This window comes from Balaenoptera acutorostrata, chromosome 21 (assembly GCF_949987535.1).
Source record: "Balaenoptera acutorostrata chromosome 21, mBalAcu1.1, whole genome shotgun sequence".
Lineage (NCBI taxonomy): Eukaryota > Metazoa > Chordata > Mammalia > Artiodactyla > Balaenopteridae > Balaenoptera > Balaenoptera acutorostrata.
Window position 1 is genome coordinate 7,471,550 of NC_080084.1, and position 129,185 is coordinate 7,600,734.

The window sequence follows — 129,185 nt, forward strand, 5'->3', positions numbered from 1 at the left end:
TGCAGGTCTCGCTGGGGATTTTGACCCAGGTGCCAGTCAGAGCCTGTCCCATCAACCTGTCCCAGGTTTTGATGGGACAACTGAGCCATTATCCACTAAACTCCTTTCCAACCTCGAAATTCTATGATTTTAAGGTGACAGTGTAGGACCCCAAAGTATTTGAATTTTATAAGGAGACTTTTCGAAGACAGAAGAAGAATCAATCTGTAAATGTAGAAGTGTTTGTGGGGCAGACTTCAACTGGCCACCACTCACACTAGCATCCTTACCTGCAAATCCTTGTCTCTGTACACCAAGGGGTTGCACATTCACCCAGATGTGCTATTTTTTTGAATTAACGAATTTGGTTAGATGTCACCATGTGTTTATGAACCCACAGTGCTATGCACTCAAAATAAAGCCATAGAATCTGAGTACAAGAAGGAGATTTAGGGAGCAGCTGCTCTGACTCTTAGCTGCCCTGATAAGGGAAGCGGAGGGTAAGCTGCTACGTGATGGTCCATGACATGATCACACAGCTGGCTGGTGATGGATGTGGACCCCGAGCCCAGGCTCTGGGACATCCGGTCCAGGGTGTTTCCCACAAGTAGGGTCTCTGCCCCTGGGATGAAGCAAGGGGTCATGCAAGGCGAGGACCTGACATCAAAATAGGTCTCAGATTTCTTCTTGCAGTGACTGCAGACTCACGCCATTTTCTGCTCTGTATAACGTTATCATACCTCCCAAGAGCTCAAAGCTCTTTTCATAAATACAGTAGCATCCATCTGCACTGCCATTCATTCAATCGACCAACATTCCAGCGGCCGGCTCAGCGGGTACCAAGGATACAAAGAAGAATGGGGGCGTGTCTTCATATGGCTGATTCACTTTGTTGTACAACAGAAACTGACATAGTATTGTGAAGCAATTATACTCCAATAAAGATCTATTTAAAAAAAAATTTTTTTTTTTTTTTTTTAAATGGATTTTTTTTTTTTTTTTTTTTTTTATTTATTTATTATTTTTGTCTGTATTGGGTCTTCGGTTCGTGCGAGGGCTTTCTCCAGTTGCGGCAAGCGGGGGCCACTCTTCATCGCGGTGCGGGGACCGCTCTTCATCGCGGTGCGCGGGCCTTTCTCTATCGCGGCCCCTCCCGTCGCGGGGCACAGGCTCCAGACGCGCAGGCTCAGCAATTGTGGCTCACGGGCCCAGCTGCTCCGTGGCATGTGGGATCTTCCCAGACCAGGGCTCGAACCCGTGTCCCCTGCATTAGCAGGCAGATTCTCAACCACTGCGCCACCAGGGAAGCCCTAAAAAAAAATTTTTAATAAAAGGTGCTGCCAGCGTCTGTGTGTGGTAGGTGGCATGGGGGTGGAGGACACCCTGACATTGACAATTCCAATGCAGTGCGTTCGGTTCGGAGCTGTGATGGCAGTGTGCCCAGGGTCCCGTGGGACGACCCAACACTGACAGCAAAGAATGGTAGGTATTGAGCTGCACGGAGGGACTAACCGGAGTTAAACAGGAGAGAAGGGAAAGTGCTGAAGGCCGTTTCAGGAAAAGGGAACAGGGTGTGCAAAGGCCAAGAAGGAAGGCAGAACTTGGCACATTTGAAAAATTGCCAGTACTTGATACCATGGAGCCCGGGGTCAGAGCGCGGAGGCAGAAGTGTGGACGGGATGGAGAAGTGGGCGGGGCCAGGGACTGTCACTCGACGATACCGGCGCTTGAATCTGAAGCGGAGTGAGATGCCCAGGGCTTCATGCTGTTTGCTCCTGGGTCAAGAAATGTCTCCTCCTCCAGGGGCGGAAGCTTAACCAGGAGAAATCTTCGGAGTGAACAGCAAGGAGAGTATTAAACGTTTAGGGACTGGTGGAAAAGGCAGCCCCAGGGCGGGGTCTTCCTCTTCTCTCTTGGGAGCACCTGGTGTCTCCACCTCCTTCTGTATCTTACCTTGGCCTCCCCCAGTGACTCTCTTTCCCACCAGCCTGAGTCATGCGTGGAGCCCAACCAAGACAACCCCTGCCTTTACCCCTGTGGAAGGCATAGGCTCAGCAGAAGACCATAAGCCCATTCATCACAAGGTATCTGGCACCTAGTAGGTGCTTAATTTCTTTTTTTTTTTTTTTTGTCATATGAATGAATGATGTGAATGCATCAGTGGGATTCTTTGCTTTGTCCCTCCTCCCCTTTCTCTCATGTGCCAGACCCCAAATCTGATTGGCTGGGGTTGGAGAGAGAAGAGCCCTAGTGGGGTTTGTGTGCCAGATGCTTCAGACAAGTCACCAACCTTTATCCTCACAACACCCTTGCGGTCAGTATTGCCAATCCACAATCTTTTACCCAAAAGCCAGGTGTGCTTCAGGATTCTGATTTTTTTTTTTTTCTAAGATTTTGGAAAGGTACTACGACATAATATATGTTTTATGATAGCAAGCCCTCAGTGGGTGGGAGGAGCACCTTATAATCAGACACATAAACCCTTTCTGCCGTGTAATGTGAGAAAATTCACATTAAGTAGTAAAACGCATAACCTCAGGTCAGTTTAGGTCAGGTCTTGCTGCCAAGTGAGTTGCAAAACGCTTCTGGTTTTCAGAATGTGGGAGTTTGGAAATGTGGACAAGAGAGTGTGGCCCTGTGAAATCCTCACTTTTTGGATGAGGCAACTGAGATTCCCAGAGTCGCTCTAATCAGAAAGGGGAGTCGGGATTAGGACACGACTTTGTCCAGCTCCAAAACCCACGCTCTTTCTACGGCATCTTCTGGGCTCCTTGCCTAGTCTGCCGCCCAATGCAAAAAGGAGTAAAGGGCAGACCCTGCTGATCTTCAGCAGCCCCAGCAATTCGGAGACCAAGTTTGGAAAAAAGAGTTTTCTTTCTGGAACAGCAATGCCTCCATCTACTGGACGTATCTGAGAATGACATCTGACTCACCCAGAGAATGACGTTTACTGGCCTGGTGGGGGCCTCTATAAAGGGCAGTGGAATTGGCTTTCCCTCTGTAACCATGCCAGCCATATTTCAGGGAGCAGAAAGCTGCTACTAAATTACCTCTACGTAATCCCGCCTTCAAAACAGAACAAAACAACCACAACAGTAATAATAATGAAACCCCTTTCACCCCATTGCCAGAAATTCTGGACCACTTTCACCGTTCTCAGTGATTGCAGTACCTCTTCTAAAACATGACACCCTCTTTCTTCAAAATTTCAGTGGTTCCCATCAATTACAGAAGCGACTCCATAGGCCTCCTTTTAACCACATCTGTCTCTCCCGCCATTCCCCACACCATACACTCTCTGCTTTCGCTGCGCCCTTATCCTACTGTATCTTCTATTATAGTACCTAGAACTGCCCACTACGTTGCTTTGTTTGCTTGTTTCCTCAGCCAGACTCATAGCTCCTGTGCATTTCAGGCTACCTGCGATATAGTAAGAGTTTGATCATTTTTGAGAGATGAAAAATTAGAGTGAATTTATTTCATTAACTTAAAACACCCCAAAATTTGTTCATCAATTAAATGCGCATACAGTAATCATTGTCAGGCTCCTAAATCTCAGGTAATTCTACTTTCAAAATTCTTTCTTGAATATGAAGTTTGGTAGAGGGCAGGATGGAGAGAGTTTGGGGATATTTATTTCCCTAAAGAAGGAAGATTATCAAAGAATATGCAGAATAAAGTGTTCCTCTAAGAAATTATTCTTTCCTTGAATTTCCCACATCATCTTTTCTTTCTCAATGTCTTGAATTTCTCAAAATAAAACCTCAAAATGAGTTAGCCAAGGAAACAAGAAACTGTACATAGACTATGGCACTTTAGAAGTTGGGGTAGGTTACAAAACAAACAGAAATAGTTATCTTTTCAGGTATGTGTATTATTTTTGCAACAGCTTTATTTAGATATAATTTACATACCATAAAGTCACCTACTTAGAGTGTACAATTCAGTGGCTTTTAGTATATTTACAAAGTTGTGCAATCATTGCCACAATCAATTTTAGAACATTTTCATCATTCCCCAAAGAAACCCTGTACCCTTTAACTAACAACCTCCCATGCCCTGCTCCACTGTCACCCTTGGCAACCACTAATCTACTTCCTGTCTTTTAGGAGTTGCCCATTCTGGACCTTTAGGATAAATGGAATCATATAATATGTGGTGTTTTGTGACCAGCTTCTTTCACTTAGCATAATGTATTCAAAGTTCATCCATGTTGTAGCATGCGTTGGTACTTCATTTCTTTTCATGGCCGAGCAATATTCTATTGTATGGCTTTATCACATTTTGTTTATACGCTCATCAGTTAATAGACCTTTGGTTGTTTTCACCAGCAGCTATAGTGCAGAACGCTACTACAAACATTCGTATACAGGTTTTTGTATGGACATAGTTTTCATTTCTCTTGGGTATATACCTAGGAGGGGAATTGCTGCATCAAATGATATGGGTATGTTTATTTCCATCCCCTACTAAATACAAACACCCCCAGGGCAGAGTTTGAGGCATTCATCTCCTGGCCCAGTACTTTGTACATAAATGTTCAGTAAACGTTTATTGACTGGAATGAAGGAATGGATGATATTTGCAATTCTAACATGGAACATAGTAGGGAGTTGGAGGACTAGACAGGCAGCATCAGGAAAATGAATCTTTGGAAAAAACTCAAATCATGAACAATCTTGACACTGCCAAGTAAAATTGCAAAACGTACTTCTCAGAAACCAGCTCCCCTTCTGTACAATGAAAGTAACAACACCTTTCAGAGTTGTGTAAAATTGCTTTCTATCTGCGGAGGCTTCAGACAGGCCCGAGACACACCCTAGGCATTCAACTAACGCTGTGCCGCTACTTAAATTCAGGATGGTCCCTCAACCACAAACCATCCAAGCTTTGACCTTCTGTGAAATATTGACTAGATTTAACCTTGAAAAGACTGGGTTTTCATCTCACTTCAGCTCTGTCTTTTGCTGCCCAATGTGAGGTCATTATACCTGTGTCTACATTCATGATATCAATTTATTTTTTAAATTTTATTCTTTTAATTGAAGTGTAATTGATTTACAATCTTATGCCCACCTCTGCTGTACAGCAAAGTGACTCAGTTATACACACGCAAACATTCTGTTTTTTATATTCTTTTCTGTTATGGTTCATCACAGGATATTGAATATAGTTCCCTGTGCTATGCCGTGGGACCCTGCTGTTTATCCATCCTATACGTAATAGTTTACATCTGCTAATCCCAAATTCCCACTCCATCCCTGCCCCCTCTTGGCAACCACAAGTCTGTTCTCCGTGTCTGTGAGTCTGTTTCTGTTTTGTAGATAGGTTCATTTGTGTCATATTTTAGATTCCACATATAAGTGATATCATATGGTATTTGTCTTTCTCTTTCTGACTTACTTCACTTAGTATGATCATCTCCAGTTGCATCCATGTTGCTGCAAATGGCATTATTTCATTCCTTTTTATGGCTGAGTAATATTCCATTGTATATATGTGCCACATCTTCTTTATCCATTCCTCTGTCGGTGGACAGTTAAGTTGTTTCCATGTTTTGGCTATTGTGAATAGTGCAAAGCAGCTAGTTTAAAAGCAGGTGACTAACCTAGTGACTGTTGCTCTCAGAAAGAGCATCAGAAGTGCCATTCCCTCAGTCTTGCCTGGCAGCATCCCCCCAGCCCCATGGTGAGCTGTGCCCACCTGGCTTCACACTCTGCAAGTCCATGGAATTAGACTTTTGCCCTCAATTGGGGGCAGGATCGATCTTTCAAAAACACACTTTGTTTATTATTTAGATATCAAATAGACTCAATCTGTTGACCTTTTTTCAGAGTGTAATTCTTGAGATCGTTTGGGGATAAAAAACCAGGTGAGGGAGTTCTGTGTTTGTGATACTATCACGCTTAAATATGTCTAAAAATAAAATAGGCATCTAATTAAATACTTTTAATGATGGGTTAGATTTTGTTATGATTATCTCCACAGTAAAACATGTTCAAAATGATAGACTCTCTAAATTTCAGAATATAAATGCATGTCAATTACTTTCAAGTTCAGGTACCAGACTCAAGCTAGAACACAAAAATGTCACCTAGCTCAGTTTTGCTTCACTAACTAGATAAAAATAGTATGTAATCAGTACATCAACTCAATGATCTAAAAATTGTTAGCCTCAGCCTGTTATGTGTATAGACCGTATAATTTCTGTAAACTGAAGGAGACTTCCAAAACATTTGAAACTTTCTAACCTAGTGAATTGGCCCAAAGTTTTTTTGTTATAATCTTGCTTACACTATTCATTTGTTTCTTACCTACCCTCTTTCAATAAATAGAGCAAAGGAGACGTTCTCATTTCCTGTTTGTGGACCAATCCCCCAATCAGTTCTTGTGAGAACCACCAAGTTTTATTTCAGGGGTCAACGAGGACCCCCAAAGCTTCCCAATTTGTGGTGGCATTTGACAGTTCACAGACATGCTGCCCTCCAGGGGACCGCCAACAACTGAATCTCAAGATGCCTTCTCACCCCCATGCACCCCCTACCCAGCACCTCCAAGAATCACAGCTAGGAATCTTCTCACTTCATCCCTGGGGGGCCAAGGAGGCAGAGTTTGTAGTTGGAACCGGACCCCATTTGGGAAAGATAGCCCATTCCTGTGCTTCCGTCATAGAAATACCTAGAACGAAGAGAGGGCCTGGAAGACGGTCACTACCCCTCTCTGCCACACAGCACACACATTGTCCTGTGGGCAGAGGTGTGCGCCCGGGGAAGGCTGACCCAGGCAGGACCCCATGAGCCCACAACCTAAGGACATTTTCTCTGCCATCTTTCAACAATTATTATTGTTACTTTTCAATTAGAAAGGGAGGGGGGAAAAAAGTCAAGGGGGACTTCCCTGGTGGTCTAGTGGTTAAGACTCCACACTCCCAATGCAGGGGACCCAGGTTCGATCCCTGGACAGGGAACTAGATCCCACATGAATGCCGCAACTAAGAGTTCGCATGCTGCAACTAAGGAGACTGTGTGCTGCAACTAAGGAGCCCACGTGCTGCAACTAAGACCCGGCACAACCAAAAAAAAAAAAAAAAAAAAAAGACACTGTGGTATTGGTGTAAAAAAAAAAACATTAACCAAAAAAAGGTCAAGAGGGATGTGGGTGTGTATATTTCTTGGAATCCAGAGGTTCAGGGGGAAAAAAATCCATCAAAAATGTCCCTAGTACAAAAGTTGGCAAAACAAAGAGCACTCTGTGTCTGTCTTTTTTTCTTAAAGCTGAACTGTGTAACAGGAGAAATCCTCTCACAAGGGGAGAGTGTTCCTGAGCCAAGTTTAGGCCGAGGAAAACTTTTCCAGCATGTCAGGAACGAAGCCGACGTTCCATTAAGGAAAGAAAAAAAAAAAAAGTGCCGCAGGAAAGAGTAAGCGGGAAAAGGATTCAGAGGGAGCTTTAAATTCCAGACGGGGCCGCAGTTGAGAGCCCTCGGGAAGCTCGCTCTGAAGGGAGACTGCAGCCAATTTCTCCCTGGGGCTCCCAGCCCTAGTGGACATTTCCTGTTCTGCCCCTGGACATTCAAGCCAAAACTTACAAAACATCCTTTTCCCTCGAACCAAGCATTTGGTTCGGAGACCCACCCTTCCCCACGTCGGTGATCTCAGCCCGCCCTCCTCTTCCTTCCACGGAACCCCTCCCAGACCAGAGGCGCTCGGCTTCCTAAGCAAAGATGATGGATCCGCTGTAGCAGGTGACGCCAAAGGGAGAGAGGAGACCCGGGGACCACCGCCGACGAGGTAGGAACAGGGGTTGGATGTTCTGGGGTCATTTGGCATTTATTGAGCAAAGCGGGGGCCCTTGAGCTTTAAGCCTTGGGCTGGGGACGTTTTCTGGTTGATGGGGGTGTGTGGTGGGTGAGTGGACTCCAGGGAGGTCGGGCATTTCTTTTCCCTCTCCCTTTGCAAATTCTACTTTAATTCTTGGGTCTCTGGAGGCACGCGTTGTTTGTCTGGTGTGGAAAGTGTTAGGGCAGAATTCTGGGAATTTCCTGATTTCTTTTCTCTTTTGCTTTCTTTTCTTGGAAAGAGAGGTCGTGGGGAGGGAGTCTTGCAATGTCAAGGAGCATTCATAAATACATTCATCTCTGAATAGATTCAGAGAGGAATGACCCACGCGGCTGCACAAGGAAAATGCATTTTCCCCTTGATGAGCTGGGGTCCAGCTGTTTCCCAGGACCTGCCTGGGTGGTGTGTCCTCCTGGTCCGCCATGCTTCCCCCTTCCCCCACCCTCCCACCCACTGTCATGGGGACACACACCTTGAGCTGTTTCTCAGGTCGGGGCATGTGGCATATGGCCCCAGTGCTGTGCGTTTATGGGCAGAGCCCAGGTGTCCCTGAAGACTTAGATGTCTGTGGCAGAGCTAACTGGTCTACCTGGAAGGCTGCATGTGGCTTGTTAGGGAATTGGCCCAGCAGCTGGTCGCTGAGAAGTTAGCCTTGGCAACACGTGCTGACATTGGACTGACCCAGAGAACTCAGCATGGCTTCTGCACAAGGAGTGCTCAAAATTTTATGAAGCAGTCATAAACAAAGAATTTCAAACGCCCTTTCCCTGAATTCCTATGGCCTTTACTTCTCTGTAGCACTCATTTTGCTCCTTATCCACATACTGCCTTGCACTGTTCTCTAACAAGATAAATAAATGAGAGAGTGAATTGGACAAATGAGTCATAACCTATTATGGTTATGATCCCAAGACAGCTACTAACTCTAGCTGAGCACTGGCTGTGTGCCAAGCACCATTGTAAAGGTGGCAGGTGTCATCATCATCATCATCCCCATTTTACAGATGAGGAAACTGAGGCTGGAGACACAACTAGTAAGTGCAGAGGAGGGATCTATACTGAGTCCAGGATGCGATGTTCTGAAACCAAGATTGGGGTTTGACCCTTGGTTCCCTCATTGTCTAGCTGGGTGATTTTGGACAAGTTAAATATCCTCAGCCTCAGTTTCCTCATCTGCAAAGTGAGACAGTAATAACCACACCTCACAGAGGTGTTGTGAGACATAGATTAATTTTAAAGATTATTTTACTGAAGCAGGTCAACAATGTAGGCATGCTCTTCCCAGACCCTCCTGTGTGCGTTATAAATGTGGAGGGATCTCTTGCAACTGAAAAGCCTCAGGATCCTGTAGGAGGTAGCAATAGTGCCTTGTTAGGATTTGTACCTTAACGAGGGACATTGGAGTTCACTTGCCGGCCAGTACAAGCCTGTAGCTGCCAGCTCACTAGACTCTAAGCTCGCTAAGGGCAGGGTTCGTGTCATATACACGTTCTGCATTCTGGATTCAACCAACCTCGGAACGAACCCCCCCCCCCAAAAATTCCAGAAAGTTCCCCAAAGCAAAACTTGAATTTGCACTGCAATTATTTACATAGCATTTACATTGTATTTACAACTATTTGCATGGCATTTCCGTTGTATTAGGTTTTATAAGTAACTTAGAGATGATTTAAAGTTTAAGGGAGGATGTGTGTAGGTTATATGCAAGTACTATGCCATTTATAGAAGGGACTTGAGCATCAGTGGATTTTGGTGTCTGCAGGCGACCTGGAACCAATCCCCAGGGGGAACCAAGGGACGACTATGTATTTGTCTCTCTTAGACAATGTTTCTTAAGCTGTGATCGAAGGACCTCATTGCTCTTTAGAAGGGTTGCAGGGTCCCCTTAGGGGAGGAGTTCAACAAAGAAGCTGTAGATGCTCCAGGAGCCTCCTCTTCCCACTCCCGACAAAGCAGCTCCATCTTTACCTGATTACGTGTTGGAGTGCCCATTTGAATGAAAGTTTTGAAAGCAATGTTCAGAACTGCTTACCTGGGATAGGTAATGTTGTGTCTAGGGAGAAAATGACTGCTTACGGAACAGAGTTGATTTATGGAGGGATTTCCAGCTGGGCCCTGTCTGGGCTCTCACTTGGCCCTCCCCATCACCTTCTACTTAGTGACCATCTCCCACTCTGGGGAACCCACAGGAGGTGTGTGTCAAGCGGGCTCGGGAGGTGAGCCCTTCCGTCCCAGGCAGCCGGTCCTCAGGTGCAGGGACAGACAAGGGGCGGGGCCCCAGAGAGCTTATATTACAACCCGGCCTCTCTCTGAGTCTTTTCGGAATGTGTCCTTCTCAATTCTGCTCACAGTGATGGACTGCCTGATCAATACTCATAATAGCTATGATTCATCTACCTTAATGATGACAGCTTACTTTATGAGCCTGGCGCTGTGCTGAGCACATTATGCAGATATGCTCAGGTAATCCCCACGAAAGCCCTGGAAGGCAGTTTCAGCCTGTTCCCCACTCTGCTGATGAGCAATGTAAAGGTAGAGATGTTACAACACTTGACCAAGGGCACCCAGCCAGTTAGTGCTGAAGGTGGGATTGGAGCCCCTCCCCCAAGCCTGAGCCACCCCACCTTGAATATTTTTGCAGCCCCATTTGACAGAGGTAAGAGGGATGGTGTTGTGTGTTTCTTTCATATTTTTGGCAAAGTATGGTCCCTGAGAATAGGCTGGGAGGAACGGGGCCAGGACAGAACGTTCCATGGAGGAAGAGTGCTGCTGTGAAAAAGTAGAGTCGGAATTCTTGTCCAAGCTGTGGCCCTGGGAGCGTCACCTGTCCTATGAGAGGTGATATGGTTTAGTGGGAAAGAGCCAGCTCTATAGCCAGACTCCCCGGGCTCAAATCCTTGCTCTGCCACATATTAGCTAGATCATCTTCGGCGAATTTCCAAAATAAAGATATTCCATGTAGAGGGATGATAATAACCGCACCTATATCATAACGATATTATGATGAAATAACTTAGTCCACATAAAGCATTTAGAGCTGTGTCTGGCACATAGTAAACACTCAATAAATATGTTATTATGTGTAAAAGAGGTTGGTTTAACCTTAGGCAAGTAGTTGGGTGGCAGGCTGGAAATAAGAAGTAACTAGTGTTTGAGATTGAAAAATGGACACCAGCAATTTCGCCTGTGAGCTGGGGATGGGACGGTTGTGCCTGGACCCCAGCCAGGAAGGATCCATGGTCCCTGAGAGACAGCTTAAGACCTACGAGAAAAAGCTTAGATGTTCTCTTAGAAGTTTAATAAGACTGAAACAACTAGTCTTCAGGATTGGACTTGCCAAATTGGATCCTTTGATTAAATGAAGTTTAACTTATTTATCTTTGTAGTTATGGAAATTAGTCCCACTTCTGACCTATTGTTATTTCCAAAACAAAAAACACAAAAACAAAAGCTTGCTTGTAAATGCCATTGGCTGAACCACTTGTACTTTTGGAAGGATGACTTTAAGATTTCAAGCTGAGATATTAAATTTAAGAGCTAAATATAGCTGATAAAAAAAAAAACAGGAAGGGATCATGACTTACAAAAGAATTTTGTGGCTTTTTCAGAGAACAAATCCGTGAGCGCCGCCTAAGTCTAGATTAAATTTGTAATGATTTTGAGAGGAGCATGCATCTGTTTGCCGACTGTTACTGGAAGCAAAAGTATGCAAGAAATAAATTAGCGGGGGCTGTTTATTGAGCACTTACTATGAGTCAGGCATTGTGCTAAGTGCTTCATACGTATTATCTCACTTGTTTAACCCCCATGTCTGCCTATCAGGTGAGTACAGTTGATCCTTGAATAACATGGGTTTGAGCTGCGTGGGTCTACTTATAAGAGGATTTTTTTTTCAATAAATACATACAGTATTTAAGTATCTATTGAAAAAACTACCCAACCTGGGGTTGGTTGAATCCACGGATGCGGAATCTCGGATACGGAGGGCTGACTCTGTGGAGGGTGGTGATCCCTAATCCCCTGTGTTGTTCCAGGGGCAACAGTACTACTATTATCCCCAGTTTGCAAATAAGGATAACAAGGCTTAGAGAAGGAAATAATATGCAAAAAAACACACAGCTGCTAAGTGCCAGGGTAGGGATTCTATCTCAGGATGTCTGGTTTGGGTATGGGCGCTTAACTCTTACCTTACAGTAAATCTAATCCTCCCTGATTTAAGCCCTTTCTATCTGTCTGAGGACGGCTGTATTTGGAAGGGGATGGAGTAACTCACAGCCCTCTTAGGCATTTGGAGAGCAGGGGTCAGAAGATGTAAAGGGCACCTGACAGCAGAGGCCCAGCGCAGCTGCATCCCAGCCAGCAGACTGGGTCAGGCGGCCAGGCGTGGGTAACCTCGTGAAGCAGGTTGTCTTCTTAACCTTTCTCCGTGCACTCCGAGAGGCCCACTGTCTCCAGGGATTTGTCCCTCCTTTTCTGCAGGGATTTCAGCACCCAATCCCCTCTGTATCCCATATTTAAAATGTAACTTCTTATTTGATGTCCATCCAACCCTCCTTTGACCAGTGCTTGACTTTGAGCGAACCATTGAAAGTGACTAATAAGTGAATTGATACACAGGTGCATCTCCAGTGGGAGACTTAGCTGTCACTGTGGCAGCAAATAGGAGAGCATTTTGGAGGAGGGAGACTCCCCAAGCACCCGCTAGCCAGCTCCCCAGTTGTTTCCTGCTCCAGTCTGGAAAGACAAGCTCCTTTGTGAGGGTCTGGGGTCCAGATCGCAAGCTTTTCTTGTGTTACTGGATACAGAAGCTGCTTATCTGAATTCTCCAAATCTTTATAGCACCGACTCAACCGGGATAGCTCCAGGCATTGGCATGAAGTGTGATGTCTTTCCTTGGTGCCCAGAGCGCTCTCTCTCTCTGTCTCTCTCTGTGTCTCTCTTTCGTAGAGGCCCTTCTTCCACCTACCTTCTCAGCCTCCGACATCCAGACCCCTTCCTTCCCCATCTCTGGTAAGGCTTTCAGGCCCTTAATTCACTGAACAACCTTAAAGCACACTTCGCCCACGTGTGGGTGTGTTGACAACAAGAATAATTTTTTTTAATTTTATTTTTGCTGGAGACAAGATGACAATGGAATTTAGGAATCAATGAGCAGTTTGGGGAGGGTTTTTAAGGATTTTGGAATATAGGTCCTTCATACATGATAAACTAAGGCTCACGTGGGGCCTATCAGTAGTTATGGAGGGACCTAGTGTAATGGCTAAGGGTAGGGTTAGGGGAAGAGGAGGAATCTATTGTATCTCCCAGGCCACCCAAGATACGTGAGAATGGGGAGGTTACACCTTCCGCACTTTCAGCCCTGGAGGGACTCCTAGCTTCACGTCTATTTTCAAAAGGAGGTCCCATGAGACAGAAGCAGACAGAAGTCACTGAAAAAGCAGACGCAGTACCGAACAAAATATCCCAAGGCAGCAGGGGAAGGCTTGGTGTATGTTCACTGGTCCATGTGGGGCTCTCCTGGACCCTTGGAACTTTCCATAGTTTGACTTTCTGGCTAATTATTAGCAGCTGCGTTGGGCCTGCCCGCCAGAGTTCTGGGCCAGCCTGAGGGCTGCGCCAGCTGCCGTGGGGGGCTGGGGTCCCTGGAGTTTTCTTCAGGAACAAGCAGGTGTGCCCCGGGCTGCTGACCACCCCCCCCCCCCCCCCCCCCCCCCCCCCCCCCCCCCCCCCCCCCGCTGGCTGAGGGACAGCTTCTCTGCTGCCTCATGGCCTCTTGCCGTTGGTCGTCCAGAGCCCCGTCTGGTTTTCCTGCCTCAGGTTTCCTTCTCCAGCATCCCTGAGCGAGCACGGGCCGGCTCCTTTCCTGGGAGCTGCTAGGTGGCCCGCCCGCGCTGCCCATCCCTGCAGAGATGCCGAGGGGCGTCAAGGAAAAGAGACATTGGTAAATAAACAGCTACTGGGGCTCCAGGCAGGGATCAGCCTTAGCCTGAAGGCATTCAGTCTGCTTCTGGAACCATGAGCGTCAGGCCTGAAAGGGATCTCAGAGGCTTTCTGGTCTAAACCCTTCATTTTACAGATGAGGGGACCAATACCTAGGGAAGTGGTGACTTGGCCAAGGTCATAGAGCTTGGGTCCACGAAACCAGTCTGCTATGTGGGTGGTCTGGGAGGGGTGGTTACAATTTCTCGGGTGCTGGATATTTCCATTGGCCCCTAAATCCCCTCCCCACCCTTCTCCACTCTCCTCTGTGTTCAGGAGGCTGACTTGAATGGTTCCCTTGCATTTGGCTCCTATATAGTTTAGGTTCAGCCAACGGAGGCCTCAGGAAGGAGGTCAGAGGGAGGGGAGAGGGACACAGAGGTATTTATTCCCCTTGGTCCTTTCGTGCTGCGTCGCCTGGGCTGGTGTGTCCCCTGACTGAAGGCCACACTCCTGTCAGACGGCCCTTGCCACACAATTCTGTCCCTCCAACTCTCAGGCCTAGGGCAGCAACGGTGTCTCTCCGACCGTACAGCTCTGGAGAACTGCACTTTCTCTTGTCTGCAACTCTACTCAGGCCTTTGTAAACTGTCCCTTTATTAAACTCTCAAATTGGAGACCGTTACCTGCCAGGGTCCCGACAGATACAAGAGGCTTTGTTTATTAGAGAGAGGAAAGTCTATATGACAGGAGGATGAAATTTAGCAAGAGGGTGTATTTGTTTCCTGAGGCTACTGTGAGAAATGACCATGAACTTGGAGGCTTAAAACAATAGGCATTTATTCTCTAACAGTTCTGGAGGCCGCATGTCCTACCTCAGCATCACTGAGATAGCATCACTTTTCTGCCGAAAAGAAGGTGTCGCCAGGGCCGTGCTCCCTCCAGCGTCTCTCAGAGAGGATGGCTGCGGTGGGGTGGATTGAGTATTTCCCTTTCCAGGTCAGTTAGGCTTTGATGGTACCCCAGCAGGTTAGGCTCTGGTTAACTAGTTTCCCCTGCAGACTCACAGACTTCGAAAACACACTATGGTTAACAAAAGGGAAAGGCGGGGGAGGGATAAATTGGGAGTTTGGGATTAACATATACACACTGCTATATTTAAAAAGGATGACCAACACAGCACAGGGAACTCTGCTCAATATTCTGTAACAACCTAAGTGGGAAAAGAATTTGAAAAAGAATAGGTACATGTATATGTGTGACTGAATCACTTTGCTGTACACCTGAAACTAACACAACACTGTTAATCAACTAGACTCCAGTATGAAATAAAAATTTTAAAAAGAAGAAGAAGAAGAAGAATGGAACGCTCTGGCGTGTTTCAAATGGTTTCTTTCCCTCTCCCCTTGCCGAAGCGCAAGGGCATTTTTCTCTTTGGGAATCTGGTCTAGCTCCTGGGGATAAATCTCAAAATTCTGGGTCTCCCTGGAGTTTGAAACCTTCAGAGCTGTCCACACGGAGCCCCCAGCAACTCGTCAACTGCAGATAACCCCAGCATGGTTTCCACCGTGGTCCTGGCTGTGAGTCTCTGCTCCGCTAAGCAGTGACTTCCTGCATTCACCTGTATGCTGCTCCAACCTGGCTGCAGTGGTTTGCCCTCTTTCCTCCCCTCTCTTACGAATCCCAGAGGAGTTGTTGATTTTTCAGTCCGTTTATCTTTTTACTTGTTGGTAGGACAGAGTGGCGACCTCCAAGCTCTCTACACACGGAACCGGAAAACTCCACACATTTATTGACATCCCCGTGCTTGACAGAAGCATTGCCCAGTCTTTGGGGGGCATGTATTGCTGAAGATGCCTTTCAGCCCCCCAGACTCTCTAATTCTCTTATCCTTGGGCCTGGCAGCTGGTGGTCACTGTGGCATTCCCATTCTGAAGCCAGCAGATTAGTCACCAGGCAAAACACTGTGGGAGACAAAATGGCATCAGGGGTGATGGGGACACCAAAGTTGTGGAAGGGCCCAGCCTACCGATATTATGTATGTGGAGGTTTTTTTGACTCAAGAATTGAATCCTACAATTGGGAGTTTGGGATTAGCAGATGCAAACTATTATATATAGGATGGATAAACAACAAGGTCCTACTGTATAGCACAGGGAACTATATTCAGTATCTTGTGATGAACCCTAATGGAAAAGAATATAAAAAAGGATGTGTATATATGTATAACTGAATCACTTTGCTGTACATCAGAAAGTAACACAACATTGTAAATCAATTATACTTCAATAAGAAGTATACCTGAGTATACACACACATTTATAAATATTTTTATATGTAACCATATGAATCTATATTCAGCAGAACATGAATTCACACTGATGTCTCCAACTCCAATCCATGACCACATGGATCTTTCTAGACCTCCCTTTGCTCGTCTATAACTTCCCACTCCGACAGTGAGAAACCTGGCTCCCACCATCTGCCATCCACTTACTTCATTGTTCAACTGAGACATACGTGTATAGTGGTATTAGACGTGTTAACACGCACACCCATGGGAACAACTTTATCAGCTAGAGAACAGTGCTTGTGCACAATTTCCTTTGCCTTCAGTTTTACAGAATCCACTCATTTCCAAAGTTAGTTAGGTCAGCATCTTTCCCCCCACATCCCCTCCAGTGGACTTGTTTCATACATTTGCAATACAGTTAGGTCGTTTTGTCACAGTCTGCATTCCATCCTGGGATTCCCTGATCTCCTAAATATTTTTTCTTTAATTTGAACACATTAAGTTTCACTTTTTTGTGCCGTAAAGTTCTATGGGTTTTGACAAATGTGTAGTGTCATGTCCCCACCATTACAGTATCATGTGGAATAGTTTTATACCCTAAAACAATCCCCTGCCCTTCACGTATTAAGGCTTATTGAGGAGTAACACCTGAGACAGGAAAAGGAGAGAAAGCAAGATTGGACACGACAGCCTTCAGACTGTGATACAGGTCAGATTAAGTCTGCCAGGCCAACGTGAAGCTCCAAAGCAAAAATTGCCTGAGAGAGGAGTCCCACATTGGGCAGGAATGGCCAGGACTTTGTACCACCACCTTGCTCAGCCATTGGCTGAGGGCTGCCAGAGAGGACTGATCTCAGCTCAAAAGCCCAGGCAGACTCTGAAGGCACTAACAGCTGGAGGTTAGCAGCTAACCACATTCCTTGATGCTGGGTTGCTAAATCCGTCCTCGACAGGGGACTGAGTGCTGCAGCTCTGTGTCTGCCAGAAAGATCTTTGAAGTTTCCAAGCAGAGGCTGGCTAACCACTGATCAGGAATCTTGAGTGGAGGATCCCTGCATCAGGTGGGATTTCAAATCAGGTGATCCAATGGCCTCTCTCAGCTGTTGGGCCCCATGACAGGCCTTCAGCCTGCTCTGATCCAGACGACCCAGCTATTCCGTTTCTCACATTCATTCCACCTTGCTCAAGCCCCTGCTTCTCTTCTTACACTGGCTAACGTATGCCCTGCTCTGTCCTAGAGGTAGGATCAGGGACCAAGACTATTCGTGCAGGTGCCAAGGAGCCAAAAGATGGAAGCTATGGCTCCCACTCAAGCCCACACCTTCTTAGGCCCCAGATGCTCAACAAAATGGTTACAGTATCAACGATGAATGTGGACCACAGATTAGAGCATAGATAAAAAGCTTGTGAGTGCAAGCAAGAAAGTTGAAAAAGTCAAAGCTAAGACTACACAGACCAAATCCTGTTTGGAAATGTCCGCTCCCTTGAACATGGAAAAAGCAAAACAACAGCACTCCCTACTGATCTGTGTATATACCATACCTGGCAAGGTATGATACTTTTATTTTCTTCAATCCTAACTCCTATGGGCGCCTCTGGGTTTTTATCTGCAGATGTGCAACTCTGGTCTTTCTCTGCAGGAAGGTGGAAAACTTCCAGAAGAAGGAGTGGCTCTGATGCTTTGTTCTACCTGTGCTTACTTTTGCTTTTATTTAACCTGTTGAAGGTTAAAAGCCTGTTTCATTCTTGTAACTGGGCAGCTCCGCCTGGCTCACAAATGTCCTAAGATAAACAAGCGCGGTCTGTATATAACCTCTTAGGACAGTCTTAGCTTCCAAGCCAAAAGAACTTTTAATATTTACTTTGTCTCTCTTTGGAGATTTCCTTTGAATGTTTGCTTCTGCTTTGAAGCATTTTCAGACTCCATAGACCCTGTTTGTTTTGCCCAGCCAGAGAACAGTGGCATTTTTTTTTTTATATTCACGCTCCTATTTTTGTACAATGAACCATGCATACTGATTTTAATTCCAAAGGCTCACAAATTAAAGCACTTCCTTGAACCCAGACCCTCAGTACTTTTGCCAGCCTTCTCATTTTCTTGTCCACTTTGTCGTTTCTTGGTGGAGTAGCTAAAGCCAGAACCTGCTGGCTCAGAGTGGAAATAAACTATTGGTGGATAAACTCTCCTGACCCTCCGACCCCCAGGACCAGACAATGGGGTTGGAATCCATGTTTAAATACCCAATGGTTGCTCCAGGTCACTACCCCAAAGTTATACGAGACCCACAAAAGTACTAAGAGTTACTATTCCAAGAAGACACTTGCGGTTTCTGAATCCAGGACTTAGGAATTATAGGTAGCTTCTGTCTCTGAACACAAAGCCGGAGCACACATAAACAGCCTGCTTAAAAAAAAAAAAATCAATAAAAAGCCCACAAAGCGTGTACTGTCCCTGAAGCATTATGTCGGAATAGAAGTGACAAGTAAATGAAATAAAAAAACAAAAGAAGTTTTTTTTTTAAGTGCTTTCATTCCTCTCCCTGAGAATACAGACTGAAATTGTGAACCTGGCAGCTGTTTCCACAGGAGGAGATGAGGGTCACAGGTCTGAAGCACGAGCTGTCTTCTAGAAACTGCCCTCTTATGATAGGTGACAGTTGCATCACCTTGAAATAGGAGAACACTTTTTTGTTTTTCTTTTCCCTCCAGAATTCAACTTTGCTAGCACAGTGTGTTAGAGAACAGTCACAGAGTGGCTATTGGAATTATAGAGGAATTTCTGAGAATTAGCCTTAGGCAAAAGGCATTTGGCTGGAAACTTGCACTGAAAACTTACCTTGCAAGTCAGCATGTGACTTCCACCTGACTTAATTTTCTTCAGTCCCAAGGGTTCCAAGGCCAGAGAAAAGGTTCTGGTCTGGGTTGCTGGCGTGTTTGCTCTTCAGAGTCAACTGGGAATAAATTCAAAGACAAATCAACAAAGGTAACTTCTCCCTTTGACACTGAGTGTAACTGGGAGGGTTTCTTAAGTAAAATTTTTTGTTTTCTCATCAAAATAACAGATATGCAATCTTTGTATTTGGTTTAAGTGTGAATGAAAGAGATAAGGATTGAGGAAAGCACAAAGGACCGGGCAGAGGTGGGGAAATCTGAGTCTTGGTTCTAGCTTTGGCTCTGTCTCTTGACCTGGGGCAAGTTGCTGGGGTATCTGGGCCTTGGTTGACTTATATTAAAAGAAGAAGGTGGAACTAGATGGCCTCTAAAAGCCTTTTCAGGTCTGTTCTAGGAATCAGTCTCTTAGTTTTTATTTTTTGTTATCTTTAGGCCAAAACAATGATGCAAGGTAGAATTAGGGTATAGATTTGCAAGAGGGTCATTTTTTAAAAAATCTTTTCTTTTAATTAATTTTTATTGGAGTATAGTTAATTTACAATGTTGTGTTAGTTTCTGCTGTCAGCAAAGTGAATCAGTTATACATATACATATATCCACTCTTTTTTAGATTCTTTCCCCATATAGGTCATTACAGAGTATTGAGTAGAGTTCCCTGTGCTATACAGTAGGTCCTTATTAGTTATCTATTTTATATAGTAGTGTGTATATGTCAATTCCAATCTCCCAATTTATCCCTCCCCCCTTCCCCCTTGGTAACCATAAGTTTGTTTTCTACATCTGTGACTCTATTTCTGTTTTGTAAATAAGTTCATTTGTACCATTTTTTAAAGATTCCACATATAAGCAATATCATATGATATTTGTATTTCTTGTAAGAGGGTCATCTTGAGGCTGGTAGCAGGCTTCAGGTGACTCTCACCTCATCCAATATGTTTGCAAAGATGAACTGAGATCAAGACGGGCATCAGGGTAGGCGTTTATATATATGTGTCAAATGAATGAGTGAATCAATCAATCAGTCAGGATAGTATTGAGGGAGAAGGAAATGAAATCATTCCACTGGAGGAAGTTTATTTGGGGTAGGACATAGATTTGCTTAGCAGTGATGGCTGGGGAGAGGTTTTATGGACAGATTCAGCCAGAGCTGAGCTTCAGGACTGGGAAATATTAGGGTTAAGACTAGTTTACATAGCACTCTTTATCTATAGAATAAAATAGAGAGGGGCTTCCCTGGTGGCGCAGTGGCTGAGAGTCTGCCTGCCAATGCAGGGGACACGGGTTCGAGCCCTGGTCTGGGAGGATCCCACATGCCGCGGAGCAACTGGGCCCGTGAGCCACAACTACTGAGCCTGCGCGTCTGGAGCCTGTGCCCCGCAACGGGAGGGGCCGCGATAGTGAAAGGCCCGCGCACCGCGATGAAGAGCGGCCCCCGCACCGCGATGAAGAGTGGCCCCCACTTGCCGCAACTAGAGAAAGCCCTCACACGAAAACTAAGAGACCCAACACAGTCATAAATAAATAAATAAATAAAGTATTAAAAAAAAAAAAATAGAGTGATTGCTGGCAGGCTGCTAAGTACTACAGTTTTTCCAGCTACAGGTGGTTTAACTACAAGATAATGGGACTCTTCTTCTCCCCAGTTTAATGACCAGAATATTGATTAGTATTTGCTTTGGCTGAGTCTTACAGAAATCCAAACTTATAGTGGCTAAACAACATGTAAGTTTATTTTTCTCTCACATAAATGAAATCTGTAGGTAGGCAATTCAGGGCAGGCTTAGAGGTTCCAAGGTGTTATGGATTAGCATCCTTCAACCTCAGGTTTAAGTATGGCTGCGTGAACTCAGCTATCCCATCAGCATTCCAGCCAGCAGGCAAAAGAAAGAGCCAGTAAAGGGCTCACCTCCTGTCTTAGTCTGTTTGGGCTGCTATTACAAACTACCACAGACTGGGTCATTTATAAACAACAGAAATTTATTTCTCATAATTTTGGAGGCTGGAAGTCTGAGATCAGGGCGCCAGCATGGTGGCATTTCAGTGAGGGCCCTCTTTTTTTTAAACTTTGGGTTTATTTATTTATTTATCTATTTACTTATGGCTGTGTTGAGTCTTCGTTTCTGTGCGAGGGCTATCTCTAGTTGCGGCGAGCAGGGGCCACTTCTCATCGCGTTGCGCGGGCCTCTCACTATCGCGGCCTCTCTTGTTGCGGAGCGCAAGCTCCAGACGCGCAGGCTCAGTAGCTGTGGCTCACGGGCCTAGTTGCTCCGCGGCATGTGGGATCTTCCCAGACCAGGGCTCAAACCCGTGTCCCCTGCATTGGCAGGCAGACTCTCAACCACTGCGCCACCAGGGAAGCCCGGGGTTTGGGTTTTAACATATGAATTTTAGGGGGATACAAACATTCAGACCATAGTACCTCCCCACGTGCCATGAATGATACCTCTTGGAAGTTGAACTTGACACTTCTATTGTCATCCCATTGACCAAAACTTAATTACATGGCCACACCTAAGTGCAATGGAGACTGGGAAACATAACTTTTATTTATAATACCTAAAAATCAGCTTTTTTTGGTTTGTTTTAAGAGAGAGGGGGAAAACAGATATTAGGGAATATTAGTCTGTCACCTTGAGAGATTACACACTTATTCCAGTTATTCAATGAAGCTCCTGTTGTTCAACTCCTTTGGTCCTTATCCCTTAAAATCATCTTCAGGGCCCATAGCAAATTATTTTCAGTATTCCAAATCTTTACCCTGTGGAGGTGAATTTGATTTTTGAAAGCAGGCCAGGGTCACTCAGGACAACTGTGATGAGTAAGGTGGGTGATTGATAAAGCTGAGAATTACCATTTCATAAGAATGAGATATGGGCTTGTAGATCTGGATATCATAGGCTATACTGGGCATTAGGATCATTCCTACAGAAAACAACTCTAGAACCCGGACATAATACATAAAGCGATTACCTGAAGGTACTGAAGAGGAAACAGAAGTAGGTAGATTCTGGTGTTGCCTGTAGCTTGGAGAAGAGGAGATGAGGAGCCATACAAGTAGTCCCTCTGCCACGGCTTTTAGTGCGGGGCTAAGTGTAGTCCACACGGTGGCTTGTGTAATAGAGACATACAGGAAAAACTCCCGAGTCCTGCTGTTCTGGGGAATGAGAGAAGTGAAGCCAGGAAATGATGAATGCTGAAAAAGTGGGGGAACCCAGAAAGGAAAGAGCCAAAGAGGGGATCCCTACACCAAATCATTGGCCAACCCCTGAACCACACATGCACAGAAAACACTCAAAGCGGCTCAGCTACACAGAAGGTCTGCACTCATACTGGAGCTGCCACCCCAAGAAACAGGGTTTGGAGTTCAAGCCCAACAAGAAAATTATCTGCTAAAACAAAGGAAAAACAACTCTCACCAGAGAAAAATAATGGAATCTGAAATCTCCACAGCTTAGCATTCATGATGTCCAAGATGCAGTCCAAAATTATCCGACCAATGGATACTAATAAACTAACACTAATATTAGTCTCTAACATCTGAAAAATCAACATAATTCAACAAATTAATAGAATATAGGGGAAAACCAATACAATTATTTTAATAAGTGCAGAAATAGCATTTGTCAAAATTCAACACCCATTTATCATAAAAAAGTCTTAGTAAATTATGAATTAAAAAAAAACGTTCTCAACTGCATCTACAAAATCAGACAGCTAATGTACTACAATGTGAAGGATTTTATGCTTTCTACCTAGGATCAGGAACAAGGCAAGGATGTTAACTAACTAGTTTTATTTAACGTTGTATAGAAATGCCTAGTCAGTGCAGCAAGGCAAGGAAAAAAAGTTTACAGATTATAAAGGAAGAAGTAAAATTGTCTTTATTTGCAAGTGATATCATATAGAAAACCCTAAGGAAAGCACAGAAAAGCTATTAGAAGTAATAAGTGAGTTTAGCAAGGTTGCAGGATACGATATACAAAAGTCAATTGTATTTCTATATATTAGCAACTAACATTTAGAAAGTAAAATTATAAAACAACTCCATTTACAATACCATAAAAACACTTAGGAATAAATTTTGCAAAAGATATGTAAGACCTGTAGGCTGAAAACTACAAAACATTATGGGAAATTCAAGAAGATCTACATAAATAGAGAGCTGTACCATGTCCATGGATCAGAAGTCTCAAAACTGTTAAACTGGCAATCCTCCTTGTATTAGTCAATAGAATCAATATAATCCCTTTGGAAATCCAATCACTGGGATTTTAAATTTTTTAATTTAATTAAATTTTTAAAAAGAAATTTATAAGTTTATTTTATTTATTTATTTATTTTTAAAATTAATTTTATTTATTTATTTTTGGCTGTGTTGGGTCTTGATTGCTGTGTGCGGGCTTTCTCTAGTTGTGGCAGTGGCTGCTCTTTGTTGCAGTGCGAAGGCTTCTCATTGCAGTGGCTTCTCTTGTTGCAGAGCACAAGCTCTAGGCACGCGGGCTTCAGTAGTTGCAGCACGTGGGCTCAGTAGTTGTGGCTCGCGGGCTCTAGAGTGCAGGCTCAGTAGTTGTGGCGCACGGGCTTAGTTGCTCCGTGGCGTGTGGGATCTTCCCGGACCAGGGCTCGAACCCGTGTCCCCTGCCTTGGCAGGTGGATTCTTAACCACTGCGCCACCAGGGAAGCCCTGTAAGTTTATTTTAAAATTTATACAGTAACACAAAGGACCTAGAATAGTCAAAACTATTTTGAAAATTGAGAACAATGTTGGAGCACTTACACTACCTGATTTCAAGAACGGTATGTGGCTCTTAAGTAGTAAATCCAGTCTTAATCTTTGGTTTATAAATTGGCATTTAAATAATTTCCAAAAAAAGGGAAGATGGTGCAGCTCTGAGATAAGCATGTAGTTTCCCAAGTTGGCTACTTTGAAGAGTAATATTCATTTGGCATGATCGCTGGGAAAAAAAAATCCACTTTGAGCATAAGCTTTGTAATAAAGACAGAACTGGGTTTAAATACCGAATATACCACTTTCCTTTCTACATCTCAGTTTCTTCATCTTAAAGTGGAGTGCACAGTGTAAAAATTAAGGAAATACAGCATAGAAACTAAGCTTTATGTTATAGCTCTGGAACGAGCCTAGCTGGGTTAGAACCTGGCTCTACTGTTTTCTAGCTGTGTGGCCTTAGGTGTGTTTAATCTTTCTATGCTTCATTTTACTCTTTGTAAATTGAGTATACTAAAAGTACCTACCTAAAATGTTGTGATGAACTAAATGAGTTAATAAATATAAAGCATTTAGAATGGAGTTTGGCACATTAAAAAGTGCCCAACAAGTATTACCTACTATTATCCTTTCCCAGTGTTATGAGGACTAAATGTGGTTACTTTTGTCAACCACCAAGCAGGGTCCCTGGTATCTAATAAACGTTCGCTCCCATCCCTCCTTGCAGCATAAGTAGCATTCTGAGGGTAGGATTTGACACTGAAGGGTGTATTTTGCCATCTCAGGGACAATCTTGAATTTCAGTTTCTTAAATTTTCTTTCTTTACTCTTTTTTTCAATGTTTAAAAATGCCTTACTGACAGAATCACAATGCACAAAGGGAAACCTTAACACTGGATATCAAATACTACCCCTTCTGGACCCCATCAGGCATTTTCCCTGAAAAGCCCTCATAAGTTTACTTCCCAAAGACAAGAATTCCCTTCACTGTCTTCACTCCTCTGGTTATCCCTGTCTCTGTACCAGACGGGGCAGCAAAAGCAGTAAACACAAGCATCTTAGTAGAGATGCCCTTTGGGCCCCTGTAGACCATCTTTCACATTATGTACAGACTCCTTTTCCCCCTCATTGTCTCAGTTTCTGTGCACCACAACAGGATGTGGGCTTCACTCTTTTCCTCTTCTTTCAAACCATTTTAGTGATGCTATCCTGTGTCTTTCCGCACAAATATTGGATTGGACAAAAAGTTCGCTCAGGTTTTTCTGAAAATCTTACAGAAAAACCCAAAAGAACTTTTTGGCCAACCCGGTAGTAATAAAACTCCTCCCACAACCCATCTTGTCTACCCGGTAAAAAGAAAACTTTCCCATCCTCATTCCCTTCTCCCGCCGCTTCCCCTCCCATTTTTCCCTTGGAATGACCCACCTTTCTCCCTAGGAAGGGCTGAATGTTCCTCTGGAGGGGACCACAGCTCTTGACAGGGTTGTGTTTGCATTCTCAATGACACTTGGATCACATTGCCAAAGTGTTCCGGGGAGAATTTGAACTTTTAAATGATCTGCCAAGAGTCAACTTTTCTTCAGCTATTTGAAATCCTTCCCACAAAACCTCAATGCCCAGTCTCACTATACTGTTACTAATTAATGTTTATTTTCCCACCCTCAAATATTCTGCTTGTATATGTCTACAATGCAGCAGCATCCTGAATCCTGGGAACCTTCTGGCTACAGTAGAGTGAACGTAATGTATAAACAGGAAGTCAAAATTTGACATGAAAAAGAGAGATCTGTTGTAAATATAAGTCTGTATTAGGGGTTTCCCGTCCTTTCTGGAAACATTAAAACGTAGCCACATACATCTTTACTGCCTGTAGCTTCCACTCAAGGGGGACGTTAACATTCCACGCCATTCTGTGCGCTAAACCACTGGCTCGTTCATTCATTCGGCAAATATTTATTATATATAAGCCAGGATACAGGCACTGCGCCAGACACTAAGCTTGGATACAGAGATAAGGACGCTTTCCCGCCCTTAAAGAACTCATATCCTAGTGGAAAGACAAGTAAGTGAAGAGATCATTACAAAATAAGATTGGTAAGTGCTATGTTAGAGGAATTAACAAGTGCTATGGGAGCAGTGGGAAGGAAGGTGATAAAGTGTGTTGGATGAATGCACTTATCAACAATTACGAGTATGTACTAGGTATGTGCTAGGCATGTTGGGGGAACAGTGAAAATGAAACAATGAAATAAATTCCCTGTCTTCACGGAGTTTACATTCTAGTGAAGGAAACAGGCAATAACAAAAAAGTCGTAAGATCAGGATGCAGGATAGTGTTATGGAAGGGAGTTTGAGTTGTGTCTGGAAGGATAAATGGGTGTTAGGAGAAGAGAGCGTTCTTCTTCCCACAAAAAAACGAAACGCTGGGGTGAATGAAGGAGAGATGGCTGGAGGGGAGGGAAGTGGGAGGCGAGAATGGATGAGAAACAGCATGAAGTATTCTGAAAAGGGAGTTATGAGGTGTATGAGTAGGTGGATCACAGGTGTAATGGGAGGGACAAGGTGCGTTTTTCCCCGCCCAAGACAGAGTTCGGAAGAGAATTCATTCATTGGTTGTCAGAACCGGAAGGGACATTTAAGAGGTAAAGAATGATCACACTCCCTTATTTTACAAATGAACAAAGCAGGACTCGGGGAGGGCGCAGTAACTTGTCCCAAGTCACCCGGCTAGTCGGGAACACGACCAGGATTCCCCCAGTTTTCTGCACAACTCCGCGGAGGCCTCTGTGCGGGACTAGCGGCTGGGGGAGGCCGCGCCGCGGGAAGGCAGCCCGGGTCGGGGATGCCGACGCACACCGCCCCCTCCCGGGGCTTCTCCGCACGGCCGCCCCGCGGGCCTCCTCCCAGCCGCGCCCCTTCCAGCCTCGCGCCGGGGCTCCCCGGGCGCCCGCCCGCGCGCCGGGCGGACAGGGAGGGCGACGGCCGCCGGGCCCCCAGCCCACTCCACCTGTCGCCCTCCGCCGCCCAGGGTCTCCCTGGCGCCGTGACCCGCTCGCTCAGCCTCGCCCCGCGGGGTCCCCAGGAGGGGGTCCCGGGCCGCCGCGCCGGCCGAGCCCTGCGATTGGCGGAGAAGTAGCAGCGTCTCCAGCAACGCCCTTTAGCCGGCTCTCCCGGCGGCCGGGACCCTGAGGCCGGGCTCCCCGGCACCCCCGCCCACCCGCGGCCCCACCCTTCCTCCTCCGCCCGCCGCCTCCTCCTGCCGGGGTCCGGGTCGGGCCGGCGCGCGGCGGAGCACAAGCGGGCGCAGCCGGGGCGCCGCGCTCCGAGCTATGGGAGGCGCCCACTCTCAGAGCCCGAGGGGCCGGGAGCCGGCCGCGGAGAGGCCCCCGAGACCCCGAGAGATCGCGTGAGTCCCAGAGCCCCCCGCCTCCCGCCCCCAGATCCCGGGGCCGCCGTTCCGGGCTTTGCATGCCGGCCGGGGATGGGAGCGCACGGCTCCCGTCCCACCAGGGCTGGGAAGGTGGGGCTCCCGCTGGCGCCCGCGAGGCGCAAGGGCACAGGGGTGGGCCTGGTGGGACATCCCGCCCCGAGCCTCGCCCTGCAGTGCCCCGGGGGCGCTGGGCCACGACCCACGGCAACAGAATCGCGCCCAGGCGGGGCTGCTGTCCCGCGCCCCTTCGCGCTGCGCGGGTGGGACATGGGGACCCCGAGGTTTTCCAGACTCGTCCAAGCAGGAAGACGCACGTGTCCCTAAAGGGCTCAGAAACACTCCAGAGACAGATCTAGTTGCAGGGAGGAGTAGATATTAGAAGGGGACTCGAGTCTCCAAGATAACTCGGCTCGTGTTGGCCTTCAGGGTCCAGGAATTTGATGCAGTGCTCGCTGTTCGCAAAAACTCCCTCTCTTGTTTGCTCCGAAGGCTTCATGATGATCTCAGAGAAAGGGCTGTATTGTAGCAGCAGCAATTAGGCTTTTGTTCTGGGACTGCAACAATTGGGGACACCAAGTACTGAAATGCTCCGAAGGGCCATTTTTAGAGAACGTGATTTAGAGCAAGTTGCACGGTTTGGAAGATGGCCTTGCTTCTTACCACAGAGAGGATGCGTCGATAACTATATTTATTTGAGAACCCAAAGAATCTTTAAGCGTATAATTAAAAATGTTTAAAGGGTGTGCGTGTCTTGGAGGTGAGGTAATGTCAAGGAATCCACACTCTGTTTGAATTCAGCCAATGCCAAAGCTATTTAGTTTGAGAAAGATACACTTAGCCATCACATATAGGCAGCCTGGGCCATGGGAGGGCTTTTTTTGGATTATCTTTTCAAGGCAAAGTATCTCCTGGAATACCCAGATAGACGTGTTAGTTGTTCCTTCTGATGTTTACATATAATCAGTAATCTAAACTTAGTTCAGGCATCTTATTAATCATAAGAATAGCTGAGAATTATTGAGCACGTAAAATGTGCCAAACCCTGTTCTAAACACTCTGTGTATTATTTAATCCCCAAGAACACTGAGTTAGTTTCTATTATTGCCCTCATTTTATTGGTGAGGAAACTGAAGTAAAAGAGATGTGACTCGTCCAAGGTCACAGAGCTAAAACGTGGTGGACCCTGCTTGTCTGACTCCAGAAATCCTGCAGCAGCCACTTTCCACAGGAGAGTTGGGACTGACTTAGGAAACAAACTGTTATCTCAGCTGGCAGAACACACCCCATTTTCCCCTTTAATTCCTCCCGAATAAGGGAGAAATCTGAATTAGCAATATTTATACCTAATGAGCAAAAACTGCCAAAGTTGATTTAACTTTTTAAAAAGTTAAGAGGCAGTGTAACACTGAGATGAAGTTTCAAGTTTTGGAGGCAGATTGCCCTGGGTTGAATTCTAGGCTCTGCTCCTTAACAGCTGGAACTCTTTTATCTCTTCCTTAACCTCTCTGGGTCTGTTTCCTTGTATGTAAAATGGGAATGAAGATAATGTCCACTTCATAGGCTGTTCTAAGGATGACATAAGATCATGTATATATGAATAACAAGTTATAGTTTTATCTCTGAGCAGTAAGTTGTTTTAGCCAAGGATGACAGTTGACTGTTTAATCTTTGTGAGCACGTGGCTGGTGTAGCTCAAAAGTAAATACTTAAATCATTCTCTGAAAGGACGCTGAAGCAATGAACTCAGGGCTTTCTGTGTAGGATTCAGTTGTCAGGGTAAGGAACTGATTCTTAATTGTCAAATTATCCCATGCTTTGGCAGTAGGTAGAGGATCTCTCTCTCTCCAATGAGGTTCTGCATGTGCCTTATATATTTAGCTAAACTTGCCTAAAGATAAACATAAAAGCCATCCTTGGTCTAAACCTGGGAATACCGCCCAGGGATGCCCTATCCTACTGGAGTGAGTACATTAAGAAGGACGTAAATGCACATAGGCAGTGTTGGGAGTTTTGGCCGCATCAGAGTGTACAGGCTTAATGAGTCAGCCCTACAAACCACTTGGTGCAGACCAGCTGAAAGACGAGAAATATGAGCTTCGATGCCTGTGATATATATACATGAAAAGCAAAAAGCATGCTTTTAATCCAAATCCTGGCTCGTTCAGATGTACAGCCGCAAGGGTCTCCACGGTCATTGTTAATGTCACCCGGCTGCAGATTTCCTGCCGGACACATGGCTGCCATGGATAACCCTGACCTCAAGGAAGTTCCCCTAACTCAGGCCATTGCATTTTCAAAATCTATTGTTCCTTTTTTAAAAAATAAAAATAAATACATGAAAACCTCACGAACGTTGCATGAATACTGGCATTTGTCTTTTGAGGGAGAAAATTATGTTTCAGAATGTTCACAATTTATATTTCAGAATAACTTAATCAAGCATGCAAATTAACCACACAAATCTGTCTTAACAGAGCTCTACTGCGAAATATAAACAGGTGTGGATGTGCATGAAGAGAAAGGTCTGATTTTAAGATAAAACACATTATTATTGAAAATTGTAGCTGTCTACCTTCCCCAAACCAGAGGAAACAAATGAGCCGGCCTTGGTAAAAGCTAGGGGGAAATTTCACCTCATTTATACAAGGAGGCTTCTCACGTGGTGATTAAGAGCAGAAGCCGTGGAGTCAGGCCGACCTGGGCTGGAATTCCAGCAAGATCGCTCGCTAGCTTAGGTCAGGAAGCTTTGGAAAATAATCACTTAATTCTTCAGTTGGGCAGATATCTGCATCTGTAAAATGGCAATAATAATCATATCTACCTTATGAAATGGTGTGTATTATTAGTGCAGGGCCTGGTACCTAAGATGTGCTTAATACCTGAGTTACCAGAATTCCCCTACATACAGACGAGTTCCGTTCTGAGAGTGCGTTTGTAAATCCAATTTGTTCGTAAGTCCACCAAAGTTAGCCTAGGTACCCAACTAACACAATTGGCTATGTAGTACTGTACTGGAATAGGTTTATAATAGTTTTCACACAAATACATAAAAAGCAAACACAAAAAATAAAGACAACATTTTTAATCTTACAGTACAGTACCTTGAAAAGTACAGTAGTACAGTACAACAGCTGGCATACAGGGGCACGTTCGCATCTTTGAAAGTTTGCAACTTGAAGGTTCGTATGTAGGGGACTTACTGTATTATTAGTACATTCTCATGTGTATGTACCTATACATCAGATGCTACGCTAGATTCTGTGGGATGTATATTTTTGAGTAAGGCTGGATCTCTTCTGAAGGGAGGGTTGACTTGTGTGCTAATTCAGCAAGGCCTCTTGGAGAAGCAAGACAATGGCTTTTTAGAGTTAACTTTTTCCTCAATTAATTTCCATTTCCCAGAAAGATGCACTATCCTGAGGATGGACCTGTGTTTGGGGATATGGTAGTTTGGTGAAATGTTTGTAAACAATGACTCCTTAGTTGATTATTTTTGGCAATGGGGCCAAAGTGGGTTTTCTAAGAGCAGTACATAATTTGCGGAGAGGTTTGAAGAATGACATAGAGCAGAACCTATTTTTCAGTAGGGAATATGGCATGTAACTAATTCATCTAGAGCTTGTTGAGTTTGTCCACCTGGGATGAACGATAATGCACTTGTTGTCAATTCTTTCAGTTAAATTTCTAGGCCAGTCTTTGTTTGCATTTGGAATGTACCCTAATGGAATAGGTCGGTGGCGAAGTCAGGAGGAGTTTCTGAGGTCTCGAGTGTTTTTGCTGTGAGGTTTTCTGATCATGAGTTACATGTAGGTTCTACAATGTTCTGGAGAACTGCAGGGTCAGTTGGGAACAATTGAGCCTCTTGATGGACAGACATCCTGACATGAAGAGGGAGGTGCTGGCTTTGAAGTTTTAGACACAGGACAACAGGACTCAAAACAAGTAAACTTAGGAAGCAATGTTCTTGAAACCCACTGCTTTCAGATTCATATTGTTCACCACCTCCTCACCACACAATTTTTATTGTCATTAAAAACATTTAGGTCCCCAATTGCTGTAAAAAATTTTCAAATATCCATCTAAAATGTTTTAGTGTACAGTTAAGAGAGAGACTTACAGAAAGTTTGTGGAAAAGACCCAGAAAAACCAGCTATATGAAGAAACGTTAAAAGAAGTGTAGCATTTAGCTTGAAGGAGGGACTGGAGAGATGGTGGAAATATATAATTTTCAGGGGATGTTGGTGGCCTCTATCTCTGATGAAGCCAACCCAACAGGAAATGGTTTGAATTGTGGGACAAGGGAATTATTTGTGTGTGTATGTTGAGTTTAGATAGCACAACTTCTAGACTGTGAGGGTAGTTGATATACCAAAAAGAGTTAATAAGGGAAGAAAAATCCCTTTCTGCAAATCATTAAAAGGTAAGAGAGATAATCTATCAAGGATTGAGACTCCAAGGGGGTTCGGGTCTAGTTTTGCTCCACAATTTCTGCTCTCTTTTAGCTTCAGTGGAGCCCCACCCCTACCTCTACCCTACGGCTTCTCCTGGCTGGTACAAGTTTCTGTGTTAAAAATCAAGAGGAGAAAGGGTGGCGGGCACAGCTGCTGGTGTCCTGAGCTAGCGAAGTGGGTTATTTAATATCTGAGTTGGCTGGTAGCCAGAGTGGGCTGCAGGGTGTGTGAATTTGTTAACCCAAGGTCAGGAGATGAACTGGTAGCACCCTGAATGGCCATGGAACGTGGAGGTCCATCTTCTGAAGAAGCTCACTCTGGCTCCTATGGGATGCTTTTTTTTTTTTTTGCAATTTTTTTTTATTGTGGTAAAATATACGTAAGATAAAATTCACCATTTAAATCATTTTAAGTGTCCAATTAAGTCCATTCACAATGTTGTATAACCATCACAACTATCCATTTACACTTTTTCATCATCCCGAAGAGAAACTCTGCATCCATTAAAAAATCACTCCCCATACTTCCCTCCACCAGCCCCTGCTACCTCTATTCTACTTTCTGTCTCTATCTGCCTATTCCTCATATAAGTGGAATCATATAATATTTGTCCTTTTCTGTCTGGCTTACTTAACTTAGAATCATGTCCTGAGGGTTCATTCATGTTGTAGCATGTGTCAGAGTTTCATTCCTTTTGATTGCTGAATAATATTCCCTTGTATGTATAGACCACATTCTGTTTATCCATTCCTCTGTTGATACACACTTGGGTTGCCTCCACCTTTTGGCAACTGTGTATGATGCTGGTATGAACATTGGTGTACAAGAATCTGACTGAGTCCCTGCTTTCAATTCTTTGGGGGTATTTGCCTAGGAATAGAATTGCTGGGTCATGTGGTAACTCTATGGTTAACTTTTTGAGGAACCAGCAAACTGTGTTCCACAGGACTTTATTCCATTGACCTATATAGCTCTATCTTTATGCCAGTACCACACTGTTTTGATTACTGTAGCTTTGTAGTAGGTTTTATTTTATTTTTTAATAAATATATTTATTTGTTTTTATTTTTGGCTGTGTTGGGTCTTCGTTGCTGTGCGTGGGCTTTCTCTAGTTGCAGTGAGCAGGGGCTACTCTTCGTTGCAGTGCACGGGTTTCTCATTGCGGTGGCTTCTCTTGTTGAGGAGCACGGGCTCTAGGCATGTGGGCTTCAGTAGTTGTGGCACGCTGGCTCAGTAGTTGTGGCTCAAGGGCTCTAGAGCGCAGGCTCAGTAGTTGTGGCACATGGGCTTAGTTGCTCTGCGGCATGTGCGATCTTCCCAGACCAGAGCTCGAACCCGTGTCCCTTGCATTGGCAGGCAGATTCTTAACCACTGTGCTACCAGGGAAGCCCCTATAGTAGGTTTTAAAATTAGGAAGTTTTAGTCCTTCAGCTTTGTTCTTTTTCAAAATTATTTTAGCTCTTTGGGGTTTCTTGAGGTTTGTTTTTGGTTTTGTGTTTTAATCTCTCTCTCTCTCTCTCTCTGTCTCTGTCTCTCTGGATTTTTCTTCTTGGCTGGTGGCAGTCAGCAGCCTTCATGAGAGAATGCTGGACTGTCTTCAGCTTGTGTGTGGTGCCCCAGAAATTCTCTTTCCCTGCCCTCCCCTCTACCCGCTCTCCAGCCAGACTTTTCACCCCAAGACATGAACCTGCTTGTGAGTCAGACGCTCGGGCACTGAGTATCCAAAGAGGACCCAGATGTGGGGAGGAGCCTGGGAGGGGTGGGCAGGAGACTGGAGTCACTGTGCAGGTCAGAGGTTCCAAGAGTTGAGCATCAGGGACCCACCTGTTCCCAGGGGAGAAGCTGACCCTGGAAGGAGTCTTGAAGGATGAGTGAGTGGCCAGGCAAGGGGGGTGAGGGGAGGGCAGGCCAGGTGAGGAAAGCATGGCAGATCATGGCCCGATGTGTCAGGATCCATCCTGTCTGGGCAGTGGGGAGGGTTTGGGGTAGGGTGGGTGTGGAATGGATGGGGGATTGGGAAGCAGTGAGTCTGGAGAGGTGAAGAAGGGCTGCGTGCTGGGGGCTTTGTGGCTGGCTGGGAGTTTGGACTTAATTCCAGGAGCCGCAGATGAAGGTTTGCCAAGCCCTGGACTGAACTGGGGAGAAGTATTCTCGCCGAGAGGCTCAATCACATGGTGGGGGTACCTGTGATTCTCCTCGGCACCTCATCACTCACCCAGACATCACATCCAGGGCGCTAGATTTTCCTTTTTCAACCTCTTACTTCGTCTTCATTTTTGTATATTAGCAATTCAGTAACACATATAAACGTTTTCTCCTTTTCATTTTTCTTGTTTTCCAAATTTTCTACAACAAACACCTTTTCCTTTGATAATCATAACATACTTTAAAAAAAAAAAACCTGAAAATTTAGAAAACCCAGAAAACTGAAGAAAATAAACCACTCATAATCTCATCACCCAGAGATGACTGTTAATACGTTGGTACATTTTTTTTTTTTTTTTTTTTTAAAGTTCAAAATTTTTTTTTTTTTTTAATTTTATAGCTACTTTATTTATTTATTTATTTATTTTTGGCTGTGTTGGGTCTTCGGTTCGTGCGAGGGCTTTCTCTGGTTACGGCAAGTGGGGGCCACTCTTCATCGCGGTGCGGGGACCGCTCTTCATCGCGGTGCGCGGGCCTTTCACTATCGCGGCCCCTCCCGTTGCGGGGCGCAGGCTCCAGACGCGCAGGCTCAGTAGCTGTGGCTCACGGGCCCAGCCGCTCCGCGGCATGTGGGATCTTCCCAGACCAGGGCTCGAACCCGTGTCCCCTGCATTAGCAGGCAGATTCTCAACCACTGCGCCACCAGGGAAGCCCCCGTTGGTACATTTTATTACAGTTTCTTTTTTTTTTCAGTAAATATAATTTTCAACAGTGGGGTTATATTATGTGTGTTTTGCATTCTGATTTTTTCACTTAACATTATAAACATTTCTCTGTATCATTATACTGAATTTTAAAATGTCATTTTATTGCTTGCTGAACAGTACAGTTTGTGCATATATTATAATTAATTTACTTTGTCCCAAATGGTTGACATTTAGGTTGGTTGCCGTTTTTGATCATATAAGTAATACAGTTAATAAATATTCTTATAATTCTTTGTGCATGTCTGATTAATAATTAGGACACATTCCTAGAAGTTTAATTATAGGGTCAAAAACACAAGTATTCGAAAAGTTGTATTTTGTTATATATTACTATATATTGTCAGATTATTCCCCCAAAAGTCATCCCAAATTATACTCCCCCCCCTTAGCAGTATAGCATACTTTCCATATGCTCATAGCATCCTTCCCAAGCTAGGCACTATCATTTTCAATCTTTGCCAGTTTGGTAAGAGAAAAATGTGTAATCTTGGTTTGATTTTTTAAATTCTTCGTCAGTGAGAGTGTTTAGTAGCCATTTGTAATGTTTTAATTTCTTATGTATTTCTCTTTGCCAGTTTTGTACTGAGGTACTAATTTTTCTATACTTATTTGTGAGAATTCTTTATACGATGAAGCCAGCTACTTACTGAGCAGTTACTACATGCTAGGCACATGTTAGTCTCTCACATGCATTAACTCATGTGATTCTCAAAATAACCCTATAAGCTAGGTGCAGTTTTACATTTCCACTTTCCACATGGAGAAACAGGTATAGAGAGGTTAATTAACTTGTCCCAGGTGTCACAGCTGGAGTGACAAAATTGAAATTTAGGTGGCCTCAATCCAGAGACCTACATGCCTAGCCATTGTCTTATACAAATCTGCTAAACTTTGTCCTCAATTTTTGTTTTGTTTTGTTTTGAAGGGGAGGTATTTTTAAAAATTAACTTCTTAATTTAGAACAGTTTCAGATTTACAGAAAATTTCAGCATATGTACAGAGAGTCCTCATAGATTCCACAAGCAGTTTCCCTTATTATTAGCATCTTATATTAATATGGTACTTTTGCTACAGTTAATGAAACCATCATTGATATATTATTATTAACTAAGGTCCATACTTTTTTTAATTTTATTTTTATTTTTTATTTTTTTTTTTAACATCTTTATTGGAGTATAATTGCTTTCCAATGGTGTGTTAGTTTCTGCTTTATAGCAAAGTGAATCAGTTATACATATACATATGTTCCGGTACTTTGTTTAGATTTCCTTAGTTTTTACCTGATATCCTTTTTCTGTTCCAGAACATATTACATTTAGTAGTCATGTTACTTTTTAGTATAAATCAACCTATCACGTTTTCCTTTGGGGTTTCTTCCTCGGCTTTTGTGCATAGTAAGCTCTTCCCTGTCCCCAAATGAGATAACTCTTTTCTTCTATTTGTTTCATGATGTCCTTTTCTTTATAAGAAACCATTTACTCGATCTGAAATTTCTAGAATCACTAGTGTAAGATAAGACTCTAACATTTTTTTCTTTAAGGCTCTAACTTTTTTTTTCAAAATAGCTAACCAGTTACTCCAGTACTAGTATTATTAAATAATCCTTTTTCTTCCCACCGATTTGTAATACCATTTTTTTTTTTTTTTGGTCGTGACATGCGGCTTTTGGGATCTTAGTTCCCCGACCAGGGATTGAACCTGGGCCCACGGCACTGAAAGCATCGGGTCCTACCTACTGGAACTCCAGGGAATTCCCTGTAATACCATTTTTTAAAATTCAGTGCTATAACCTGTCTTTCTTTCTGTTTACCCCTTGATGGTTTTTCTCTTTTTGTTCTCACTCATTCAGCAAATACGAATTGACTGCTTTCTTATGTTCAGGCACTGTGAATATCCTTTATTATTTATATGGGAATTTACAGGGGCAGAAGAAAGCATTTCTAAATGTGTAAAATCTGAATATTCATTGATAATGTTGGGGGCAGGACATTTGCCAGAGTTGGATGAGGGGAGGTGACCTGTGAAAGGAGCTTGGGAAAAAAAAAGGACATTCGTAATTGAGCTTTCCTCATAGGTTTTACACCACCCTGGGCCACTCTGCCATCCATCTGAAGGTTTCATTTTTTTTTTATTTTTTTATTTTTTTTAATTTATTTTTGGCTGTGTTGGGTCTTCGTTTCTGTGCGTGGGCTTTCTCTAGTTGTGGCAAGCGGGGGCCACTCTTCATTGCGGTGCGCGGGCTTCTCACTATCGCGGCCTCTCTTGTTGCGGAGCACAGGCTCCAGACGCGCAGGCTCAGTAATTGTGGCTCACGGGCCTAGTTGCTCCGCGGCATGTGGGATCTTCCCAGACCAGGGCTTGAACCCGTGTCCCCTGCATTGGCAGGCAGACTCTGAACCACTGCGCCACCAGGGAAGCCCTGAAGGTTTCATTTTAAACAATGTAGCTTCCTGTGCAGAAACAGCTGTGCCTTCAAATGCTCTCAGGTCATCTGCACGCTTTGTCAGGCTCACATTTTTCATGTACAGTCTAGACTTTATTTTTCGCAGTAACATGATATAAAGTCCTAACAGATTTATATAAGGAATGAAGGATTTATATAAGGATAAACCACTCTCCTCTGCTGCTCCTGATCTTCCACCTCTTGTGCCTGTGGAGACGTGGGAACCTTGGAAAGTGCGAGAATCCCTCACTGTGACATTCCTTCATTCTCAGGATTCTTACTGTGCAGGACACTTTGGATATCGTTTTGTGTGGGGTTTTTTTGCCTGTACCTAGTACAAGTTCGCCTTAGCCAATCTTATGGTATGTCTGCTGTGAACGTTATGAATAACAGTTGTAGGCAAAAGAAATTATATTTGGCTTACTTACATTTAGGGGTGTTCCGTAGCAACTTTAGAGTCATATCTATATTTTGGAGGCAGGATAGTTCTGTTTTTAATATAACCCATACATCTGTCTTGCACTGCATGTCCCCATAAAAGCCTGACAGCATAAGATATCATTGGTGAGGATGAGAGCTCCCAGGAATCTGGCAAAGACCCTTCACTTTAGAGCAATAGCTCTGAAAACTTCATTGGGTCAGAGATCCTGTGATAACATAAAACTTTTATAGACTTTTTCCAAATGAAAATACACATACACACAGTACAGAAAAGTTACGAGAGTCAGAGATCCTGAGACATAAGCATTAGCTCGTTTTATCCTTTCATGGCCCCTATAAAGTAGTTGTTAATAGCTCCATTTTACAGATAAGTAAACTGAGGCCTGGAAAAGTTGAGAAACTAAGGCTGCAGAGCTAGTAAACGGTCGAGCAGGGATTCAAGTGAACCTGGCTGAGGGAAAACAATTGCTGGTCATTTCCAGAGTGGGTCAGCCACAGAGCAACTTATTAACCAGCAGAGGCTTCTGTTTATCTGCTAGAAAATAAGTTTTTATGGCTCCCTCCCTACTGATAGCACAGTTTCAGGAAAGTAAACGTTTGAGAAAAGTAAATGGTTGAAAAACACAGCCCATTCTGTCGACAAATACCCGTACACTGTGTTGCATTTACACAGAGCAGATAGAATGCCTCTCCCGGGTTTCTTTGCTGAATTATTTTCGTCTGTGAGTCTTGTTTTCCTAACAACTGCAAAATGTTATGTTTCCATGGCTACCTCAAAAGTGTTCTTAAATAGGGGTTTGAGAAAACAAAACTAGGAAGGCTTGGGCAAGACATAATGGTAGGAAGATGACATGTTTTACCTGCCAGGCATCACCTTCTCAGCATTTCTGTGAGTCCAGCGGTGTCTTGTCTCTGTCCCTTCCCCAGTTGCTTCCTTTGCCTTTTAAGACCTGTGATCCACTGGTTCCACCACGTGTGAAGCCATGGTTCCTGTGACGTGTCCAGTGGCCTGGAGTGATGGCGTCTGGGAACACAACTCAAGTTCTGAATAACATGGGCCACCTTTACAGTTGATACCCGAAGTGCGGGTTGGCAGGTTCCATTGAAGACAAGAGTAGAACTGAGAGATGTGCCCACGTTTCAGGAGCGGCTGTTGCTGGCGGGGAGGAGGAGACAGAGAGAGGTGTCTGCAGTGGACCTCTTTCACCTGTCGTCCACCTCCGTCCCGCTTCTGGCCGGGTAGAGGGTGCTGTTCTCCAGTCTTCCCACCAGGGGGCGCCAGCCACCATCTGCTTAGTTTCTGGCCTTGGTTGGTCTGGGATGACCAGGACGGTCTTCAGCCCACTCCTTTGCTGGGTGGGAGAAAACGAGAGAGTCTTCGGATGCTAACTTACAGTGCACGTAGGAGGAAAGGAAACAGATTAGGGAGCGAGGGAGGATGAGGCCGAGGGTTTTGGTATTTCCATTTCCTTCTGCTGGCTGGGATCCTGCGTCCCCCCGGTGTCTTGTTTCTCTTCACTCCGAATCGTGTGGTTCAGGGCATATTTTTTGTGGCTTCTGAGGAGTTGGAAGCCTTCCCCCTCCTTTGCGTTGTTCACTGGTGTTCGCTGGTTGAACTGCAGTATAAACACCCAGGGCTGGACGCAGAGGGGGCTCACTGTGACCTTCTGACTGATAGAAATACAAAGCTGGAAGAAAGTCTCTTCAAAAACATTTGCGGGTTGAAGGTGTGACAGAAGTTTCTGGTGCCCCCTGGTGGCCGCTGTTCATTACTTCATCACAGAGAGAAAGGAGGAGCCCCGCGTCCCCGCCCCCGCCGGCCGCTGGGTCTCCCGTGACACGACCGGGGTGTCGCCGCTCCGAGGAGTCTTCTGCAGACACCAAGAGCAGACAGCTCTAGCGCTTGACTGGCTCCTCCGACATCCCTTTTTCTCAGTTTCTGTTGCCCTAGGCCCACACTTTTAAATTCCTCTTGTGTTTCTCATTCGGCAGTCTTTTCCCAGTTCAAGGCCTTTTTCTTTTAAGTAAAAGTTGTTTTTATGTCCCTGATAATAGTCTGTTTTGTTTGATTGATTCCATACCCCTGTTTGAATGGTCAGTGGGGCTGGGGAGGGTCTTGTGTTTGGGACTGAAAATGCTTGAAGGGTGTGTGTGTTTGTGTGTGTGACGTGTGTGAGGTGTGTGTGTGACTGCGTGGAAGGTGTGTGTATGTATATGTGGCTGTGTAACTGTATGTGGTGTGTGTGTGATTATGTGTGGGAGGTGTGTGTATGTGTACACGTGTGTGTGTGTGACTGTATGCGTGTGTGTGTGGTATGTATGACTTTATGTGGGAGGTATGAGTGTGTATATGTGGTGTGTACATGTGACTGTGTGGTGTTTGTGTGAGACTATGTGTGGGTGTGTATGTATAGGTGGTGTGTGTGTGTGACTGTGTGGGTGTATATGTATATGTGGTGTGTGTGTGTGACTATGTATGGGTGTGTATGTATATGTGGTGTGTGTGTGACTGTGGGGGTGTGTATATGTGGTGTGTGTGTGTGACTGTGTGCATGTGTATGTATATGTGGTGTGTGTGTGTGTGACTGTGGGTGTGTATGTATATGTGGTATGTGTGTGTGTGACTGTGGGTGTGTATATATATGGTGTGTGTGTGTGACTGTGTGGGTGTGTATATGTGGTGTGTGTGTGACTGTGTGTGGGTGTGTATGTGTATGTATATGTGGTGTGTGTGTGTGACTGTGTGTGGGTGTGTATGTATATGTGGTGTGTGTGTGTGTATGACTGTGTGGGTGTGTATGTGGTGTGTGTGTGTGGTGTGTGAATGTGAAGGAACCCCTGTGCTGCCAGCCCCAACTTGCCCACAAGTCCTTCGTCACAAAGCAGTGACATTTTGTACATAGAGACGTCAGGAGACTGGTTTCCCTGCTGGGCTGAAGGGCTGTCTCGTGTGTCTGGTACAGAGCGTGAATACTCTACTGAGAGCATCAAATCCCAGGTTCTCCGCCTTCTTTACAAAGCACAGAGGGTTTTTGACGTTTCCTTGTTTATCAGCGTGAAACTATCTCCCAGGGAGCAGCGGTGTCTTCGCCTTCTGGGTCATCTGGAAGGGAGCAGGGCCTTGGGCTCCCGTTTCTCTTTTGCATCCGTGCCATCGCCACCCTCGGGTCGCCCCTCCTCTCTCCCTCTCCCCACACATCTTCCCTTGCACGTTTGAAAACCCTCTATGGAAGCTGAATCATGTCGCTTCCTTTTTTGGTCATCCTGGAGCTTTCCTCCACTTGCATCACTCCGATGTGTGAAACAAATCAGTTCCTCGCGTTCTGTCTGTTTTGTATGTTCAGAGTTCAGAGAGAATAAGCAGTGCCCTGGGCGTGGGGTGCCCCACTGAACCACTCCGTAGATGTTCTTGCACAAGTCAATTTAATTAAAGGGTGGGTGCTGAGATAAAACCATTCCGAATATCTTATTTGAGAACAAAAATAAAATCAACCTCTAAAGGGAGAAGAGAAAGAAAGATCCCAGCACAAGGACATGTTAATATCTCTGAGTTGGGGAATTTCTGTGCGTTTGGCCCTTGATGGTGTTGTCAGGGGAGAGAGTTCTGGGAACATCTGAGGCCGCGTTTTCCCCGACAGATGTACCAGGAGCCCTGGAATGAGGCTGAGGAATGTTGCCACACAATCTGCACGTATCCATCCCGGCATCTGCCAGCCTGGGAAATGTGTCTGCCAGCTGTCACTGCTGGAGGCTTACCGGGTGTCTCAAATAGAGGGATTAGGGAACCAAAAGGCCAGTGACTGATGGAAATGCCCATCCTGGTGGCTGATCCCAGTGCAGGGTCACATTTCTGCATGTCCTGTCCCCTGATACCGCTGAAGCGGGCTCATCCTGTCCCCAGGGACGCCTCCTGGTTGTCCCTCCTACAGGTGGCCCCTCTGGGCAGTGTTCGGCATGCCTCTCTCCCTTTGGAATGCTGCCAAAGGGCACCAGATTTGCTGCAGGAAGTAGGAGGGGTAGTGATGGAAGAGTTGATGAGAGGTGGTCAGGAGACATGAATCATCAACGGCCTTGGGTCCCGCACCCTTGGCTGAGCCAAGCTGTGCGGGGCTCACGTGCGGGGCTGGCGGTGTGTGCTGGGTATGGTGTGGGTCGTGCTGAGTCAGACCTGAGTCACTCTCCCACCCCTGCGCCAGGAGCCGGGGGGTCCAAACCACAGGCCCTGAGAGTGAGGGGGGCAATGTGGATTGTGGCTCAAAGAAGGGGATCGATGTTGGGCGGACGAGAATCATGAGTCCCCTGTGCAGCGGTAATTCGGCTGTTCTGAGTTAGGTGAGTTTTGTTACAGTAATTCAGAATCTTTTCTTTTTCTTTTCTTTTTTTAATGATATTCTCGTCTGCTTACATTCTTTTTATGTATGTATGTATGTATGTATGTATGGCTGTGTTGGGTCTTCGTTTCTGTGCGAGGGCTTTCTCTAGTTGTGGCAAGCTGGGGCCACTCTTCATCGCGGTGCGCGGTGCGCGGGCCTCTCTCGTTGCCGAGCACAGGCTCCAGACGCGCAGGCTCAGTAATTGTGGCTCACGGGCCGAGTTGCTCTGCGGCATGTGGGATCTTCCCAGACCAGGGCTCGAACCCGCGTCCCCTGCATTGGCAGGCAGATTCTCAACCACTGCGCCACCAGGGAAGCCCCAGAATCTTTTCTTAAAAAAAAAATTTTTATTGGAGTAGAGTTGATTTCCAATGTTGTGTTAGTTTCTGCTGTACAGCAACGTGAATCAGTTATACGTGTACACATATCCACTCTTTTTTAGATTCTTTTCCCAGATAGGCCATTACAGAGTATTGAGAAGAGTTCCTTGTGCTATACAGTAGATTCTTATTAGTAGCTACAGAATCTTTTGGAGGAAAGGAAATGGTAAATGATATTCAGTCCACAAATGCAGTTTTGAGGAGGAAATATTGAACCTGCTATTGATCAAAAAGCTGCTTGTCTCCAGTTTAGAGGTTAGAGACACGTTTTCTGTATAGAAAGTGAGGATCTACGGTGTGACTGAAATCCCAATGATTTAAGGCATTTCAGCATCTATCCAGAACGGCCCACGCCCAGAGTTTCTGATTCAATATGTCCAGGGTGGGGATTGGGAATTTGCATTTCTAATTCACAGGTGATGTTGATACTGCTGGGCCAGGGACCCTACATTTACTGATTTAAGGCAAAGGACTGAAACATTCCATTTACCAAAAAAGAAAGAAAGAAGGAAAGAAAGGGAGAAAGGAGGGGAGGGCAGGAAGGAAGGAAGTCCGCCAGTGTTTCAGTAAATACATTACAAGATATTCAGACTTCATTAGTAATCAGATGTGTTAGGTAAAACCAACAGTGGCATAGCATTCCTACCCACCTGCCAAAGTTTTAGAAGATTGACTGACTCGGTGTTGGTTAGGATTTAAGGAAGACGCTGTCTCCTATGCTGCCATTTAAAACTGTGAATTAGTACAGCCTTTCTGGAGGGCAGTCTGGCTATGTGTCTCCAGATACAAAATGTGCTCCAGAGTTTTAACTCTAGGAGATAATCCTGTACGTGTGAGAAGATGCTTGTATAGGGTTATTCATCCCAGTTTCGTTTATAATGAGGAACAATAAACCCCCTAAATATCCCTCCACGGGGAGCAAATTATGTAAACCGTGGAGACACACAAAGGCTTGTTATGCAGCTGAGAGGAGCTGGGAACACGGGCTCTGCAGGGGTCAGGAAGGGTCTTGACTCCGCAGCCTGGTTCCCACTCCCTCCCCTGGGGAGCAGAGCTTATGATGAAAACAGGAGAAGTTGGGAATAAGCCCTGGCCTCTAAACGAGGACGTATATTTAAATACGTATATTTAAATCTCATTTGTTTAAAAGTATCTATCTGTCCATCTGTTTGTCTGTCTGTCTGTCTGTCTATCCGTGCTCATAAGTACGTGCTTGTGTGTATGTAACAGGGTGATTTGGGAGGTTTCTGTCTATTCGTTCAGTCACCAAATGTTCTGGAGCAGACAGAGCAAGACAGACAAGATGCTTTGTGTTGACAGAGCGCGCTTCTAGTCAGGAAAGACAGATACTAAGTGGAAAAATAGAAATAATTTCATTCCAGGTGTAAAAAGTGCTTTGAAAAAAGACAAAAACAGAGTGTGTGGCTCATCAGCATTTTAACGGTTGGTTGTTTAGCAAAAACACGACTCTGGGTAAGTTTTCCTTTCTTCTTTGTACTTTTCTGTGCCATCTGAAATTCACTGTTTCAAAGACCGTGATCCTTGGCGTTCGAGGATTCTCCCGTCACTCACTTGGCTTAAGTCACGCTTGCTGCCAGGCTGCTGTCTGCACCGTTTTCAGGCTCCTCCCTCAAGCCTCAGCTAGTCACTTCCTCAGAGCAACCTCCCGGCTCCCTGACTCATCATCTCCACTCGTCCTCCCCACCCCACCCTCCCTGGCCTTCCTAGGAGCCCCTGCACTTTTCTTATACATCATTCATGACAGCTTGTAAGTTACATATTTTATTTGCTTACTAAACTCACCAATATGGAAGCTCCATGAGGGCAAGGACGGGGTCTGTCTTGTCATTTGTGAAATGTCTGGGATGATTGAATGAAAGAATTCTTACCGAACTCAGGTTCGGCTGCTCGCCGCTCAAAAGCCAATAGTTCAAGAGGCAAGTGTCAATAGAAAGGAAAGGTGCTTTAGTCAGAAAAGCCAGCAATCTGGGGAGAAGGTGGACATGTGTCCTGAGACCAGCTCCAACGAGTCTGCTCAGCCATGACAGTTTTTAAAGGGGAAAAAAGGGGAAGAATCTCAGTGAATCATCAAGGCAGGAGGTTGGATTCTGCATCATTCTCTGTTGTGTTGCAGACTGGCTGACTCTTTCTTCAGATGTTATCTTGCCCAAGTGATCTGTGTGCAGGATTGCTAAGGGGGCTGTTGCGGAGTAGAGAGCTAGTCATTTTAACTGCTTAATTCTTCATTTTTACTGCTTTTTATCTAGGAAAAGAATCAGCAGGTTAGACAAGGCATGGTGTGCATCCAAAAGAGCATAAGCCAGGAGTTACCTTAAATTGCCTAGTGATCTCATTCCTATAATTAGTTTCTTTTAAAGTTAGAGGGGAACAGAAATAGGCAAACAGGAAAGGGGCAAAAGAGCTGCTTTCAGAATGAGCATGTGTATTATTTTGCCTTAAACAATAAAGGTATTTATTTAAAATACTTTTAAAAACAAAGCACAATATTATTTGTATATGAAAGAATCCTTTTCTTTTTTTTTTTTAATTTTAATTTTATTTATTTATGGCTGTGTTGGGTCTTCGTTTCTGTGCGAGGGCTTTCTCTAGTTGTGGCAAGTGGGGGCTACTCTTCATCGCGGTGCGCGGGCCTCTCACTATCGCGGCCTCTCTTGTTGCGGAGCACAGGCTCCAGACGCGCAGGCTCAGTAATTTTACTCATGGGCTCAGTTGCTCCGTGGCATGTGGGATCTTCCCAGACCGGGGCTCAAACCCGTGTGCCCTGCATTGGCAGGCAGATTCTCAACCACTGCGCCACCAGGGAAGCCCTCCTTTTCTTGATTAAACAGTTCATGTTGCCTTCTAAAATGAGGTGAATTTGGGGAGGGATGTTGTATCTCTGTTACACATACCAACTGTGCATATTGTTGGGGAGGAAGACATTTCCCTCTACCCTTCTAGATTCTTCTGGCTGGTCTAGGAATTAAATGGACGTAAGACAGATTAGCAGGAGAAAATCAAACAAAAGTTGAATAACATGTGTACATGGGAGAGACCCAGGATAACCGAGTAACTCCCCCAAATGGCGGAAACCCTCACCTTATATACCATCTTCAGCTGAAGACAAAAGAGGATGCTGGGGGTAGTGGCTGGGACTTCGAAGGGATGGAAGGAAATTCACATGAAGATGGAAAAGCAAATGTTTGGTGCACAACTGTTTGCTGGGCCCTGCAGAGACAATGGGACCCAGCGGGGACTCTGGTCTCTAGGTCCTGCGCCCACTGTACTGAGCCCATACTCTCTGCAGACGTCTCTGGTGACAGCTCTATCCTGGGAACAGGCCCTCTATCTGAATTTTTTTTGTCAGTTGGGAGAAGGTCAGAATTTCTTCCTGAGTTTTGGTGCCTTGATTGTTTCCACCTTGATATAATCCACATGCCAAAGAGACATTTGGAGGTGGCGAAGTTTGCTTCCCTATAATATCCTTCAGAGTTGAGGAGAAAGCCTAGAATTCAGACGTCCCACCTGAGAGGACTGAGTCCTAGTCTGCAAACTTTGGTGTCTGGTACTCCTCAGGAAATCCTTAATGCAGAGACTCATCTGCTTGTCTGGAAGCAGGATATTGGGCCCAGGGATCTTTGACAAAGGGCCTTTCCAGCTAAAAATTCCTGTGTTTCTGTGAGATCTAGGGTGGAGGCTTAGGCTTGGAGTCAATGACTTATTAGTTCAGAAAAGAATTGAGAACAAATACATTCTACTCAGTAGCTAGCTATGCCTTGGCCAAAGGAAATAGAAAATACATATGATATTCCTATATCATATGTGTTAAGGTGCCGAAAAGAGCCGTAAGTATAACCTTGCTTATGCTAGTTCTGTAAGATAATAATCACAGGATACCTTGGGAATTCCCTGGCAGTCCAGTGGTTAGGACTCTGAGCTTTCACTGCCGAGGGCCTGGGTTCAGTCCCTGGTCGGGGAACTAATATCCCACAAGCCGCGTGGTGTGGCCTGTATATATATATATATATATATATATATATATATATATATATATATATGTGTGTGTGTGTGTGTGTGTGTGTGTGTGTGTGTGTGTGTATCTCTTGACTAATTATGAGTCTGTAAGAAAACAGTTTCCAAGAAAATACTTTTTGGGTGAGTGCTGGAAATCGTCACTAACACCAGTTAGTGTTACAGCCAAAGGACAACAATGGTTAATTCATTTATAGAGTGTTGGTCAGTTATTATTTTAGCCTTTGAATTGGAAAAAGACTCATTTATTATATAGTATTTCTGGATTTATAAAATCATATTATTTTCAAGGAAATCTCCCCAAAGAAGATAATATCCTTGTCCAATATCCAACCTTCCTTTCCCTCAAGGTATCAATATTTTCACTTACCCAGTTGAATTTACCATGAAGCTAATGAAGCTTAAACTTCAGGACCCCTCGCTGTGCAGCCCTTCCTAGGTCTCCAGAGGGGCTTTGGCATTGTGTTCACAAGGTTCGTTTGTAATTTTCTTAAAGAGCGCTCCCCAAATTCTTAAGCTTCCTGCTCCACAGAATGGGGCCCGGCAGCCTGCTCCACGCCTCGTTCCTGCGCTGAGCCCCACCACGGTCCCCGCTTTCTCCCAGATGGGAAGAAAGGCTCCTGGTAGTGCCATCTGCGCCATCAACGTGGTGTCCTGGAAGAAACCACCCTCAAGGGAATGTTAGAAAACAATTCAACCCAGTAAACTGAAAAGTCAAATTGGCTTTATTCTGTGATCCAAGAATCAAACAGCATCCCACGGAGCCAATAGGAAGGAGCTCCCCAGAGCTGCACAAAGTGAAAGTCTTTTATGGACAGAAGGGGCGGGAAAGGGGAACTAGCAAAGAGTGGATTGTTTCAGGCAAGGTCACCTCCCTTTGGGAGGCAGCAAGGGGCTATGAGGTGTTTACCTCCCCAGGGCTGACCAGGGAATTCCAGACTGTCTGGTCAAGATCACATTCCTAGGAGGCACTGACTCTGCAGTCAGGTTAGGGATTAAGTCTCGGTTTGGTGCCGTGGGCTTAGCACAAGTGACTCCATTTGGGGCCTGTTGTCTCTTTTTGAACAATTCCCCCCTTTTGATCAGACTCAAGCTTAACTGAGAAATGGGATCGAAATTTAAGGTGTTGGCACCACTCCCAGCTACGGCTCTGAAGTTCTCAGTTTTTGTTGATCCTCTGTGTGGTATTCACAGGTCGTGACTTCAGGTTCACAATTTTTCAGCTGGTCATTTTCTTCATTCCTCTTCTGGCCTTCCAGTCTTAGGGAGATCATGTGCTTGGAGGTTAGCGGCTGCAGACATGCATTTAAACCTTTTTAGAAAATGCAGGGACTTCCCTGGTGGTCCAGTGGTTAAGACTCCACACTTCCACTGCAGTGGGCGCGGGCTGAATCCCTGGTCAGGGAACTAGGATCCCTTATGCCATGTGGCATGGTCAAGAAATTAAAAAAAAAAAAAAAAGAAAGAAAGAAGGAAAATACAGTGTGCCAGGGTTATAATGATTGTCACAAGCAAGCTAATTCCCAGTGTTTGGAGTGCACTTTGGAGCCATGGTCCCCAAGATCCAAACCAATCAAAACCAAGTAAGTCAAAGAAGGACCCCACTGAAGGAGTCACCGTCTTAAGCCAAGTGGCTTGTTTGGTGATCTTCTGTAACTGAGTTTCAACTTCCCCAGAAGAGTTAATTCAGGTGCAGCAGGTGGTGTTGACCACAGAACAGACACTTCCTTGCTCCGCTAAAGGATAATCAGGGACTTTTCTATTACCAAGAACAACTTTGGCCAGAAAGTCTAAGGATTTTGGTTCGGCAGCTATCATCTTAGCAGTGGATTCTGCAATGTTTTCAAGAGTTGAGGAGAGGTTCCTGATCATAGCTTCATGTACATTTACTCCAAACCAGGGAAGTAGGGCACTGCCAAGGGAAGTGAATCCTAAATCATGAGAGACTCCTGTTAAGTCTTTTCTAACTGGACAAGGCAAATTCAGGGGAGTTGACCAATGATGTGTCTTTGTTTGTTGGTAAACAGTTCGGGGCACAGTTAGAGAACCTAAGAGGCATTGCCCAGCCATGCACCAGCCATCTAGGCATCCATAGGCCCAAGGAGAATGATAGCCACCACAGACAAAGGTAAATCCTGCCAGAGCACAAACCACTTTCACTAAGGTGGTTAATGAGTTCATTCTCAGGAATTGTTGCATTTGCCCATTCAAGCTGGGAGTTCGGTTTTGTAGTGCATTCGGGAAGTAGATCTCCTACCCTGAAATTAAAAGTTACTCTAAATTCCAGAGGTTACCTGTCTTAACAGTGGCCTGGGAGATATGGATGATGGCATTATCTTTCCAGGCCAATGTCACAGTAAAGGAAGGAAAATGAGAAGAAAGGGTTGCATGTTTAGTTAAAGTGTGAAGTCTTGATCTGGTGTCTTGGGAGGACGCAAGTCCTCAATGTCGGCTAAGTCTCTTCCTAGTCAATTTGATTTTGAGGTCAACAGCTGGTGTAGAGGACCAGATATCAGTGGAGACTTCTTCAACTGTGAGATATATACCTTTTGTTCAAGTCATCTGGGTAGTGAAGAGGACCTGGTATAGTCCCTTCCAGGGAGATTCAGGGGCAATCTTTGTTCTTAGTGATTCCAAATCAGAAGGGTGGGAGAAAATTGGACAACTTAGTTTGGAGAGTCGTAGCCAGCTATTTGAGGAAACTAGAAGAACTCAGGGCATAGTCCAGTTTACAGGTATATAACAAAACCTCAAAAACAATTAACAGAACTAGAATCTAATATCTATGAAGGTGCAAATATAATTTTTCTCTCTTCAATTACCCCATTTTTTTAAAACCAAAGATAATCACAGTAAAACTAACTTGCTTCCATTAATCTTGGCCTGATTATTTACGTAAGTGCAGCAAGAATATTGATTGACCATATAAGCTCTTTTAAAGACTGCTTTGCTGGAACTTTTCGTAAGGAATCTCAGATTGACCTCTTAAAAGCCTCTGAGGCCAGGAAGCCAAGCCAAGGACTTACCATTAGAGTTTACCTACAATACCTATAGTTTGGGTGAATTCCTCTCTTCTCAAGGTCCCCCCAAATATCCTGAGGTTCCTGAGCCATCAGGCAGTGACCTTTCTTACTCACCTAGAAGTAAGGCCTCCAGGAACCCTATAAGCAAGGGACCAGCCTGATTTTTCCAAGCAGTTTTTAAAGCTATACAGTTCGAGATATATATCTATATCTATATCTATATCTATATCTATATCTATATCTATCTATATCTATATCTATATCTATATCTATATCTATATATATCTCCTCAGTGCTATGTCTGAATTTATACACATCTCTCTCAGATATAAGACTTGGTAATATAGTCAACGTTTCCAGTTGTGTCCTCTTACAAGGAGAACAGATTCTTATTGAACTTATGCTAATAATGAATTACATTGCCATGAAAAGAATACCCAAGATTTTCCAAATTCTGGAAAGATCAGGTAGGGAGAAAAAGTAAATGTTTCATCTTTGTTTACAAAGATATACTTTACAAAATTGCTGTAAGTCATAGAGAGCTTAAGAGGAAAGATTTCTTTAAATCTGGAAAAACTAAACATTAAGGAACCAGCAGTGCTTCAAACAAAAATATTATTAAAAATTATGATCATCCTCAGTTCATTCAGTCCCATGTAATTATACTTGTTCTGCTTGAATTCTGTTCAGTTTTATGATCTTAGAGTTATTAGAAACCTGTACTTGTCAAAGTCCTTTCCCTGAATCTCCTTGAAGATGAAGTACTATTGTAGGAACACTTTTGCAAAAACATCTAAGACAAAACTCTGTAAATGTCAAAGACTTTTAAAATACCCATTGTTAAAGATCTGGTAAGAGTTCATTTGATAAGGAAATGTAGTTACTTCTGTGATATACAACAGTTTAAGAGAATAACTAGAATTATGACTGATAACATTATACCACAACATATCAGATTTCCAGGAATTTCACAGAGTTTCTAGAACACTTACAAAATATACCTATACAAATACAACATCAAGAAGGCTTAGTATTACTTTCTTATTTGACAATGCCCATGTAATTTAACATATCAAATAAGCCTAATTAGTTTAACATCTCCTTTTTTATAAGGAGAGAGAGAACAAATCTTTTGAGATGTTCCAGGGGCCCTCTGGAAAATTTCGAAGTTGGTTCAAGGTCAAAAAAACTTTATTTATAATTTAATTTTTTGGCATTTGCCAAAAAACATCAAAGGTTTCAAAACACTTGTTCAAATAGGATCATAGGTAACTGTGAAACAATACTTAGTTATCCATTTAACCAAACTGACAATTGAAGACTTTGCAGGCAAATATAGAAAGTTAAGTAGTTGTCACAGAAAATTATTTTGGCAAAACACAGAATCTTTGCTTTCTAGGCAGATTACTTAAAAGGTAAAGAAACTTTCACAACTGTTCTCAAAAGCAGACCAAAAGTCTAAAAAAAAATTAGTCTTTTTAACAGAGAGAAAACCAGTTCTCATTTTGCACCAAAATTCATTTCATTTTTTTGAACTTAAATAAATTCATTCCAATATTAGCCATCTTGACCACACATAAAATTTCTTTACCAAGATTCCTTTTCCACAATCCGTCTACAGTTTTGTCCTATGTTTTTCCTCTTTCCTGTTCTGAAATAACCAGTCTCACTGTAGGACAAACTTTCTTTTCCTCAACAAAAATGCATCTCCATTCCTCATACCTTCTTTCATCAAAAACACACATCCTGCTCTCCTTTCACACAGAGATGTTTCTTCTATTATTTCTAGTAGCTTTAATTTTACTATATATATTAGAATTTTTAACTCTAAAAAACCTTAATTTTTAGTGAAAATAAAGAGGTAAACAACTGTGGACTATCTTTTATATTAGCATTCTGTGGCTTGACAAATTTGTAAATACTTTTTATAATCTGTAGAAACAATTGCTTTCTCATAGTAAATTTTTCAGTGTAGCACAAAACATATTTACTAATAAACCCAAATGTCTTTAGTTCCTCTGTAAAAGGAAGCCCAAAATGGACAAACCTGTGTTCAGTAATTATTTAATCTTTTTTGGAAATGATCTAGATATTTAATAACTATCCGTCATCTAATTTAACTTAGTGAAACTTTAAGGTTTCAGGTTACCAAAAAGATTTGGGGAAACTATTTCAAAAGTTCACATAAAAACTTTTATTCCACTGTATCTATTTAATTCACTTGTTCTTGATAACTATGTTTAGACTAACCACAAAAACTTCATAAGACATTAGACAAAGTCAACCGTCATCCCAAGCTATTTTTCTTGCTGACATATTTCATAACAGAGATAACATGAACTTCTTTGACCAATAAACCCAAGTAGGATAAAGTTGTATGTCGGCATTATTCTAATGCTGATAATTCTAAAGACATACCTATTTTAATTAATCCAAAAAACTTAAACTACCTTTTATTTACCAAAGATTATCTCAGATCACGTGAACTTGAAAAACATTTGGGTTAGCTTCTATTATATTTCTGAGAGTTTTAAGAATCCTTTATACATACAAGTGCTTAATTCTCTTCAAGCCAGTTAAATAGGGCTCTTTTACAAATTAATTTAGTAATACCATCTGAAGGTGGAAAATACCATGTATCTACAACACATGTACATAGACATACATACACATACAGACAGATGCAAACAGAGACCTTATAGCTTCTGTTTAAAAATTTAGCCGTGAATCAGGTAGTTATAAAAGAGATTGGATCCAACTTACATTTCTAGCAGATGGAATAATCTAAGGTTGCCTGCTCAGATGGCTAAAGCTTTTTATTAATATTTGTGGAGAAGACATTTAGGATTTTTCAGTTGCCTAAGTTTCAAAATAACCTTTTGTTTTCCTTCTGATAAGAAGTACCTCCCTGAAGTTGGTATTTTAAAGAGATGACCTAAGTAAGAGTTCTGGAGCCAAATTTCTGATTTTGCAAAGATATGTGAGATAAAGACAGTTGCTTTTAATTCCTCAAGGAATTGGGCTGCAACTTAAATGACATCATAGGCTGGTCCACCCATATATCCTTTTACAAGGGCTTTAGAAGGTTTTTCTTTCCCTCTGGGTACATAGTTTTATTTTAGCTTAGGGAAGAAGGCCTAAAAAAATTTGTATCAGGCTCTGCAGTTTGGCCAGTTTCTGACCACAGAGCTACTTTGTAGTTGTCAGCCGGGACAAACAGTAAATATTTCTGGCAGTATTGAACAACCACTTGGACTCAAGAGGCATCTCCAAAGAGGGTACTGAAACCGAGCAGGACCCTGTGAGGCTCTTGGGCAAGGAAGCCTTTCTGTGTCCCCCGTTTCTTATTTGTAGGGAATAGACTCCAGCCCCCATAACCTTCCCTGAGTTCCAAAGGGCAGGTTCGAACAGTTCTTAATCAGGGAAGGGAGGGGATGCAGAGACAAGGGAGGAGACCACCTCAGGCCAGACTGAAGGAGTGCAGGCCCTGCACACACCCTGATCGTTATCAGCAACCCTGCCCTTGAAACATTGCCATAAAACTCCTCACCAGATCGTCTTGGGTTGGGACACACAGTTTTTGAGGCATGAGCCCACTGTGTCTCCCTTTGCCTGGCAAAGCAGTAAAGCTATTCTTTTCTACTTCACCCAAAACTTTGTCTCCAAGATTCAGTTGAGCACCAGTGCACAGAGGCCGAGTTTTCGGCATCAGTACAAAAGATATTTTATTTTCCTCTCTCTACCGCATACTAGAGACAGATCTGGAAGAGCTGTCTCTGATAAGAATTCTCACCCTTAGGTGGTTTCTGCCAGTTTCTCCTGGATCCCATCTATAAGTTCCATGTGGAGTTTACATAGAGAGTGTAGCACCGGTATCTACCAGAATTTGGCCAGGTTTCTCATTCATTTTAATTTTAGTTTTCCTTGGCTGTTTAAGTGGTTTACCAGAAAATTCTTCAGAGACTCATCAACTCTGGGAAGGGCCCATAAGAGGGTCCTCCTTTGAGAGTAGTAGATATGGGGGGTGTCTGCACGGCCACTAAATTGGTGGACTTTTGTTTATGGTGTTGTGGCCTCTTCAGAATGGAAAGACTTTCAGACAGAGGATTACTAGAAAAAAGTGAGTGCTGCAAGGAGAATAGAGGGGAGCAGTAGGAGTTATGTTGGTCTCACACTTTTGTTTCAGGTACATCTTGTGTTTAGCTTTGCATTATCTGTTTTGCAAAGAATCTTTCCATGGAGCTATTTTGGAATTTTGAAGCCTTTCGGAGGCTTCTGGAAGCTAATTAAAATAGGTATCCCATTCTGTTTTTGACTTGGGAGCCTTTGCTTTTAAGTGCACTTCTTAAATGATCTTATCTACTTGGAACTTTTGTCACAGTGGTCATTGTAATTCTAGGTTGTCTTTAGTAAGATTTTGCCATTTTTGTAGATGTTTATAGCTTGCAAAGCCATAGTTCTTAGACATAAAATAAGCAGCTGTGCTGAAAGGTAGCATGCTTGACACTTTGGAGCTTAAAGATCCCATTCCTTTTTTTGTTTGTTTCTTCCTTCTGCTAAGCCTTTGGGCCTCTTGGAGCCAAACTAATAACTAAAAGGGATGTGCTGCTGGCTTGGGGATTGTGCAGTGTTTTACAGTGTACCTCATTGCTTGGAAACTTTCTTGAGGTTGGTAGGTGACCTAGTGTCAATCTAACCTGTCCTGTGACCACCTTATCCTAACACAGAGTCTTTGTGTTAGGTGGCGGGTGCCCTAATGGCCTTTAAGTGTTTGATGCATGCCCACCAATTTTTGCAGCTTTTTTGGCTTCTGAGATTCCCACTAGCCGTAGCCTTTATATACACAAAATGAGACAAATGTGCACCTTAACAAACCAGCAGTAACTAAGAGATGTTACTGTGGACTGGCCACACCACCAGCAATTCCCAACCCGGAACTGAGGACTGGGGAGGGCACTGAACCACAAGTGAGGACGGCGGACTGGAAGGGGTTTCCAGAAAGGGGAATTGCAGACTGGAACGCCAACGAGGTTGGGAGCTCAATGCAAAGAGAGCCGAGCTCAGAACTGAGAAGCATTTACACGCAGCCTTTGGAAATGGTGGGAAAGGCCGGGAACTCAAAGGGCTCTCCAGGCAGCAAGGCCTGTGTTTCTCTTTGTCCCCGAAGCTGTCCGAAGTTCACTTTGGATCCCGTCACTGACACCAAATCTGTTAAAAACCAAAATTCAGCTGAGTGCATTGAAAGGTCAAATTGGCTTCTTTCAATGATGCATGAACTGGGCAGCAGCCCATGGAGCCGATAGGAGGGAGCTCCCCAGAGCTGCACAAAGTAAAAGGCGTTTATGGACAGAAGGGGCAGGAAAGGGGAGCTAGCAAAGAGCGGATTGTTTCAGGCAAGGTCACCTCCCTTTGGGAGGCAGCAGGGGGCTATGAGGTGTTTACCTCCCCAGGGCTGCCCAGGGAATTCCAGACTGTCTGGTTAAGATCACATTCCTGGAAGGGACTGACTCTGCAGTCAGGTTAGGTATTAAGTCTCGGTTTGGTGCCGTGGGCTTAGCACAGGTGACTCCGTTTGGGGCTTATTGTCTCTTTTTTTAACAGGAAGTACACCAAAAAGAGACAGCATCCCCAAAAGAAAGATGTTACAATTATTCTTTTGCATCCCCCTCATGAAGAGCACCTTTTATATCCTGGCCCAATTTTGTATGTCTTTGAGGAGACTCCTGTGTATCAGTAGGGATCCCTGGGAAAATCTCCCTTTTTATGGCATCTTGGCTGCTTGTACAAGGGTGTCACACTTTGGTCACCAGTCACTTACATTAGACCCACGGGCTGCCCACTGGGTCCTCCTCTCCTTTCCAGCTGTGGCGTGTCAGCCAAGCTCACTGCTTCTTGTATTAATCTCTGGCAGGTCTGGATTCTCTGAGTATGGGCCTCTTGGGTTAAAACTTCCTTGTAAGTGATGGGGGAAGAGAATCTTCTATTGGTACCTCTTTCAGATTCGAAAATTCATCTTTAATCAGCCTAAAGCATTGTTCCCGGAGTGGAGCTTGACTGTATCTGGGGAAGAGGAGGGGGAGAGATGGGTGCAAACACACAGGGATAATTTCTCATGTAATTTCAAGGAAGTCATGATTTTCTGAAGTCCTTCCTTACTAAGCCCAGATCAAGAGCCCCCGCTCTAGAGGTTGAAAACGTAGCCAACTTGTCCTACTTTTTTTTTTGAGCCGTAATAATACCTTCCTCATGAGACTGTGGGGCAAGGGGGCGGGGACTAAGATGAGATAATTCTTGCAAAGCGCTCATAATGGTGTCGACACATAGTAAGCAGTTATAACTGCTCACATCTCTGTTGGGTTTGGATGATCTTACTGGTTTCCATGAGTTCCTTAGGTAATAACAGTGTGAGCTTTGGGTTGCCACTATTTTCCTCAGCCTGTCTGTTTGCCTTTTAATTTGAAGGCAAACATTCAGGAGCTTTCCTCTTCTTAATGGAGCCAAATCTGCGATCTTTATTTTGTGTGTGATTTCGTTAATTACTCCAAAGTTTGGACAGTCATCCTTCTGACAGAGCTTTGACAGATTCTGTTGCTTCTAGATTGTTTTCTCCCCATGGTTTGATTTAGCCATCTAATCCATCTGGAATTTATGTTGGTATATGCTCTGAGGTAAGTGTTGAATTTGAGCTTTTTCCCATTGCCGACCAATTATTCTTCAACCATTTATTAAGTAATCTTCCCTTCCCCACTGTATTGTAACCTCTTCTCTATCATATAACAACTTCCTATATCTTACAGGGTTTTTTTCTGGGCTTTCTGTTCTGTTTCACAGAACAAGGATATGCCTGTTTTTGCATAAATGTGTCTTAAGATCTTGCATAACTAATCCCCTTCTTGACATTTTTTAAAAGAATCTAAAGTATGCTTACCAGTTTATTTTTCCAGATAAATTTTTGAAAACTATTGCGAAATCCTCAGAAAAATCCCCTAAGAATTTTGCTGGAAATCGCATTACACCTATAAATTAATTGAGTAGGACTGCCGTCTCTACAATATTTAATTTTACCAACTTGGAACGTTGTTATGTCTTCCCATCCAGCTAGTCATTTAGCTTATATTTATCAGCAGTGTGTTAATATTTGGCACTTTTACAAATGTTAACACCCACAAAAAGGACAGGTTTCCCCTCTCCCTGCTTTGTACTATAACAGAGATGTAAAAGAACATATTTTCCTTGAATTTTCACACACATGTAGTTTCAGAACCAAATTATGGCAGTTAAACTTTTAGCATAAAAAGATAAAAGCTGGAAGTAACAGTAGGCTGCATATCATGTCATGAAATTTGCTTCTTAGTTTCTGATCTTTTTCTTTTAGAAACACAAGAAGATTTTTGGTCACAAACACACGAGGTCCTGTGATGAAATTGCCCCCACGTGCCCAGAGTGAAGATTTCAGTGGAGTGGGTTTCCCAGTTACTTTGGAAACCCTCTTGTGGTTTTTACTCTTTCTTCTGAGAGGATACCTCTCTCCACATCCTCCTACCAGCGACTCTCTGCTGCCCTTTCCAAGTGCCTTCCCAATCTGTACCTTCTAACTGCTTGGTGACAATGTTTTGTAAATGAAAATGGGGACAAGTCTTTATGAGGACACTGGGTAGAATATTTGATATCAGGATGCTCTCAGAAAATCTGGGCCATCTGATCAGTGTTCTTCTCGTCTAGCAGATGGGGAGGTTTATTGGGGGAGTTTTATTTTATTTTGGACTGGCACCGGTCCATGGCCCAGGGGTTGGGGACCCCTGACCTAAGTGGAATGACATAACTTTCTGGAGAAGTCAAACTTTGTTTTTGTGATACAGAACAAAATAGATGAGAGGGAGGATCTGACGAGAGTTGTTCACCAGAGCAAAATCTGGAGCAGGTCTCCTAGGTGGGGAGCTTGGCCAAGTCTTTAATGGATGCAATCTGAATCCCTTTTAATCTTCTTGGAGCTCTGAAAGAGTTTTAGCTATGGACATAAATCCAGCTTTTCTGTTTTAAAAAAATGAGAAAGGAGGTTCTCTTTAGGATGTAATTTTCAGTGTAAACGCATACTACAAATTCCCTGATTTGGGCGTGTTTGGGTGGTGGAGGGAAGATTGTGATTCTCTAGGTGATGATAGCCTCCAGGTTAAGGATAACATCGCATCTTGCAAGGTTAAGACTGTAACCTGAACTTATTTGAATACCTCAGATGCCGTTGTTGGCAGTGGCAACTCTTCACTGGTGGTGTGAGGTATTCCTAGTTGTGACTTTGCAGCCCGTGCCAGGTAAGCAGGAAGCCAGGACTGCAGCAGCTGCAAGAAATTGAGAGGGCTGTCCAGCTGATGGAACCAGAAGCTACCGAGTGGCTCCAAGGGCTTTCTGCTTTCTTCCGGTTTGACACAAAGCAAAGGAAGGGTACTGAAAGGTAGGAGACTAAGGTTCCAGATTCAGTTCTGTGGTGCAATTTCAGGCAGGTGGCTGCCCTTTCTGCTTCAGTTACCTCATCAGCAAATTGAGAATGAGAAAACCTGCCGCACTACCGGAGAATGATTGTAGAGATCAGATGAAACTTTATTGTATAAGATACTCTTATCATTGCATCTTAGAGACCTTCATCACTTAAATATTCGAGTAGAAAAAGGTTAAGGGTTGAGGGTGTTTAGCTCAGTGATCGGGCTGATGGCGTGAGCACACGCCCAGAGTGCCCCACCGTGTCTTGGAAGCTCAGTCCGTCAACAGGGCGGCTCTCAAAAAGCAGGGTGGGGAGGGGACATGGTCTGTCGAGGTTCCGCTGAGGCACCTAAACCTAGTTGCCACTGGCCGTTTCAAGTCGGAATGGGACCAAGCTTTTTCTCAGCCCTTCCAGAGCTGCCCTGCCACTTTGGTGACATCATCAATCTGGCATTTCATGTTAATTGAATTAGGTGTATCTCTTGCTCACCAAATTCGTCAGTTGTTAGGAAATACAGATAAGTTGATGGGTCTGCCTGCCTGACCTTTCTGTTTTCTCAGCGGTGACTTTATCTCTGTGATTCCCTAGTGCCACCCTGGCCCCGCCCTCATCCTCTCCGGAACATCGTACACACGGGCGGTCAGAAATTCACCGACTGTCTCATTTCACTGGCTGTCAGAAATGGTTTTCTTCCCAGTAGCAGTTTTCTCTTCCTTCTGTTGTAAATTGTGCTTGGATTGCTCACAGCTCCAATTCTTCTTCTTTATTATTTATTTAAATTAAAAAAAAATTTTTTTGGCCGCACTGCGCGGCTTGTGGGATTTTAGTTCCCCGACCAGGGATTGAGTGAAAGATAAGGATGCTAATTCCAGTTCTGCCTCTTTACCCTCTGGAGGAGAAGCCGTCTGCCTTCTTCAGGCGGCTTGGGGCAGGGAAAACAGCAGTTTCAGGCGTCTCCCAGTCTTCACTCCTTCCATCCCAGCCCGCAGGTTGTTTCCAGAATGATCTTTCTAAATGGAAGTGTTTTTTACTGGCTCCAAAGCGTGATGACTCCCCTCGGCCCATCCAGGCTCCGTGGGCCACGCAGGCGCACACATGGCTTGTATTTGTCCTGCACCGCGATGGCCTCCACAAGGTTTAACACAATTGAAATTAGTAAGAACACGAACGCTTAGGGACTTCCCTGGCGGTCCAGTGGTTAGGACTCCACGCTTCCACTGCAGGGGACACGGGTTCGATTCCGGGTCGGGGAACTAAGATTCCGCATGCCACACAGCCAAACAAACAAACAAACATGAAAGCTTGGAAGACGTCTTATAAAAGCCAGGATTTGGGTTTCTCTTGGGAGATTGTTAGATGGGCACCAGGAACTGGGTCGGGCCGCCCCTTAGCCTCCTCAGGCTTCTCCAGCTGCCACCCAGGCCTCGTCGCTCCCTCACACTATCTAGGTAGGGACTTGTGTTTGCTCCCCCTACTGCAAGGTCCAGCTCAGTCTGAGTTAAGATCTACTCCGTAACAGTAAAGGGATCCTTCCCGGTCAGGCCCCACCCTGCCTCTGCCCTCCCCTCCTGCCACATTCCCCCAGACGTTCTCAAAGTAGCTGCACCACTAAATGGATAGTTGTTTGCCTGTGTGAATTTGCTTACTCATATATTTTATCTTATTTTATTTTATTTTACTTTTTACCAGAGAGACCCATTTCACCGACCCCTCTGGAGCCTCCATTAGCGGCAAGGTGTGTGCCTGGCCTGGCCACCAGTGTGGAGTGTTTCAGGGAGTTTCATTTTAGATTTTCATGGTGTATTGATCCAAAGCGTCTGTGAAGGGCAAGGAACAGAGGAAGGAAGAGAATGGATGGGCCCTTCCTGTGCTTAGGGTCATTTGCAAAACAAAGACATTCCATTTGCAGACATTCTGCTCCTTGAAGCTAAGGGCTTAGCAGCAAAATGATGGTTTTCCTTGGTTGTCAAACATTGCCCAGTCTTTACCAGAGTTACAGGAAAATTGACATATCAGCCTCATTATTTGTTCTAGACAATAAAAATAATTCAGGCTATAGAGTAATTACTTACTTTATTGCTGTTCACGTTAAGTCCAGGAGTTTGCAGAGATTTTCAGAAATCTGGGCGTTTACCTCTCTAATTTCAAGAAATTGCTCTATAGTCTGGGCTTTGTCTTGCTGGGGCCATCACTCATCTGGTTTCTGTGCTATGCTGGTTCGAAATCTTGATTTCCCCCAGAAGAGTCAGGCTTTAGGAATTTATGTCACCCTAGCCAAACTTAGAAGGTCTGATGTAAACTGGAATATTCCTTTTCTGCACATTTACAGAACACCCTACTGAGTGTGTGTGGCCCTGTCCTGATTTCTGGGGAAACAAAAATAAATCGTAAATATGACGTGGTCCTTGCCGTTTAAAAGCTTATGGTCCAGAAGTGGGAGAGACATGTAAACAAATATGTTATATGTAGTGCGCTAAGTGTAGGGTGACCTTATGTCCTGGGACGTCCTGGTTTATGCCTATTGTCCTGGTGTAGCTATTAATGGTACTCTCTTTCAAAACTACCTAAGGGCCACAGTCAAAGTCTCTCTGAATGTTCGGGGTATAGAGATGGTAGAAAGCAGGGAGAAATCAGTCTGTTTTCCCAGGGTAGACACCTGCGCTGGGTGAGGAAGGATGTTTGGGCAGTCAAGGCCTGGGGGCTTGACATGGGGGTGGAGGCCAGGGCGGGGGGAAGAGGGTGCAAAACTCTGCAGGCAAAAGGGAGATTGTTCCTGATGCAGCAGTTAGTTGGCTCAAGCTAGTCATTGTTTCCCAAATTTATCCTGTGGAAGAAATTCCCCAGGACACTTGGTCAAAATACAGATTTCCAGAATCTGCTGGTAATTTGGATTTGGACTTTTAAAGAGGGGCCCCGGATGATTCTTGGACATATTAAAGGTTCAGAACCAATTCTGTAGAGATTATGGCTACGACTACAAAGGGTCGGAGGAGAGGGGAGCAGGGACAGCAAGACTAGAGCACAAGTCACAGATCAGCCAGGCAAGGGTGACCCCAGCCGAGACGACCCTCAGAGGCAGAACCAATTGGACACATTTACAGTAGATCTATGAAAACTAGGGAGTGTGGGAATTATGTCAGTCACAGTGGGGATGCAGAGGAGGGAAAAGATTCGAGAACTGCTCAGGAGGAAGAATGAACAGGACCTACTGTATGCCAGCTACAGATTTACATGGGCAACAAAACACGTGTCAGATCCAGGAACCTGGGGGGACCTTAAAATCTGAAGGTTTGTGTGGTGAGCCATAAACCGAAAAATATGACCAGTTAGATAGTATTGTGGCATATTTCATGCAGACCTGAAAAAAAAAAAAAAACGACTCCTGCTTATTTCTCGTCTTCGTAGTCTCCAGTATGGTCAAGACAGTTGTATTTACCTCTGGGAAGGAGCTGGATGAATTCTAAAGCATCCAGACACCCCAGCCCTCTAGTCTAGACTTCAGGCGAACCCCCATCCGTCTGTTATGGTGAGACTACCTGCCACGCCTGATCTTGCGTTATTTTTGCTTTTGTTTTTGTTATCAAATGTGTAAGACAGTCACGATTCATCAGCAGTTTGCTGTGCCAACCCCTTTCAGTGGCGACGTCCGTGTGGCAGTTTCAGCCTGACTTTGTTCTAAATTCTGGAGCTGCTGTCTCTGGGGGAACCTGCAACTCTGGAAATTAACAATAGTACAAGAAACGCCTTATCCAGGCAAGGAGATCATGAAGCCCGGTTGTTCGAGGCAGATTCGCTTGGTGCCTTGGTGATTCTGAGAGGCGCAATCCCTAAGTAGAATCCCTTGATGGAAAAATGAAGAAAATCAGAGGAGAGCTCTGCTACTTCCCTGCCTCTTCCTTCAAACATAGAGGGTTTTTATTTTGAATGTTGAAATCATTAGGCCTGTTGGCAGACTTCGGAAGCAGCAAACGGAGTCAGAGACCAAACACTTAGAAGTTATGAAAAGAAAGCCTCAAAAAGGAGAATGGGAAACGGATCAAGCTATAATTTCACAGGGTAATTTAGCACCCTTTACCCCAGACCTGGCCACGGCGCTTCCACCAGTGAGGACTGAGGAGACACAAAGCATCCAAAATCCCAGCCCTTGGCTACTCTTGCAGCGTTGCTGAGGGATCTGAAGGTTGAAGGCGAACAGGCTGAAATCTTCCACGCCGTCCTATTAGGGAAGGGAAAACACAGTCAACAGCGGCCTCAGAGTTTTTTATAATAAGGGGCTGAACTTCTCTGCGATCCAGTATCGCCAACGCCATTAAGTCGCAGTAGCAAGATGAGAAAATAAAAATAAAAAGGGAGGAGGCACAGTCCAGCGTGCACGTACACGGAAAACGGATCTTCCCGGCTCCCGACGCCGGTGGAGCTGTTGGGAGCGCCCAGGTCCTCGGCCAGCGGCCAGGGTCAGAGCCGAGAAGCCCCTTCCCGCAGGGAAGGCGCGACCACTGTGCGCGAAGGCGGGGGGATCCGGCGGGCGCGCGCGCTTCAAAGTGCCGCCGCCGCGGGCGCCCCCGCCCGCGTGCGCGAGTAGTACGGTCCGAGGGGGCGGCTCCTGGGGCGCGGCTCCGCCGCAGCTGATGCGCGCCCAGCCGGTCGGGAGGCGGGAGCCAGGAGCCAGGAGGCTGGAGCCGGGCCGCAGGGACCAGGAGCAGCTGAGCCGCCGTGCAGCCAAGGCCGAGCCGCCGGGCGTCGCGGACCCGGACCCCGAGGAGGCCCCAGGAGAGGCATCTCCCCCGCGGGAGTCGCCGGGCGCGGGGACGCCGTGGCCGCACGTTCAGGAAGGAGGACGCGGAGGAAGCGGCGCTGCCAGCCGGAGGAGAGGAAGCGCTCCACCCGGGCCCCCGACGGCGCTCGTTTAACCACATCCGCGCCTCCGCTGGAAACGCGTCCGGGCGCCTGTCACCGGTTCCCTCCATTTTGAAAGGGAAAAAGGGCTCTCCCCTTTCCCATCCTCCTAGGAGCCGGAGCCGGAGGAGCCGCGCTCATGGCGTTCAGCCCTTGGCAGATCCTGTCCCCCGTGCAGTGGGCGAAATGGACGTGGTCCGCGGTGCGCGGCGGGGTCGCCGGAGAGGACGAGGCCGGAGGGCCCGAGGGCGACCCCGAGGAGGAGGACTCGCAAGCCGAGACCAAATCCTTGAGTTTCAGGCAAGTACACGCGTTCCTGCCAAAATGCAAACGCGCTGCTATCCATCCATCCATCTGCGGCTCATTCTGTGTGCGTGTGTGTGGTCGCCACCCGCGTAACCGTGTTCATGGCGATGCTGCGTCCCTGCCTGTAACCAGGGCCCCGCTCTGCCTTCGAAGGTTCAGGATGTTCTGTCCTCCCGGGTATTTTCTTACCCCCGTTTCAGTATGAGCTTTCTGAACCTAACCCAGAATCTGCAGTCTCTCTGCATCCCCGTCTGCCTCGGTCACTTTCTCTAAGCTTCGAGCCCCCAGCCCCCGCCCACCCCCACACACATACACACACACACACACACACACAGTCGTGGATCACACCCCTTGGAACTTGGGGCCTTCCCTGTGGGGAAGAAGTCGCTCCCAGGCCCTCTGGGGGTCCCCCTGTGTCCCGAAAATGCAGCCTTAGTAAAGAAGGTCGCGTAATGACAGGCCCCTGGCAGCTGGTGAGAAATGGTGGTGTCTGCTGAGCTGTCACCCGTGTGATTGCGGAAGGCAGGTGACAGCATCCTCGGCCTCTGGCCGGGTGAGTTCCAGACAGGTAGAGGCCGCCTGCCAAAGAAAAAGGCATCATGGCGAATATTGGCTTAATTTTTTTTAGAATGAGAGGGCAATTTAATTTTTAAACTTCCAGGAAAGGGCTCTTGTGAGAAAAGGAGTCTGTTGAAAGGGCTTTTTTGGGATATCAGAGGGAAGGATGACCTCAAAAATAAATGGTGCTGGAAGAAGGCTCCTGAGGATGGAGGAGATTTCAGGGAGACAGGAGGCCAGACAGAAGCCCGAGGAGGGCGCGGCAGCAGCTCCCACAGGCCAGTCCATGCTGACGACCCGCAGGTTGTAAAATTAGGCAAAAATACTGGACTTTGCGGATATGTAGACTATAAAGGGTGTCGGAAATACCGTTGAAAGTGGTAATTCCTCATTTTTCCCCCTTGGCAGCTCGGATTCTGAAGGTAATTTTGAGACCCCTGAAGCCGAAACGCCCATCAGATCACCTTGCAAGGAATCCTGTGATTCACACCTAGAACTGGCAGGCCCTGGGGCCAAAACCCAAGGTAAAGAAAGACTTTCCTTTTTTGCCTTTTTTTTTGTTTAAAGTTTTGAAAATGTAAATGAGGGAAGGAAAAGTGTTAATTTAGGGCCATTTGAAAAGGTTGGGATTGTCTCCTTACTGAGCAGGGGCTGTTTGAAAGCTCCTGGCTCATTTGCAACGGTTTTCTTGTTTATTTATTTGTTTATTTTTTTTACGAATGTGGTGGTCAGAGGCTTTCTTCCCTAAGTAGGCTGTACATTTGCAGTAGGAGAGGATCATTATCAGAACATTCCCGCTGGGCCCTTCCCCTCGGCCCCTAAGAAACAAAACTGTGTGTGTTGATGCCGTGATGGAGGTATGTTTAGATTTGGCTTCACACATTTCTCAGGCCAACTCACTTTCTACAGGGTGTGGCTGGAGACAAGAATTATAGGTAAGAGTTGACTTTTTTAGATAAGGAGGACTCTTAAGAGACTGTTTCAAAGTTGTTTACTGCTCCCTCTTCCACCAGGGATGGTGGTGAGCCCCTGAGTCCCCCCGAGATTGGAGGTTCTCTCCCGGCCCCTCAGAGCCCAGCCTTGAGCCTGCCCTTCATCTGCAGAAGCTGCTGCTGTTCCGCTTCATTAGTAGAAACCTTTTTTGTCACACAGCCAGTTTTGAGTAAAATTTCACCTGCCCTGATCGAATGCATTTAGCTATTCAGTAAACAGTGTGGGCTGGGGTTCAGCAGTGAAACAGTCCCGATCTCTGCAAGCCAGCGATACGGAGGGAGACGGGCCTCTCAGAGGTTAAGCAAAATGTATATGTCAGCTTGTCCTGAGGATTATGGAGAAAAATAAAGCAGGGGAAGGGGGAACAGAGCGGGGGCGGGTAGGAGGCACTGAAGGCCGATGGGGGGCGGGGGAGCCCGACTGAACAGGGGGCTTGAGCAGAGCCCTGAAAGAGGATTGAGGGGAACAGCTGTGCAGGTTCCCGAGAAGCCTTCCAGCACAGAGGAAGGCACCTGCGAAGGTCTGAGACAGCAGCAGCCTGCGCGTGGGCCGGCGCGTGGTGGCAGGGTGGCAGCATGTTCGAGGACCAGGGAAGAGGCCAGGTGGCCACAGCCACCTGGTGGGCAGGGAGCTCTGGGAGCCACAGTCAGCCAGGTCGGGGGAGGCCTGGGTCACGTCGTAACGAGGCACTGATTTTCCTCCTGAGTGAGACAGGAAGGGGCTGCCTTTTCAAAGTGCCACAAACAAACGGGGCGGCTAGAAGCAACAGAAATTGATTCTCTCACAGCTCTGGAGGCCAGAAGTCCGAAATCAAGGTGTTGGCAGGGCCACGCTCCCTCCAAAGGCTCTAGGCAAGGAGTCTTCCTTGTTCTAGCTTCTGGTGGTTGCCAGCAGTTCTCGGTGTTCCTTGGCCTGTGGCAGCAAAACTCCCCTCTCTGCCTCCTTCACTCCACGGCCAGCTCCTCCCTGTGTGTCTCTGTGTCTTCCACGTGGCTTTCTTATAAGGACACCAGTCATTGGGTGTAGGGGCCACCCTAATCCAGGTTGACCTCATCTTAACTGGATTACTGCAAAGATACTGCAGTGGAGCCTTGAGCCACATGGGTTTGAACTGTGCGGGTTCACTCACACAGATTTTTTTCAGTAGGTATGTTCTAGAGTACTACACGGTCCACGGTTGGTTGAATCTGAGGGTGTAGCACCAATGATGTGGAGGGTTTTCAACGGTGCTGGGTGGTCGGGGGTCGGAACCCCTAACCGCCACGTTGTTCAAAGCTCAGCTGTACTTCCAGATGAGGCCACATTCCAAGGTGTGGGGAGTTAGGACTTGAGCTTATCTTTTGGAGGAATACAGTCCAACCCACAGCAGAGGGCTTTGAGCAGAGAGATGATGCCTTGACTTCTTTTTCAGAGGCTGGCGGGCTGCTGCCTGGAGAAGGGCGTTTAGGAGGCATGTCCTTTTCACATGCTTTTTCTGTTCCAGTCTCTGTCACCTGCAGTGACCAAGGAGAGCCAGCTTTCAGTTATCCAGTTACCTAGTTTTTGATCTGATCATGAATTTATTCTCCCAACAGTGATTCTATTTTCTTGCTTAGCAACTTCCTCATGGGTCGCCACGGGAGGTCAGGTTCTCTGTGCTGGACTTCGTGACGGAGCTGGAATTACTGGGGAAGTGATACCAGCTTTTTGTGATGTGGTTTTGCTTTAAATGGTGAGCTCCATACCGTGCTGCCCTGCTGAGAACTCCCTCCGCTGTCCCCGGGCTACTTTTTTTTTTTTTAATAAGCTATTTTAAATTATTTATTTATTTATTTATTTATTTATTTATTTATGGCTGTGTTGGGTCTTCGTTTCTGTGCGAGGGCTTTCTCTAGTTGCGGCGGGCGGGGGCCACTCTTCATCACGGTGCGCGGGTCTCTCACCATCGCGGCCTCTCTCGTTGCGGAGCACAGGCTCCAGACGCGCAGGCTCAGTAGTTGTGGCTCACGGGCCCAGCTGCTCCGCGGCATGTGGCATCTTCCCAGACCAGGGCTCGAACCCGTGTCCCCTGCATTAGCAGGCAGAGTCTCAACCACTGCGCCACCAGGGAAGCCCCCCGGGCTACTTTTTACCATGGGTTCAGGCAGAGACCGTGTGGGAGGACTTGCCTGTGGCACTTTGCTGTGTAGCAATCTCAGTGACAGAGATGCCGCCTCATAGCTTCCCTTTTCTTCTCTCAGGATTGGCAGATCAGAAGGGAGATTTGAAAGCTTGAGAGACCTATTTTGTGGCCTTCCCCTCAAATTCATATAAAGATCACAAGACATGTTAAGTAGCCGTTTGAAAGCCTCTTTGAATTGCTCAGCCTGGGCCGCCCCCTTCCTCGCCATCCTGTCAGCTGGTAGTCTGATTCATCCTGACAGATTCTTTGCTAATTGAATGGAGGCCAGTACGGCCCAGGCCCCCAGAACCACACAGACCCAATTGTTTGGTCCTTCCTGTGCCACTGACTCATTTTTACAAGTTTTGGTAGCTTGTAGCTCATACTCTCTTTTTCACTCTTTCTAGAAGTTTTCTTTTTGTGTTTTTTTGTTTGTTTGTTTGTTTGTTTCTGGCCACACGGTGTGGCTTGCAGGATCTTAGTTCCCCGACCAGGGATTGAACCCGTGACCCCTGCAGTGGAAGCGTGGAGTCCTAACCGCTGGACCCCCAGGGAATTCCCAAAGTTTTCCTTTTAGAGAGTTATGAACTAAGAAAGCTCAGTGGAGTAGGTCATGATTGCGGACCATGAATATGGCAGGGGTACAGACTAGGAAACAAGCCACTACATACTGTGACATCTTTCAATTTAGGGTCTTTAAATAACAAGATGATTCCTCATCAGCCTGGCAGTATCCTGCCTTCTAGGGTTTCTTCTCCCCAACACCCCGTCCTTGTCCAGAGCCCTGTTGATGGCCTTGTCATGCATACACAGTAAGTGTAAAAATACAGCCAAAGCACAAGTCTGACCAGGAAAGAAATCAGTGGACAAAAATTCCTGGAGTCTAATGTTTAAGTCTAATTTCTGGGCTTGGATGGTTCTCTTTCTCCAAGAATTGTTGATTATTTGGCTCCTGATAAGGTTAGTCTTTCATGTTTCTGTGGTTCAGGACATGGGCAACAGCAGGTGTAGATCATGTAAGGCTCTGTCTTCTCAGGGGATGATCTATGAGTTGTTAGCCGGTCAGGGTTGGAATTAACATATGTGAAAGATCCTGGCTTCCTGGTGTAGAAGGGCCCTCAAATGTGTGGCTTCATCCCATGTACTGTACCCATGGCCTCCATCCCAACCTCCATCTAATTCTTTGAACTTGGGGAAACATCTACATCTATTTTGAACTAATTTTCTTTTTATTGGAAGCTTTTTAGGGGCCTAAAGTGTCTGAAGTCTATACAGACATATCTCATTGTATTGCACTTCCCAGATACAACATTTTTTACAGATCGAAGGTTTGTGGCAACCCCTGCATTGTCAGATGATGGTTAGCATTTTTCAGTAATAAAGTGCTTTTTACTTAAGGTATATATATTGTCTTTTCAGACATAATGCTATTGCATACTTAATTACAGGATAGTGTAAACATAACTTTTTTTATGCACTGGGAAAACAACAACAGAATGCATGTGACTCACTTTATATGCAATACTTGCTTTATTTCAGTGGTCTGGAACCAAACCTGCAATATCTCTGAGATAGGCCTGTAATAACTCTTCTTAAGGCAGGATTGTATGCCATCCTAGGAATTAGACAGTGGATGAGGTTGTGCGGTTTTTTTAAGCCACAGATAGAAGCCGGTTTCAGACTAACTGGTAAAATAAAACTGTAGGCCAAGAGGTTTCTTGAATGTACCAGAATGGTGGCTATAGTGCTTGGGCTGGTAGCTCTGTGTTTGCTACCTGTCTGCCTTCCTCCGCAAAGGGTGTTTAAGTTGCTGGTGTTAACTGTTCTTTCTCTTTGCTGGGAGATGTATCAGTAAGGAGACATCACCTAGGAAAGGACTTCTGAAAGGCACAATCTCAAGTTCATCTGTTTTTTGTTGTTTGGGTTTTTTTGGTGCGAACGGACTGTGGTTTTGTCCAGTGTTTCAGGTCATAAAAGCGAAAGCTGCAGTGGTTGTCCTCTGTTAATTGACACCTCCCCTCAACACACACACACACACACACACCCCTTTATTTACAGATTGTTACCTTTCTTTGAGAGAGGGAATTTTAATTCACGCTGAAGCTCTCTATGCCCTTGGAACAAAACTACCCTGTTTGATGTGTTGATTAGATGGCTAGGTATTCCAGACACACACTGTAGTCCTCCAGAACAGAAGGAGAGAGAGAAACAGGGTCAGTCCATAGGTATTTACTGCTGGAGGCCTGTGGGGACTGCAGACTTGTTTTGTCGACGCAGTTTGGGTTAGTCTAAATCAGGCATCAGCCAGTGATGGCTCATAGGCCAAACCTGGCCTGCTGTTGCCTTTTATTGTTCTGCCCGAGAGCTGAGAATGGTTTCTGCATTTTTAAACGGTGGAAGAACATATTTTGTTTGAAAAGTATATGGAAGTTCAGATTTCAGGGCCCATAAATAAGGTTTCGTTGGCATGCAGCCACGCTTGCGCATTTCGCCGTTGTCTGGCTGCTTTTGCACTAAGATAGCAGGTTGAGTACTCGGAATAGAGACTGAAAGAAAGACGGGCAAAAGCCTAAAATATTTAGTTCAGCTCTTCACAGAAGAGTTTGCCGACTGAGATCCACACTTACGACAATTCTGGTAAAATTATAAAGTTTAAGTAATCAAACTTCAATTTAAAAAAAGGCTACAAGGCTTCAGCTGATTAAGAAATGAACTGTGGGCCCTGGGTACCATTCCGGTAGGCCTGAACGGTCAGGTAAGGTCAGGTAAGGTCAGGTAAGGCATCACGGAGAGACTGGTTTGGGCCGGCTGTTTGCCTCCCTTGCAAAACAATGCTTTGGTCTGTCAATATACCTAATTTTCAATTGACTAAAAGATCTGAGAAAAAAAAGAAATTAGGGAAGAATGGGGAGAATTTTGGAATCATTTAGTACAAGTACAATCATAGAGGCTTTTCACTTTTGCCCATTAAGTGTATTTAATGTAACTTTGGGTGTTTGAGAGTTTGTAATTTGACTGTTGCTGAGTTGTATTGTTGGTATAGGTTGTGTGGCTGATATGGTGTATTTATTGGATTGTTTTAGACTGTATCTATATAAGACCTAGAAGGGAGATCTTATTAAAATCGGAGCCTTAGATTTTTGACTCTAAGGCTTTGGGCTCCATGTATAAGCAAATATTATGCAAAGATTTTTCATGAGGTACTTCTTGAAATGTTCTAGTCGAAACTATGAGTGTGGTTCTCCTAGAGATTTAGTTTGACATCCTTTCCCTGCTCCTACCGCAGGGATTGCTTTATTAGAATGTCCTAGAAGTAATGGGACTAATAAGGACCCTTACTGTTACCTAGTCCAACAGTTCAACCCATGTGGCTCCTTTGACAGCATTCCAGGTTAATGCTCTTATTTTATTTTTATTTTCAATTTTTTTATGTGATAGGCTTTTTCACAATTTAAATTTTTATATTGCACTGTTTTAGATTATTGTAAGAGAAAACATCTCAACGAGAGGCTTGAAAACCTCAGCTACATGATACAATTCCTTTTTTTGTTTTTTTCCCCCCCTGTTTAATGTTTGTAGCTATCAGCTTGGAGATTCTCACTAGTTAGTAAATGGGATCAGGCCATGTTCCTCTGTTGCTTTATTTATAACAATGTAAAGGAGCCTTGTAGGGAGCGTCTCTACCTCTATACAGTGCTCCACCCAAGGACACTGTACTCTTGGGGGAAAAGTATCATTTTTCCAGCAGAGACTCAGAGAGTGTTGAATAAAAAACTTGGGGGCAGGGGCAAAGTCTGCCTGCCGGAAGTGAAGATTTTAGTTACCTGTCAAAGCAGTATTATTCTTTTAAGGTGAATAGCAAATTCAAGACCTTCGTAAATATTGTAATGATTTAACTCACCTCAGACTTGCATTTCCCGATTTGGGGCTTACCTGAGCATCAAATAAAGCAGTATAGCTTTCTTTGATAGCTTCTGGCGGTGGAGGCATCTTCTCTGGTATATGGGCGTGGGGTGTGAGCAGCCCTGCTAAAATTACGTTGCTACCACTTAATGTTCCACATAAAAAATGGATGAGGTCTAAAGCCATTTATACATTTAAAGAGCAGTCATAGTACCTTTTCCAAGTGATCGATAATACTGTTCATAGGAAGCCCTAGCAGTATATGCCATTTTGTCACAGTCTTCTAAACTCAGATTAGTGATGGGAAGATCATGGTTGATCCACCCAAAACAGCTGTCTCTGTGGGGGTTTGATAACTGTTAACCTTGGGCCTAGGAGGGGATTGCCGTTTCTGAGTTCAAGGTCTCACCCTCACCTTTGGGTGGACATGAATCTAATTTTATGGGCTCTCACAAACATGATTAGATCCCCAGGGCCTAGATTGATGATGGCCAAACTCACAAGAGGATAGTAGCCAAATGGAGTATTTCATTAATTCACAAATGGAAAAATGTAATCTGGCAGTTCTGTTTGGCAGATACAGACATTGTCCTAGCCAGTCCCTCTGCCCTATGTCATTGCTGGAAATACGACAACAAATTCTTGATCTCCAGCTTTCCCACTGCAAGATTCTGACCTAACAGACCACCAACCTTCTGTTTCAGCTGTATGTATCGTACGTATTGAAAGCAATTTTTTTCCAGCATCTTATTTGATTTTATAACAGTGATGCTATAAGATAGGACACATGTGATTTCCAGTCTAAAAACTGGGAAATCGAGGCCACAGCTTTTACAGCAGTGGGGTCGTAAGTTCAGCTTTGAAGATCACACATCCAGATCACAGGGAATGTATGAATCTCCCTCTCTTCGCTGACTTAAGAGAAGACCTGTCAGAGGAAATAAAAGTTATTAAAGTGTTGCCAGGACAGAGTGTGTGATGGGGGAAAGCATCTTCTTTAGTATCTTATTAAATGATAGTAATTTTTAAAAAAATCATCAGGGGATTACATCTTTCACATGTGTTAACTTAGCATATATAACATATGAAGTATAAAATGTATTTTAAGAGTTTTGGACGTCAGAAGTTTACACACAAGTTAGACATCGAGTCAGAAGGGAAAAAAGAAAAAGCATCACAGGGTAAGCAGTGCCGTTGGACTGAAAACATTTTGCTTCCCAAATGCTAAGCTTCTGCTCATCCATGAGAAATAAACAGGGAATGGACACCCTCGTCATAGCTCTTGCTTCCCTCTCCACCTGTGAGTCATGTGTGGGTGAGGAAAGGCAGGTGCGTGGAGACGTGTGTGGTCTCCTGGGACTCTGCCCCTATTTTGGTGTAGAAAGAAGAGTTTCCAAGAGGCTGGTATTGGTTATGTATTGCTGTCTAACAGACAACTCCAAAGCTGATTAGCAGCTTAAACCACTGGACATTTATCACCTCACGTCGTTTTCATAGGTCTGGAACTTGGGAGCAGCCTGGCGGGGTGGTCTGGCTTGGGGTTACTTGTGAGAATGCAGTCCCGGCGTTGGCTGGGACTGTAGTCTTCTGGAGGCTTGACTGGGGCTGGAGCCCCTCCTCGGGCAGCTCGCTCACGGCTGGCACCTCGGCCTGGCTGTTGGTGGGAGGCCTCAAGTTCTTTACCCCTCGGGTGGACCTCTCTCCATGAGGTTGCTTTGGTGTTCTTGCAGCACGGCAGCTGCAGCGTCTCTTATGACAGCCTCAGAAGTCACACTCTGTTATTTCCACAGTATCCTTTTGGTTACACGGGTCCAAGGGCGTGAACACCAGGAGGTGGGGCTCACTGGGGGCTGCCTTGGAGGCTGCCTGCCACGAAGCCCATTTCGCCTTCCTTTGGGGCCTCTTCCCTGCATCCCCACCCCTCCTTCTGCCCCTCTCCTTAGGGTGCAGGAGCAGAGGAGGCGGGAGCAATGACGTGGGCTTCGGCCGGGGTCCCCGTCCTGCCGCGGAGGCATCTGCTTGCTCTGTCTGGAGGCTCCCCTCCTGCCGAACATTCTCCCTCTTTTTCTTTATCCTGCGTCTGCTTCCCAGCTCTGTGGGTGGTTGCTACTCTGTGAGAGAGGCAGTTGGTGTTTTGAATGCTCTAGTAATGATGTCTAAAGAGATGCGCATTATGGTTGTTTGGCAGCAGTGGAGTGAAGTTCGGGTCTCTGCGAGGAGCCCGTCTGTCAGCACGCGCCCTTTCTCCTCCTGCTGCCTGCTGGGCGTGGAGCGGAAGGCTCTGGGGAGGGCTTCTGTCCGTGCAGGGGGTCTCTGCTCTACTGGAGATGCAGCCTCAGACGAATCCAGGTGCTTCCAAACCCAGGGGCACCTCCTGAGTGAGAAGAGAAGACGCATCTGTCATTGGCTCAACTTCTGGGCAAGGCTGGGGTTCCTGGGGGTGGACTCCTCCTAATGAGTGAGCCCCACCCTCTTATCTTACGGTCACCTTGGCCTTCAGAGGGTAGGGTTTGGGTCTCTTTTTAAATAAAATAGCATAGGGCGCTGGTTTGGAAATTTGAAGTACTTTCATCATCCCTAGTACAAACTTTTCCAGTTTATCGAGTGGCTTTCCAGATTATTCTTTACCTGCGAAGTCTTGTATATTAGAGTAAGCCTCTCTCAGGAGTTAGGAGCTTCCAGCACCTGGCCCCATCTCTTACAAAAAGCAAATAAATTACCACCCCCCCAGCTCCTGGGTGATGTTTTTGTTTTTGTTTTTTAGACGGTGGGGAGGTTTAGACCGTCAGTTTGTTGTCTGGGTTCAGGCAAGGGTGTGCGTGTGTGTGTTGGTGCTGTTTTTCTGCTGTAAGTGGGGACATCTTAACATTGCAGCGTACTTAAAAGGCTGTTGTGCTTTTTCCCACCTTGACTCACCCACTCAGAACCCCCTCGTCACTCCCAGGCTCTGGGTGACCTGGGGCCCCAGTGGTTGTCAGGGGAACGTGAGTCCTGCGGCCACCACCCTTAGGGTCTACCCAGCAGTCCTGGAAAAGGCCTTCTTGTCCCGTTATCCTGTTGTCCTGCCCCTGGACAGTGCACTTCTACTCCATTTTAAGGCTGATGTCCTTGACTGAGTGGCTGAGAATGTACGTATATGAAGTATATCTCAACTTGGGGGGAATTAGAGGGACTGGGAACTCAGAGATGTGAAACTCTAAAAAAAAGTTCACATTTTGGACACTTCCCTAAATGCTAATACGTACCTTATATTAATAGTCTTTTCAGGTCAGACCCCTTGTGTTTCCCTCCTGAAGCCCTCCATTGGTTCAGACGTGGGAGAGCAAGGGTGGGAGGGAAGACGCAGAAAGGAGGGAGGTCTTCGAAGGGACAGGGTCAAGTGACGAGCAAGCGTTGCTCCTGTGGATAGAGCTCAACGGCTTTATCACTACTGTTCTGTGTACTTTTGTTCTGTATGAAAGATGATCAGGTGGGAAGGGGGTCCTGTATGTATCAGACATCAGCTCAGCAGTGACCGTGAGCATCAGCTCTGTCTTGAGTGCTCAGTTTCTGCTTTGGGGACACAAAAGGGACCAGGGGATAAGGCCCTGCAGAGCTCAGAGTCTGGAAGGAGCTGGCCACCTCCTGTTCCCCAGGCCCCTTGGTGTCCTTGGCTTCCCCAGACATTTAGCAGCAGACAGGTAGTTTTAGCAAGAGAATGTGTGAGGGAGGTCTGGGAAGAGGTCCAATGCTAAAAATAAATACATAAAAGACTTTAAAAAAGCACACAACTCCCCCTACCCCCAAAACAAAAACAAAAGCCTTTTAGCATGCCAATTGTCATGTCTCTAAGATGGTTCATATACTTGGCTACATCTGTTGTAGAAAAGAAGAGTGATGTCATTTTTTCACTTCTTTCTGTAAATAGAATTTCTCTAGCATGTTGTGGGCTTCCTTAAGAAAAATTTAAAATCCGAAATTGATGTGATGGTGAGACCTACCACCTCTCTCAAGTATGTGTTCCTACAAGTGACACACATAAGAGACTAAAGCATTTTCTGAAATGTAAGTCTGTGATGTAGTAGAACATTTTGTAGGAATCGCAGGACATGGTTCTGCTCTGTTACCCTCTGAGTCTCTTTGTTCTCTCTTTTTTAAAACAGTTTTATTGAGATATAATTCACATGCATACAGTTCAACCATTTAAAGGGTATATACAATTCAATGGTTTTTAATATATGAACAGAGTTGTGCAACTGTCACCTCAATCTAATTTTAAGAACATTTTATCACCTCCCCCCAAAGAAATCCTGTACCCATTAGCACTCTTCCCCCATTTTTCTCTCACCCCCAGTCCTAGGCAACTGATAATCTACTCTGTGTTTCAATAGATTTGCTTATTCTGGACATTTCATATAGATGGAATTAATACAATATGTAGTCTTCTCTGACTGTTTCTGTTCACTTATCATAATGTTTTCAAGGTTCATCCATGTTGTAGCATGTATCAGCATTTCATTCTTTTTTTATTGTTGATTAATATTCCACTCTATGGATAAACCGTACTTTATGTGTCCATTCATCAGTTGATGGACATTCGGGTTATTTTCACATTTGGGCTGTTATGAATAGTGCTGCTATGAACACTCACGTTCAACTTTTTGTGTGGGCGTATGTTTTCATTTCTCTTGGGTGTATACCTAGCAGTGGAATTGCTGGGTCATATAGGGTAACTGTTTCTAATTTTGAGGAGCTGTCAAACTGTTTTCCAAAGTGGCTGTACCATTTTACATTCCTACCAGCAGTATATGGGGGGTTTCAGTTTCTCTACATCCTAGCCAACACTTGTTAATCTATTTGATTGTAGCCATCTTTATAGGTGTGAAGGGGTATCTCATGGTGGTTTTGATTTGTATTTCCCTAATGACTAACGATGTTGAGCATTTTTCCATGCACTTTTTGGCTGCTTGTATATCTTCTTTAGCAAAATGTTTATCCAGATTCTTTGCCTATTTTTAAATTAGGTTACTTACCTTAGAGTTGTAAGAATACTTTATGTAGTCTAGATACAAGTCCCTTATCAGATATCCGATTATAAATATTTTCTTCCATTCTGTGGGATGTCTTTTCACTCTTTTGGTTATATCATTTGAAGTGTAAAAGTTTTTACTTTTGATGAAGTTCAGTTTGTGTATTTTTTTCTTTTGTCCCTCATGCTTTTGGTGTCATATCTAAGAAGGCTTTGCCTAACCCATGGTCACAGAGATTTACTACTGTGCTTTCTTCTAAGAGTTTTATAGTTTGAGCTCTTACATTTAGGTCTTTGATCAATTTTGAGTTAATTTTTGTACACGTTGTGAGGAAGTGGTGCAACTTCAGTATTTTGCATGTGGATGTCCAGTGCCCCAGCACCATTTGTTGAAAAGACTGTTTTTTTCCCTTTTTAATTAACTTTGCACCTTTGTCAAAAATCAGTTGACCAGAGGTGTAAGGGTTGAGCTTTTGATTCTGTTTCATTGAGCTATATGTCTCTCCTTATGCACACTGTCTTGATCATATGGTAGCTTTGTGGTGAGTTTAGAAATCAGGAAGTGTGAGTCTTCCAACTTTGTTCTTTTTTCTCAAGGTTGTTATAGCTATTCTAGGTCCATTACATTTCCATATGAATTTTAGGATCAGCTTGTTAATTTTGCAAAGAAGCCAGCTAGAATTTTGATAGAGATTGTGTTCAATCTGTAGATAAATTTGGGGAGGATTGTCATCCTAACAATATTAAATCTTCCAATCCATGAACATGGGATGCCTTTCCATTTATTTAGATCTTCTTTAATTTCTTCAAATACTGCTTTGTAGTTTTTACAGTACACATCTTGCACTTTTGTTAAATTTACTTCTAAGTATTTTATTCTTTTTGATATTACTATAAATGGAATTGTTCTCATAATTTTGTTTTTGGACTTTTCATTGCAAGTGTATAGAAATACAGTTGATATTTGCATATTGATCTTGTATCCTGCAACCTTGCTGAATTCACTTATTAGTTATAATAATTTTTGGTGGATTCCTCAGAACTTTCTGTACAAAAAATTGGGTCATCTGCAAATACAGATAGTTTTACTTTTCCTTTTCAATCTGGATGCATTTTTGTTCTTTCTCTTGCCTAATTGACCTGGCTAGAATTTCTAGTACAATTTTGAATAGAAGTGGTGAGAGCTGACATTCCTGTCTTTTTCTTGATCTTAGGGTAAAAACATTCAGTCTTTTACCATTAAATATGACATTAGCCGTGGATTTTTCAGAGATGTATTTTATCAAGTTGAGGAAGTTCCTTTTTATTCCCAGTTTGTTGTTTTGTTTTTTTTTTAAATCATGAAAGGATGTTGGATTTTGTCAGTTTTTTTTCTGTGTATATTGAGATGATCATGTGGGTTTTGTCTTCCATTCTATTGCTATGGTATATTACACTAAATGATTTTCAGATGTTCAACCAACCTTGCATTCCTGGGGTAAATCACACCTTTTTATATATTGGTGGACTTGGTTTGCTAGTATTTTGAGGATTTTCACATTGATTTTCAATAAGAAATATTGGTCTGTAGTTTTTCGGTTTTGTATTTTTGGTAATATCTTTGTTTGGTTTTGGCATCAGGGTAATATTGACCTTATAGAATGAATTGGGAAATGTTTCCTCCTTCTATAGCTTTTTGAAGTTTGGGAACAATTGATGTTAATTCTTCTTTAAATACTTGGTGGAATTCACCAGTCTGGTCCAGGTCTTTTTGTGTGTGTGTGGGCAGGGGGAGTTTTTAATTTACCAGTTCAATCTCTTTACTTGTCCTAGATCTATTCAGATTTTCTATTTCCTCTTGAGTCAGTTTCAGTTGCTTGTGTCTTTTTAGGAATTTGTCTATTTTATCTAAGCTATCAAATTTGTTAACATACAGTTATTCATAGTGTCATTTTCTTGATTTTAAATGGAATTAATAAGCCCTGCTATGCCTTTTTCACAGGGTTGATTTGAGGATCAAGTTAGGTAATATGTATGGAAGTGCTTTGAAGATCATATGACTGCGAAGTATTTTATTTGTTCTAAATTCTTAGTTCTAGGAAAACATACCCAGGGTACCACTGTCTGCAGTTTAACATTTGTACTACGTTTCCCCTTTGTGAGTTGCATTTCAAGGGAGAGATTGTCTCCCTTGTTACCAAAGGAATATGAACTAAGATTGGGTTGGAGGGGAAATTGAAGTGGTTTGGGGGCTTGTCTACCTGTTTCTTGAGGGGTAGCAGAAGATAGGTCGTACGCTTTCAGAGTCAGAGGGCATCAGTGCCCCATTAGGACATCAGCGTCAGGCTCTGACCCATCCAGCTCCTGCCTAGACCCGAGAGCAGCTGTTTCCTTTCCTCTCTGAGGAAGAATGCTGAGTCTGGTCTAGTCACTGATGTCTTCACCTCTCCCGTAGCCCATACCTTAGATGCACTACATTCATTCTTCTTACCTCTTCCCAACTTGCTTTTTTTTTAAATTAATTTATTTTTTTAATTAACTTTTATTGGAGTATAGTTGATTTACAATGTTGTTAGTTTCTGCTGTACAGCAAAGTGAATCAGTTATACATATACATATATCCATTCTTTTTTAGATTCATTTCCCATATAAGTCATTACAGAGTATTGAGTAGATTTCTTTGTGCTATACAGCAGGTCCTTATTAGTTATCTATTTTATACATAGTAGTGTGTATATGTCAATCCCAGTCTCCCAATTTATCACCCCTCCGACCCCCTTGGTAAGCATAAGTTTGTTTTCTACATCTGTGACTCTATTTCTGTTTTGTAAATAGGTTCATTTGTGCCATTTTTTTTTTAGATTCCGCGTATAAGTGATATCATATGATATTTGTCTTTCTCTGTCTGACTGGCTTCACTCAGTATGACAATCTATAGGTCCATCCTTGTCGCTGCCCAGCTTGCTTCTAAGTCAACAATAAAGGTCCTTTTAAAATACAACTGGGACTTCCCTGGTGGTGCAGTGGTTAAGACTCCGCACTCCCAATGCAGGGGGCCTGGGTTCGATCCCTGGTCAGAGAACTAGATCCTGCGTGCCCCGACTGAGATCCCACATGCCGCAGCTAAAGATCCTGCATGCTGCAACTAAGACCCGGTGCAGCCAAATAAATAAATAAATATTTTTAAAAAAATACAACCTACCTGGCTTTCAAAAATAAAGAATTACTTTAGTTCTTCTAGAAAGTTCTCTTGCTAAATATGGAGGCACATTCAAAGAGGAAATAACCCATTTAGAAAGGGAGGAGAAGTCGGTGATGCAGGAAGACCAGAGGTCAAGCGGTGGTGGTTTTCTCTGTAAGAACACGTGAGGTGGCTGTCACGTGAGAAGGTGGTAGTAACTTCCTCACGATTCAACCCTTGAGTGTCTCTGAAGGGTCTTGGAATGTGGCTTTCCTCTCCTTCATTGGATTATAAGCTCCACGTGCTGATTTTGTGGCCCCTTCATGCCCAGCGCAGCGTATGCTGCAGGTCATAGGGCCTGTGGTTGGTTGGTTAGATGATTATCTTAGACATAATTTTATGATTTGACTTTAGGGCTTCAAGTCCTGATGAAGCTGAGGGTTTAAACTGATTAGGGAGTGCGGACATGGAGCATCTGGTTTGGGTCTGCATGTAGGATTTCTTAGTTCTGTGGCTGACGGTCAGCTTGGCTCGCAGCAGTGCATTTGTAAAACTTTTGTCATCACTGGACCCTCCACGTGTGTGGGTCACTGTGGGATCAGGCGCCCCCCACCATGAGGACAGAATGGAGCAGTGAGGGAGGAACAGTCCCATCTGTTTGTTTTGTGTTTCGGCTGCGCCACGTGGCTTAGTTCCCCAGCCAGGGATCGAACCCGGGCCCTCGACAGTGAGAGCACCAGAGTCCTAACCACTGGACCGCCAGGGAGCTCCCTAGTCCCACCTGTTTGGATGTCTAGCCCAGCTTGGTCACATGGGTTCTGTACCTCACTTGTGAGCTCTCAGAAGCATGGCACAGGTGGTTTGTTCCTAGACACGGACTGCCCCCTGCTTCCGTCCTGACCCAGATGCCCACCCCTCCATGGATGTAGCAATGTAGAGCGATATACTTGATTGTGTCCTACCATAGCATTGAACCTCCACCCCAGAACCCTTCTTCCTGGGCTTGTGACCCCATTTGGGTTTTCTCAGGGTCATCCCAGGAGCTAAGAGAAATGAGGTGAATGCAGGCGGCTCTAGAATTAACTGGGGGGCTGTGTAGCATGGTTGAGCCATGACCTTCCTGTGCCCCAGACCAGGCTCCACGCCCCCTCCTCCCTCCTGCTTCCTTGCTCCCTCTCTTCTAACCTCTCTGGGCCATGGTTTCTTCATCTGTAACATCGGCTTAAGGAGCCCCTTAAAGTAATATATCTGGAGCACCAAGCACAGTTACAATAGTAGTGTAATTATGGAGAATTTTTCAGGAGGAAGGCCCTTCAAAAACAGCCCTTAACAAAAAATAAATTCCACCCTTGCATCTTGGGAAGAGAAGGAGAGGTGGGGCTGGGTGGGCTTGGGGCAGGAGTCCTGTGTTGAAATGGAGACAGAGGAGAAATAGGTAAGAGGGGATTAGGTTTGGGTAAGAAGAGATTTTTGTGCGTAGTAAGAAGGATTCTGGGCCTCAGGATGGGAGAATTGGCTTAATATTAGTCATTTGTTTATACATCTGTAACACTGGGGGATAATGTAATGCTTGTCTAAGGCTTATTGTATGAAAATCATTGCACAATAAACAGTCTCTGGGTAAGTTATTCTGGAAGTGAGGTCAAGGCTGTGGGTCCCAGTGTTTTCTAAAAATTGGTTTCTCTAATAATATATAGCCAACATCTTTCTATGTCAGTAGCTACTTCAAACACAGTTTTTAACATGGTACCACAATATGTTGTTTTTATTTTAATCATTGAACTGGAGTCAGACAGCTAGTCACCAGGAAGTTAAACAGTACTGTGGGGAAACTTTTTCTCTGCTTTTTTTCTGGAGGATGCGGGGATGGGTACCCCTGCTGGACACCTTGCAGCATCTGGTTTTGTGCGAATTTGCCTTGTTTCCCTTGTGAAGATCGTCAGCCTTGGGTAATTGTGAATCAAGCTGCTTTTTCCATCACACGGAGGCAGAACCTTTATCTTGCTACTAGATAAGACTGTATTTATCTACTGTCCGTGGTCAACCTGTAGCTTATTAGGATACGTGAAAATGTGACTGAATGTAAATAGCACTTGTAGTTGAGAGGGTTTTGGGTTTTTTTGGACACCAAATACGTGGTGTCTTTTCAAATACCAATTCTCTGTGTGGTTGATACAGCAACTGGGTGTCCTACAGTTCAATCCTAGTCAGACAGTAACCACCCAGAGTTAGCGTCGGACTCCAGAGATTGAAGGGCTCAGTCCCTCGAGGCTGCCCTCACCTGAGGCGCCAGGTGCATCCCAGGTCCCACACTTCTGTCCAGCTTGGCTACAGATTTGGGGGATCCTACAACCCCTCTCAGCTTCTCTACTACAGTGACTCACAGAGCTCAGGAAAATACGTTTACCGCTTTCTGGTAAAGGATGCAACTCAGGAACAGCTGAATGGAAGAGATGCAGGGGGCCGGGTACGTCCTCTCCAGGCCTGTCACCCCTCCAGCACCTCTGTGGGTTCACCAACCTGGGAGCCCCGTGAATCTCACTGTTCAAGACTTTTTATAACCCAACTGATCTCCAGCCCCTGAACGTTCACACCCTCTAACCATGAGTTGGGTCTTTCTGGTGACCAGCCCCATCTGGATGCTATCTGGGACCCCCCTGAGACACCTCATTAAACGCAGGTGTGATCAAAAGGGGCTTGTTATCAATGACAAGACACTCGTGTCACCCAGGAAAATCCTGGGGGTTTTAGGAGCTCTATGCCAGGAACCTTGGACAAAGGCCTTTTTTTTTTTTTTTTTTTTTAAACTTTGGGTTTATTTATTTATTTATTTTTGGCTGTGTTGGGTCTTCGTTTCTGTGCAAGGGCTTTCTCTAGTTGCGGCAAGCGGGGGCCACTCTTCATCGCGGTGCGCGGGCCTCTCACTATCGCGGCCTCTCTTGTTGCGGAGCACAGGCTCCAGACGCGCAGGCTCAGTAATTGTGGCTCACGGGCTCAGTTGCTCCGCGGCATGTGGGATCTTCCCAGACCAGGGTTCGAACCCGTGTCCCCTGCATTGGCAGACAGATTCTCAACCACTGCGCCACCAGGGAAGCCCCAAAGGCCATTTTTATTGTATCACGTCTTCTAGTATGAAGATACGTACGTGAAAATGTTCACCCAGCAATAATATAATGACAAAGAAATTTGAAAACCCTCAAAAATTACGTGACATGTAGCGTGACTTCAGTGCTTCTGTCATTAGTTTAACCAGTGAATGGACCTTTTAGGCTGGAAGGTGGGGGAGGGGTGCTGCTAAGTGTGAAGGAGAAACACGAAGCAGGAGAGGTGAGTGCAGGTGCCCACGCGCCTGCTCCGAGCTCTCCCAGGTTTGCTGTTTGCATTCGCTTCATTTTTGAAGTTGCTGTTCTCAGGACACCAGAAGGCTTAACGACACTGAGACTTCTCTCCAGGGGGGAATGGTGGCCGTGGAGTTGTGTGATGCAGGTGTTTCATGGCATCCCCTAGAAACCTGCTTTGTCCAGTAAGGTAGCCTGTCGCCACCCGTGCCTGTTTAACCAAAATTGAATGAAATTGAACGTTCAGTTCCTCCGTCACACTGTCACATTGCAAGTTCTCAGTAGCCACAAAGAACCGGTGGCTGTCTTATCACACAGCTCAGATGATAGGACGTTCTTATCCTGATAGAAAGTTCCATCGGACAGCACAGCCCTCAGTCCCACTCTGCATGTTAGAATCATCTTCTTAAAAGTGCCTGGGCCCCTCACCGGACCAACTAAATGAGGGGCTCTGGGCTAACATCCAAGGATCTGTTTGTTTCAGAGCTCCCCAAGTGATTTGATTCAGGGGCATTTTCAAATCATTGCACTAGATTCATCCGTTTCCACCACGGGAATGTCTGTCCTTCCATCTTGCCGTCAGGCACTCCTGCATCCTCCACCACTGCACAGCCAGCTTACTTCATGCTCTTTTCCTACAGCCTGTGTTGTTCCATTTCTGTCTTACACCGTCTGCCGTTTGCTCGCCAGTTTTACACTTGCTGATGCAGCCAGGCTTTGATTACGCTTTCTGCTTCGCTTCTTGGAGAAATGTTTTGTCTGGTTGCGTCGTGCACCAGCATTGTGTTAAGTTACCTCTTACCCTTCTGTGACAGGCTATGTCTGTAGGTCATTTTCTGAAACCAAGTTTGGAAAGCGGTCAAGTGCATCAAGGTACTGGCTTGGGTTGGATCAAAGGGGATCGGGGCTTCTGTTCCTCTGCGTTGTGCTTGGGGGCGGGAGGCGAAGGGTGCCTGGGAAGAAGGGGAACTTGTCTTGAACTCTCTAGAAATAGGTATCATTTTACGTAGCTTTGGAAAATCATCGAAATAATACTCATTGTAGACACAAAGTAGAAAATCTAGATAAGCAAATAAGAGAAAAAGAAAAAGAAAACAGACATAGTCCCAATTCAAGGGACGAGGTGTTAAAAAAATTCATGTACATTGTTCCAGAGTTTTTTCTAGATACTGTTTTTTTTATTCTTATGAAAAATCTAGGCATACAATAATAGAAGAGTACAATGAATCTCCATATGTATATCACCCAGTTACAGCAATCAACATTTTGGCATGTTTGCTTCTTTTTTTTGAAGTATTTATGAGACGTGTTCCCTAAATATTTAAGTGTGCATCTCTAAAACATAAGGACATTTTTCCTGTTAACCATAAGATCATAATCATAACTAATAAAATTAACCTAATTAATGTTATCTAACCCAAGCCATGTTTAATCAGGCTTCCCCAGTTCTCCTCAGAATGTCTTTAACGTTGGATCCAAGCAAAATCACATATTGCATTTGGTAGAATTATGTCATTTTGGTCTGTTTTAATGTATTAATCGGTTCCCTCCATTCCCACACCATTTTTTTTTCCTACCACATTTTGTTTGACAAGAGGGCCATTGTCTGTATGCTTGTCCCATCTTTTGGATTTATCTATTCCCTCATTTCCTGCAAACCGGACATTAGGTCTAAAAACCTGATTCAGGTTATGTATTTATTCTTTTTTTTAAAAAGTGTAAAGAGAATGAAGAGGGCCCATCCTTCCACTGTATGTGTGCCCACCACCCTCCTTTCCCCTTTTCTTTGTTAGAAAATTCTAACGGTACAGAAAGCTTCTTTCCACTTTCCCCCAAGGCAGTCGGTCAGTGGTAATTTCCCCTTCCATCTGTAAGGTTTGTATCTTTATATAACTGAAGAAGGTCTCATACCTTGTGCACCCTTCTTCCCCTTGCTCTTTCCACCTGACGTGTCTTGGAAACCCTCCCGTTTCAGCACATACAAGTCTGCATGTTGTTTGACACCCAGGTATCAATAGTATTCCCATGCCAATGTTGCACATTAAGTGAGCTGTCAGTCCCCTGTGGTGCTCTGTAATAGCCCCCAAAGTGTGGGGGAACGTCCTCACCCTTGTACACATGTGTGCTTGGCCCTCTTTGTGAGCATAATTAAAATAAACTTCTGGCCGAGGAGCTCATGAGATAAGCACTTGCTGAAGGATCCCCCATACGCTGTCCCACACGTGTGTGCGAGGGCCGACTGGCCCCCTCGCCTGGCTGCTGTTAACTGAGCGTCATCAGTATTTTAATTTTTACAAACCTGATGGGTTAAAAACAGTATCGGGTTTATTAATTGTGTGAAAGCGAGTCTATGTTTCAAATGTGTTTTGGCCATTTTCTTTTTTAAATTAATTTATTTATTTTTGGCTGCATTGGGTGTTTGTTGCTGTGCGCGGGCTTTCTCTAGTTGCAGTGAGCAGAGGCTATTCATTGCGGTGGCTTCTCTTGTTGCGGAGCACAGGCTCTAGGCTTCAGGAGTTGTGGCGTGCGGGCTCAGTAGTTGTGGCTCGCGGGCTCTAGAGCGCAGGCTCAGTAGTTGCGGCGCACGGGCTTAGTTGCTCTGCGGCATGTGGGATCTTCCCGGACCAGGGCTCGAACCCGTGTCCCCTGCGTTGGCAGGTGGATTCTTAACCACTGCACCACCAGGGAAGCCCCTTGGCCATTTTTTTAAATTGCTTGCTTTTTATGAATGAACTGTAGAATGCATTCCTGACTTAAGTTGTTCAGTGGCAGGCACCAGGAACAGTGTCGTTTTAAGTGGGAAACGGGGAGGAGGCCCACGGTCCGGTGGAGGCCCCACCACCTCTGATTTGTGAAGCCCCTGAGACGTGAGGTTCTCTGTGTGCGTTTTCCTTAATTCTCCTTTGATTACATGGGTTTTGTTTGTAAAATGCCCCGTCACCGAGCACGCCCACTAGTCCGTGCTTCTCCTCCTCCTTTTCCTCCCCACCTTATGGCCTTGCCATGTACCAGGCGTGCAGGAGGCAACCCCTGATGTCCAGCCACGACCCTGGTCTGCTGTGCGAGCCTGTCTCTCAGGGCCTCAGGCGCTGGGCTTCTGCGGGCTGGCAGCGTGGCGCTCCCTCCGAGGGAAGGTCGTTCCAGCACCTGGCTGTTACCAGAGGCCAGGGGCCCCTTTAAGCAGAGCTCCACGTGGAGCGGAGCGTGGAGAAGGGGCTGCGGGCTCAGGCCAGGAGTTGGCTGCTTCTTCACCTTACGCTGCCCTCTGCCCAGCAAAGCCCAAGCCACCCTCCAGAGAAGGAAAGCATCCCCCCAGGTCTGACTTCCCACAGGGTGGTCTATCCAAGCGTCCCTCCCTTCCACACCAGTGCCCCGCCGGGACCACCCCACCAGCTTTCACTGGACTTTTGGTGCCCCTTAGGGCCCGGCCATCCACCACCCTTCAGTCCCATCTCAGTGTAAACGGGTACAGAGCCCGTGACTAAATCCTGTTTAAACAGACGATTTAAATTTGTGTTTTGGTGCGTGTTCCCTCTCAGACGTTTAGTCCACACTTAAAATTGCTTAAAACAGCACTTGCAGCATTCCCTTGGAATGTTCTCAGAGGTGGCGAGCTTTGTTTTTTGATGTTAGGATTTTTTCCCCCAGTAGCGTAAGAGTTTTTAAACCCCGGCGTGGTGATTGAGGGGGGATTGAAGTTGTAACTATCAAGTAATGACAGGAGCCCTTTGAGGACCCTAAACGTCCCAAAATAGTCTTCCGCCCGGTGGTTTCTTTTCCTTTCTTTTTTTTTGTTAAATAGTTTTTTTTTTTTAATTTATTTTTAAAATTTCTTTCTCTGTCTCTCTTTCTTTCCTGCCTTCCTTTCCTTCTTTCTTTCCTTTCTTCATTGCGGTGGCTTCTCTTGTTGTGGAGCACGGGCTCCAGGCGTGCGGGCTTCAGTAGCTGTGGCACGCGGGCTCTTGAGTGCGGGCTCAGTAGTTGTGGCACGTGGGCCCCGTTGCTCTGTGGCATGCGGGATCCTCCCGTACCAGGGCTCGAACCCATGTCTTCTGCATTGGCAGGCAGACTCTCAGCCACTGCGCCACCAGGGAAGTCCCTGCCCGGTGGTTTCTAAGGCCAGGCTTTGGAGAAGGCCATGGATTTTCTCCCCTGGAGAAGGCTCTAATATTTTTCATTGCGTTTCTGGGGCTTCATGGACCCTCTGAAATTTTACCTCAGAACCCTTCTTCCTGAATTATTGCAAAGACATTCATTTTCATGTATTGGTTCAGAGATTTTTGTTTTAGCCTCAGAGTCAGGCCTTGCATCTTAGACTTGGATGTGAGATACTGTTCAGATTTTGAGGTTAGAAGGAGGCCGGGGTGTGTGTGTGTGAGAGAGAGACACAGGAGGCCTGTTCAAATTTTGGCAGCTTCGTCACTTTACATGTCCAGTGTTTATTTGTGTGGTTTTTTTGTTTTTTGTTATTTTGGGATGTTTTGTTGTTTGGCTGCGCCGCAAGGCATGCAGGATCTTAGTTCCCTGACCAGGGATCGAACCCGCACCCGCTGCAGTGGAAGCCCAGAGTCTTGACCACTGGACCACCAGGGAAGTCCCACATGTCCAGTATTTTACAACCCATAAAAGAGGCCTCTTGTAGCTGAAGGAGAGGAAGTGATGGGCAGATCTAAAACGAGCTTGCAGACAACGTTTCACCAAAAAGTTAAAATCTGAGGGGGGGAAATGTCAAGCATATTTGAGAAAAATGCCAAATCTGCAGTGTTAATATACAATGTTTTCCAAGTGGTTGCTGTTTTATCTCCTCTCAAATGAGGTTATCCATGTGGAAACAGCCAGCTGAGCAGGTTCTCAGTACATGTGAGCTGGATACATTTCTGAGTTTCAGAAATATTTTGTGTTCATGGCATTTCTCTTCTGCGAAGGTTTTCAAGGTTTTTCATACACTTGTATTTTAACCCAGTATATTTTCAGCATACCAGAGTACAAAGCAGAAGGTCAAGCTGTTACCTCAGTCTTTAGAATTTTGGCGTTCTGTGCCTTTTCTTTTACAAATGTTATAAAGAAGGAGGGAAAAATCTCTTTTTACAGGAGAATAGTCTACGTCCTGTAAAATAAGCATATAAGGTATCTGTGTTAAGAGCACCCATGGGTGCGTCACACAACGTTTTAGATCTAGCAGAGGCTGCTCGTTGAAAGGCAGAGTGTCATTAACAGCAGCAGACGTGGCAGAAGTGGAAATGTTGGTCTGTCTTTGGATTTCCTCTGTGTTTGCTTTGAATTCATCTGCTGACCACCTCTCTGTCTGCGTTCACCAAGCCGCCAGGCAGAGCTGTGCTTGTCAGAATCATCCAAACTCAGTAGACTCCATCCAGGCAGAGAGCTCCTCAGCGCCCTGGAGGAAGGTTTTGATGGAATGCAGGATTTGTGTGAAGGTGGAAGGATGACTAGAGGGAGGTTAGTTACATAACAGTCTTCTCAGACGAAGACCCGAGGTTAGAACTCTTAACCAGAGCTTGCGGACATTTCGGGTATTTTACTTCTTACTGAAAGTTACCCGTGGTGCCGTGCTTACCTTTAGCTTCTGTTGTAGGGCAGCCCTGGGTGTGTGGGGTCGCCTGGTATTGGCACACTTGCTGATGGAGAGTGTAAATGCAAATAAAATCTTACTCAGAGGCACCTTTTCCAGTTAGGTGAGGAGTTTGGTTTTTTCCTTGTTTTACATTTTCACAAACTCCCCAGACTGGTTTATTTTTATTTTGGTTCTTTTTTTTGGCCACGCCACACGGCTTGCGGGATCTTAGTTCCCTGACCAGGGATCGAACCCAGGCCACAGCAGTGAAAGCGCCAAGTCCTAACCACTGGACCGCCAGGGAATTCCCCCAAACTGGTTTAAGTCAATGAGAAGCCCTCCCCCCGCTCCTGCCCGTCAGTACTTTCTCCTGGTGACTGAAGATGCTAGACCAGGGTAGGGCCTGCAGGGAGTGGGCGTAGGAGTGGGCAGGTTTACTGACCTGGTACCTGGCCAGAGCTGGCCAAGAAATGCCTGGGCAGGGGTCTTCTGCTCAGGCTGGGGGGCCGAATTCAGGTGGAGGGTGCTTGTTTTCCTTCCTCCCCCCCACTTGTTGGGTGGCACTCTTTAGGGTACAGCAGAGCTGGAGGTGTCCCCAGGTTGCCGGGTGGGCTCCTTTTCCATCCCTCGCTCCTCTGCAGCCGGTGGAGATGGGGAAGGGGAGGGTCTAGAGGAATGGGTGGAGGTGGAGGAAGGTGGGAAGGCCCTGCCCTTTTCTAATGGAGGCGATGAGGGCAGAAATTGAAAGCTAGGAGAGAGTAAGTGAAGGGCGACTCCATAGGTCTCCCCTCGGTCTCTGGGAGGTGTGGGATTGTTGGTGAAGGAATCAGGAAACGGAGACAAAAGTCCCAAGAGGGGAAGGGCCGCTGGGCTGGACACACTGTCCTTGCCTCACCCTTTCCCCTTAACTTATCGCAAGCCTCTGGGGGAAGAACACAGAGGACTCGGGTATCAGTGCCCAGGGCTCCCACGCGGGAGACTGGCAGTAAATGTTTAGAGGTCAACGGCAAGGAGAGGTTGGGAGAGCAAATATGTAACAAAGGACAGTTTTTCTTTGATTGTCATCAGCTTCCAACGTCCTGCAGTAGAACCTGTGTGTGCCCACTGCCCAGGTTAAATCATTGTCCCCATTTGCCCAGGTTTGTCCCCACCATGACCTTCTTTTTCTTTTGTTTTGCTGCTTTAGTATTTTTAAAACAAGTTCCAGGTATCATGTCACAAATATTTCAGTATGCATCTCTAAAATGTTTGGGCGCTTTCCTATATAACTATGATGTTGTGATTAATAATACTCTTTTAATTTACAAAGATGGTTAAACTTCAACTTTCACTTTAAGTTAATCCTTTTTAGATAACTTCTTTTTAGAAAAAAAGATAATCAACCTCTATTTAAAATTTTAGAATAAGATATGCTAAGGCTCAAAGATGCAATGTAGGAGGGAGATAGATACCTTACAGTTAAGTAGTATCCAGTGTGACTTCGAAGGTAGCCAGTCACATGTACATCGTGGCTTCAGTTAGGTCAAGTACTAGTTGCAGCCCAGATCTGTCTGCGCCACTCACTTCCTATCAGCATCTCTGCTTCAGGGTCCCAGACAGCTCTCGGTGTCCAGGGCCAACCTCCCCGCCCCAGCCCGACAGCCCCAAGCTCTTCAGCTGGTACCCCTGAATCTCGTTGAACAGTAATACCATCCTCTGATTCCACGAGCTGAAAACGTACGAGTCATCTTTGATGCCTCCTCCTCCTTCAGTCCTACATCCAGCCTGTCACGAAGCCTTATCACGTGTCACCTCATTTTCTCAGTTACTGTGCACGTCTCTTCCTGTCCATTAGCACCGCCCTGGTTGAAGCCCCAGAATAACATGCTAGCGGTTCTGTTTGTTCCATTTTGACCTCCTTCCACATTTCAACTGGAGAGAGCTGTTGAGAACGTAAATCTAATTTCGACCCACCCCTGCTTCAGCGCTCTCTGTGGCTCACGTAAAATAAGCGGTAACTGTCTGTACTTTGGTATAATCAAGATTGGATTTTATTTAACCGACTGATGCTAGGGTGTGAGCAGGTGTGCCCAGACCCAGCCTGGCTTCTAACCGAGCCTGTTGCATGTAGATTTTTGCAGCCCTGGGGTTCTGATGCCGTGCTTTCACTGTTGCTTGTCTACCCTCCCACCCGCCATCAGCACAGAGAAACAGTCAATAACACCTGCATCACAGCTCAAATATATGGAGAGAGAACAGAGAGTCTGTACACACACAAGTGAAGTTGTCAGTACACTTTAAAACGTTCTCATTAAAATTCTGTGTGAAATGCCGTTTTAAATTTTTTTATTTTGAAAGGGTTCAAGAGTATACGATAGAGAAAATAGTACAATGAAAACTCCTATATACCCATCCTTGGATTCAACAGTTATCAAGATTTTGCCACATTTGCTTTCTCTTTTTAAAAAGTATCCTTTTGAAGTATGTTAGTTAAATCCCAGGTATCATGCATTGAGAGCTTTTTTAAAAATTACAGTATTAATAATAGTTAAATATATCTTTAAGAACAAGACATATTGAACATTGGTTAGAATATCTGAAGCATCTGTGCAGAATAGTTTGTAAACCACTGCCCAATTCCAGCCATAAAGGAATCGTGTAAAAAAGATGTGTGAGTGCTTTAAAAAAACTCTCCCCGTGATGCTCAGTTCTTTGATCCTGGATTAGGATTAGGATTACCGGCAGGAAGTAGGATTAGATGGTCATCTCTGAGCTTCCCTTAAATCATGGGATACTATGATAATAACCAGTTTACTCAGTTTTTGCTGCTACTCTCTTATCATTTCAGATACCTAAGTCAGGAAAGCACTATCTTAGTTTGTGCTTTAAAGAAATACCTTCATTTACACCTTCCTGATTGCAGTGTTTCTCCTTATAAAACCCCAATTAAAAAGGATCTTTCATTTTCACAAATGATTTGAGAAGATTCCTGGCCAGCTTAGAGATGAAGCTTCTAAAGAAGAAGTAACTTTATTGTTTTATGATTTGTGTTTTAGTAAAATAAGGGTTGTTTGTTCATAAAGCCACTTTGCTATCTCTGCTTTTTCTAATTAGTTTTTTTATTTGGCTCTTTCCGTTTTTAAGTGTACAGAGAAGTTATTCTGAGCAGGCCATGATGACTTTTTGATTTAATATTAAAACAGTCCAGTTATTTAAACTCTATTCTGGGGAAGAGGGAATACTTAACATCCAGAGATTAAAACCCGCTTACTGCATAAAATCCATACCCTGAAACTCTCAGGCAGTGCCTGGGAACCGTGTCCGTGCCAGGTGAGATCCCTGTACCTGAGCTGTCAGCATCCAAAGTTTCTTCCAGACCAGTTGTTTTAACCTGAGGAATTTTAACATCATATTAATATGCTTTGCAGAGGGCCCATGATCTATTTAGCCTTTTCCTAAATAGCTCTATTTGGTATAATTATTATTTGTATGACTTGGATAGTACACACACACCGTTTGGGCTGGGAAGATTCGCTTTAGAGTGTAGTACCAGCCATCCGCCTTCAGGCCACACTGCCATCGTTGCAGAACCTTAGGGATGATTCGTAAAAGCAAAGAGGGCAGAGCTTGCCGTTTGTGTGGCTTCAGCTAGTGGAGAATATTCACCAATGCCGAAAAGGTAATTTGTTAACAGACGGCTTTTGTGTTTTGTTTTAGACTCACAAGAAGTGGACGAACAGCTGGTAGCAGAAGTGGTTGAAAAATGGTCATCTGAGGCTGGTTCTAGACCCTCAGAAAACAAGGCAGCTCAGCACGCTACTGAGTCTTACTCAGTCAAGGGTTTCAGAGAAGAACCTGAACACGATGTGAGCAAAATCTCTGTCGTGAGGCCGTTTTCCGTAGAAACCAAGAATTCCACGGCGCCCCGGGGGCCGCCTGGGCCAGCAGCGGCTCATGGCTGCGCGGCCGCGGTCCTAGGCCAGGCCGGGCTCTGCCCCCGCGCGCCGGGCGCCGCCCAGGACCAGGCAATGACCGAGGGCGCCATGGGGGCCACGCTGGAGGCCTCGGCGGAAGGCGACCCGGAGGCGGGGAGCCCGTGTCCGGAGCCCGGGGCCAGCAGAAGCAGGCTGCGGAAGCCCAGGCCCGTCCCCCCGAGGAAGAAGGCGGCAGGCGGCGGGGTCTCCGAAGCCCACCCCGACCCGGAGGGCGCGCGTCTTCCCCGGGCGGACCGCCAGTCCGGTCCCGACGGAGCGGCTGGGAACACCGCCACCCCTGCCCTGCTAGGAGGTGACAGGAGCCAGAAGTGTCCCCCCGAGGTGAGGGAGACACCGTGTGCCGCCGGCGGTGACACCCGCGACTCGGGGGCTGAGCTGCCGGAGGCGGTGAGGAGCTCCCCTCTGAAACTGGAGTTTGACTTCACGGAAGACGTGGAGACTGTGGAGTCCAGGAAAGGCCTCCCGAGGAAACCCGGCCGGAAACCGGGCAGCAGGGTGACGCCCAAGGTTCAGAAAGACGGCGCCGGGGAGCCAGCAGGCGCCCCGGGGGCAGGGGCGTCCTCAGAGCCGGGTCCCCGCCCGTGTCCCGGGGAGAGCCCCGACTTCGGGCCCTTTGGAGGCCACTCCCCGCTGCAGCGCTCGCCCCTGCTCTCGGCTCAGGGCTCCTACCGCTTTGACCCAGATCACTTTGACGAATCCATGGATCCCTTTAAACCCGCTCTGACTTTAACGAGCAGTGACTTTGGTTCTCCCGCCGGTAGTCATATTAGTGAAATCTTAGAATCACCCAAGAAGGCAAAGTCGCGTTTGATAACGTGAGTGAGACGGGCGTGGGCCTTGTGTTCTGTGTCCTCTCTGTGAGTTTGGCGGCCACTGCTTTTGGTTTGGGTGAAGGTGCCCCGGGGCAGACGCAAAGCTTGTAACCTCGGACTGCAGTCTTCACTGTTTTGCCTAACTCTGGTGTGGAATCAGAGATACCTGAGGTTTCCTTTATAGATGTCTGCCTTGCTTCTGAATCCTCAGTTTATTCAGCTGAGTTCTTTTCCCCCCCACCTTGGGTACATTTTTCCTATTAAAAAAAAAGAATGTCATGGGCTAGGCAGGTAGAGATTTGACGGTTTTCAGAAATCCTATCTGAGCTGTCGGGAATCGTTTTATATACAGAATTCAGGTGTCAGTGCTAGCCATCTTTTTCAGCTTCTCTGTGGATGAAACAAGAATCCCAGGGCTGCAGGTTACCGGTGTAGTATCAGTAACACGTGGGAAAGGGTCTTATAGAAGTCTTTTCACTTGAACAGAAAGCTGTGATTTTTGTTGGAAACAAACCTACCACTAGAAGTTAGTGAGAATTCTTATGTCTCCTGGTAAAGCTTCTGGCTCTTTCAGAAAGGTGGTGAGTTTCCAAGAAGAATCAAGACTATTTTAAACAGTTGCCTAAATCTGACTAAAGTAGGCTGTTAGTCTTCGTCGTGTGAGATCCCTCTCCCCACCAGACCCCCTTCTCCCGGGAAATCTGGAGCCGCTTTTGCAAGGTCCTCGGAGGTCCCTTGGAGTGGTCACCCCCAGGCCGTAATTCCATGTCACACTGCAGTTTAAACTTGTTACAGGGTGACCTTATCACGAAACTTGAGTCGATGACAATCTACTGGTATCTTTATGACCCTGTGACATTTTACTAAGAATTAGATATAAAGAAGGGCCAATGGGGAATTCCCTGGCGGTCCAGTGGTTAGGACTTGGCGCTGTCACTGCTGTGGCCCAGGTTCGATCCCTGGTCAGGGAACTAAGATCCCACAAGATGTGTGGTGTGGCCAAGTTAAGTAAATAGAGTATTTAAAAAAAAAAAAAAAAAAGGGCCAGTGACATGGTGGATGAAATATGAAAAGGGAGGGTGAGAAGTACCATGTTTCTCGTTGTCACCACAGTTGTATTGGCGAAATGCTTTTCAGCATTAATGTGACTTAAAGAAAAACACTAGATGGTGTGGTGATTGACACCAGAGAAAAAGGGTTAAAGAGCAGAAAGTATCAGTCAGGACCAAGAAGCTTGAGCAATGCAGGAATGGATTCTTCAGCAGCACCAGAATATTCCCCAGGACGTCTAAAGGGAATAAAATGTCATTAATAGTTCTTGATCTGTCCTTTGATTATAGACACACAGTTAAATGGTTGCTGAAAAATATTATTAATCAGGTGACCTCAAGGTGCTCTTCTGTGGTTCAGGTTAGTTACCTGTGTCTAGACAATGCCCAGGGGACACGATGGCCAGGTCTTTGCCTGGGTTCTTCCTAACCTGGGGTCCCCTAAATATGGGCAGCCCTGCCTATCGGGGTTGACAAGGGGTCATTGGGAGCCTCCCTTTCAGTTGCTTGTTGAGGGTGTGTAACCAGTGCATTCATGTTACATGAGACTAAAGTGGAACCAAAGGGAGGGAAGTTTATCCTACATCTTGTTTTCAGTAGCAAGAAGCACCCTCTCCCAGTCCTACCACCCTCTCCTGCTAGCATTTTCCTCCTGTTCTGTTTTTGATGAATGAACTTCTTGGTCTAAAATACCTTACAGATTTTTTTAAAACTCTTATGCAACCAAAACTCTTGTCTCCTTGTTCTTTCCGCAGGAGAAGGATGCTTAAGCCCTTGTGTAACTTTGGGTTTCTTTTTTTTTAGAAAATCCCTTCATTGTAGAAAAGGCTGGAAGTATACAGGTGGAGGTAGCATCTAGCAGAGAGTTAGAAGTTCTGATAACAGGGTACTTGTGTGACTTCTTAAAAGATGACATAATTGGCGTCTCAGATCCTTCTTCTGTAAAATAGAGACATCATCCTATGATTGGGATTTTTGTGGGTCAGATAAGATAAATTATGTGAAATCACTTGGAGTTTCTCAGTAATATACACCTACCGGAGATATAAGCAGATACACTTTCAATTATATTTTCATTCATGCATTGATTGCCTTTAATCTGGATGACTAGACATTTAAGAGTAAACATACTTGGCAGTAATGCCATTTTTTTACATTTACAAATATTGGAAAGTTTACTTTTCATCCATAAATTTGACCGTGTGACATTTCCGAGTGTTTCTACCACTCTCTTACTCCTGAGAATCATTCACTCACCAGTGGTAACATTCATGAGTATGACATTTTTAATTCGTGTCTCACCTCATAGAAAGAACTTTGCAGCCTTTATGTCTGCCAGACTAGAGATAAATATTCCAGGCTTTACATGATTTTTTTCTCCATCTGTCTGTCTCTTTCCCGTCTCTAATTTTGTTGGTGCATCAGGACTACTGAACAAGTGAAATTTCTCTGTTTTCTGTTGTAAGTACTCCTGTTTCTGGCTCTCCCTGGGGCCCTTGGCAGTTCTTCCCCTACCCTCCCCGGACCATTTCTCCATAGCATGTCGGCTTCCCTTTCTGAGTTGGATCTTCTGATGATTTTTTGCATTTCATTTGCCACTTCCTGAGCCAGCTTATTAGCCTTGCCATCTGTACCCAAAGGCTTGGAGATGGGCCCTCCCACCTCAGGTGCGAGAGCTTGCGTCCCCGGCTTGACACACGCCCCGTGCGACGCTGTGGTGCTGCGTGCTGGCTTGGCCCTGCTCTCATCCCCGCAGTGGCTTGCGGAACTGCTATGCTGTTTCATGTCAGGAACAATTGACTTTTTTGATAGGATAAGGCTGCCGCCTTGGAGCAGGGGATACATTTTACCGAGTCAGCTCAACCTGAGTTTGGTGGCAGGGGTGACACTCAGGTGTTAGGGAAGACAAGCAGACACTACCGAGGTGGTGGTCCCTCTTCTGGTAGCCATGCTGGTCTTTGTTTTTGCCCCGCAAAACGAGAAGAACTTGCAGTTTTGGTTGGGGGTGGGCTGGGGTGTGGTCAGAGCGGTGGTGCTGGAAATTCTTAAGTTCATTACAACAGAACAGAACCTGGATAGTCTTCAGATCACAAATCGCGTGCTCGTTTAAACAAAGCGGGCGGTTTGAGCTTCCCCAGTTCCGGCCGTGACGTTCGTTTTCCATCTTACTACCTAAGAGGAATGGTAACAGTTTGCTCAGACATTTTTATTTTCATACTTTCTGTTGCCCACAGTCCTCCTCTGTGAGCACACAGGTCTGGAGCTGTCTTCCCAGACTTCTGTGGCTTTTAGCGCAATAAAGAACTTTTAAAGAATGTGGTCCGGCGTGGTAATTTTTCTGGTGACTCTCAAAGCCAAGTGAGCGCGGATCAGATGACCCGACCGTCTCCAGGTACTGGGGCTGCTCTCGGCAAAGCTGTTGATGGCTGCTGGCGTGCAGTTACAAACCGTAGGGGCCAGAGTGCTGGTGTTTAGCTTCCCGCAGAAGCAAGCGAGGAGGTCACGGAGTTACAGTTCTTTGCTTGCCCTGCCTCTCGGGAGAGGATTCAGAGGCGGGAAGGTGTTTGTTCCCGTCGCTGACGCGTGCAGGTGTGACTCGCGTGGGGCTGTGCGCTTTGGCTTGTGTCTGCACCCACCGCTGTCTGCACCATCTCACAGCTTGGAGGTTGTCAGTGTGATTCCAAACCGGCCCGGTGTTCTGTTTGTTTTTTTCCCAGGAGTGGCTGTAAGGTGAAGAAATACGAAGCCCAGTCTCTGGCTTTGGATGGGTGTTCTCAGGTAAGTCTGTGTTCCCCGTCAGGGTGGTGATTAACGAAGATTTTCCGGTGGGGATCTGAGTACTCAGCTTTAAGGAAACCAATTCCCAAATCCTTGACTTCCTAAGCTGGTCTGAGAAAGGGCTCTGAAGATAAGGGAACCGTTCCTTCACAGCTACCCTTTTCCCACTTTTTTTTGATAAAGTTCCCTCTCACCCATTCTCTGTCTTACTAGGGTGCATCGCCACTGGGTGTGAAACCTCTGGGCACCAAAGGGGGGATTTGAAATACTGGTGTAAGTTACAAGAAGGTGATTGACTCCAGTGACTGGATAATATATTTTTAAAGTCAGATGGTTTTCCAGTTCATTGCTTTTAACAAGTTAGGAGAGCCTGAATTGTCAGCTGATAGATTATTAAAAATCGTTTTTGGCACAGTGATATATGTCAGTTATATCTCAATTAAAAAGATAATTATTTGGACTTCGCTGGTGGTCCAGTGGTTAGGACTCTGCACTTCCGCTGCAGGGGGCTCGGGCTCGATCCCCGGTCGGGGAATTAAGATCCCCCATGCGGCACGACATGGCCCAAAAGGAAAAAAAAAAAGATAATTATTGATGATAGAATTTTTTGGAACATAATTTGGAAAGGAGTTCAAAGAACTGAGACATTTCTATTACAAACTTCCTTCTGTTTCACCTATTTATTTGTATTAGTAAGGCTTCTGGCTTCTTGATTATAATTATAAAAATGGAAAACAGGAATAAAATTGATGCTGACCTTTGTTTCATTCTAGCAATAAATATTTGTCCATGCCTATATAATTAATTGGGAAACACACACACAAACACACACAAAAACAAGCAAACAAAAGAAAATCCGGACCCATTTGATTGCAATGAAGTCCTTTTTTTTTTTCCTTTTTAAAACTTTATTCCAGCGTAACCTTGATTACAGAAATACAGTCATTGTATTTTAAGTTTAACTTATCTTATGCAATTTGGACCAAAAACTTGGTACATGGTTTAAGATTTTTTTAAAAAATTTGATTTATTCTTCATGTATTACAAATATATGAAGTATCTACCTTCAAATGCTGCTAAAGCAGGCAGCAAGAACCATGAAAAATTTACCTTTGATTTGCTTCAGAAAAATAACACATACTACGTTGTAAAAGTTTTTTAAAATTGGTGCAACAAAATATTGTAATTGATTTCCATTTCTTAAAAATTTTACTTTTGTGTTTGATTGTACTTACCAAACATTGTAATCTTTTTTTTTTTTTTTTTTAGAAATTCACGTTCTTTTTATTTATTTATTTATTTATTTATTTATGACTGTGTTGAGTCTTCGTTTCTGTGCGAGGGCTTTCTCTAGTTGCGGCAAGTGGGGACCACTCTTCATCGCGGTGCGCGGGCCTCTCACCATCGCGGCCTCTCTTGTTTTAGAGCACAGGCTCCAGACGCGCAGGCTCAGTAATTGTGGCTCACGGGCCCAGTTGCTCCGTGGCATGTGGGATCTTCCCAGACCAGGGCTCGAACCCATGTCCCCTGCATTGGCAGGCAGATTCTCAACCACTGCGCCACCAGGGAAGCCCCTGTAATCTTTTTAGAATAAATTGTGCGTTTGTAATTGTAGTGATAACTCTCCAGAAGAAAAAAATGTTAACACTTAGAGACTTATGGTTGTAAAAAAAGGTTTTTAAAATTTTTTTAAACAAATGTAATAGGAGAACTTTAAAAAACTTGAAAGCAAATGCATTTCTTTGGGATAATTTCTTGATGGAAGTAGCAAGGAAATACAAATTCAGAGAGGAAAAGGAATGATGTAAATTTCTGACTATTAAAGGGCTTATTCATGTTCGATTTTAAACAGATGGTAAAGTATCAAATCACTAGAGTAACTAAATTGAATTAATAAGCCACGTCAGTATTTAAAATACAATAACAATTTTTTCTTTTCTTCTGTATCTGTGTAAGAGGATGGATGTTCTCCAAACTTACTGTGATAATTTCATGATGTATGTAAGTCATATCATTATGCTGTACCTCTTAAAGTTACACAGTGCTGTATGTCAGGTATATCTCAATAAAACTGGAAGGAGAGATAAGTAAACAAGCAAACAAATAAATAATATGTAGCAGATATTATAGCCTTTGTGACTACTTAAGCTCATAGTGAAAGGTTTTTAGATGTCACTTGAAAATACAGTGGGGTGCATAAATTTTCCAGAAAAGTCTAGGATCTAGCTATATGAGCAAAATGTATGAAAACTATTTTCTTCAGCCACTTAAACTTCTTGCTTATAAATTTAGGCTAGAAAAGCTTAATTTTTTAAACCTCAGGTGTAAATTACAGAAGGTAGGCCCTAGAAAATACAACCTTCCATGGTTGAGGGGCTGCAGCTTCTTCCTTGATTGGTACCCAGGTTCGTGGAGAACATCCATATGGAATGGCGGCTGCTTTGCTCTTCCTGAGATATTGCTTTCCCCACTGCTTGCCCTCCTAAATGGTAGCATCTCATCTGTTGCCTTTCCCAGGATGAAGGAGCAGTGATCTCCCAGATTTCAGACATTTCTAACAGGGATGGCCATGCTACCGACGAGGAGAAGCTGGCGTCCACGTCATCTGGTCAGAAACCCATTGGGGCCGAGGGGAAAGGTGAGCCAGAGGACGACCTGGAGTACTTTGAATGTTCCAATGTTCCCGTGTCTGCCATAAATCATGCGTTTTCATCCTCAGAAGCAGGTATGGAAGCAAATCTTCATCTTTCTTACGTACATAAGCATAGAAATGCCTGGAAGCCCAGGGCTGGAGACACTTTAAAGAGAGTAGAGAACGGGTCCCTTGGTGGATAGGTTTAGGCTGCTGGTCTGTGCTTTGCTTCTCTGCCTGGAGAAGAGACACAAAAGGGTGTCAGTGGAGCGCCAGGGACGTATGGATCCGAGTGGCAGGATGTACGGAGACGCTGATGTATCAGACTGCTTGAATTCTTTCCTAATTATTTCAGTCTGGCCACATCGTCACGTGTAGTGACCAGGAACCATGTTGTGATTATTGGGCTCCTGGTTTCCCTTATAGAAATAATAACGACTAACAGGTATAGTTGCTTCCGCACGCGGGCACTGTTCTAAGTGCTTTACGTGTAGTAACTCATGTCTCCTCACTAGGTAGCGTTCTTTTTTTGTTTATTTTGTTTCTTTTTAAATTGAAGTACAGTTGATTTACAATGTTGTCTTAGTTTCAGGTGTACAGCAAACTGATTCAGTTACATATATTTTTTCAGATTCTTATCCACTATAGGTTATTACAAGATACTGAATATAGCTCCCTGTGCCATACAGTAGGTCCTTGTTTTTTATCTATTTTATATTAGGCAGCATTCTTTTCCCCGTCATCAGAGAGGGAAAGTGAGACAGAAGTTAAGGATCTCGGCCACAGTCTCCTGTCTAGTAAGTGGTGGACTAGGGTCCGAGTTCCCAGCAGTCTTGACTCCACGGTCTTTTAACCACAGGGCTAACGTGTAAAGAGATGGTTTTCGTTACCCTCAACTATTGTAAATTTTCCTGCTTGCAGACTTGGTGGATTGAACATGAGTGATGCTTCTTCATGTTCTAATAAGGGCCGAGACCAACCTGTGCTGAAGCTTAGTGCTGTTTTCCTCTTTAGAACATTCTAAATCCGAGGCCCTTTTCCAGGTCCCAGGTTGTCTCTGTGGCCTTAACCTTCATCGTGAAGCACTCGGCACCGTGTTCCTGACTTCATTAAACATTATTGGAAGCTCAGGTCTTTAGCAACATAGTTCAATGTGGAGCTTTTATACTTAGAATTTAAAAAATAATGATCTATCATCAAACCAGAGAAGCAGGTGGAAATCTGGACATTGTGAGAGTTATCTCCCCACCTACCCAGGTCTGTTTCCCGTCTGTAAAATAAACATTCCAGGCACTGTTCCAGATTTCCTCCCAGGCCTCTTTTCTGCTCTGATGTTTTCTCCAAAGACCCCGTTTGCCATTTCCTTTTGTGCCCCTTTACCCATTACACAGGCTTACCCTTAGGACGCTCATACCTACACTTACTTCTTGTATATGAAATGCCTTTCTTCACCATTGTCCTGTAGAGATTCTGCCCATCCTTGCCGGTCTGTCTCAAAAAGGTCACTTGGCTCCCACTGCATTTCTTCGTACGTTCCATGTATTAGTTATGGAAGGTTATCTTTTATGGAAGGTTATCTTTGATAAACTTGTTGAGGTTAAGGACTATGAGTGATTCATCTTCGATTTTCTTCTAGTGCAGGTGCATGGTCCATGTTTGTTGAATTATATCCTTCCTCACTAGGAGGAAATTGCTTTGGCAGATACTTCATGAGCTGGGGTTCTGCCAACAGAACAGCTCCCGTTAACACCGTTCGTAACCGATGAGCCACATCGTGGGAGCGAGCAGGGGCCCTGGTCCTGTGGGGTGGGAGGGTGTGGAGGTGGGATGGGTGAACTGTGTCCTGGGATATCACCTTCAGCCTGGGTCTTGATAGATGAATACGAAGATGCACCCCAAGGAGTCTCTCACAGGGATGGGAAGGAACCTGCCACACAGGTAAAATGCCCAGTAGCTGTCGTGAGTACAGGGCAAGTGGGAACCCGGGGTCGTCCTGAGGAATTGGGGCTTTATCAGTATAGAGGAGCCACTGAAGGTTTTGAAGCGAAGTAGTGATGGTCACATTTGTGTTCTCAATAATTCACTCTCGACAGTGCACTAAAGTAGTAATTTGTGATTGCAGGTGGAGGATTGCAGGTGGAGCTTTAGCATTTTATGTGCTTTTACATATTTAAAAATGTTCTTCAACGAATGCATGTTCCTTTAATCAGAAAAAGCATAGTGTTGGTTTTTTGTAAACATTGACTCTGGTGGTAGAGCGGAGCCGAGGAAACCAGCTTGAAGGGCGTGGGGAGGATAATGAATTTAGTTTTCAGGCATTGAAATTTAGAGGTTTTTGTTTTATCTGCTACATTAATTCCACTGAAGTGCCCTTCAGGGCTGGAATTCAGATTCACTCCAACTTGGTAATAAGATAGCTTTCAGCGTTAACGGTTTCTCCTCTTTCTGAAATGACCCCGTGGTTAGTCCAACTCACTTGCAAAACTCTTCATGGACACAAGGGGGCAGCCTTGCCGTTCTCTCCACCTGAGGACGTGCTTCCGTCTGAGGCTGACCGACCGTAAGCTCCTCGTTCCTCTGGATGTTTTGGACCCTGAACACAGACAGCGCAGTGGTCAGCAGAATGTAGCGCGTCTTCAGAGATCTTGAGATGCTGTTCAGGGGTCCATGGATGTCCTTCCGGGCCTGCCTGGGGTTTCCCAGAGTCTCTCGGTGGGAAGGAAAGGCACAACCTCTTGGGATGACTCTAAAAATGACTCTCTGTGTTTTAGGCGCTGAGAAGGAGCCGTGCCAGCAGATGGAGAAGGATGGACCCGCCGTGCCCGTGAGTCCCCAGGCTCGTGGGGGAGGGGTGTGAGCGCGGGGTGTCGTGAGTCCCCAGGCTCGTGGGGGAGGGGTGTGAGCGCGGGGTGTCGTGAGTCCCCAGGCTCGTGGGGGAGGGGTGTGAGCGCGGGGGGTTCAGCGTTCGTTTTGAAGCCCATGTTAACTCAGTAATTAAATTCTGGTCTGTGTCTGGTGACGGGCATGAGATACAAATAAAGCACAGCTCCTTCACTTGAGGCGTCTCGGAGGGTGACCACTAGTACTTGGACCTGTAGCTGGACGTCCTGAGATATCCTCCAAGTGTAAAGTGCAACCAGCGTTTGACGACTTAGCGCAGAAAAGAAGGGAAAATAAAATGTCTCTAACTTTTTATACTGATAACATGTTGATGTTTTGGATCTATTGGGTTAACTAAACTATATTATTAAAATTAATTTCACCTGTTTCTTTTTACCCCTTAAATGTGGCTACTGAGAATATTTAAATTACATATGGCTTACATTGTATTTCTTTTTTTTTTTTTAATCTTTTATTTATTTATTTATTTATTTATTTATTTATGGCTGTGTTGGGTCTTCGTTTCTGTGCGAGGGCTTTCTCTAGTTGCGGCAAGCGGGGGCCACTCTTCATCGCGGTGCGCGGGCCTCTCACTATCGCGGCCTCTCTTGTTGCAGAGCACAGGCTCCAGACGCGCAGGCTCAGTAGTTGTGGCTCACGGGCCTAGTTGCTCCGCGGCATGTGGGATCTTCCCAGACCAGGGCTCGAACCCGTGTCCCCTGCATTTGGCAGGCAGATTCTCAACCACTGTGCCACCAGGGAAGCCCCCAACATTGTATTTCTTTTGAGCAGCCCTGGTTGTAGATTACAAAATGGAAACCAGGGTTCCCCTGTGGTGAATGTTACACCAGGATGTGTCCCCGGGACTGGGGGCACCAGGGCTGACCCACCGCGCATCAGGTGTCAGGAAGGCTGGATGTTGTGAGCTAATTAAAAACCATTTGTTTTCTTTTTAACTTTTAGGCTTACAAAAATAGTACAAAGAATTCCTATAACTCTTGCACCCATGCTCCTCAAACTTTAACCTTTTCTGTAATCGGAATCAGTAAACACTGGTACGGTATTATTGTCTGGTCTGTAAACCGTATCCAGGTCTTACCAGCTACCCCCACTAGTGTCCTTTCTCTGGCACAGGATCCAGGGCAGGACCCCTCATGGCGTTCAGTGCCCGTGTTCTCAGTCTCCTTTAATCTGTGACAGTTCCTCAGTCTGTCTCTGTCCTTCCGGACCTTGGCTCTTTTCAAGAGTGCTGGTTAGTTGTTTTGTAGAATATCTTTCAATTTGGGCTCGTCGAGTGTTTCCTCATGAGTAAATTCAGTTTATGCATTTTTGGCACGAATGCATCAGCAGTGACCTCATGGGTATCGGTGCATCCCATTATCGGTGGAATTAACTTTGATCACGTGGTTAAGGTGGTGTCTTCTGGGTTCCTCACTTGAACTAAGTTTTAAAGGAAGAATGGGGTTTGCCAGGTAGATAAGGCAATGAAGGGTGTTCTGGGCAGGAGAGTTGTACTGTGCAAAGACAGGGAGTGAGAAGAAGCATGGGCTTTATAAGGAGTTGTAGGGACGAATAATCTCACGTGATCAGAGGATACTGTGCATGTGGTAGGTGAGAGCCAGGCCACTGGGGCCCTAGACATCGTGCCGGGAGGCTTGGAATTCATGGAAAAGCAGCAGAGAACTGTCCTGGGGGTTGAAGTAGGGAGCATCACGATTGGTGGTAAATCAGAGGATGGGATGGAGGCTGGGACCTAGCAGGTAGAACCATCACTGCTTGGTGGCTTCCGGGGTGTACATGGTGGCCGAGGTGGAGGTTGGAGAAGTCGCTGAAGGCCATCGAGGTTTCTGCCTTGAACATCTGAGAGGTCGGCGTTGCTGATAACCAAGCCCAGAAGGGCCACGTCTCGACAGGTGGCACCGCTATCCACCTCGTTGTCTAAGCCACAACCCTGGGGTCCTCTTGGACTCCCCCGTCCTCTGTATTCCCACACGTAGGGTCTGTGGTTTCCACGTCCAGAAAGCAGATGTTGTAAATCCGTCTACTTCTCCCGAGCCCATGGCCACCACCAGTTTTTTAAGCATGGTGGCAGCTTCCTAATGAATCTCCCTGTTCCCGAGGCTATTCTGTCCTCCTTTTCCATCAGCCGGAGTTGTTCCTCTTTGCTTAAACCCTTTCTTTGGCTTCCCTTGTCTTTAGGCTGAGCTCAGACTCTGCGGTGGCCTCCGCGGCTTTCTGCACCGCCCCTGCCTCCTTCCCACGCCAGACCCTTGCCCAGCCAAGCGGGCTTTCGTTCACTGCTGTGGGCCCGCCCCTTGGAGGCACTTTCTCTTCTCCCCGCCTGCCCCATGGGTTGGGACCGTGACTGTGTGCTGGCCCCTGCACCCCAGCACCGACCACAGTGAACATGGATGAACGTAGGAGCCAGTACGTCAGGAGTGTAGACGAGGAGCAGAATCGTAGGAGTTCAGTTTTAGACGTGTGGCTTTGAGACATCTGTGAGACCAGCTTCTCGGTTCACATCTCCTGTAGGCAGTGAGACGCACACAGCGTGAGCTCAGGAAAAGTCAAGGTTGGCTTCAGTAGATCTGAGCGCCGTTAGGACACGGGATAGTTGAAGCTGAAGGATTAGGTGACGTTGTGACACAAATGTTCTTAACCTGGATCCACAGTAAGAATACGTTTTGCATCCTGGCTCGTAGGTCCGTATGACACATCTCAACACACCCGTTTGTATTGTTATCAAACAAATTGCACAGGACAGTGTCTGCCTTTCTTCGTGTGGCTCACTCTGATTTCTTCCATTCTATTTCATTTTTTTTTAACGCACGTTGCGTTAAACCGTTTTCGTGACTCACCGTTGAACTGCGACCCATGGTGTTTCCCTGGAAGGACACAGAGTAAGGGACGTAGGGGTGGGCGAGGGAGCCGTGGGCGCCGGGCAGGAGGACATACACACAGGGGTCAGGGACCTGGAGCGTGGTCCCCTCTCGGGGCATTACGCAGCAGTGACGGTGGTTTCCGCACAGAATCACTCTTTTGGGAGCTACGTCTTGTAACCATTCCCAGCACAGCCGCCGTGGCTGATGGCACAGTCACCTAGAGGAGCCACTGAGGCCACCATTCCGCAAGTAGTGAAGTGTCCCCCCATCTGTGGGAGGGGGCCCTTCCCCACAGAAGGATGAGACTCCAGCCTCCGCTCCCCAAACCGCCTGCTCGTGCCCTTAGGGAAACCAGTTTCCTGTGACGTTTTCCAGGTACTGTGGGAGCGTCGTCTAGTCTTTTCTGTGTATAAAAATGGCAAAGGGATGGTCGAAGGCTGTGTTGAGGGGCCCAAGCGCTGGTCTGCAGGTTCGAGAGGTTTACCCACGTTCTTGAAACGCCCCGGTTACGCTTGCACGTTCCCCAGTTATTCACCCACAGAGTTAGCCCCACCTCCCGGCCTCAGCTCGGCAGGGTGATTGTGAAGATGCAGGGAAAGGGTAACGTGCAAGGCTGAGCCAGAAAGCCCTGAGCTGCCGTGAGGTGGCGTGACGTTGGCGGGAGAGCTGGGGGAGAGCGGGAGAGAGAAGATGGGGGAAGCCTTGTCTCCAGAGCCCCCTGCAAAGACCACGTCCTGGGTCGTCATCTTTGAACAGTAACTCCAGTTGAACTTGCGGAAGTAAATTAATTTCTACTTCCTTAGAACGCTGAATCAGCATTGCATAAAGAACTTGCAATATTCAAAACACTGACTAAGAAGTCTGTTTAGTCTGGCCTTTGCCTCAGTAAGCCTCTGGGTGTTGCTCTGAAGGGCATTCCTGTTTCAGTCTCTGCCCAGCGCCAGGGGGCGGCCAGGGCCAAGTAACTAAGACCGGAGGGCGGTCATCTCGCTTTTCAGCTGCTGGTCTACAGCATCTTTCACTTAGGAGTCAATCTGCTATTTTTTCAAAGAAATCTTAAACTTCTTAAAAGTTGAGTTCACTTGGCTTTTCCAGTGTGTCTCCGTTAGAAGTGGCGGGGGGACACTGCTCTAACGGGTTCAAGGACAAATGGGATGAGCCTGACAGATTAGGGATCCTGATTTCTCTCATCGCAAGGACGTGAGCAGAGAATTACTTTGTGGCATCTGCGCTCACTGTGAACTTACAGCCAAGACTCCCCTGGGTCCCACTGTCTGTAGACAGGTCTTTGTGGGTCCTCAAGGGTGAATGCTTTGTGGGACAGGGAGAAAGACCAGGGGATATGAAGCAGGACCCTTTTGGAAGGATGCGATTGATCTGATTGGTTTAGCATCTTTATTAAACACGTTCTAGATTGCCCAGCCCAGGAAGAGATGGTCAGGCCAGTTTCTGGTGATGGTAGATTCTGTAGGCTTTCTGTGCTGTTTGATAAACGGTATAAAGGACTGAGGAATGTAAAAAGCTAAATAAATCCTAGAGGACTGGAAAAGGCAGCTAAAATAGGCCACGGCTATAAATTCCTCGTAAGAGCTGTTGCATTTTGAGCCACGGAGCTTGTGGCGTATAGCCAGGCAGAGGGAGTGGCCGGGAGAGCTGCTGGCTGAAGAGCCCACTCGTCCGGGTGTATTTGTCCCCATCTAAGGCCTGATCTTCCAGCTCAGAAAGCTGCCCCTTCCAGACACCTCATTTGTTAGAGCGAAGTCGTTAAACAAGTGGGCGGACTGAATTCATTTATCCCCTCATGGATGAATGAGATGCAGAACTCCAGAACAGACAATATTTCCCTTACTAAGAAAACTTGGCTTATTTCCCAAACTCTTGCTAACGTGAGGGTCACGGAAGGCACAGGGGACCAGTTTCCCAGAGTTACCTTGTCTTGGGGATCCTGATTTAGAATAATAAAAACAAAAGACTGATTTAAAATGTAATAATTTAGAGTCGGAAATGTAACGAGATGAACCAAATGTGTGGGCTGGACCTAGTAGGCAGGTTACACGGGAAGCGGGATGGTGGGGAGGAGTCTTGATGAGCTTTGTGGCATGGGAGGTGGGGGGATGAGTCAGATGTCCAGTGTGTCGGTGACCGACAGCTGACGATCGTGATCTCATCATCTCTGGGTCAGGAGTCCTGGGGCAGCTTCACTGAGCGCCTCTGACTCAGGGTCTCTCCCCCAGCTGCTCTCGGGGTCAGCCCTGACCAGGGCTGCGGTCACCTCCAGGCTCAATTTGGGTGGATCTGCTTCCAAGCTCTCTCACTTGGCCGTTGGCAGTTCCTTGCCACGTGGCCTCTCCACAGAGCTTCTCACGGCCGGAGCCTCTTTGTCAACGAGTGACACCGCATGACTTTACCACTTTCTGTTCTTTAGACGAGGGTCACTGGGTCCAGCCTAACTCGAGGGGAGGAGGCTACACGAAAGGACTCGTACAGGAGGTGGGGTCATTGGGGGCCATTTTAGGGCTACCGGGCCCCTAGTAGCTTCTGGCTCTGGTGATGGAGCTCTCCCAGGATAGAAGGTGTTTCTGGGGGACCTCGGGCTTCTGTCAGCATGGTGGGCTGGCCTCCCCCAGATGGTGCAGGAACAGGCACTGCCAGCTTGTGGCTTTTGCATTTTCCCTCTTCTGTGGCCTCAGCCAGGGGTTTGTCTCTTGGACCCTTGGCTGAGGGCAGTGAAGACCTAGGCAAAAATTATGTGTGTGTTCTTGAGCATTTTCTAGAGAGAGGGTGAGTCCGTAATGACCCTGAAAAGTTTAAAAACCACTGGTCTACGTTGACCTTGCACTTCCTCTTCAAGCTCGATTCGAACAAGATACCAGAGCCCGACTGATTACAGTCAGTAACTAATTGATCAGTTATGCTGACATTGAAGATTATTCCCTAATCCTAACCCTAACTCTAATAAATTTTTTAAAAAAAGATTCCCAGGTCACCTTGGCGGGCATTTTGGGTGTTATTAGATCAGCTTTTTCCCCATTTATACAAAAAGTTAACATAGGTGGGAGGAAATAACCCCCAAAAATGCTTTTTAGGAAAAAAAATGGTACAAAGCCCACGTTCTTGTGAAAAACAAAACCCTAACTGAATGTGGCTCTCGGGGACCCAGGTTTATGGCAGAAATCAAGCTGGCACTTCAGAAGGTGACATGTTGACAGAGGGAACTGAAAACTCAGTGTCGGGAAGACCCAGGACGTGGAAATGCAGCCCAGACCCTGGCGTCTGTGCACTTGACAACATCGCTGGGTCTCCGCGTGCTGGCCCTCGGGGCCACTGAAATTCCCTGTGATCCTGAATCATCCTGGGGTGGGGTCAGAGTTCACGTATATTTGCCGTTTCTACCTGCTTAGGCCTGAAAGTCATTTTAGAAACATTTCCATCCAAAGTGGCCAAATAATAGTACACACAAAGCATCTATATGTAAAAAGGTTGACACTTTTTTGGGAATTTATTTACATGGAACACATCATCCCCAGAGATCCCCAGGTTCACGAGACATTAACCACAGATGGTTTTCTCTTTTACGCACATGACTCTCTGGTGACTGACCTCTATGGTAATTACACTGTCTCCTTTTTGGATGAGAAGAAAACTTCTCTAGGCCGTCCGTTAAAACAGAAGCTAAGACCTGCCTGATATTCATTAGAACGGGTTTTCCTTCAGATCGTACTGTAACTAGATTTTTTTTTTTTAAGCTTCCCCCGCTGTCTTTTCCCCTTCAAACGTGTTTTTTAAAGGGTGTGATCAGTTTCTTCAGGAGGAAGTTACCGGAGGATATTTGGGGTTAAGAAGCTGAAGAGCGGACGTCTTACCTGTGCCCTCTCCCCCAGCAGGCACTGCTGGAACCCCTGGGGGAGAAGGGCCCTGTGTCCGTGGCCTGTGGAGGGGAGAGCCCGCTGGACGGCATCTGCCTCAGTGAATCGGACAAGACGGCCGTGCTCACCCTGATACGAGAAGAGGTAAAGGCTTCCTCGCTGCGTCCGCTTCTGGCCCCGTGTCTCTGTAAAGCCCGTGTGCCAGTGGGTAGGTTCCACCTCTGCTGGCTTGAGTTCTTTCTCCCCGGCTGGAAGTCCCTGTTTCCTCCACTTGTAGCTCGTAGAAAGGGCTCCCTGTAAAACGCCTCGTTGGAGCTGAATTCCTGGCCTCCTGGTATCCAGAGGGCAAAGCTGACGCTTGGAAATATCCTTGAGAACTTCTGTACACTTTATCTTTCAGCCCTGAAGTTTTACATATCGCATTTTGCCAACTTTACCCACGTATGTAACTAAATCAGCACCTTCATTCCACAGAGAATATATGCTCGTGCCTAAAAGTTTCTTCAATTCTAGACTTGCAGGAATGTAACATTGTTTCCTACCTTCATCCATTCTTTTTTTTCTTTTTTTTTTCCTTTCAGAGTTATTTTATTCAGAAACAAGCAATTATAAATATATGTATCTTTTCTTCCCTCTTTTAGACAAATGGTAGAATACTACATATACCATTCTGTACCTTGCTTTTCTCACTTAAAAATACATCATGCTGATCATTCCATATTAGTATTTAATGCATGCCTACTTCTTTTTCTTTTTATAAATTTATTTATTTATTATTATTATTATTTTTTAATTTATTTATTTTATCGATTTATTTTCTTGGCTGCATTGGGTCTTCGTTGCTGCACGCGGGCTTTCTCTAGTTGCGGCGAGCAGGGGCTACTCTTCATTGCGGTGGATTCTCTTGTTGCAGAGTACGGGCTCTAGGCACGCGGGCTTCAGTAGTTGTGGCTCGCGGGCTCTAGAGCACGGGCTCAGTAGTTGTGGCGCATGGGCTTAGTTGCTCCACGGCATGTGGGATCTTCCCGGACCAGGGTTCGAACCCGTGTCCCCTGCATTGGCAGGCAGATTCCCAACCACTGCGCCACCAGGGAAGCCCGCGTGCCTACTTCTTTTTCACATCTGTATAGTGTCCCACAGCCAAATTGGGTCATCAAGGACTTAAGTTCTTGCCATTTCATCTTCAGTGTACTGGCCTGTCCCCTTCAATGTCATAGGTCAGCTCCCCTCATGGTCCTAAGATGGCTGCTACAGCTCCATGCTTCATACTGCAGACATCCATGCCTAGCATTAGAAAACGTCTAATTCTCGCCATTCACCTCTCTTTAGGAGCAAAGTCCTCTTTTTTAGGACTTTCCCAAAAGTCCCCAGCAGACTTCCTCTCACATCTTAATGCCTATAATCCCTTCATCCATTCTTTAATTAAAGAGCTCAACTCTCGAATCCCTGTATCGTGTTTATTGAACATCTTCTGTTCAAAATAGATCTCTGCTAGGCCTTTCCTGGGTGATCTGGAAAATGTGAAAGACACTGTTAGGTACCATTAATCAGTCACCTCCCTCCTCTGTTATGTTTCTCTGCTGTATTTTATGTGTTTGGTTTGTGTGTTTCTTGATGATTCCACCTTATTTTTAAGAAGGTAATTCCCTCAGTGTAGCGACTTAATTTTTATAATATAATGAGAGTGGTTAAGTACCTCTGACCTAGGTCTTTCGAACTGTTAAAACATAGCAATAAGTTGGTAATTAGGGGTGTCAGCTAGTCCTGTTGTCAAAACTTAGGCGCTGTGGTAAGGAGGCCCCTACAAAATCTTGTAAATGAGAAAAATGACTTCTTCTTTCTCCTGAGAGTTAAAACTATAAGAGGACCACCAGATGCATCAAAGATGTGCCTGATCCCCTGAAGCAGACAGGTTGGCTTCTAGTTCTTGAGATCCTGATTGATGGCACCAAAATAAAGATTGTACCAACTAGAAAGAAGCACAGAGAAGTATAATCACAGGAGAACGATAGATGCCCATCTAAGCTCTGTGCAGGGCAAATGGCATTTGAGGCCATGAATTTAGAGTGTTTCTTTCCAGTTAGCACGAGCCTCCCAAACGCAGCGATGTGGGTTCTGGTCTGGCGAGCAAGACCTTGCCAACAGTGAGATGGACGCCTCTGCCTAGAGGAACTTCGGGGCCCTGTTCTGACTCAATCGGAAATCTCTGCAGAAAGAGACTGTCTGGTCAGGCCAACTTCCACCGCTCTGATTTTGTGGCAGTTTCATTTCTCAGCCCAATTAAATTGGTGCTCTGGCAGGGAGACGCGTCTCTGCCAGACAAATGGCTCAGCTGTTGGCATCCTGACCCAGCAGGGTTCTGGGCTGAGAGCCAGACCCCGGACCGAGCTGGAGTTAACAGAGATGGTAATAACCACTTGGAGCTTTCCTGGGAGAGGTTCTGGTCACCTTCATCCTGGTGACCACGTTCCAGCATCCTCTGCAGCTGAGAGCATTTCCCCAGTGTTTGTGAGCATTATACACAGATGTTGAGGTTTTTTTTATTCCTAATGTAGATTGACTGCCTTCGGATGGACCTGCTTGTGTGTTGTTTTCAGGCTCTAGTCTTAAATTCAAGAGATTGAGTAGGTAAAACCAAGCTTTATCTCCATTTTAATCTAGATAATCACTAAAGAGATGGAAGCAAATGAATGGAAGAAAAAATACGAAGAAACCCGACAAGAAGTCTTGGAGATGAGGTTAGACTGGAGGTTTGCGGGAGGGGTGGGTACCTTTATGCATTTTTAGATTTAATACAAAGGAAGTGATGACAGTATTTGCTTACACAGAACCAGCTGTTGAGAACTCGAGGGCTTTGCTATTTGCACCTTAATTTGTGACTGATGGTGTCATTTCCTGAGGATTGCCGACCAGTTATTGTATTCAAATGCTGTAGCTCATTTTGGGTTGTTCAGAACATTGCAAATAAGCAGAACCCACATAATTCTTGTCTTTTGAAAAGACAAATTTGTGCAAAAATATCCATTTGATATTATAACAGAAATAGAGATTTATTGACATACTCAATTATGGAAACACTATAATTTCTAAAACGAATTATACATGGTAGCTTCAAATTTCACAACCACAAAATAGATTATAAAAAGCATGTTAACAGGAAACAAAACTGACTTTACATTGAAATCTTTTTATTTTTGCTGCTCACTCCCTAGAGCTAGGAGCTGTGAAATAACTAAAGATGGCATCAAAGAGTGGGGGGCATAAATAATTTATAAACTGTGCAGTCGGCACTTGAATGATTAAGAAACATTTTAAATATGTCCACTCTAATTTGTGGCTCTTGTATTATTTGGTTTCTTGAGCATTTACTGGGTGTAAGTCCCTGTGCAGGCATGGTGGGGAGGAAGGCACAGCCCCCGACCTTGGGGAGCTTACAGCAGCCATCGTAAGAACTTGGATGCAGGGTCAGCGTGATGGGCGCCGCCAGTGAGGGGCGGGGGAGTGGTCACTTCTCACGATGGGGGATGAGGTCACAGGGAGGGGCACCCGTCACTGGGCAGGATCAGGAAAACACTGCACTTCCCTAAAAGAAAGGTTAACACAGCAGGGCGATCTTTAAACCTCTTTGAATAACTAAAATACTTCTGGAATTAGGACAATCAAATAAAACCTGGATCTGAATCAGAGGGGACCCACTGCCTGTAAGAGTGGTTTGGGGCCAGGGGAAGCCTGAACTCAGGTCAGGTCTCTTAGGAAGAGCCCCAAGAATGTCCTTAACTTATTTTGTAAAAGATTCACTTCTCTAAGCAGAATTCACGTATTGCCTTGGGGGTCATTCACACAAGTGCAAAGAAAAGGTGAAGGCAGTTGTTTCTATAAATAGAACAAAAACCTTGTTAAACAAAATCTCAAGAAAAACCTTTCTGAACATTAACAAATCTTAGGTTAAGTGTAAAAAAAAGGAGGAGCCCCAAAGCAGGTAACTGGGTTATGTAAGTTTGTCAGTACATGTTAATGTGTTTAATTGTTTGGGGCAGCGATTCTCCAACTTCCACTGTTAATAAAATTCTCTTCTGATAAGAGTTTTTGTTTGTTTGTTTAAGGAAAATTGTGGCTGAGTATGAGGAGACCATTGCCCAAATGATCGGTAAGGAAGTTGTTTTCTAGGGCGTGAGCGGTGGGATCCAAAGGTGATCTTCAAATCAGACTATAAATGTCAGTTTGTCCATCCCGGAGATACAAGCGATTCTTATCATTTGCAGTAGTTGATGAAGTCGCCCAAACACTGAATTAGCCGATACTGAATCACAGATCCTCAGGAGAGCTTGCCTTATGGGTGTTGCCGTCTAAAGACACCTTATTCAAGGTGTACTGTTGACTCATTAACACTGAGCTCACGGCCGGTGCTGCAGTTCATGCCAGGACAGAGCTCATCTCACACGGGTTTTCCCCCTAAGACACCTCCAACCCTGTGGCCCTTAGGACACGAGACAGCCCCACAGCCTAGGCTTGGGGCCCATTTCAAAATCCCCAACAGGAAGCACAAAAATGCCAGAAACGTGGCGCTAAGTAGACTGAAAAGGACACTTGTTTGCAGTATGAAACGAGGCAGAGCATCGCCTTGTCCAGCTTCAGCCGAGAACGTGCCCGGCAGGTGACTCTGGTTCTCTGCCATTCCACGCGTGTCCCCGAATGGCCGGGGACACACCACACATACTGATTTGGGGGCTACACATAGACTACAGCGAGCAGGGCATCTGCAGATGATGAGGATCGCTGTCGTTAGGTTCCTTTTAGGGGACGGCAGACACTCGAGTTCCAGCACCAGGGTGGGCGGCCTCACCTCGCCCTTCGTACCCCCGGGGGGGCGTCTCTGCTCTGATGCAGCGGCCTCACTCCGCTGCAGGAGCTGCTTTCCCTGCGCCAGACCCATCGGTGCCTTTAGAAAAGGACAGCTCTTCACCCTCCTGCATTGCATTTAGAACCTCTCGTAGCCTCTGTTGTAAGGACCGACTCCCTAAGCCAGTCAGGTCTTTCTGCATTAACTTAGGCGGCGAGATGGTATTTTCTGCCGTCTGCATCACCTGATGCCCGGGTAGATGCACGGCTCCCGCCCTCGGCTCCTCTGGGTCTCCGCTCACATCGCTCCTCTGACGGAGGCTGCTCCCCCTCTTGCCCGGCTGTCTCCCCCGCCAGAAAGTCAGTCCTTGAGGGCGGAACCTTTGTCACCTCCCCTGCTGGGTTCCCCGACCTGGTGGCTCGGGAGGGCGGCTGTGGGCTGTGTGTTGGGAGAACGCGCGTTGCTTCTGGTCGTGACTCACAGAAGACGAACAGAGGACGAGTGTGACCTCTCAGAAGAGCTTCCGGCAGCTGACCATGGAGAAGGAGCAGGCCCTGGCCGACCTGAACTCGGTGGAAAGGTCCCTCTCCGACCTGTTCAGGAGATACGAGAACCTGAAAGGCGTCCTGGAAGGGTTCAAGAAGGTAGCCCGTCCTTTGCCTTCTGCCTCCCTGGTGGTGTGTCTTCTTGGTACTGGGTCTTCAAACGCACATGCCAGAGGTGCGGGTGGCCTAGAAACGGGGAATCGGGGCCCCTGGGTGGCGTGTCTTGGTCATTCGTCTCCTGGGTCAGGTCAGGAAGCCTTGGACACGACCGGAGTGTGGCATGGAGCGTGAGAACCGTGGGACCCTCAGACTTAGGAGAATTCTAGAAATGTTCTTTTGGATTATTCACCAATTTAATATTAGTAAAAGTAAAAGGGAGTCAACCCATAGCACTGAAAAATACATGCTGCATATTCTGGAAGAAAGTAAGTGTAAAGTTTCAAATTTAGTGTAAGTGGGCATATTGATTTGATTTGGTTGTACACCATCACTAAGATACATTTATAGCAGTGAACACTTTTTTTTTTTTTTTCATATTAACCATAAAAATGACTGTCCGGTTTGTCTAAAATGGGGATCAGCTTGCCCTTCAGTTTTGAATATCTGCCCTTCCTAAAGCAGGTGTGTCAGTGTAACTTACTGTATGATTAGAAAATTAATACATGAAGAAGTTATCTACAGTTTCTTCAGTGAGAATTATCTGTGCCTGTTTCAGACTACCATGGAGTCTTATTTGGAGGCATCTGAATATATTAGGTTTTTTCATTTTTTTAAAAAAATGAAAACCCTGATATGTGGTATGTTACTAGTAGAAGGAAAACAAAATGACTTGTTTCTTTCATTTTAAATTGTCACTTGGGAACAGAACGAAGAAGCCTTGAAAAAATGTGCTCAGGATTACTTAGCCAGAGTTAAACAAGAAGAGCAGCGGTATCAGGCCCTGAAAATCCACGCAGAGGAAAAACTGGACAAGTAAGAGCTTGTGCATAAGAATTCCACTTTTCGTGATGTTGTGGGAAGATTGACAGAGACGAGGAAAAAAAAAATCACTATTTTGCAACTCCAGGTCGCACTTGTGTGTACCTGTGTGTCTTATTTATTTTTTTGAATAGGTGGACTCTTCACAAGGTTCAGACATTAAAAAGAATAAAAAGATAGTCTCTCCCTCCCACCCCCTCCCCCTCCCAGTGGGTTCCCACCTCTTTCCTCACCCCAGAAAATCGTTCTTTTATCCTTCCAGACATCCTTTTTCCCCCCACCCCAGCTGTATTGAGCTATAATTGACATAAGACATTGTGTAAGTTTAAGGTGTACGACATTGAGTTGATACATTTATATACGTATCACCATAGAGTTAGCTAATGCTCCATCACGTCACATAAGTACCATTTTTTAAATGTGAGAATCTACTTTTGTAATGGAGATTTTTATTAATAAAGTCGCTTGCAGGTCTGTTTCATAGATGCCGGTGGTTAGCATTCTGACTCATTGGCTGTGTTAATCCACAGAGATCCTACCTGCTATTGTACTGGGTTAAAAAAAAATCTTAAGACTGTTGTGGAAAGTGTCATGTGATTCTGTTTTCTAGTGGCATGTGAATGTTGAAGAGTCCCGTGTGCCTTTTAAGGTTGATTCTGCCGTTGGTTTGCATCGTGGAAGTCTCCTTAGCAGCTGGGTGTAAATGGAATTTTTATAAATTAAAATTGAATCACGTAGCTCACCAGTTCCTCTTCTTCCTCTGTGGTGGAGTCAGTCCTCCTAGTTCTGTGTCACAGGTGTCAGCAGTTAGCACCCTCATCGGGAGCCGTGACTGATGGCAAACCATGTGCTTTCTGTCCCTTCGTTCCATAAACAGAGCCAATGAGGAGATTGCTCAGGTTCGAACAAAAGCAAAGGCTGAGAGCGCCGCTCTCCACGCGGGGCTCCGGAAAGAGCAGATGAAGGTGGAGTCCCTGGAAAGGGCCCTTCAGCAGAAGGTAAGAGGGGCGGTGTCACGCCCACCGAGACCTTTGGTTTCCCACGTCCGTCTGGATGAAAGGGGCTTATCTCTGCGCAGACGCTTCAATCCAGCTCGTTTGGGAAGTGACTCAGGTGGCAACAGATACTCCCAGGTGTATTAGTGGGACCCGGCCACAGGCAGGGTGCAGAGAGGAGGTTGCATTAACTGACGCTCAGAGGACCAAACGCTTAGTTAGGCTCCGAAGCTACCTTTTTTCTCTTTTCGTTTTGTTTTTTTTCTGTAATATAATATGTGAAGCCATCTTCCCCCTTCATCGCAATTTCCCCCTCCAGGGGGACATTTGGCAGCGTCTGGGGGTATGTTTGGTTGTCACGACTGGGAGATGTTACAGGCATCTATGGTGCACGGGATGCGTCCGGCACCAAGACTGGCCCTGCCCAGATGTGGCCGAGAAGCTCTGCTACGGAAGTAAACATCAGTGGTGATAGCGATCCCCATTCTCCTGCTAATTAGTGACTCTTAGACTTCATTTTCTGTGCCTCTAGTGTTTTTCTTACTGTGTCTCCACAATCATGTCAGGCCTGTGGCATCCATTCAGCCAGGGCAGGGGTTTTATCATGGCGTCTGATAACCCCTAAGACAGTGGCCCCTGGGATACTTAGACTCTGGGATCCCAGGTCCCTGGGGATGCTGATGGATCAAGTGAGGCCCAGATACTTTTTTTTTTTGTTTTTCTTTTTTTTTTTTTTTTTTTTTTTTTTTTTTACAAATACCCCCAAGTAATTCCTATGATAGCAAGGAAGTTTGACAAACAAACTTCAAGGACAGACTTCAGAGGGCCAGTAATTACCCTCACCCCCTACTCAATATAAGCATAACTTTGTGAACACAAGACCATTTCTCAGGGGAGAAGGTATAGAGCTTTCCTTTCTTTGAAGGCTTTCTGATGTAGAGAAGTTAAGAACCACTGAGTTGGGATGCCTAGGAAGGAGTATAGCCAGTCTGGGGGCTGTTTCACTGTGATCCGTTATCTCGGGACACAGCCTGCATCATCACATCATTTATCTTTCATTTTCAGAACCAAGAAATTGAAGAACTGACGAAAATCTGTGACGAGCTGATTGCAAAGCTGGGAAAGACGGACTGAGTTTCCCCTGTTAGCTCGGCAGATCTGCATTTGGCTGCTTCTCTCGTGACCACGATTATCTTGCCTTATCCAGGAATAATTGCCCCTTTGCAGAGAAAAAAAAAAAACCACGGAACTTTACAAAAGCACATGCCCACCGCTGCCTGTCCCGCTTTGCTGCCAACGCACCCGCCCGGGAGGCGCCGCTGGAGGATTTACTGCGCAGCCGCGGAAGGAGTGGCCAGACGGAGCCGTCAGGCTCAGTGAGACGGGCTGCCCAGTCTGGGCGGGATTCTCTACCTTTGGTTTGTTTTAAAGTCATCTTTACTTTCCCCAAGTGCGTTCAGTGTATGATTTTATGGCTACTATTTGGGACCATATCCTGTCCACCACCTGTCTGATTTTTTTAAAAATTTATTTCATCTTTTACATTTAATTTTCAATATTAGTGGTTTTATTTGAGGAGATAATTTGGCCTACTGTTACTTCCAGTTGAGTACCCATTTATACACACGCTGTCTCTCACACACACGCACGCATGCACGCATGCATATTTATATATGCTGCTGCGTTTTGTTTTGTTTTGTTTCCCGGAAGCATAATCAAATAAGAACTTCTCTACAGAAGGGCATATTTCCATAAATGTAAAACCCTATTTTGAAACAGAGTCCTGTCTCAGAATGCCAACTTCAGAATTTGGGGGGTTGAGGAGGTGAAGCCCCCGGACTCCATGTCTGGCGTGACTCAGAACCTCAGACTCAGGTGTCACGTAAGGGAGACTGTTGGCCGTAGTGTCCTGTTGCCCCGTACTTGGACACTCCTCAGCCTGGATGCAGGCGGCCCCTCTGGAGTTAGTCCTCAGACCCAGGGCATCTACTTTGTGGGATCCCTCACAGTTGGGGTTCGGCAAGTCTGTCCTAGAGCCGTCAGTCTCCTCAGCTTCCATTTGTTGCTCCAAGATCGACATTTGCTCTCTATTGTCTCTCTATTTGGAATATGCAAAGGAAGTCTGCTTGTCAAAGGTTTAGATGATCTTATTTAATTAACCCCATTAGCAATCGTAAGGTGAAGCAACAGTTGGATTTTTGCAAGTGTGATGCATTGTTCTTCAGATTTTTTTTTCCCCAAAGGCAAAAAAAAAAAAAACTTGGAAACTTAAGGACAGTAGACTTTTCAACCAAATGGGCAGGAAAAATCGTGCGAGCCACTCCAAAAATCAGTGCGTTTTGAATATTTTTAAACCAAGGCCATTCGAAGACTGGAGGAGGGGGGTGCAGGGAGCAGATCCCCACTCACAAAAGCAAATTCCTCAAGCAGGTCCTGGACTCCATTCAGAGTGGCGGGGCCCCTAACCCCCAATTGGAAGTTTCCCGTGTGAACCCCTCCCATTTGATAGGCGAAACCAAATCCACACAGGTGTTTTAAAGCACTCTTTTGTCTTAATCTGAACACCTTGAGCGTCTTCATGGTGATATGCATTATCTCCAGTACACGTAAGTTTTCGTACTTTTCTTATAAAACTACTGCATGACCCAACTTCAGCAATGAATTGTGCCTCGTGGAGACCCGCTCTAGCTCTTTCGAGATGACTTTTTCTTTAGCCGTGTACTATTCACACGGGTGCAATCTTTAGCTCCAGGGAGGTCAGTAATGTCTTTTAAAGCCAGAAGTCCCGTTTAACCGATATGCATTTCTCACAATTGGTGCTTAGGCTGTGTTTTAAAGCCTACAGTCTTAACATTTTGTACCAAAAAAAACCAACAACAACAGAACAACAGAAATGATCTGTGTTTGGAGAAGTGATGTGACAATCGTTTGGGCCCTGAAAGCAGTCGCGGGTTTGACGTGAGTGCCCCTGCTACAGCCGTGTCCCTGGAAGAGCAGGTGTCTCCAGGCAGTGTGACTGCGGCCTCTTCCAATCCTCTACCACTAGAGAAACTCATTTTGTGTTTTGCAGAAAGAAACGTTGCTAAACCTTGTTGCTGCTGTGTTTCGGTGACATATCCATGTTTACCTGTTTTGTATTGCTCTGTTTGACGCATGAAAGGCTTATTATAGGGGTCTCTGTTATAAACCTACAGTCCTCTCTTTTAGGCTTCTTGTGTATAAGAAGAGAAAGTAGCTGTGTGTTGAGACAGAGGTGATGACAATCTTTCCCAAGCACACTGGTGAGAAGGGACCCCTTAAAACTAGACCCTAGGGAGTAAAGTTGCTGCACAAGGAAAACGAAAGGGCCCTTATTCAGTAATACTTGCCACTGGCCTCTCAGCTATGACCATTACAAGGAAATGGTCTTCCTTCTAATTTAATAGATGGATATTCTCCAACAAGAAGAAAAATGTAGCTTGTACAGCTGGCAGATCAAGAGAATATACTGGGCAGAATGAAGTATGTTTGTTTATTTTTTTAAAAACATAAGGGGGAGAAAGAAACTTTTAGTAATCTGGAGAGTAAGAATGTGGCCTAGAATTTTGCTTCAAAACGTGGGCGGGCCAAATTACTCGTAAGCTAGACAGTGATAATCCCTGTGACAAACGTGAAGGGAAAATGAGAGGAAGCCACTGGCCTGGACGGTGGTTTGGGAACGTGAGTGGTCTTGTTGAGGCTCTGGATCCAGAGCCATATCCTAAGTTTTTCATTTTGCCAAAGTATAGATAGATAGTCTTTACCTAAAAGTGTTTTAATTGGAGGATCTATTGGAAGACAGACTGCACAGTTTGTCACTTGGTTGGCTAGTCATTTACAGTCAGACCTCCCAAAATTTACTTTATTTGGAGACACTCCTGGAAGCCAGTGACCTGCCCAGACCTTCTGTTCTGTGAAACCGTCCTGGAAACACTGAGAAGCCCAGTTTGCTCGCATGGCTTCTAGCATCTTCAGACCTAGCCCAAATTAGGAAGTGTAGACGCACATGATGGTGAAAAACTCTGAGGACCTGGCAGCCTTCCAAACTGATACGGAGTCCAAGGGAAGATTTACCTTTCGTTTTGGAGGATGGCTCAAGTTGAATCTTCTTTCCAGCCAGTTACCTTTTTTTTTTACCCGTCCCACACTTTCTGCAACTCTCACACAAATACTTAGATACTTTAGTACAGGCCTTGGATTCTTACTGACTGATGATAATCCAGCAGAGTAAACTGCCCCAAACGTCCCTGGGCTGACTCAGTGCAGCCAGAGTGAAGCACTCATTTTACTGAAAGGTAACAGAGGACTTGGTGGCTCTAAAGCTCAAAGTGGAGTTGTGATAAGCAGGCAGTGGTGAGTCTGCATGCACTACTGTCTGGAGATGATTCAGCGTGTCCTTTTTCAGTGGAGTGAAATCCCTAAAGCTCCCTTTTGTTTTCCTTTTGGTTTTTTGCTGCAGTTGGTAGCCATCTCATGAATTGTCCGCGACCGGTGTCTCTTCTTTGTAGTTTTGTGACCATGCAGGCTTGCTCTCGGACTTGGGTGGTTTCTTACTTTATCCTCTTGTTGGGAAGAGAGAAACTAGGTGTTTGAAGGATTAAATGATTCAAGCAAAGTGTTTTAGGGTAAAGATGTATATATTCTGAAGAATTTAAAAGGTAGTAGATTATTATTTGCTTATTAAAGAACAAATAACGGTCTGGGAATCCCAGAATGTCAAGCCAAAAGTCTATAGGGTCATCTTCTTAAAAGATTTTCATAAAGAAGTATTTTAAGGAGACTTCTGTCCAAAAAGGTTTGACTGGCCTCCAGATTCCAGTGATTTGAAGAAAGCATCTTATCACTCAAACCTTGAGTCTCCCATGTAGTAAAGGCAAAGGAATGGACATGATAGATCCTTCTCTCTAAGGATCTCCTCTGGAAGATTGTATGAACAACAATTTCCAGCGAAGACCCACCCCCTAGTGCCCAGAGCTAGCATTCTGGAGACTAAAGATTGCACTTTCCGTAGTTTTTTCGTCCAAATGCAATCCCATTTCTGTGCCTCTTAGCATGCAGTTAGATTTGGACAAACAAGATTCCTAAGGAATGACTTTATTAACTATAATATGGTTACAGCTACTACATATATATATATACACATATATATACACACTGGTTATAGTTGTACTATGGAGATGTCGCGTGCAATGCTGGCCTGTGACGGTCCATCTAGCGCCCTGACTCAGCCGGCGGAGACCAGGCCTGGTGCTGAGGTGTGGTCTGAACCTTCCCTGTATCCATTCATCACTTTAGAACCTTAAAGATGCCACTTTCTGTCCCTCTGCCTTTTAGCGGCATCTGAAATATGCTCCACAAAGAATCTCCCTGTCACGTTGTTAACTGATGCTCTGTGAATAATTTTCAAGGGGACGTATAAAAATACGAGCTCCGAAACCACCACCACCACCACCACCACCCCCGCCCCCGACCCAGTGCAGGAAGGTCTGCAGATTTCACACTCTCAGCCTCAGGCTTGGTCCTTCCCACCCAGTGAGACAGGATCCAGGCATTTCTTTGAAATCTCAGAGGTAGCAGCAACCTTTTCAGTGTCGCTTTTAGCAAGTGTGTGTTTGCCAATAGATACCCCTGTGTACTAACGTGCCAACAAGTAAATGTTAATTAATTGCACATCTGCTTCCACTGTGTCCCCACGGGTGCCACGAAGTGTGTGAGGAGCCTCGTCCGGAGGAATCTAACGCTGCGTTGACTACTGCTATGAGGGTTGTGTTGTGTGGAATAAATCATCTACATAAATTTTATATGCACAAGTAATTTCCCTTTTATATGTCAGGTAAATATTTGTAAAAGTTATACTCACACAAATGAAATTATTATAATGATTACTAATATATTTTTTCCATGTTTCATTGCCTGAATAAAAACTGTTTATCACTGTTAGATGTGGCTGTGTGGAGACTTTTTTTTATCCTGGTTATAAGTCACTTTATCCCCAAATGTGAAAATTCATGACAGCCTCACTTTTATGGGCTCCATATTTCAGTCTAAAAATACAAAAGGTGACATTTTCGCTACATTCATTTTGTGGGATTTTATGCATTTGGTTAGGTGTGTAATTGAAAACAAAACAAACTTTGGAATTCAGACCTTGCCACATAAATCTCCATGCCTTTGCATCTGTGCAAACAAAGTATTTAATTGGGTGCATCCTGGTTTTCCTTAACAGACTGCTTGTCTGCCCTGGCATATTTCAAGTCGTAAGAACCTAAGTCACCCCAAGCTTTCCGACTCTTGAAGGACACAGGATCAGCCAGAACTGTGTAAACATTGCAGCACGGCCCACAAAAAATAGTTGACGTTTTATGTTTCTTCTAGGTTAATACCAGGAAAAATTTTTTCAGTACTAACCAGGCCAACTCTCCACTTAAAGGGTAGGAGACTGGGCAGGAAATGTCATGAGTTTTATTACAGGAAAAGATAAATTAAGAGGCCAGCTAAGGCTCCATTTACAACTTAGGTGGGGATCCACTAAGGAAAATCAGAGCACTGTTAACTTTGTTACTATTTCCTACATCATAAGACATGGCAGCCTCTGAAGTTCTTAAAAAGAGTGTTTCCCACTAGTGAGCCCGCTGAACTGCCTGGAGGGAATCCTGTAAAATGACCAAAGGAGGTGGCACAGCATTTAATAAATTAATAAATACATAATAAATATAAATTAAGAGAAAATACTGCAGGAAATAGAGTGCATTGCACAAATGAAGGATAAGTATGGCTTCATGAAGTTTGTTTCGGATATAAGTGCATGTGAGCTAGGTGATGAAGAAAAATTAATTTCTTGCTGTGTCTAGCGGTCAAAGCAAGAAAAGCTTGGTCTAGTCGACAGAAGTCACTTTACAGCGGAAGACAATGAGGCCCAGAGAGAGCAGTGGTGTGGCCAAGATCGCAGAGCTCGAATATTAGTGAACATTGCTGCCCTCACTCAAAATGGGCAACAGAATTAATTGCCTCTTCGTAGTTCTTTTGGAACTCTTCAAATCCAAGTTCTCCCAGGTTTGGATAGTAGTATATTTACATCACTTTCTAAGTCTGTAGGCATTTAAGGACCAATCAAAACCAAAGACCTTTTTTCTACATTGATTCATTCATTCATTTACCATATACTGCATTTGCAGAGTTAAAGTGAACATACAGAAGCTTCTGAGGCTAGTTATCTAAAGAGAAATGTTTTGAAGTTTCACTGAAACTTCATTTCAGTATAAACAATATGCTAATTAAAACTATTCTTTCCCGGAAACAAAGACCCTTTACATCAATCAGCTAGGAAGGTGGCTGGCATGTGAACCCAGGTCTCTTTGATCTCAAATCCCACTCTTCTTAAGGCCAGTATGTGCCGGGCGTACATTGGAAAATCATCCTCAACAGGACCAAGGATGAACTTTCTATTCACTAAATGAATTTTCTTGCTCTTTTCTCATCTCAAGTGGGAATATTTAAGTGGATGTCAGAGAAGCCATTGCATAATCATGTCACCAAAGTTTAACAGTGTTAAGAACACGGAACCTAGTCAAAGATGCATCATTTGTTACTGTACTGGAAAGGCACAGGAAGGGAAATCAAAGCTCCAAGTTCTCATTTTTGCCATCCTTGTTTGCGGAACAAGCTTTGGCATGAAGGCTGAGATGGCGGTTTCTAGTCCCAGCTTTTGTCAACTGCCTTGGACGGGCCTTTAACACCCTCATTTGGACTGAGGATGCTAGAAGCCCCTTTCCTGTGATTTGCGATTTCACAAGTCTGCCTAAAGTGCTAACTATAAGCCAACAGTCCCTGAGTCTTTCTTTCAGAATCATTCTGAAAACGCCTGTCGTGAGATGTTCTGACAGTAGTGGACTTGCCACAAGATGGTGGGTCCACAGGACTTCTTGCTGCGCCCACTGTGGCTACAGTGTTCAGGAGAGTGAACGCCAGCCCACATCGCCCAGGAAGGGAGAAGGCCTGGGCCCAAGCCCCACACCCACATCCAAGTCCATGCTCTCATTTTCTCTGACGACTGCAGCTCTCTGGGCCTCAGTTCTGTCCTCAGGATGGAGACGCTGGGTTTATCCTGAGGCCTCTCCCAAGAAGTGAGAGTGTCATGTTCCTGGGCCCTTTCCAGATACTTGGACAGCAATACCGTAGACATGAATATCGCTTCCACAAGACTTAAGGCAAGCAAAGCTTTTTGTTAAAAGAGATAGCTTGTGTGCAAGGGAGAAAAGAGGGGGGTGGGGAATGCCAGCTCCCGGAGTATAAGGGGAAATTGCTTCTAAAAGGGAGGGTTTGGGGGCTTCCCTGGTGGCGCAGTGGTTAAGAATCCGCCTGCCAATGCAGGGGACACGGGTTAGGTCCCTGGTCCGGGAAGATCCCACATGCTGTGGAGCAACTAAGCCCGTGCACCACAACTACTGAGCCCGCGTGCCACAACTACTGAAGCCCGTGTGCCTAGAGCCCGTGCTCCGCAACAAGAGAAGCCACCGCAGTGAGAAGCCTGTGCGCTGCAACGAAGACCCAACGCAGCCAAAAGTAAATTAATTAAATAAGTAAATTTTTAAAAAAATAAAAGGGAGGGTTTGTCTCATGATCACTGATCATTTCTATTGATAGAAATCGACAAACTTCTTTGATCAGCTTCAGGTGTCTCCATGGTGGCTGTCAGGAATAGGGAGGACTTCTGTAAGGGGAAAGCAATGCATGAGAATTTTCTGCAAGAAAGCACCGGAACAGATACGGTTAAAATTTATAGTTGAGTTTCTTGTCTTGTGGCAACTAGGTATACTCGTGGGTGTAACAGAGATAAAGTTAATCTTTTATTCCTGTGAGCCTGGTTTTTGTCTCTGGGACTCGGGCCCCCAGGACTTTTGTTCTTTAGCTTCCAAAGCCTGTCTTGCCTAAGGCCATTCCCTGGTCCTTTTCCAAAATGGCTGTGCTCTTGTCTTCCTGTCTCAATTACAGCTGCTGTACCCACCACTCAACATTTCCCCACTAATGTGCCCGCAGACCCTGTAGCTCAGTTGCACGCCCTGTGAAGCTGGCCAGCCTGCGTTGCCTGCATTCCTGAGAATAAGCTGACAAAACATGTCGAAGTCTTAAGATGTGCGAACTCATAATCACAAATATTCGGGAATTCCCTGGCAGTCTAGTGGTTAGGACTCTGTGCTTCCACTGCAGGGGGCACTGGTTTGATCCCCGGTTGGGGAACTGAGATCCTGCATGCCGTGCGGCATGGCCAAAAAAATAAAAAATTTAAAAATCAAAAAAAAAAAAAAACAGGGCTTCCCTGGTGACGCAGTGGTTGAGAATCTGCCTGCTAATGCAGGGGACACGGGTTCGAGCCCTGGTCTGGGAAGATCCCACATGCCACGGAGCAACTGGGCCCGTGAGCCACAATTGCTGAGCCTGCGCGTCTGGAGCCTGTGCCCCGCAACGGGAGGGGCCGCGATAGAGAAAGGCCCGCACACCGCGATGAAGAGCGGTCCCCGCACCACGATGAAGAGTGGCCCCCGCTTGCCGCAACTGGAGAAAGCCCTCGCACGAACCGAAGACCCAATACAGACAAAAATAATAAACAAATAAATAAATAAATAAATAAAGAAAGAAAGAAAATCCTTTAAAAAAAAAAAAAAAACAAATATTCAAACATAAGACACTCTGTGGATTAAAAAAGGCATTTTTGTTCTAGGCACCAAAAATGACAGCACAATGAGTGAATTTGATGCATTCAGGCATATTCACAATCTTTTACTAAAATCCTTGAGTCCAGACAGAGCAGTCCGGACCTCGTGGTTATGTGCCTTCTATTTCACTGAAAAACTGGCACTGAAAATTTGTCTCTTATGAAATCCTGATTTTTTTCCTGACACATTTTTGTTTTTCTTTCTCCCTTTCAATTGATCTTTGTAACATCACCAATTTTTGGCAAAAATAAGACATCTAAAAATACAGTTTTGGGAATTCCCTGGCAGTCCAGTGGTTAGGACTCCACACTCGCACTGCTGGGAGAAACTGTGGGCCCAGTTTCAATCCCTGGTCGGGGAACTAAGATCCCACAAGCCTCGCGGTGGGGCAAAACAGAAAAGAAAGAAAGAAAATAATAAAATAAAATATGGTTTTATTTCCTGCATCAGTTTCCAGTGCAAATGTGTGTGAATGGTCAATGGGGGGCCCCAATCCCACAGGCTTACAGTCAGCCTTTTGGACCATGGTTTTCAAACTGCAGGTCAAAACCCACTTTAGAGGATGTGGATGCGAAAAGGACAGAAAAGAGCATTTGTAAGAGTAAATAGTGGAGGAAAGTATTGTTTTGTGGAACTTTCATTTCACTTACATGCGTATGTGTATACTGGGTTGCGATTTTATTTTTTTTTATTTTTATTTTTTTAATTTATTTGGCTGTGTTGGGTCTTCATTGCTGTGCACGGGCTTTCTCTAGTTGTGGCAAGTGGGGGCTACTCTTCATTGCAGTGCGCGAGCTTCTCATTGCAGTGGCTTCTCTTTGTTTCAGAGCACAGGCTCTAGGCATGCGGGCTTCAGTAGTTGTGGCACGTGGGCTCAGTAGTTGTGGCTCACAGGTTCTAGAGCACAGGCTCAGTATTTGCAGCACATGGGCTTAGTTGCTCCCCGGCATGTGGGATCTTCCTGGACCAGGGCTCGAACCCGTGTCCCCTGCATTGGCAGGCGGATTCTTAACCTCTGTGCCACCAGGGAAGTCCCTGGGTTGCAATTTTAAATGTCTTAGGTTGGGGGCCTGAAAAGTACCCCAGAAAATTATTTTTAAGTTTGAAAGCCACTAACTTTAGGTTATGGGGGCAAGAGGGGTTGCTGAATCAGTCGAGGGTTTTATGGGAGGAAAAAATAACTTCCGTTTGCAGTATCCATCTTTTAAAAGTACGCTAGAGTTCCAACATTTAGTAACCGGCAACCACAGTTTATAGTAACTTAAACAAACGAAAACTTCAGCACGTGAGGCTGCATTCAGGAAATAGGACATAATAAGCATTCCTTTCTAATGCTCAGTTGAGAGGGAAAGAAGAAAAGAGGAAGTCAGCGGGGGAGCATATGAAGAACAAAATCCTCTGAACCTAAAACTGCTCTAAAAAATAAAGTGTTTTCAAAAATAAATAAAAGCGCAAGTCTTCTTTCCTTCCCCAAACTCTTCCTCCCCCTCTGTGGCAGCAGAGGGCGAGCTACTTGGGTTCAAAAGCCCCATTTCTATTTTGTGACAGCTGCTTAAAAAAAACGAACCTGACTTACATCTGAAAACATGAATCCTCCTCTGTTAGAAGCAAGAATTCTCCTTGATTGTACTTAACTCTCTTTGCACAGTTCAGTTCTAAATGATGAATGTTTGTATCTGCAGCCACCAAGATCTCATGAAAACCTTCACTAGATGGGGGCGATTTTCTATGACCACATATGCCATTCTTCAGCTCAGTAACCACAAGCCGTTCATCCACATGTATGAGGTAAGTGACTAAGTCCCGAGGTGACCTCGAATTTGCAGAAGGGTGATACAAATTTGAAGTTGAATCCGAGCGTTTGAATCAAGGACATAAACGTAAGGAGAAAATAGGAAGGTTCACCACAAGGTCACGCGGGTAGAAATCAGAGAATTCCAGAGGTCTGGGAAAATAATCAGTCAGTCGGAATATTTGTTGAAATAACCACAGGCTTCTCTAAACATTTTAAACTTATTTTGGAATAATTGCAGATGTACAGGAAAGTGGCAAGTCAGCACTCCCCCCCACCCCTTTTACAAGCATCATTGTACGTGTGTGGTAAGTTGCACAAAGGGAAAAGAAAGGACCGTGAGCTCCTCACCCTGTCTAGAAACAAGCATCCCTGTGGTTCTCACTAAGCAGTGGTGTCATGGGTGATCTCTTTCCCAGTAAGATGTAGCACTCTAAATTCTTTAAGGCTGCAAATTGATATGTGATTATTCATCTTAGATGAAAGAAAGGCCCCCTTCCTTTCCCTGCCTGCATCTTCTATGCAAAGAGCCAGAGTCAAGTGGGAGAAGAGAGCTTGGCTGAAGGCCTGGCCTGACAACGGGGCTCTGGACAGTCACTGTGGTGCGTGGACCTCCTTCCTCACCAGAAGTTGGGACTTGCTCTATGACTCTCTGCTCTTTTAAAAATCGTATAGGTCTTTAGCCATCCTATCATTTTCTTTTATTTTTTTTTTAATAAATTTTTTTTTTAAATTTTATTTATTTATTTATTTATTTATTTATTTATGGCTGTGTTGGGTCTTCGTTTCTGTGCGAGGGCTTTCTCTAGTTGCGGCAAGCGGGGGCCACTCTTCATCGCGGTGCGCGGGCCTCTCACTATCGCGGCCTCTCTTGTTGCGGAGCACAGGCTCCAGACGCGCAGGCTCAGCAATTGTGGCTCATGGGCCCAGTTGCTCCATGGCATGTGGGATCTTCCCAGACCAGGGCTCGAACCCGTGTGCCCTGCATTGGCAGGCAGACTCTCAACCACTACGCCACCAGGGAAGCCCTCTTTTATTTTTTAAAAATAAATTTATTTATTTTTGGCCGCACAGACTTTCTCTAGTTGCAGAGACCGGGGGCTACTCTTCGTTGTGGCATGCGGGCTTCTCATTGCAGTGGCTTCTCTTGTCGAGGAGCACAGGCTCTAGGCGCACCGGCTTCAGTAGTTGTGGCTCGCGGGCTCTAGAGCACAGGCTCAGTAGTTGTGGCGCACGGGCCCAGTTGCTCCGCGGCATGTGGGATCTTCCCAGACCAGGGCTCGAACCCACATCCCCGCATTGGCAGGCGGATTCTTAACAACTGTGCCACCGCCACCAGGGAAGCCCTATTCTATCATTTTAAATGTGTCTTTACAGAGGAAGACAAATATCATGTGATATCACTTATATGTGGAATCTAAAAAAATGATACAAATGAACTTATTTACAAAACAGAAACAGACTCACAGACATAGAAAACAAACTTATGGTTACCAAAAGGGAAAGGGGGGGAGGGATAAATTGGGAATTTGGGATTAACATATACACACTACTGTATAAAATTAACATATACACACTACTGTATATAAAGGACCTACTGTAAAGCACAGGGAAGTATATTCAATATCTTGTAGTAAGCTATAATGGAAAAGAATCTGAAAAAGGATATACACACACACACACACACACACACACACACACACATATATAAAACTGAATCACTTTGCTGTACACCTGAAACACTGTAAATCAACTATACTTCAGTTTTTAAATTTTTTAAAATTTACTTTTAAACAATAAATTTAAAATTTAAGAAAGTTTTAATTAATTAATTTAATTAATTAATTTTGTAATTAATTAATTTAAAAAATCAATGTATCTTTAAAACGAGCTCTCTTCCAATTTCTGTTCCATTTTCCTTCGTATTCCAGAGAGATTCCTGACATAGC

At 45.2% G+C, this 129,185-nt stretch overlaps 1 protein-coding gene and 1 non-coding gene across 16 annotated transcripts; both read left to right on the forward strand.

Moving 5' to 3' along the window:
• Positions 1-7,665: 7,665 nt before the first annotated feature.
• Positions 7,666-121,671, forward strand: TACC1 (transforming acidic coiled-coil containing protein 1). Of its 15 annotated transcripts, none has more exons than XM_057537426.1 (14): positions 7,666-7,769; positions 63,777-63,892; positions 91,179-92,271; positions 94,743-94,778; positions 96,035-96,095; positions 98,613-98,820; positions 101,499-101,551; positions 108,371-108,499; positions 111,017-111,093; positions 112,459-112,502; positions 113,679-113,839; positions 114,606-114,712; positions 115,596-115,716; positions 116,779-121,671. In XM_057537426.1, the coding sequence occupies exons 3-14, from the start codon at positions 91,490-91,492 to the stop codon at positions 116,845-116,847; spliced, it is 1,848 nt and encodes a 615-aa protein (XP_057393409.1). In that variant the 5' UTR covers positions 7,666-7,769; positions 63,777-63,892; positions 91,179-91,489; the 3' UTR covers positions 116,848-121,671. The 15 variants fall into 15 exon arrangements, with proteins under 15 accessions (XP_057393409.1, XP_057393403.1, XP_057393406.1 ...); XM_057537420.1 differs by lacking the exon at positions 7,666-7,769 and adding an exon at positions 26,750-27,053; XM_057537416.1 differs by lacking the exon at positions 7,666-7,769 and adding an exon at positions 62,644-62,804.
• On the forward strand, positions 93,168-93,239 carry TRNAD-GUC (transfer RNA aspartic acid (anticodon GUC)). The gene has a single exon. It is a non-coding gene; the product is annotated as a tRNA-Asp (tRNA).
• Positions 121,672-129,185: the final 7,514 nt, after the last annotated feature.

Bases quoted from the DNA above. Each gene is read 5' to 3' on its own strand.
- TACC1 (XM_057537416.1), top strand. From the start codon at position 62,644: ATGGCGTTCAGCCCTTGGCAGATCCTGTCCCCCGTGCAGTGGGCGAAA. The intron at 112,503-113,678 runs GTAAGGAAGTTG...CGTGACTCACAG, and splicing joins GACCATTGCCCAAATGATCG to AAGACGAACAGAGGACGAGT. The intron at 115,717-116,778 runs GTAAGAGGGGCG...TTTCATTTTCAG, and splicing joins AAAGGGCCCTTCAGCAGAAG to AACCAAGAAATTGAAGAACT.